This window comes from Lathamus discolor, chromosome 3 (assembly GCF_037157495.1).
Source record: "Lathamus discolor isolate bLatDis1 chromosome 3, bLatDis1.hap1, whole genome shotgun sequence".
NCBI classification, from domain to species: Eukaryota; Metazoa; Chordata; class Aves; order Psittaciformes; family Psittacidae; genus Lathamus; species Lathamus discolor.
In genome coordinates, this window is record NC_088886.1 from 129,895,548 (window position 1) to 130,007,822 (window position 112,275).

A 112,275-nucleotide genomic window follows, 5' to 3' on the forward strand; every position below is an offset into this window, starting at 1 on the left:
ACCGTGGTCATATAAAAGTCCTAAAGGGAAAATAGAATTTCTATGATGATTGTCACAAGGTAGTCAGAGACCTTGTGAGTGCTGCAGAGAATACAGTATGCAAGAATTTCTACCTCCCTTTGGAAATATTTGGCAGTATTTTGAAGAAATATCACATTTGCTCACATCTTGGGTTCTTCCCTCTTTCTCCCTCCATTTTTGCTCGTGCAGGACACAGCTATAATGCCTGGGTGTTCTAAACCAATGGCAAACCATTGTTGGCCTCTTGTTTGGGATTGCATCAAATGGACAGACATGCAACCAGAAATAGCAGTCATGTAGAAGCCCCAGGCAAGCATGAGGAAAGAGATCACCATGAGCTCTGTATTAGTTTAGGGCTACCATCAAAGCCAGTCCTGCATTGAGTAAATCACTCAGCAGTATGTGTGCTATGTTGTGAATTTGTTAAGAGATGACTTACATTTGGAGGTCTGGGAGGGGATGATTCATATTCATGTTCTTCCTCCCCATTGGGATGTTGATTCATCTGAAGCAATGAACAAAACAGTGGCAAACAACTTCTATCTACATTTCACAAACAACTGCATAAGAAGCTCGGGGAAGTGAGAAAATGATCATTTACTAAACAGCTCCAGAACTCAGGACATACTGAGGGGATAAATAACCACACAGGGAATCATATCTGGGATAATATCCAAAATATTCCAAGCTGTACGCCAAAAACAGTCTTTAATTAGGTACAATCACAGTATTTTCACATGAGTTTCTCTTTTATCTTTATGAAACTTTAACTCCTAGGCTTAGATACAGCCTTCAATAGATAGATCAGAGACAGTTTGAGTGCCAAGGGATGTGGTGCTGAACTTGCAGAGAGCTGCAGAGGATGTTGAATAAGGTTTCTGATATGGATGTCTAGGCCCAGACGTAGCAAGGCACCCAGGAGTGAAAGGTAGTCACCTGATTCAAGCTGTAGTTCTTCCACTGGGTAACGCAGACCACCACCAAGATGACTGCAAGGACCAAGGTTAGAACACTGGGTATCCCTGCGGCTATTCCAACCACCCAGGGCTCATACTAACTTACAGAGAAAGACAGGTTAAATGTATGCAATGTGATCCTTTAACACTGTGCTTAGTAGCTGGGGGAATGGCTACCATACAACGTCAAGAAAAGCCAATGCAAGGAACAAAACCACAGCCCTGAATCAAAAGAGTGTCGCCCAACACAGCTGTACTGCACACTTGAGACTGACAGAAGAAGAAGAGATTTGATTTCAGAAGAAAACATTCCATGTAATCAATTGCATTAAATAATGAAACAAACTCTTACCCCAGAAGAACAATCTGCCTGAGCAGTTATGCGTCCAGATGTGCATGCAGAAGTCTAGAAATAAGATGGTTATGGAACATTTACAAAGAAGTGTTTCATAGAAAGCAAACAAGGAGAAAGGCTAAGTGACCAGTTTCAAGACTCTAAAACTGGCATGTGGTCAGTAACACATGGAGCACCCAGCTGTGTCCTGAAGTCATGGTCTGTACTTGCCAGTCATAAGCAAAACCCAGACTCTGGTCCTGCCAACGATGGTTCTAACTGAATGGGTGGAATATATATTTTTCCTCAAAAGGAGGCTTGAGGCTGAAAAAAAGCATATGCAAAGCATATACAAGAGATAAGCATGTATATATGCCAGAGAAAGTTGGATTCAGAAGGAAAAACAGCAGAAAGAGGAATGGGAAACCCCAGGAAAAGATGTGCTTTTACCACAGTTTTCTCTCTGTCCTTGCCATGATGCTGGAGGCAGTGGCCTGCACAGCCTTGCCTGGAGGATCAATCAGTGCCTTGCAGATGCAAGGCATTTAGTGCAGGGCACTGGCAAACCTGGTGTACCCCAAACAAAACTTCATCCATAAAAGCAACAATTTCTCTTCCAGAATCCCATCCCACAGCTCCTACAGGTAACATGACAGTGAGTTGTTAGCTGGTCTTCATCCTATGGAATGTACTTACTGACTTTACAGTTGTGTTTTAAAATGGTGAGAAAGACGTTGTCTCCTGTAGAGAAACAAAGTAAAAGAAAATATAATAATAATAATAATTAAATAAAAAATAATAATGAAGATGATGATGAAGAAGGAAACCAGAACAGAGTATTAGCTATTGGAAGTTGACCCTGGCCAGGTGTGGGAGTGGGGAGGGGTGTTTCTGAAGTGACTGGAAATTATAGTATGAGAATATACCCATTTGAGTTGAACAGGGAAGGCACATTCCAGAGAAAACAGAAGCCATGCCCTACTATTGAAGAAAGTGATATGAGGAAACATGAACTGGTTTGCCCGAGTTGTTTATAACATTCAATACCTCTGAGTAATCAGAGCCTGTCATTTAATGCGTTTACCCTGACAGCTCCTAAGTTGGAAAGGGTAAGGCTGCTTAACCCCACTATGGCTTGGGAGTTGAAGTTCAGTGGTAGCTTCTAAAATAACAAGAACTTGCACCTGCAACCTTTGAACCCCAAACTAATCACATGTGCTTGTGCCTGTTGATTTAAGGACAGCTGAAAATAATAGAAACACATCAATTCCTCCCTGACCAAATTGTCTTCACACTTAGAGAGGAGGGTATTTAGAAGAGTCTCTGCTAGATTCACTGTTTATCTGTCAGAGATGCTGCTAACTGGGAAGAATGCAGAAAGAGGCTTGGAGCCAGGAGAAAGCTGCTCTTAACCTCTTTTACTGATGCAGACCTACTACTGCTAACAATGCTGGGTCCATTACATGGTGAGTTCTATCGGCAGCAGGGGCTTCCTGCAGGGATCGGCGCTAGTGACAGTGTTGGGAGTGGTACTGCAGAGAAGCTGAGCATCAGAGGTTGATTATCAGGACAAGCAGTTCAGGAGCCTCTTCTCTCCTATAATTCAGGGCCAAGTATCATGCACTTCTGTATGAAACAGCTGTTTTAAGACAGTTAGGCTCAATGTTACGCTTGAAGCCCAGTCAGCCCCAGGAGCATGTAAGAACAAAATAAGCTGGAATGAAACAGAAAATTTGCTGAGGTCTTTCTTAGAACTGAAGCTCTAGTGCTCTGGAAGGTGTCAGGAAAAGGCTGAAAGAGCTTCACTTTGCATCCACAAAAAAACCCAAACAAACAAACAAAACAACAACAACAAAAACACAAAACAAACAAACAAACAAAACAACCTAAAAAGCAGCAGTAGAAAGGGAGCTGGCAGAAAGTTGCCCTTTTCTGACTGCAGGAAGTTCTGCTGCCATGCACTAGTGAGGGCCTGGCTACTTTGGAACAAGAACAATGCCACGAAAGCTTGCCAATAGCAGTCTGGATATTACAGGATATAAAGAAGGGAGGCTCAAAATGCAAGCAAGCTATGGGAGATTTGGCTCAGTCCAAGTCCTGCAGTTTAGGAGAGGGATACATTGTTGCAAGCTAAGGACCCCGGTCACAGCAAAATCGAAGAGGGCATAAGATTATTGAAAGAACTGGAATTCATCCTCCCTTACGGATGCCAACTGGAGCATTGTTTATAACTGTGGCCTTTATATGCAAGCTGTGGACATTGTACTGGAAGAGTAACCTCTGAACATCTTGGCTTATGGGGCCACAGATGTTGGAGAATGCCACTGAGAATGCAGCCACAGCTAGCAGCTGGTCACTGAGTGAAAAGGATTTCTTTCAAACTCCTTAGAGGTGCAGGCATTGCTGCACCCAGGCTGCCAGCTGGCAATGAAATATAGCAGAGACATTTCTCACCCAAGTTTTCTACTGTGACTTCATTGAACTTCATCACTGAAACAAACCTTCTTGAACAGCTGACCTGTAACTTTTGAGCTCGGATTTTTGTATCTGCCCCTTCTCTGAAGCTGTAAATATGTTTTCTTTTATTCTTTTTTGTTAAAGATAGTGCATTTAATGGACTTTATTATTTTTATGACTGTGCATGCAAGTAAAATGGAAATTTGAATAGAAGGAGATGCGCAAATAACATTTACTTAAGGTCACTTTGCTCAAGTTATTTGTGAAGCTATACTTGTGTGTGCAGCTGACTGCAAATTTAAGCTGACAGCTAGAAACAGGTCTGTTACAATAACCTGACTAGTAGCCCTTGCTTTGACTAGAAATATTATTTATTTTCCGTGCTTATTTAATCACACTTCCAGACCAGGGTTGAATATTCAGCTTCTTAAGGTGGGACACTAACAGACAGACCACATAAGTAAGACCTTATTTAAAGCAAAAGCCTGGTTTTGTGCTTAAATCTTTAATAGGTGACTTGAGAGTACTAGGCATTTGTGCTTTGCCATAATGGCCTTTAATTACAAAATGCAGGATTTGGGGTATCCTAAGACCACCATATTTGGAAGCTCGTGTTTCTCCCACCTGCTAGCAAGCAAATATAGAAAGCCACAGCAAGACACTGAGAAACAGTCTGTTTCTCTCAATTGTGCACATTGTACGCATTGTCTCAAGTCACTTGCAAAGATGGATCAGTGTGCAAGTTTGTATGCTAGCCATGTCAGGAGAATCAAGTATGTCCTTTACATGAAAATGTCTATTAATTTCTAATTTATTTACTTCAAAAAGAAAGGGCAATTGTAATACTCCTGATTAAAACTCCTGATAATTGCTGTGAAATTTCTAAATGTAAAGTCAAAGTAATTCGATATTGTGATATCCCTCTACGCATGCAGGGTCACTGCTTTTGCTCATACATTGCCCTGACTACTCCTGAGTAATGTTCAAAGGGCTCTGAGTATCAGTGACCCTGATGTGAGTCAGGTAGGCTTCCTGGCAGGACTACCTACAGCATCTGTCTGTCAAGAGCATATCTTGGGTGAGAGAAAGCCTTACACTGCAGCTGAGGAAAAAAATGCCAAACATTGCAACCTTTCCCACTCCCTTTTTGCCACTCAGTAACCTGTAGCATCTTGCGGACCTATACACAGGAGAGACCACAAGAAGACAAGCCTCTTCCCCAGCCAAAGTCAGCATCACTGGGACCCTTGCGTCTCAGTCAAGAGAGCTTCTCACTGAAGGGAGTAGAGGGGTGATGGACAAATGCAGTTAAGACACATACCCAGTGATCACATACTCCTGATGTACTCCTCAGATTAACCACAGATGCTTCTACCTCTATGCATCTATTCTCCAACATATAGATAGTATTCCCTTTCCTGTAGCTGTTCTCACACTTGCTCAAACTTCAATTGCTCATGGGCAGCGACTATCTCCTCTTCTGTTCCTATACAGCTCTAGAGGTAACACCTGACCAGCTCTTGGATGGAGGCAACAGAGGCTACATGCCTTTCACTGGGTAAGGCTGTGGGAGAGAGACAAAAGGACATCCCAAGGGGACCAATATGGGGAAGTGAAAGAAGATCAACAGAGGTCAGAGAGACCAAAGCCACTAATCTATCATTTCTGTTTGTATGCCATAAGCAAGTAGCTTTTTGCTGTGCTCTCCTAGCTCTGCTATTGATCTAAGATCTGTTGAGAGCATGTTTTCAATGAATACTCATGGAATTAATTAATTATTACATTTCAGAGGAGAATGCTGCTTTAGCCTCAGAGCCAGCTAACTGCTGGGAGGAAGGAGATGTCATTCCCAGCCACTCTCTCCTGGCAATTTCTAAACAAAGAGCTTGTGTGTTTCAGCAGGTCCCATCTCACAGGACAGGAAATCTCCTTAAGGGCCCATTGCGTGATCCAGGACACAAGCCTCCTCTTTTCTCCAGCTGCCCAAAGACCAGGTAATAATTCCAGGACAGAAAAGCTGAGGCAGATGCTAAAACCCAAGCAGGTGTCTGAAACCATTAGCTGCACCATAAGGAAATGCAGAGCTAATGAAGGGGCCATCTTCATTGATCTGGTCAGGGCAGAGAACAGGGAGGGTTAAACACTCCCAGGGACCTATTGATCCAGATTAGATTAGCTGTCTGGTGGCCTCACCACTCCTGCAATCTGACCTCCCTACTGCTACTTCCATCCAAACAAGACCCAACTCGACAGGACAACTCCCACTCACCATTTCACTCTTCTCCTTGAGAAATCCCTGCACGTGTTAACAGCAGACTGCCCAACACCAGGGTTAGGATGACTTTCTCTTCCTGCTAAAAACTGAATGGCAGGCCTGCAAAGAGGAAGAAGCAATGGCACTTCTCTTGGGCTGACTCAGACTACCTGGCTGGGTCCCAGCACACCTGACAGAGCCAGGTCCCTGCCAGGGCAGGGTATGGCATGCACCTGGGAAGCTGGGCTTCAGGGTGCTGTGGACTCCGCCTCTTCTTTTCCAGCCCCACAGTAAATAAAACTGCTCCTGGCTCCTGGAGGGTGTTTAGTATGTGCCACAGATGAGCTGCATGGGAATCCTGATTTTGCTTTCTAAGGTTAGCACCTCATCTGCCAGAGCACATTTGCTGGAAATGCCAGAACAAAGTGGAATATTTCTGCTGGCTTGATGCTGAGACAAAGAGCCTGTCGCATCTGAGGCATCGTTCTTTGAAGTGAACTGTACTACTTGGTACTCATGTTTTTAAAGGATGAAGCATCTTCTGGCAGACAATGGATATTTCCTTTAGCAACACACCCATGGTGACTGGATGGTCCTTGGGTGCTTTCTGAAAAGTTAGGTCCTACTTCTAAAAGTAAGTAGAGAAAATGAGGACCCACCATGTCACATTGCACTGGTGGCAGGCAATCAGTGTGCAAAGAGACACTAAGGGAACATGATAGTTGAACAGCAGGGAAAATACCAGCCTGCAAAAGATCTTTACAACAGATAGATTGTGCACACAGTAAGAATCTGTCACTGCAATTGCAAATGTCTGTGTTTCCCTAGCCGATGTGACTCCAGTTCATATTCCACCTTGTATTTTACCTCCAATTTCCCACCATTTTCACTTGACCTGTATAATTTTTAATGTTACAGCATTGCTTTGTAGTGTAACTGTGCAACTGGAGGCTGCTGGTCCTCACTTTGGAAATTATGTCCACCTACTGACTTGACTGCAGCCTCATTCCAAGGTCATACTGTGCCATGATAGGTGCAGGAGGCTACATGGGGATGTTTATTCTTTACTTTATCACACCACAGGAAATGTTCTGGTGGTGCGAAATGCATGTACTGGGAAAGGAACACAGACATCCTTAGCAAGCAGGACAGACATCAAGCAGGGGACAGAAAGAGGAAGAAAAGCATGCTAAGTGCTGCCCAGCTACTGAGCGTTCAGCTACAGTAGTGAGAGTACAGACCACAGCTTTGCAGTTAAGAAACATCTGCCTCATACTCATCCTGCTGTCCTTTGCACAGGAGTTTCATGCCCCAGAGTCTTTGGGACCTTCTGCTGAAGGCCATCCCCTGCAGTGTGGTAAATGAGCCTCCTCTTTTAAAGTCTACTTATGGACTTCTTCTCAGATTCCTGATGCTTGTTGCTGCAGAGCTGCACCTCAGCCTAATAAAGCATGAGTGCAGAACTTGCAACAACAATGTAGCCCTTTGGCTAATCAACTTGTTCCTTTGCCCCACTTCCTAAATACTGTCTTGATTGCAAAAGCCAAGACAAAATTAACGGCTCAAGGAAAAGTTGTTTCCTGCAGAGGGTAAATCCCACCTGGTATTAGCAGTAGACACAAGCAACAGTTGGCAGAACAACGAATGTATTTAAAAATTCCCTCCCCTTGAGGAAGTAGTAAATGCATGCACACAAGATGCAACGAAATCCACAGTCTTTAATGAATGCAGACTCATTCTGGGCACAGGTGCGTTTGTGATTGCCCCCCTACCCTCCTCTCCTCCCCCTTAAAAAATTATTTTAGTTAGTGAAATGTAAAATCACACAAAGACCAGGGTACATTTACACACAGTAGAAGGACAGACATTTTTTTTTTTCTTATTTTTCTGAAGAAACTTTCAGACATTTAGAATTATTGACTGTTAAGCCCAGTCAGTACAGCAGAAATATTCTACATAGATCATTGGTTGAAATGCACAGTACAATAGTTGCAAGCACACTGTCACAAGAAGACACCTGCATGAATGCCAAGTGTAGTAGATCTGTCAAACTACATTGCAAGCATCTGCAATGAACCAGTCTGGGAAAGATGGGAAATTACCAGAACATGGAACAAAGATGTTAAAGTACATGGGAAGCTGCTACAGTCACTTCTCTCTGGAGTCATTGCTCCCATTAGCGAGCCAGGAAACTTAAACCACTGCTTACCACCTGAAACTTCTTTCTCATTCACAGGGATCAGTGTCATGCTTTTATTTCCAGACCGAAGTCACTGTGGTTTTGCTTGAACAGGGGCAAGGAAGAGAAGGACTATTGCAGACCCCATCTAGCAGAGCTCACTTCCCCAGACCTGCATGGTCAAACAACTTGAGATCAGAGGTCTTGCCTGTGAAAAGGCCATAACATTTGAAAAGAGGAACAAAACAGAGCTAAAAAACAAAACATGGCTTTATACAGCCTGCAATAAAGCTATAATCAATGGTACAGCATTGTTCACATGACACTTATTAAGGCTTTGACTACTGTCTTCTACATGCACATTTTATATACATATATTCTTGTGTGTGTGTGTATAAATTACTTTATTTTTCTTGTTCTAAGCAAGAAAATATTTTCATGCATTTGCTTCTCCTAGTATTCACAATACTTTGACCATGTTCTGTTCAAGGGCTTCTGGAGAGGGCTGGGTCTATTTTATTATCTATCTGGAAATGCCCTCATCTCCAGGAATGCCATTTGTGCCTGACTAGTGCTGGCCCTACATTTCTCCACAGTCATACACCAGAGAGGAGGTTTCACCCCGGAGCCTGACAGTACATTGGTTATGTAAACATAGTAATCCATGGATTATAAATACTTTATTAAAGCTAACATACCTCAGCTTTTAGCTCAGAATTGCCCATGAGTGCTTTAATGACATACCATTCAGAATAAAGTCTTTTTCTTCTCTTCCCCCCCTCCCCCCCCAAGCAACAGTTCAATTTACAGTGGTTTCCTCAAAAGCAGTTTTCACTACTTTTTTCCCAAAGAAGTGCCAAGCTACCTGTTAATTCTGCAAGCCCATGGCTTGGTAGCTTCTATGTACATAAATAACTGCAACACAGAGCATGTCTGAGCCTTATAGCTCAAAGTGCTTTAGTCACCATCCTGCTTGCACCCCTGCCATGAAGTTAAAAGACTGGGCCATGAGCCGGCAAGGAACTGGGAGGAAGCAGAAACTAGCACAGCTCTCCCATTCCTAGTTCCATGCCTGGAGCTTACGCATTTGACAGGTTCTACCAGCTCACCAGAGCTGACCTGCAGCATGGCCTCAGTCCCTCTGCCTCATGGACACCATGACTACCTCTGGCCCAATATTTCCTCTGATGAGATGCTCTGGCTAGCTGATGTTGTAGCACTCCTATGTTGTAGTGGGGAGCCGTAGAGAGAGTAGCTTAGCTGTAGAAAGGAAGGGCTCCCAGAGAAGTGGTACTGAGGAAAGGAAGCAGCATAAACAAGGCTAAGAAAGCTAATGTGGGTGGCGTAAGCAGGAGACCTTCCTTATTTCAGATAAGGCCTGAACGGCTGCTATAGCTCTCTGAGCTGCATTGCTTGGTGGTGTAACTGAAGCATGCTGTCAGCACTCTAATTACTAAGCTTTGCCACCATCACACAGTCATGCTTTGCACCCCACCACAGCATTTTTCTGTCAGCTACCACCTTTCCCTTGGCCACTGCATTGAAGTACTTCCATTCAACATATACCATGACAATTACTGCAATTCAGGCATTGGGCCCTTCTCATTCACTGTGATCCAAGTAGTTAGCAGCTCTAAGGAGACTGTCCCTGTGCCCCTGCCTAGCTCTCAACCCACAATAACCAAGACAATAAATAGACAGGACAGAAGCAGTGATGGAGTTCCAGCCATCTCGTTGTTCACTTATTGCACAGAGTATTTTGGGCTGGTAGGGGAGAGTAGGCAGCTTACATACTCCTTTGAAAAATTCCTACTGGGTGGCTGTCCACAATCACCTGCTCCAGAATATATGTTGAGACAGCTTGTGTGTACAGGATGCTTAGGAAATGTCACCTAGAAACAGGATACACAAGAGATGAAGGGTTTTCTCAATTCAAGCTCAGTCTTCACTCAGCCCCATGGCAAGCTGTGCAAAATACAATGTTTATGCCCTGACAGGTATGATTAGAAGACAATTTTTGGTCCTGGGTATGTTAACAAGAAAGGGTCATACTAATAATTGTAAAGGCAAACCTTTGAGACTGGATTTAGTTTTAGTTACAGAAAATACTGTACACTGCTTTTGGCCATGTGCACAGAAGCTTCAAAGGAAAAAAAAAAACCACCAAAGATCACAGTTAAATGCCTCAGTCTTCAGACAGGGAACGTCTGTGAGGAGCAGTTAAACTACTTTCTCATGTGCAATGCATCCTGAAATTTGGTACTTATGTATTGGGCGTGAAAGCCTTTTTTGTTGATGGTGTCATCTGTGTGGAATCGAATCATGATGGAATCCCCTGCAGAGTAGATTTCTTCCAGAGGCTGCAGGAAAGGAAAGAAGACACAGTGGTCAGATCTACAGACTATATAACTGTCTGCACTATGATGCTAGATTTTAAGCTCGCAGTGAAGATAGACTGGCCATTAAGCACGAAGACTGAATGCTCAGTACCTCCTGCCCTGCTCTTACTTCCTGAGCATAGTCCCTTGCTCTTTGTATGCTTGCCTTTTATGTCTGAAGACTGATGTCAGTCCACTCTACAGTCCCAGTTCTTCCACCTGTTTGGTTTGGGTTGTTTTTTTTTTTTGGTTGGTTGGTTGGTTTGTGATTTGTTTGGTTGTTGGTTGGTTTGGTTGGTTGGTTGGTTTGTGATTTGGTTGGTTGATTGGTTGGTTTGTGGTTTGGTTGGTTGGTTGGTTTGTGGTTTGGTTGGTTGATTGGTTGGTTTGTGGTTTGGTTGGTTGGTTGGTTTGTGTTTTGGTTGGTTTGCTGGTTGGTTTGTGTTTTGGTTGGTTGGCTGGTTTGTGTTTTGGTTGGTTGGTTTGTGGTTTGGTTGGTTGGTTGGTTTTGGGGTTTGGAGTTTTTTGGGTGGTATTTATTTATTTATGTATTTATTTTTCCCACAGGATATTCTTGTTCCAGTCTTCTGTGTTTGCTTTAATTTGTCCTTAACTTTTCAGGAAATTGCACAATTCAACTGGACCCTGTTCAACAACTGAGGCTCTCCCAGAGTTCATTAGCAGCACAATAACTTAGTTACTTACCTTACATGATAACACTGGTTATCTCCCCCACTGCTGTGACCTGCTCCAACCTCCCTGTACTTCTCTGTGGGACCTACACTTTCTCAGCCATTCTCCACTTGTCAGTGTGCAGATTGCTACCCTGCTGCCCTGAACTTCTTCACACCAAGCTATCTTTTATGTTCCAGATCATCTCCTCAGTTTGCAAGGAATGCATCCACACACCTGCTCCCTGATTGTCTCTCTTTAAATTCATTCAGAACCCACTCCATTTCATTGCAGAAGACCTAGAGAAGTCATACTCACTGGTTTTAAAAACCACACACTATTACTTATGCTAACAGAATCATTCCTGTTAACAGGGACACAGATAACAGTTCAGGAGACAGCACATCATCCTGGAGTCAATATGCAGCTCTGCAAGTCCCTCCACCCTTTGCCACAGCACAGCCGCAAGGTGATGTGGCTTCAGGCCAGAAGTGACTGAGGATGAAACTGGCCTTTGGAAGAAGTTTCCCACATTTACACAACACTTTTGTGGCAGTCCCATGCTGCTGCACATGGACCTGGGCTAAAAAGGGCAAAGCAGTCAGCAAGGTTTTCAGACCAACTCTGTGCATCAGATATAATGGCTGTTATCTGCAGCAATAAGGGGAAAAGAATAACCCAGACACACAAGGCATTCTCATCACCAGTTTGTGACACCTGCCCCTCTCCAAAAAAGGTACAAGAGTATTCTTCCTTGCCAACCCCACTTATCCCTATGAAATCACCACCACCACAGCTTACCCCAGAGCCACAGAAGCGTCCCAGGCGGGGTGCAGTGCTGTCGTAACCATCATAAATTTCCATGTAGTCGTACCCACAGTCAGCCTCCTCCTCGATCTCGAATATCTGGAATATCAGCTCCACCCCATAGCCATCTTCAGCTACAATCACCCAGTCACAGTTGGTTTGACTTGGATAGTTGTTGTCCCCAAACTGAGCATGGGAATATAGCTCCTTAGTTCGTACTTCAGCCTTCAAGAGCCCACCACATTCTGGAAGAAGAAAAGGGCACAAACCAGTCTCTCAAAGGCCTTACCTCACAATAAAGATTTATCATACCACTTTTGGGCCAGCCATGAGGAGAGAAGACCTCCAGCCTGAAGTGCATGTACAACAGGGAAGGCAATTAACCACTGCAACAAACTACCATAAACCAGTAAATCTCCAGTCACCCATGAATCTGATGACCCACATAGAGTAGAGGAGCTTGGTTCTTTAGGTGCTGAACATGCACGGAAAGAAGTGACCAGCGAAAACTAGCAGGATGGGATTCCTGCTATATTGTACTTTAGAAAACAGCATTATTTTAGAAAACAATGGCTTAAAGGAAGACTTCACATGTTCTTTGTGCTTGTCATGTAGCTGAAATTCTGATCTGGGCCAGTACGTGGACTAAGTTGCATCACCTCATTTTCTGACAGTTGATGTGGAACAAAAGGGGTTGCTGCTCAACCAGACACCTTCGGTTCAAACAAAAGAACATGAGCAGGAATGTTTGATATCAAGAGACCTCTAAACTGACAAGGAAGCTGGCATTTATGGTATGGTGCCAACAATGGTCTGGGAAATGGTCAGCACAATACACAATCACTTAAAAATCAGGCTAAGATTATCTGGGTGAAAAGTGTATCTAGTTTGCCTGGTAAGAAAATGCAGTGAGACTTGATGACATCTTATCGCACTGGGGTATTGGCAGGCAACCAGATTACCTGTGCTGTGCTTTGCCTGGAAACCTTTTCTTTGCACAGAAGCATCAGAATAAAACCTGAGGAACATCTTGTTGGTAGAAGCCACTACAGGGTCTGGCTTCTTGCTGCCACAGAAACGGCCAAGGACGGGCGATTTGCTGTTGGGCCCATCATACATTTCTAAGTGGTCATAGGCACATTCTTGGTGCTGTTCAATCTCAAACTCATTGAAGGTCTACAGCAAGAATAAGGAGAATTAAAACAGACATTTGTAAATCTGAGTATGCAGTTTAAGAGGGTATGAAAACAAATGAAAAACAGGTCAAATGGTATGTCTGTCCCACTCCTCCCACAGACTAAACTAGAATGGTGTGCTCTCAGACAAGAATGATCTCAGGGTGACAAAGCTCAGAATTTCATATGAATGTGCAGCTTTACTGCCTCACATGGGTGCACGACAACAGTTTTTATCTGCAAGCCTTATATGCTCTTATTTTTCCTGCTGGAAATCCTGCCTAGCACACTGAATGGGCAGTTCTTCAGTATTACTTCCACTGGGGACAGTGATTGAGGCACTATCTTCCCCATTGCACAGCTTTGGGCATGCCCTGCCATATGCATTAGGTCGTGCTGTAAACTCCCTCAGAGGGGCTGGCCACTGGCTCTGCCACCACCTTATGTAGATAGGGTCCCACAGAGTGGTTCAGAGGGAGGGGCAGAGGTGGGAGGGCATGTTACACCTTCTGTTAACAGAGAGAGCAACCTCCTCAAGAGACTCACCTCTGCCTCATGTTTCTCTGAGACTCCCTGCTCTTTTGCAGGCCAGAGGCAGCCTCCTGGGATGCCTTCCTCTGAGCACCCCAAACAGAACCTATGGAGATCAATGTCCCACTCACACAGTATGGGGAAAAGTATTTCAACTCCTCACAGTCCAGCCTACTCCTCCCCTCCCACTCACTGGTTACTCACTACTTTCACTCGGTGGCCAGGCATTGCAGAGATGTCCCAGGTGCACTCTTTCCGGCTGGGATATTTGTCAGGCCAGTTTGGACTGCTCATCACTCCCTCTGCACCACTCAGCTTGTACTCACAACCAGCTTAGAGAAAGGTCACAAGATGAAGTCAATGAGACAGATCTCACATGGGAACCATATAACACCCTACATGTTACTCTCTGCCCACCCTCAGCAGGGCAGAAACAGGGAAGGCTTTACTCACTGAACAAGACCTTTTAGTATTACTGCATAGTTCTGGTAGGTTTGTCCTACACTACTTTGAGCTAACTTGGCAGCTGGTGAAATGGACCATCTCATTCCCCTGGGCCTCATTAACCTCATCCACCTCCTCACTTTCAGGTGCATTCTCCTGCTCCTCCACCTCATCTGCCCTCTTTCCGGTGACACGGTATCCAACCCCTCCAACCCTATTGACTCTGATGCTATCTATCTCAGCCTTGAGTTGTTTTACCAGCTTGGAAAGCTTAATCATCTCACCAAAAGATCAGGAAAGGACCAGAAGTCGTACACAAGAAGGCCTTTGCTGCACACAGTAGGGTGCAGGAAGAAGGGTAGTTTTGGCAGGAGCAAGCAGTTAGATCAGCTCATCCTTCATCTTCTGACTCAAACTCAACAATTAAATTGAAGCAGCAGCAACTAGTCAAATCATGATGTCCCACGATCAATCCTTTTGCTAAGCCAGCTTCTTGCCCTCACCCTGTCCATCCCCCAAGGCCATACAAAAGGCCAGACTGGGTAATGGATGCAGTGAAAACAGGTCTTCTTCATTTTATGAGGTAGTTTTTCATGTAACTGGGGCTTTTCCAGTGCCCCAGACTGGCATGTGGTACAAACACGGTACACCTGGCACGAAAGCATCCTGGAGCAAATTATGTTCAAAGCACCTTATCTTTCCTGAGGGCAGGGAGTGAGGACCTTACCTTCTTTACAGTCATGGCCATTTTCATGCAGCATGAACCCATTTCTGCACTGGCATGTGTAGCTACCAAAGGTGTTGACACATTCATGCTGGCAACCACCATTGTCTTTGGAGCATTCGTCCTTGTCTGGGCAGGATCAAACCAACAAGCACTGAGTTGACAATGAGAAACACACAACCACAGTTGCCAGCTGGGAACGCCATACCCAGACTGGCAGATACCAGTGCAAGCATCCAACCTCTGCTGCTGGATTAGTCCAGTCAGCTTTTTAGCCCAGATACATCTCTCCTCAATTGTTCATTATTCCATAAAATGCATTGCAAATGGGTTTTATTATATAATGTAGGTTTTGAGTAGTTAAATACCTCTTTTAACCTACAGCAGTGCCATAGGTTAAAAGAAACATATAGCAATGTGTCATTCTTTTAGAACAGAGTCCAGAAGAAGTGTCACACAAATTCACAAGCCTAGGTAAATACATACTGGCCAGTCTTTATATTTTCAAGTTTCTACATGCTCTGATGAGCCTCCATCTTTATATAGCTCTGTCCAAGAGCACAAGCAGCCAGATGGAAAAGGGGATCTAAGGTATGAGCTGCTCCCTGAAGCTGAAATATGCCCCAGTGGATGTTCACTCCTTTGTGTTCAGGACTATACATTCTTGAATCTCAGTGCTCTGAGCATAGAATCTGCTTATGGTTTCCAGTCCAATTTAATTTATGAGCAGCTTATCTCTGATTTTTCTTGGACAAATATCCTCCCTTGGCCTCATTAACCTCATCTTTCTTCTCACCCTCAAATGTATTGCTAGATGAAACATACCCCACCTCACCTTCCTAAGATTTAATTAGCCAAGCCCTTAGGCCTGATTCTGCTCCGCAACTGTTTAATTCAAGGCCATTTTGCCTCATCATCCTCCTCAAAAACATTAATACTCCTTGGTGAAGACACAGCATGAAATTTGATTTCCACTTCCATACAAGGTACTATTAACCTCCAGAACTGCCTGCCAAGAAGGTACAACACTGACACCAAAAGCTACTATGGATTCAGAACAGAGGATCAGCATGCACTGCTTTGACGGGAAGGATTGCTATACAGAAGACTTTTAGAAATTTTCTAACTCTTCTAGTTTCAGGCCAGGTTCCCCATTGCTTCCTGCTGTGGAAGGACTGGAAGTATGGATTTCATCAATGTATCTTGTTGACACTACACCATGAAACTGGACCAAACACTACACTGAGAAACCGAGATGAAAAGTGACACAGCAGAGGGCAACCATATTTTTTAGATTAAAATAACCGTGTTAGGCTCTGCCTGATTTGACAGGAGGTTGAAGAAAATTCCCCCAAAACAAGAGGTTCACTCAGAGGAGACAGGTAACCAAATGAAAGAATAGAGCCACGTACCAGAGAAGTAGTGAACTTTAAAGCCTTTCTTGGAGACCGTGTTGTCTGATTTGAACTCCAGTCTCATGTTGTTGCCATATGATGTGATTACTTCAGGCTTCTCTGAGCCACAGAATTTGCCATGTAGCTTGGAGTCAGAAGCCAACCCACTACGAACCTCAACATAGTCGTATTTACAGACCTGCCAAGAGAGGAGGAGATTTCTCAGCTCTATCAACATTGAACAGAATATTTCAGAGGAAGGGGACAGAGGCTTGACTGAAGGAACAGAAACAGACTGCTACTCAAACACACTCCTATCTTCCCCAGATTCTCCTGTGAGTGTTCTCATCCCCTTTCATTGCCTCCCTCACCTTAAAGCATGGGTGTGTTTCCAGATTAGCAAAGGTTCCATGTAATTTAGCTAAAATAATTACTCTGACTTTATCCAAGAACCTGATAGTGTTGAATGAACTTCTGCAGCCTGCTGAATTAAGGAAGTAATCACTGCTCCCACTTACAGCGGGAAGCTAGAACCTGAATGTTTTGTTCAAATTCCACCCTGCCCTTCGCAGGGCAGGGAACAGACTTTTTTACCGGCTGTTTTGTTTATCCTTGAAAAACTCTATTTCATGGTTCATTTTCAATTATTTTCCTGCAAAGACAGCCCTGGGCAAGGGGGGATGATATACTTATTAGGGATAGAAAACACCTAGTTATACAAAACTGGCAGAGAAAAGAAGCCCATTTATAACAGAACACTTTTCCACTCCAAAGAAAAAGTGGATCCAGACTTCAGGGAGAACAATCACTGTTAATGGTTTATTATTGTAAAGGCTGGGAAACAACCAGAAGCTCCACCAACAAGAAAGAGTCTTCTCTTCCTTGTACCCCAAGGATTTATCCAGTTCTGAGTTAGCCAGTAGTCACACTTCTGAGATGCAGGGACTGGTTACGTACATCATTGCCTTCCAGCTCAAACACTTCGAATTGCAGAGAGATCCGGTACTGGGTTGGAGCTACCACCTGCCAGACGCAGTTTTTATTAGTAGGATATTCCTTGGGCCATCCAGGGCTAGTAATGGTCCCATTGAGCTTGGTGATGAAGCCCCCACACGCAGCTGGAGAGGCAATAAATGAACACAAGTTTTACTTGGTTCTGTTCAGACACACAGATTGGCTAGCTAGACTGTTAGCTATAAAATGAATCAGATCCTAGTTGGTAGCACATTTCAAATCCTGGCCTCCAGAACACGTAAAAATGCTGGCAGCTGTGAAGAAGACAGAAACCTCACCTTCACTAACCAGTGAAACACACACAACCAGGCTATGACCTTGAGAGACACTTAAATCATGTAAGATTGATCTCCTTTTTACTCTCCATCCTTGGGCTTAAAGACTGGTAGTAGCTTCAACTGTGGATCAGCTATCTTGACATGCACAACATATTTGTAAAGGCCAGCTTGGCAAATTTATTCACATTCAGTCACACAAACCATAGTATTTCAAGTTTATTAGTAACGGAATAACTGGAAGATAATGGGATCCTAGGAAGACACCCCTATCAACTCTTCAGTGGCTTATTATATGTGGACTGCATCTTCTCTAGGGAAAACTGAAGACAAAGCCAAAGACTTTATTATCCAGTTTCTTTTAAAAACTTGGGACATCTCAGCTTCATCCTCTTGTGGGAGGATATGGCTCTTACATCAAAGGAATCCATCTCAGTTTGCTCTTTTGTTGCAAAATTCTATTTGCAATAAAGCAAACCCAAGGGAGCAGCTTCGATACAAAAAGAGTGGCAAGCATGTCAGAAGAAACAAAAGCAATTTACTCTGATGTGCCTCACTACAATTTCCAAGATTATCCTTCCTGTATTGCCCACAAATGAAGTTTAAAATAGGAGACTAAGAGTGAAGTTCAGAAAATGCTTGCCAAGTTCTACCAACTTGTTTGCTCAAAATTGCAAGAAATTATTGAAAAAAAAAATGGCACCTAACTCTGGCCTTACCAAGTCAATAGCAGCTTTTCCAGACAGTGTAAAAATTAGAAGTCAGGGCAAACCGTGACTTTGAGAGCACAACTCAGTGTAGAGCTCCTTACATATCTCAGCCAACAGGCAGAGCTAAGAGACAAGAACAATGGGTGGATTCTCACACACCAACAGCTGTATTGTTGGTTGGAGCAAGCACTAGTTTCAAGAGATCAACTGTGTAAATAGAAAGCTGACAGAAACAGTTTCTACTGAAGACGTGTTGTAGGGTTGGTTTTTCCCCTCCCATAACAGAAGAAGGAAATTTACTCCTCAGTATGCAGAATGTCTGGTTTGCATGCAGGCAAAACATAGATAGTTTATTCTGCAAAATTAATTTCTTTTAAAAAATAAGAAATTCAACCTTAGATTGAAATACTTTTGTGCCACTTAATGGTTAGGTTATAACGCCCATCCTCCCTTATGTCGCACTGTGGGAGATCTGGTCTGAACAGAAATCTCTGGTTATGAAGAGCAAATGGTTTTAGAGATGTCTACCAGTACAGAATCAGTATTCTCAGTTTTTCAACCAAAACTTGTTTTTCAATGGGAGATGTTGGCAAAAGAAGGATTTTTCAGGTGGGGAAAAATAAACAGAAGCAAAGAGGATCCAGGGCAAGGAAAATCATCTCCAAGACTGTAGTACCCATACTATACAGACAGTCTGTAAGTTACTCACCTTCACAGCTCTTTTTATCAGCTGTCAACTCATAGCCAGGCTCACAGGTGCATTTGTAACTGCCCAGTGTGTTCTCACAGTGCTGCTCACAGCCACCATTGTCTGGCAGAGAACATTCATCCATCTCTGTCGGGAGAAAACCAGAACAAGTCAGTTTCCTGACCACTCAAACCCCCTCATATTCCTCATGCAGCACTTCCGGACAGAAGGACCAGAGCACTAGCTGATAAGCCAAGCCCATGGAGCTGCTGCAAACCTCACAAGAGCTAAAGCGCTCCTAGCACCGAAACCATAAAGGACTAAGAGTACTGTTACAATTCAAGAGTGCTTTCTCTGGACAGGAGCAGGAAAACACGATCTCCTGTAACGACTTCACTGCTTTTTGTTCTCATTTGCCCCTGTTTTATGTTTTAAATTTCTCACTCTCTTGAGTAACTTTAGCTACCATGAAGCAGCCCATCATGGTGCCCACAGTAATGGAGCTGTAGAATGCCATACTCCACTGAGTGGGGTGCAATGAAGGAGCTGTGAGAATGCACAAGTAATCCTTCTTTTTTCGCAGATGCATGAAGACTTACTACCCTAGACTTTGAATCCAGGCTCTTCCAATTACATCTCAACAGCCTGAACTGACAATATACAGATAGCCAGAGGTATTGGCTTCTCACCCTGACCCCGTGCGAATAGATGGGTTTATTAACATGGTTGTGGTGGACTGGCCTCAGCTAGCAGCCAGACTCCCACCCAGTTGCTTGTTCACTCTCTATCCCCACCCTCCAGTGGAATGGGGGAGAATACAGGAAGAAAAAGAACAAGAAAGTTCTTGGGTTGAGACAAGGAAATTATCCACCAATTACTGTTGTAGGTAAAACAGACTTAACCTTAGGGAATGTAACTTAATTTATTGCCAATTTAAATATTTGAGTATTGATTTGGGTATTAGGAAACAAACACTGGGGAAAAAAAAAAAAAGAAAAAAGAAAAAGAAACAAATGTCAAAACATTTAGGGAAAATACCTTTCTGTCCCCCTTTCCCAGGCTCAACTACACTCCAAACTTCTCTCCCTACCTTGTATCACCACAGCTGAAACTCAGTCCATTCAGCAAGGCCATGAGCATGCAAAGGCAGAGGGGATGAGGAGCTACAGCCAGTACGTGAGTCTGCCACTCCTTCCTTCTCATACTTCCCCCCCACCCAGGTCCTGGGTACTCCATGGGCTGCAGGGAGTATCTGCTCTGCCATGAAGCACCTCCACCTTCTGCTCACTAAGTAGGAGGTAACACCTCATACTAAGTGCAATATCTCCTGCAAAGAGTAACACCTCTCACTTTGGTGTTACCTCTGCTGTTTGGCACTTTTTGTTCTTTCCTGGTTTACGTTTTCACAGAGGTGCCACCAACACAGCTGATAGGTTCATCTGTGTCCTGTGGTGGGTCCACTCTGGAGTCAGCTTGAACCATCTGTCTGGCACAAGGCAGCCCCTTCGGTCTCCCACTGCCAACACCTTGCCACCTATACCCAATATAATGTTACAGTTACATTTACTGCTGTATTCATCAAATAGGAACAGTCTTGACTAATCATTATAGGTCCCTTCCAACTGAAATATTCTATTCTCTTCTATTCGTAACACTGCCTTCCTGCAAAGCCTTGCCACTGTCAGGAACCCCATACTACAACAGTTCTAGACCAAGCAGATCTTATTTTCTGGTCTGTAGATTAACTATGAAGAAAGCAGAGCATTTCTTTGCTGCTCCATGACAGGTTCAATAGCTTCTAATGTGGCTGTAAATCACTTGTGTCCGCAACTGCAGTATTAGTGCATGTTTATGCATTTTTTACATAAAAAATATAAATACATTTATTTATGACTATCTGTTTCACAAGGAAAGCACCCCAGATTCAGGTATGTAACTCTGTTCCCCTACAAACTTGCAGGAGGAGCTCAGATTCTAGAGGATGACTTGCTGCAGGCCAGAAAGTCTCCATTTAGTACTAATCCCTGGAAGACATCTCTGCTAGTCAGCCTGCACTTCTTTCAGCTCCTGAAAGAACCCAAAATGTCTTTAGGAAGAAGTATTCTGTGTCTTTATGGAACATGAGAAATTTAAACAAGGATGTCTAGGCACTGTGAACATTGTTCAGGGTCTGAAATTAAACACCACAGTATTTGCCAGTGATCTTGCAATTGCCCTTTGTCACAGTCCATTTGGATCTCTCAAACTTTATTTAACTAATTCTTTTCTTTTGTGCATAAGTGCATGGATTAGGAACTACAGGCCATAAATTATGAAACCTTATATCTGGAGTAAGTAAATAAGTGAATTCACATGATAGACTAGTCCAAGCAAAGTGGGTTGACCCCTGCTGTGTTCGTTGTATTTCTTAACAGGCTTATGAAATGATGTTTATTTCACAGAGTACATTGTCCTGTAAATCTGAGAGATCCAAATGGACCATGACACCCTTAACATGAGACAGAAGTTAAAGTAGGAATGAATAAAGGACTTATGCAATCCAAATATTGGCATTGCAGCTATTATTTCTGTAAAACTGTCACTGAACCCAAGAGAAACATGAGTATCTACCTTGCAGCAGCTCGGCAGGCATTTTCACAAGTGGTTAGATATTTGGTTCTTGCCTCTATTCAACTCATCAGGATGCTGGTAAAGGACCATGTCTTGGGTCTAGCTCTTAAGAAAAATCTTAGTTTTATTTACATCTTTCTGAAGAGGATCTCAGGTCAGGAACACATTTGTCTCCTAAAGCACTCAGAAATTTTCTCTGGGATTCTACTTGCATTCAAATTCACCTTCTCTCCAGGGGTTTCCTTTGGAATACAACTTAGCAGAGAGCTGTTTGAACACTCTGTACCCCGCAGCAGTATTTTCTTTGAAAGTGTGCCCTGGCACAGATAAGTGGAGGTTACATTCTGTCCAGCAGTGCAACACAAGGCATCAGTGACTGTGCTGGTACTGACCCAGCACTCTTTCATTCTGCCTTAATCAAGGAGGTGGTATTCATGCCTCAGCATCAAACCTCTCTATACTCCCAAAACCATTTGCATATAAACTTGGTATTGGTGATTGTACAGGAAAGTCCAACAGCTCTTAACTACAAGTAGATACAATGGTAACTGATCCCTTTGAGATGACAGTAGATTAAGGGACGAATGGTCCCAAACTTTGACCTTGTGAGGTAATAGATCACGTACCTTTAAAGAAATTTGCTGCAAAGCCTGCTTTATTGATGGTTGCATCAGATGCAAACTTCATCCATACTTTATTTGAACTGGATTTGATATCTTCTGGCTTCTCATAGCCACAGAAATGACCAAGCAGTGGGCTGTATTCAGTTAGGCCATCTCGGATCTCCAGGTAATCATAAGAACATGCATCATGCCATTCAATCTGCAGTAGGAAAAGGGTATGACTGCAGTTCACTAGTATGAGTGCTCTGAGTTAGGCTAGCCACCCAGTTTGACTTTGGCCAGAGGTCAGCTCCAAACAAGCATCCCAAACAACTGGTCACAACTACATACTTGCCCCATTGCTGCCATTGAGCTCTCCTGCAGTGGAAACTGCATTCAAGCCTGGGCACATCTCAGTTCTACTGCTATTTTCATGGCTTCCTTTTGGTGAAGCCCAGTTTGTGACTATCTACGAGCTGCTTTTCCATGGAAGGTTGGAAGGAACAGAGCAGAACAACTATAAACAAAAAGGTTAAAGAAATAGCTGTGGGGTCACAGCTAGGAGGTGGTGGTGTAAGCCCTTTCCAGGACAAGCACAGTACAAGTACACAAGCCACAAGAGTCTATGGGGTTGATGGGATTTATCCAGGTCGTGGCCATTCCTATCTGTGACTTATATATATATCAGTAGCCAGAAACAGATCACTGGACACCTAGCTAAAAGCATGAGAGATTCTATAAGCAGTAGGGGAAAAGTTTTTTTGAGCTCTTCAAAGCCTGTCTGCCATCTGGGAACATGATGTTTCCTTGGAGAGTCACAAATCTGCCAAGCCCTAGCAACACCTGGGGTGTGACCATTCAATTTTATTAGACCAGGCTGAAAATTTAAGGACTCATGAGTCCTTACTTAGCATCATCTACAATTTTGTGCCCCTTCTAATTCTTTCTGTCTAGAATAACAGCTTTTGAAAACTCATATTTAAAATTTGGCTTCAAAATGAGCAAACTTCTGGTGAGAAGAAATTATGTTATGAAGGACTCAAAACAGATTTTTTTTTTTTAATGTTATTTACACCACTTTCTTCTTCATTTTAAAGTATCTACAGAGGCAAAATAACATTCACAATATAATATAAAATTACATTTCTCACCTCAAAGGCTTGGAATGTGATTCCTATGTGAAAACCCTCAGAAACTGTGATCTTCCAGATGCACTCTTTGGAAGGTCTGTAGTCATCTGGGTAATTGGGCGATTGGATCTGGCCAGCATCTTTGTGAATTTCTCCACCACAAATAGCTTTATAAAAACAAGTAGCAAAACCACAAGATTGCAGGTTTTTCGTTAGGTAAAGCTTGCTCCATAAATAGTCTTTTTTCTTGTTCAAATCTGTATCAATACTAGTTGTTAAACAAAGGCAGCATACAAGTCATGGAAGTTTTTACAAATCTAGCATTTTGTCTTAGTGACAGTCTCCTGTCTTTCTGTGCCAACCGCCGTAGAAGGTGAACTCACTGGGACAGAGCATTTTTATGAATTTTCACGTTTCACGCTCCTGGTCACCTTAAGAACTGCTTAAAACCTGCTGAGAACAATAAAGACCACAGAAAATTGGCAAAACCCAAATAAAAACCCAGTTGCAAATCTAATCCAACCACAAGATGGCAGCATTAGCAAACATGAGTTCAGCTGTTCACCAGGAGACCCCCCCGGCTGACTGCTGTGTATGAAAAATTAAGGTTGTCGCTAAATATAAGGATGAGTAAGTTTAAAGACAAGAACAGAAAGTTTAATGATAATCTATCTTAATACAAAACTAGCAGAGACCTCAAAGACAATAGCAGTTCAGCATAATCGTCTGCAAGACTGTAACAAATGAAAGTAAGACCACAGGCTAAAACTTGTGTTAACCCATGATGCACAAAATGCATGTCTACAGAAGGCATAAGTATGCTTTGGCTGTGCTTAAAGTCAAGCAAACAAAATGCACTTACAGTAAGTACAAGAGAGATGGCACTGCAATGACAGCTGCCAGACATCAACCATCTTCACTCTTGGAGTCTCCCCACCAGACATTGTATTCATATGTGGGTCTCACTATACAGTCCTGGGAATTGCTTGCATTGGGTAACATTATCTTGGTTTTGCCTTGTAAGCTGCTAATGTTTAACTGTGACCTAGTTAAAAGCACTGATTCACTAATGCAGCGATAACTTCTTTCCTAGAGAATCAGTACTAAGGCACCACCAAATAGTTGCACCCAAAATTCAGCTGCAGAGCATAATATAGTTTGAAGTTGAAATTCATACATTCATATCTACAAGTGGTGCTGTACAGAACCTCTGAGTAAACCTTTAGAGAACCGTCTCCCCATAAAACTGTCAGCCAGCAAACAGTATATTCTCTACCACTGCCATGGTTCACACTGAAATTTAGCTGAGCTCCAAAGTATACTGGAAGAACATTACTGTGAAATGGAAAGAACATCTGCTGATAGAGCCTCAGAAGACAATAATGATGACAAATTCAGGGCTGCCAGCATTGCTGTAGGGCAAAACCACCAGCATCTTCCCATCTTGAATCTCATGAAAGAAAAGGAACAACTGAACTATGAGAACACTTTCACTGCATTAACTGCCATTTAGTATCAAGTAATTTTCCCATCAAGTGGCTACATCCTTCTGTCTCTTTCTTCCAATTTATTGGAAACTTTAGGGCCAAGACCTGGAGGAATCCAAATCCAAAAATCAGTCCTCAGCCACAGAGCTCCCAGCAGCGTTCAGGTGTACAAGCATTTACATGCACTCTAAGTAAAGCAGAGGACAGAGAAACAAAGTTCTAAACCATACTTTTGCTTTTTAGTATGTGAGGGAGAAAAGTTCAAAAGAAAAAGAGGAACTAACAGTAATGCAGGTAGGTTTTGGACAAAAATTGTTAAAAATTAAACATTTAAGCACAATCCCTCCTGAAAATAAAAGTTACCCTTGTTGCCAAGACACAGAAGTCACAACAGAGGAAAGAAACAAGCCACTGCCAGAGTTTGCACTGGAGGTCAATAGGGATTAAGGATTTTTGGAAACTCTCCAATTTCAGCAAATGAATTATTGAGAGAGGCGCTGATAATCTCACTACCTGCTGCTCTGTCATGAGGAGGCTGAGTTAAGAATTATACAATGGGCTGTCACTGGTTCTGTGGCACAAGCTGGCTTCCACCAGTCATACTCTGTGCTTCCTCTGAGGCTTAGCCATAGATTTCACACCTTTCCAATTGGAAGTTTGTTGCAGGAAAGGGTTACATAAAAAGGCAGAGTCTTGAAGAGCTAGAAAAATGTGAAGAGTCGAAGGGAAGTTTGACCACAAGATGCACATTCTGCTTTCATTTGCTCTCCTCAAAAGTTAAGTGAAGCAAGTATAGCTCATATTTACTAAGCCTCTAGGGGTCATTTACTAATCAACAGGAAATGTAGAAAATTATCAAGAGAAAAGGAAGCTTGCATAGTGACTTTGGCATGTAAGTAAGGTATTATGTATATTCTTCCAATACCACTTAACAATATGAAGCACGATGCCATATTACCATCCATGGCAAAGAACAGAGAAGTTGCTTCCCAAAGCATTCCTCACCTTGCCTTTTATTTTTTCTTTTTCTTTTAAAGTTGGAGCAGGTATCACTGAGGAATAACCCACTGTAAGAATTAATCCGACAAGCCTACCAACACAAAACTCCAAAATAAATCAGTCTATTAGAGACACGCTAGTTTGATCACTTCCAATTCCAACAAACTACCATAAAAGGGGTGTTAGAAACCACATGGTTCAGGCAACAGCTGCTTCTCAGGAGAGATGTAAAAAACCCCATAATCAGGCAAGCTACTTCTGTCTCTGGGGCAACAATTCCTGTAGAAACCAGATATTTCTTCTGTGAAACAGATTTGTTAGCCCCACACTGTTGTGAAATCCTCATATGCTTTATTTGCACTTCTCCAACAGTCCCATGTTTTCTTCACTTCCCTCTGCTAGCATCATTATTCATGAGTATATTGGACATTTGAGCACTGGGCTTCCAGTGTCATGCTTGTTTCTGTGGCTGCAGAAAGAAGATAACACAATGTTGATGCCAATACAGTGAAAGTCAATACTGTGGACAACACTGGTACTTCTAAGAAAATGTCTGTTGCCTGGAGAACCATAAAGGCTTGCAATACATTTTAGAGTCAATACTGTAAAAAAAATAAGCATATATGGAGAAGGGATGTTACTCATTTGTTACTGACTTTGGTAGTATTGCTCTGCTGAAGTGGTTTCAGCATTCCATGCCATGAAAGCTTCCAAAGTACCTGACCTGCAGAAGATCTGATATGCGAATTTCTAATCCTCTGTAAGTAAAATACACAAGGGAGAAGCCAAAGAACAATCTTTGCATTTGCGAAAAAGCAAAGAAAAACCAAACCACAAACCCCACAACAAAATAAGCTGCATTAAGTGATATAAAATGCATGATCCAAACCAGAATTTCGCCTACTAAGTTACTGGAAGAAATCCTGCTATACCCAGCAATGCTGCTTGCAGGGGCTGGTCACGTGAAACAAAATGTGGTGTATGAACAGAATCTATAGCTCCATGCTGCCATCCCATTGTCCTCCCAGAAAGGTGATGATCTCATTGGAAGATCCATGCCTTGTCTGCTGAAGCAGCCTGCAAAATCTGCCAATTCCCATAAAGACAAGAGTGAGGGCTGCATCTGACCATGTGGTGACACAGAACTCCTGCTGATCCCATAACCCCCTGCATCCTGTTCTGGCTGCTCCATGCAATGCAACAGACTTCTAGCTAGTGGCTGTACCTTCATAGACCACAAAGAAGCCTTTGCCCAGAATGTTACTGCTGCTCCGGAACTCAATCCACAGCCTGCTGTCCGTGGAAATTACTGGTTCAGGGATCTTGTCACCACAAAATCTACCTAGAAGGCAGGAAAGAGATGATCAATATCTCCTGGCTGATGGGCAGCACAGCATAGCAGGCGCCTGTGGCTCCAGGAAGCAAAGAGACTGTGGTTAAAGGAGCCATGCTTGTGCAAAACATCCTTTCCCTCCCACCACTTGTGCTTTTAAATTAGTTTCTGTTCCCATTCCCCCCCCCCCCCCCCCCCCCCAGTTAATTCATATCCTCTTTGAAACCATCCCTTGTCCTTCTAGAGGTGTGACATGAGGAAACATCCTTTCCACCTGTTAGACCTTGGAAATTCCTTCAGCATTTTGCACTTTAGAGAAAATTGTCCAACTTAAACCAAAGGCGAGATGTGGCCATGCTGATGAGAAAACACTGTCTATCTTGTCCTCTGCTCTCACCTCTTCCCAGTTAAGCCTCTGCAGCCATTCAATCTCTTTCAAGAGAGACCAGGAGCCCTTTTGCTCCATGATTCACCCATATCTGAGCTCTCTGGCAGGCACCAGCACCGGTAAATACCCAAATCCTGCCAACAAGAATGAGCCCTGAAAAAGAACAGCTGCAGATGTCCCAAACAACCTTAACAACCCTGATTTGGTGCTCCTCTACCTGCTTGTCCTGGGTTCATCTGTAATAGTTATAAACAGCAGCTCCTCACAGAAACAGAGCAAGAACCAAGTATGTCATGAGAGGACTCAGTGCAAACGTGGCTCTTCACTTCAGTTGACACCAGCAGGGCTATATACGAAATTCAATGTGGCCTTGGCACCCTGTCCCACTGAATCCCCAGTGGGAATTTGATAGGGGCAGAGAGCAGCCTGGGAGGTTGAATTCACTCAGGACAGCAGTGATAGGGATCCTGGCATTGCATCACCAGGCAAAGGCTTACCTCCACTGGGCAAAAAAACTGGCTAATGCCTTACCTGCAAGACACCGCCTTAGTTCCCATTAGCAGGCTGCACTGGTGGTTCCCTACACTGAATAAGGTGTCAGACAGTTCAAAGCTTGTTGGCTGGCAGGTCACAAAGGCTATGACCTTCAAGGATGCAAGAGCTATCCCTCTGTGGCAGGCCACAAGTGAGTTGCAAACTTTGTTTCTCTTCAGCAGTTTCACCACCAACTTTTTTCTCTTACGAAGTCACCCATCCAAATATCATCTTGGATCCTAGCTTTACTTGGCTACTCAGTTCTAAGCTCCTATATCCCCAAGCTGCCCAGCACTGCTGGGGCAACGTGACAGCCCTGCAGTGCGCCAATAGCATCTCCCATCTCCGCTCCCAAAGGGCATACTAACGAAAAACATCAGCACTGCAAAGCACCTTCCTCTAGGGTCACTGAGCAACTGCCTCCTGGATTTAGACTTGGAGTTTAACAAGGGTGTCAAGGAGAGGAAACGCAGATGAGGAACAAGAATGAGCAAACTCCTCAGAGTGTGATAAAAGGCACATTCATAAAAAGTTATACACCATTTAAAGGCTGGGTTTTCACACACTTCCCTGGGAAAATATGCAGTGCACATGTATTTTTTTCTCCTCTCAAGAAGCCCATGCTTTCACAATTCACGCTAATCCCCTTCCCAACCCCTGCTGAATTGCCGTCTGTTTGCCTCTTCTGAGCTAATTTCGTGGGCTCAGCTCCTTGCGGGAGCTGTGGCCACTCATGCAGTGTCTCCTTCCAGATGGAAACACTCGCAGGTCCACCTGCACTGGGAGACAGGGAGGTGCTTGGCTTCTGAAATACCTGTAAATTACTCAGCAGAAAAAATAAACAATGAGGAGCTAGGTCGCAGCTGCTGGAGCAATGTTACCTGTTGCATGTACAGCAGAAAACAGCAATACATGCTGCCAACCCTGAAACAGGCAGGAAGTAGTAAAACCAGCTTCCAACTCTGCACTAAAAGTCATGCCCATGGAAACTTCTGGAAAGCAGCATGGCTTCAGCCTTAGCACCTCACCTGGTACCAGGGCTGGGATGTTGAGTGGGGCCAAAGAGAGCACCCAGACCTCCCTAAGCCTACTGACCCCATGCTGACTAGCCCACTCTTGTGCTGCAGCATGGGACATAGCACCTCTAACACAACTGATGATGCTACACAACGTGATCACTTATTTCCTTCCAGGCAGGAAGAGCTGTTTGCAGTGCACCATTTTACATTTGAGAGCAGGAGTAGAGTAGGGCCCTTGCACACTTTGACATCCTAAGCATGGTCTAGGAAGTTCTCTGCTAGAAGTACAGATGCTCAAAGCACACACAGACTACTTGTGTATTTGTAAACACAGTACTTGAGAAATAATGGCAGGAGCTTGGGCCAGCAGCTCTATGGCTGCTTCATTCTGACTGCCTGGCAGTTCTACCCTGGTCTTAGGAAAACCCAATAATAAAACTCCAGAGACCACATTTTCAGACCCAGCCATGCCCTCTCTGCGTCTCTTCTCAAGCCACAAAAGGAAGGAATAAAGACTCTGCTACCAAAGGGATTGGAGCAGGGACCATTTGATGTGAATACAGCACAATGACATCCTGGATGGAGACATTAATGGATGGCCAGTACACTGGCTCGACGGAAGTTCTTTCCAGGTAATGAAAAGTCTATTTCTTTTTCCCCACTTACCCCCCTAAGCATCAAGAGGAACACACAAAATGCAATTAAAATGAAGCAAATACTGACCCAGCAATGGAGCCTTCCTCCAGTAGCCGTCACGCACCTCCACATAATCGTACCAGCAAAGGCGACTTTTAAATAGGTCCATTGATGTGAAGTTTAACATAATCTGAAAGGAGAGAGCACACACTTTTGTGGGAAGGGAGCTACTTTAAAGGGAAGACCCTACAGATTATGTGCTTGACCTCTGCTACAGTGCTGCTTAAGTGAGTATACAGGAAAAGACAGTTGGACAATTTGCTGATTTTTTAATCAGCTTTCCTGAAAAAAGAAATGCTTCTCAAAGTAATTTAATGAAAGCATGAAAGTACATGACAGTGGACAGCACTTAACTATCCATCCTGTAATTCACAGTCACTGCTCCTCAGTTATTAACATTACTAAAAAAGCCCTATTTGTTGCGGTTTAGTTGGGTTTGGGTTTGGGTGTTTTTCCATAAAAATTTGAATCACTGGTTTTGATTAATGTGAACATCATGGAGAAACACATAAACCCAAAACACAGACGCCTGGGGTCTCTACCCTTATATAAACAACACTTGCAAGAAATAGCTAATTTTGCTGACAAGTTTCCACATTCTGACAATTACACCCATACCATCATTATGATACAATTGTGTTCGGTGGCTTTACTGAGCAGAGCTCAGCATTAAAATTTCATCCCTTTGGTCTCCTTCCTCTGTAACATGGAATATAGGCCTCTCTATGGGCTTATGGAAGTCATTGACAGGGTGAACTTCTGGCATTCTTCCTTGCAAGATTTGATGAATTTACTAACTTACATCTACAGTCTGCTTCATTAGATTAAAATAGATATTTTCCCCCAAAGCCCTGGCTGGATGTGCAGAGTGCAGTCTGGAACTGTGTCACTTATTTTGTTCACACTTTAGCAGGTTTTTTGACTTAGGACAGCAAATTAATACTACAAGCCCAGTATCTGTCCTAAACTAATGCCTCAGTGCTATCCTGCTACTTTGTACCAAGTGCTACATTTGATTAAACAGACAAATTGAAGCATTTAATCTTTTAATCTGAACTTGGGGGTTTTGTTTGTTGTTTTTTGTTGGGATTTTTTTACATCAGTGGTTCAGTATTTAGATGCTGCGTCCTATCCAGTACAACTCTTCTGAAGAAGCTGAGATACAAAGGGAGAATTTACAGAAACATTTACACTGCAAAACTCCCAGTGCCATAGTCTCAAAACCCGGACAGTTCTTGGCACCTCTGCCCCTGGCGAAGCTCTTCCTGCAGTGAACGGTGAGAGCTCATCACTGCATTGGACCAGGCTTGCAGGAGACAGAACTGTGTCCCAGAGCAAGACATCTGCTGCAAATGAATGAGCTCTGCTCTTCTTTGTTCAAGTCTGAGTCTTAAGTGTGTCTCAAGGGTGGTCCTCAGCAAAGCCACTCTGCTGAGCAGCTCCCAAGTCAGGCTGTGCATTCTTGCAGGCTGGTGTGGCATGAAAGGCCTGAAGGGCTGGTGTCAGTGGATTAAGGAAAGATTTGATTTCCACAGGAAGATCAATAAAACAAAAGGAGCTGGGAAGAAAGTGGACAGGGTGGGTGATTGATGCACAGCAGGGCTCAGTGTTTCAAGGCGGGGAGCGGGAGTCCCCTGACAGGAACATTATGCTGTGTGACAGGGGCAGGCCACTAATGTCAGTCACAGCTCCTCAGGCTGTCTTTGGGCCCCCAGCTTGCTGGCACATTTTATCCAACTCATCTGACAGTCACCGGTGGGTGACACGCAATGTCCACGCAGGTTTCAGCCTCGAATAGAGAAGGATCAGAGATCAACATGCAAACCAGACCTGTGAGGAGACTCTGCTCCAGCAGTACCTCTTCTCTCCTCAGGACCATGTATTCCTGACCCCATCTCTGGAAGGACAGCAGTGGTGCTCAGGAGCTTTTCCAGGCTCCAACCCTGCACTCCAGGCATGTTGGAGTTCATTGGCAGTTGCTAAAGCCATCATCACAGGCAAAACCAGATGCAAGGAAAGCACAGAGTACACCTTGTGCTGGCTTGGCACCTACCTTCTCCCCTGGGGTCACTGAGATCCTCCAGACACAGTGGGAATAGGATGGGTAGCCATTTGGAAAGCCAGGGGCTGAAAAATTCCCTGTTGAATCCTGCAAAGTCTCTCCACAAGCTGCAGGAGGAGAAAAAGAAACCAGCAACAAGGAGTGACTTTCTGAAAGACATCAGAGGCTACCAAAATGTTTGCACATGGTTGTGTGCAGGTTGGTGGCTGGTGCTCCAAGGGCGCTCATTCATGGTAGTGGACAAAGGTCACTGACCAAATGAGACCTTGCCAAAGGGGTGATGTGAAATTTGGCAGAATCCTCTGGATAGATGATGATCAGTGCAAGGACACAGGTGAAACAGCTTTTAAAGAGGCACCCTTCCTCCTTCATCTTCCTTCCACATGCCAGCACTTTCAGGTTTCAACCCTACTGAGGAATATCTTATCCATCAACCAAATGCAAAATATCAACCCCACTCCACTTTGCAACCCCAAGACTGCTGCCAGAAAATCTCTTTTCCCTTCATTACAAGCTGCACAATGAAGTTCTCCTTAGTTACCATTGTTAAGTGTCTTTAGCCTCTTTCTGGAGGGCTAAAATATCCTAATAAAAGCTGGGCAAGCCCCTCTGCCCTCATGCTTCATCTGTTCAGCACCTACCCTTCTGTCATACTGTGCAGGATAAAATGTGAGCACTGCAGCTTACTCTGCTCTCCACCTTCCTGTTTTTGTGGCCTGCTGCAGCTGATGAAATGTAGATCCCAGAGCGACTTTTGGAAAGCAAGTAATATGCACACACATATGCTCCTTTCGGGAACCACAGCTTCCTCATCTGGGAAAGCTGTGACTACTGTAGTTCCTGCTCTCTGATCCAGAAGGATTGAGCTGGAACAGGGAGTGACCATCTACATCTGCAGAGCAGCTGATGGGCTAGGTGGGAGGATCATAAATATCAAAGTTCCCATTTACTTCAGAGGCTCACTAGACACATGCAAATGCCTATTGCAAAGAGCAGGGACCTTGGCTTATCTGCTTTACAGTTGTTTTTCCAGTTTCATAATGAGATGATCTTACAAAGCTGCCCTTGACCTGCAACTTGGTTTCCTCAGTGACGGTAAGGCAGCTCCCCCAAATCCCTTGTTAAGCAGGAGTGCTTTGAAAGAGGACCTCCCCTTCCCATGGAAATGCCAGAGGATATTCCTCTGCCTCATGTTATCAAACCCTCACTAATTTTTCAGCCATAATTATATTTAGATGGGCGGGTTGGAATTTGGAGGTGAAAAGAGACTGGCCCCATTCAAAAAGTTTAATATCTTCAAAAAAGGAAAGAGGGAGTCACCTAGGCTAGAATTTCTTAATTTCCCTGAAGCAGTTTGATCCCCAGCTTGACAGAGCAGACCAGATGAACAATAGGTGGGGACATAAAAAAAGGTTTTGCCCAACCAAGCAGCTCATAGGGGTGCTCTGGAAGGTGGAGTCACTCCAAGGAACAAGTTGTACATACTTCAAGGCACAGGTCAGCATGGGATCTGGAAAAGTGATTCCTGTCGGGAAAGCCAAAGGTATTTTAAACTACTTGAAAAGAGCACAACTTAGCAAAATCATCAGGTAAATGCACACACCTGCCCTAGAGGAATGAAGAAAATAAATGAAAGGTCAAAACTTTACATTGCTCCTTCCTTCTCAAGCACTTTAGAGGCCTAACAACTCCCCCTACATTATGCAGCTACAAAGGAGCATTGCACAGCAAGTTTGAGTTTCAGTTCGGCAGAAATAGCCAATATGCTCCCACCTCTCCCAAAATATTTGGCAGGTGATGCTGTCTGTATTCATCAAGTGGGCAGAAGGATGCTTATAAAAAGTGATAACATGCATGAATCAGAGAACAAATACGGTTGCCATTTGCAAAATAAGTATACTTTCTTCCTTTCTACCTCTTGCAATGATGCCTTGCCTTATTATCTTCAACCAAATCTGTTAGGATAATTTCAGCTCCCAGAATGCTCCTAGGATCCACAACTAGGAAATGCATGCTACCCATTTAACAGTCAGACATCTCAAAGAAGCTGAGTCCCAGCCATACTTATGCTGAGGACAGCAAGCCATTCTTCAGCTGATCCTCTGGCATCACCACTGGTCAATGCATGGTCTGGAGTGGCCACCACCTTAGGATGTATCTAGGAATGCCATCATCTGACAAGGTATCTCAGTAAAGAGGGGATTCCAATCCATAACTCACCAAGATACATAAAGATTATTTTTCTCTGCTCAAAAATCTATTTGAAAGAGAAAGTTTGTTTAGTAGACTCTAAATCACTGGGAACAGATCCTACATGGCCATAATCACATAGGACAAAGAGGACTACTGCCCTAAGCTGAACCACAGTGAAGGTTTCCAACAGCCCAGACTTAATTCTCCCAAGCGTAGTTACACAGTTCCTGGCAAGACTGTGTAACTATGGAACAGGTACTAATATTATCTACTACCAAACACTACTCTGCAAAACACTGTTTAAGGAGATCTAGTTAGCTGTCCAAACCTTGCAGAGGAAACTCTCCAGACAGGCTGTGAGAGGCTGGCCTTTCAGCACAGAGGAGAGAAACTGCTTGCACGTGCAGGGAGAAGCATTATAATAATGAGCAATGCATATCTGTGTGTATAGCATAATCTCTTGCAGAGCACAACAAAAAGCAGTACAACTGTACTCCAGCTAGTGGCAAAGAAGCCAATAGGTCCAACAACACTAATGTTTGGTACTTCTGGGATCCAAGAAACTGAGCCGAGGTGCTTTTTGCCCATGGTAAAGAGGCTGTTGCACATATAAGCAGCTAGAAAAGAGCAGAGTTGAAAAGCAAAGCAGGAGAGGTGAATGTTTCAGAAGTCATTTGTAAATGAAGTAGTTGAGTGACAGGCACTTACTGCTTATCAGCTGTTTACTGGTACACTAAATCTATTTGAAAACGTACAGAGAATTGGAATAAATGGTATAATGGAAGACCATTCTCAATTTATGGTTTAACCATTCCTGCAGAGTTAGGCTTGTTTCCTTTAGCTCAGCACAAAAGAGCACAACATGCTGTTTTCAAGTCTTTTGTAGTGACTATACTCATCAAATCCTCAACCACTTAACCATACCAAATCTAGCATTTACTATTATGTAGCAGAATGCATCTTGCCTTCCAGAAATTCTTTCGACAAATTTCATTTGGTTTCACCTGGCTTGACACTAACCTTAACTCAGCAGGTATAAGCTTTGGGGAGTTAAGAGCAATTTAAACCAGCAGGGTTTTAGAATCAAAAAGCTAAGCCAGCCCTAACTGTAGCAGCCACAAGAGCTCCAGTCTAATGAGTTGGAAAGCCCTGTTTCTTACAACAGACACAGCAGTCGTCCTGGCTCATGCCAGTGCATGCTTGTAACTCATCCTCCACCATGTTAGCTCTTTTTTGGGGGGATTTTCTCAGTCATTCTCAGATGGAGACTCTCTTTCTGAAAGGGAAACCATCTGCCATCCAATTTCTGTATCATGTTGTTGCATTTAACCTAAAATTCCTCAGCTTGACTACTTGTCTAAATTGTCCTCAACCTAAAGCCTCATTCAATCCTTGCTTGAACATACAACTACAGTCCTTTGTGAACTCCTGTGCTTTGCATTTTGCAGAGGAACTTTTCAAGCTACAGATTCAAATGGCAGCTGAAGATATTAATGTTATAAAACATACTGCACCCCTTCCCTTCAAATGCAACGTGTATAAATTTTGATGCAAAGAAAAAAAGCAAACCAAACCAAAACAATAGGTATGTGAAGCAAATTTGTTTTGTAGGCTTAAAGCTCTAATCATTCTGCTGCCAAGTATGTTCTGAACTGCAATTAAGTGTGCTAAAGCTTTATGGGAAAAAAAAACCTAAAAAATAGAAAATTTCTATTTTGCAAATGGAAAACTTGAGACTCAGAAGAGTCCTCATTTTAAAGAAAGTTGCTTTGTGCTTTTAGTTTGACTTTAACCTCAGGCCAAGTGGCTTTTCAGTTTGCCTCAAGAAATCTGAGTCTGTAGTTGATGCTTCCAGCTATGAGAATGAAAAGCCTGCTTGCATTAAGTCTGACTCAATCAAAAAAACATGGTACAAAACATCCTTTTTTTTTCCTTATGAGTATTAAAACAAACAAATTCCTAAGTTAATCCATGAGATAATTTTCCAAGAACTACATCTTGTTCAACCAAAGCAAATAAGAGAAAATTCTAAGTGGGAAAGAGAAAAAACAAAAAAAGGTAATTAACTAGCACACCTAAGAAAGTTATACCATTCACTATAAGCTAAGCAGAGATCCCTAAACATCACAGATCCTGAAGTCATCAGAACTTATTCTAGACCCTTATGAACCCGTGCTCTCTGTCCTGTAGCTAGATACAGAGAAGCCGCAGATTTGCACAGCAGGTTCCCATTGCCTCATGAATGGTTTACAGAGCAGTGCTAGCCAGCTACTCACTTAAGATGTGACTCTGTGTACTGGTAAACTCATCCCTCCTTCCTCATCTTCTCCCTCTCACTCCGATATGCTTATTACACAGAATCACAGAATCCCAAGGGTTGGAAGGGACCTAAAAAGATCATCTAGTCCAACCCCCCTGCAAGAGCAGGGTAACCTACAGTACATCACACAGGAACTTGTCCAGGCGGGCCTTGAACATCTCCAGTGTAGGAGACTCCACAACCCCCCTGGGCAACCTGTTCCAGTGCTCTGTCACTCTTACAGTAAAGAAGTTCTTCCTGATGTTAACGTGGAACTTCCTATGCTCCAGTTTACACCCATTGCCCCTTGTCCTATCACTGGATATCACTGAAAAAAGCCTAGCTCCATCATCCTGACACCTACCCTTTACATATTTGTAAACATTGATGAGGTCACCCCTCAGTCTCCTCTTCTCCAAGCTAAAGAGACCCAGCTCCCTCAGCCTCTCCTCATAAGGGAGATGTTCCACTCCCTTAATCATCTTTGTGGCTCTGCGCTGGACTCCTTCAAGCAATTCCCTGTCCTTCTTGAATTGAGGGGCCCAGAACTGGACACAATATTCCAGATGCGGCCTCACCAAGGCTGAGTAGAGGGGGAGGAGAACCTCTCTTGACCTACTAACCACTCCCTTTCTCATGCACCCTAAGATGCCATTTGCCTTCTTGGCCACAAGAGCACATTGCTGGCTCATGGTCATCCTCCTATCCACCAGGACCCCCAGGTCCCTTTCCCCTTCACTATTTTCCAGCAGGTCAACCCCCAACCTGTACTGGTACATGGGGTTGTTCTTCCCCAGATGCAAGACTCTACACTTGCCCTTGTTAAATTTCATCAAGTTTCTCCCCGCCCAACTCTCCAGCCTGTCCAGGTCTCGCTGAATGGCAGCACAGTCCTCTGGTGTGTCAGCCACTCCTCCCAGTTTTGTGTCATCAGCAAACTTGCTGAGGGTGCACTCAGTTCCCTCATCCAGGTCATTGATGAAAATATTAAACAGCACCGGTCCCAGCACCGACCCCTGAGGAACTCCACTAGTCACAGACCTCCAGCTAGATTCTGCGCCATTGACCACAACTCTCTGCCTTCTTCCTTTCAACCAGTTCTCGATCCACCTCACTACTTGATCGTCAAGCCCACACTTCCTTAGCTTATCTATGAGGATGCTGTGGGAGACAGTATCAAATGCCTTACTGAAATCAAGAAAAACTACATCTACCGCTCTACCATCATCCCTCCACCTAGTCACTTCCTCATAGAAGGCTATAAGGTTGGTCATACATGACTTCCCCCTCATAAAACCATGTTGGCTGTTCTTAATGACCCCCTCATCCTTGATATGCCTAGTGATGGAGTCAAGAATAAGTTGTTCCATCACCTTTCCAGGGATGGAGGTAAGGCTGACCGGTCTATAATTACCCGGGTCCTCCTTCTTGCCCTTCTTATAGATTGGTGTGACCTTTGCCATCCGCCAATCCTCAGGCACCTCGCCCGTTTCCCACGACTTACCAAAGATGATGGAAAGTGGCCTAGCAATGACCTCCGCCAGCTCCCTCAGCACCCGTGGGTGCATTCCATCCGGACCCATCGATTTACAGATGTCCAGATTGCATAGCTGATCCCTAACCCAATCCTCATCTACCAAAGCAAACTCCTCCTTTGTCCTGACTCCTTCTGGGGCTATAGAAATCCGGGGCCCTCGGGGAGAGTCTGCAGGAGTAAAGACAGAGGCAAAGAAGGCATTCAGCACCTCTGCCTTCTTTATATCCTCTGTCTCCAGGGTACCCACTTCGTTCAGCAGTGGGCCTATATTGCCTCTTGTGTTAGTTTTATTTGCTATGTATTTGAAGAAGCCCTTTCTATTGTCTTTAACCCGACTAGCAAGATTGAGTTCCAAGGAGGCCTTAGCTGTCCTAATTGCCTCCCTACATCCTCTAACAACTGTCCTATATTCCTCCCAAGCGGCCAGCCCCTCCTTCCATAATCCATAGATTCTCCTTTTCCACTTGAGTTTGCCCAGCAGCTCCTTGTTTAACCACGCCGGTCTCCTAGATCCCTTACTTGACTTCCTACTTATTGGGACGCTCCGATCCTGAGCTTGGAAGAAGCGGTCCTTGAATGCTAACCAACTATCTTGAGCCCCTTTACCGCCTAGTACACTTTCCCATGAGACCTCCCTTAGCAGTTGACTGAAGAGGCCAAAGTTGGCCCTTCGGAAATCCAGAACTGTGGCTTTGCTAGGTATTCTATTCCTCCCACACAGGATCCTAAACTCCACCATCTCATGGTCACTGCAGCCAAGGCTGCCATTGACCGTCACCACTTCGACCAAACCCTCCTTGTTGGCGAGTACTAAATCTAGCAGCGCTGCTCCCCTAGTTGGTACGTCCACCATTTGCATTAAGAAATTATCATCAATGCACTCGAGGAACCTCCAAGAGGTTTAATATCCAATATTATAATATTATTCCAAGAGGATTAATCACTTATGATTATATTAGGTTTATAACCAGTCAAAGCCACTCTCAACTGGACCAGTGTGCTGTCCAGACCAACCCATAGAGATAAACTCCTGGGCCACGCTTGCAAAAGTCCTTTTTTTTCTCCCTCCATTATTATGAACGTTCATGATAATTCTGCAAAATTAGGGCAACTCTCTCATTCTCTGACATGTTCTCATGGATGTTTCATTACCTGCAGAAATTCAGCAGAACTTGTTAAATTTTCTGCTTCCGAGCTTCACACTTCCCATGCTCTCTCCTTTCTCGGTTGCTGAAGTTCATGCCACAGGCACCAGACTGCCTGCCATCTTTGCTTGAAGCTTCTTTCAAGCAAAGAGGCTTTCTTTATGAATCCTCATATTCAACCTGTCCTTAAGACCAGCAGATTACTTGTCTGAAATTTAGTTTTCTCTGTTAAACTATTCAGCTAAAACTGTTGCCTAAACTTTCACTAACATCTCCACTTTTAATGACCCTTCTGTTCTGATGGCTAAATTTAGTCTCCCAATCATATCTGTGACCCCAACTCTCTTTCTGACTGTCGTGGTTTAAGCCCAGCTGGCAACCCAGAACCACGCAGCTGCTCGCTCACTCCCCACCCTTCCGCCCCCTGCTCCCGGAGGGATGGGGAAGAGAATCGAAAGAATGTAACTCCCACGGGTTGAGACAAGAACAGTCCGGTAATTAAGGTATAACACAAATCACTACTGCTAGCACCAATAATAATAATGATAAGGGAAATAACAAGGGAAGAAAATACAACTGCTCACAACCCACCAACCGATACCCAGCCCTACCCGAGCAGTGATCTCACCCTTCCAGGTAACTGCCCCCAGTTTATATAGTGGGCATGACGTGCTGTGGTATGGAATACCTCTTTGGCTAGTTTGGGTCAGGTGTCCTGCCTCTGCTTCCTCCCAGCTTCCCCTCCTCCCTGGCAGAGCATGAGACTCAGAAAGTCCTTGGTCAGACTAAACATTACTGAGCAACAATTAAAAACATCGGTGTTATCAGCATTGTTCTCTGGCTGAGAGTCAAAAACACAGCAGTGCACCAGCTACTAAGAAGGAGAAAAATGACTGCTACTGCTGAACCCGGAACACTGACAATCTTTTCAGACCCCACAAAAAGCAGGACCCAGACTGTTGGTCTGGTATGTCACACATATGTAGATGGCTTCTCTATCAAAGCTGTTCCCAGTCTATCAACCCTTTCACAGCAGACAGAGTGATACAACCCTCCCCTGAACAGCTCAGAGCACCAGCTGCCACCACCTGCTTGTTTCACAAATCAGCATTTTTGAGCTTTCTTCCATGTTATCTCCCAAGCCTCAGTGCAACACACCATAATCACAGGATAAATTTGCCATTTCCTTAAGGCTCATCTCTGGGACAACAATTATATAAATAACTCAACGGAAGTGTGATGGTTGGTGTGCAGAGAACCAGTATACCAGAAATCTCTCTGGTATAGAAAGATATAATATAGCCACTTTGGTACCTCCTAGACCCCACTCTTTTCGTGGTCTTGTACACTGATTTAATTTTCTATGAGCAGAGTCGACATTGGACCAACCTGAAGCCCTAAACCAAACAGGAATACTAGCAAAGTACTAATAGGAGACACATTAGGCAACTTCAATTCTCCCACAGCTCCAGCCTGAAGCATTTGATGGTCTGTATATCCTGGGTCTCTTTCATCAAAGGACTTGTTAAGGTGCTCTTGAATTCCAGTACCTTACAGATAAACCATTTATCTATAACAAAGTTGGAGCCATCTCCATAAGCCATATTTACCTGGGCATTTGTACAACTTCCTTGCCTGAGCGATGTCTCCCTGACTCAGGCGAATACGCTGACCAATAGTTGGCCGGACCCCGTTATCATCACGACGGGGAAGGATGGTGTCGAGAAAGACCCCTCTAAAGGAAGAACAGAGACACAGAGCAGTGAAGTAGGGAAAGCGACACAATGCACAGGAAGTTATTCTGGCAGGCCTCCCACATCATCCCCTTGACCATATCCCATGCTAACAAGCAAGAGTAATGCAGATTGTGAAAACTGCATGTCTTGAGGTGGCCTTCTCACTAGAGCAGACAGCTTCCAAATGTACAGACAAGTCTGACAAGCCAGTAAATTCCTCTTTTGATATATCAAAATTGCTGCTGCCTGTTCGAGTATAGACACATTCTTTGCCATAAATCAGAAAAGGCAATGAAATATTCTTGCAGAAGGTTCATGGCACATCTGGCTCAGCAGAAGCACAGACTGGATGCTTAAGCCAAAGGAGCAGAGGGAAGAGGAGCTTGTTCAGTAACAGTTGAGGTTGGGCCGGCAGTGACTCTTTGCCACAGACAAGAGAAAAATACCAGAGTTTTACCTTTGTTCTGCACAAGTTTCCAAGCTAATAACTCAACTTGTCTCTGCTTATTTTTCCTCACTACTATTTCTTCCATGTGGTACTTCATACTCAGGAGCTCTTTACTGCACCTCTGATCTTAGTCCAGTAAAGGACTTAAACTGGGGCCTCACTTCCATCAAAAAGAAAAGTCAGTGCATCCAAGCAAAAATCTTACATGCAAGAGAGACCCCAGGGCAGCCTTGGCTGAAGTGGGAGGAATCAGAAATCAGAATTTCAGGTTGGTAATGTCCAAGCTCTTGCAGCCAGGCTGTCCAGTCCACAGGAACCATTTCACTGCACCCCTGAATGCCTAACAGGCTTGGAGGTGCCAAGGCTAACAGTGAGCTTGACAGTTCAGCATCAGCTCAGTGAGTCACACTTCTCTGAGGGGCAGAAGCAATAGTTTTAGTACTGCCTAGTCCTGATGAAAGAGTCTTCAGGTATGGGTTAAGACGAAGTAATTCTGTTCACTAGGATGCTCAGTGGTGTAAGAGCCTCTGGAAGGGGTTTGAGAGGGCTTTTTTGCATTGGTTTAATTTTAAATAAATACTGTAAGTAGATAATTTGGATCACGGCTGTCCAGAGCTGCAGTCAGCATTCTTGAAAATAAAGTATCGTTCTATTAAACATTTTTTGTGAGGTAAAGTTATTTTGTAAATATTCAAACTGAAGAAAGAGAGAAAGGAACTGAATCTGGTTTAGAAACTAGAATCAGCTTTTGCATGGGAAATACTGTTTTTCTTCAGTGGTAGGAAAATTCCTGATCAGCACCAAAATCAGTGCTTACAAGCTCTGAGGTGAGCCCATCAAATTTTGATTGACAAATTCAGGCTGACACTCTACATGCCAGCTGCATGCCTCAGGCTGAATTTATTTAAGTTTATGCACTGAAAATAAATCCTCCAATTCCAGAAACACCACTTACAGAGAAAAACAGGTTGGTAAGTTTTCAAGCCCCCTCAGGAGTTCACAGAAGAACTAGCGTTTGGCAGGGACATACTTCCGTGGCCAGTGAAATGCTTTCTGTAGATCTCCAGGCTCAACCAGGGAAGAATGACAAAGTTCTATAGAGAAACCACCACTCGCACAAGCAAACTTTTGATTCTTTTTCCTATTCCATCCCTCACAACTGCATACTCACAGCCTCCAGCCTTCTGCACACAGCATAGAGCTAGGGTATTGCTCACACAATACTCCAAATTACGCTTACAACTTGCCAAACACATTTTCTTGCAGAGGGCTGTACCCTAGGCTGGGGCTGTCAGATTCCTGTTTTTCCTTCTTCCACCAACTGAGTTTTGTACTCCCTTCACACACATTGCTGAACATGACTCCAAATTAGGAAGCAGTAAGTATAGTTCCTCTCATTTTACAATCAAAGGAACTGAGAATAAGGAAGAGTCTTTCTGGCCTAAACCACACAGGTTCCAGCAGTCCCATGCTGTCCACCCAAACCGCATCTGCTTAACAACACTTATGATGTTAAGTTGCACATTTGGTGAGTGTCTCTAAGAGCACCAATACTTTGGCTCACAAATCAATAAACACCAGGCAGACATCATTAAACAGAGCAGCTCAGTGACTAACACCCTAACCATTGAATAAGATACTTAACCTGTCCTCCCAGAGGTAGGAAAATAACCCAGAAATCTTGGATGCTCCATTGTTCTGCTGTCCAGGCATGGGCAGAACATGAATTACATGCAGGGGTAAGTCAAGCGCAACAACTGACCATTGCTACCAGCTAAGAGCAACAGAGTTTGAGAAGAGAGACTCTCAAGAATCATTAGCATCTGCTAATCTGCCTGAATGTGTAAAGCATCATGCAAAGGCTATGAAGTTATTAACTGATCTCAATAAATGCTGAACATTCACTGTCCTGTCTGAGGGCACTAGATACAGGTGCTTAAACACCACTCAAGGAAGCAGATACCCAGGGCAGATTAAGCACTCAGCTGCAGGCAGCTGTCCCAGCTCTGTATTTACATTCCCTTGTGCACAAGAGAGGCAGCGTAACTCCACACAGTAAAACCTGTGGAAGATGTGTGTACATCTTGTACAGGATTAGTATGGTGTGTTGCAAATACATCAAGAAGATGTCCCTTGACACACATAGGCAGTGCTACCTGCATCCTGATTCGAACTCAAGCTTTGCAGAGGTCATGTTTTGTAACTCTAGGCTATGCTGCCATGTCTACTAGCAAGAGACTTAGTGAATCAAGGTAACCCACAATTTGTTTAGGGCTCTGCAGAGGTTTAAATTTTCTTATTGCTAAGCTGCCACTTATGGGTCTTGACAGCTGTAAAAGAAATTGTTTAATGAGACATCAACATTCAATTTAATTTGCTGCCATGTCTGTAAGGAATGCACCAGGAAATAAAACCCTGCAGCCACATTCTGCAAAGCAGACAACTTACTTTCTGACATAGAACAGAAATTCCCATGATAAAAAATTGTTACTGTTGTCATTACAGTCTCTTGTGCCACACTCCTATTCCTATTAGCTACAGATGCTAATGAGAAATTTGTTTTGCTGTGAACTGAAAATGAGGAGTGACCCGGGACTTGCAGCAGCGTGTGACCATGGCAAACACCATATGACTTGCTGTCAACATTCACAAGAGTAAAAAACATCAAGGTTGTGCTAAGTGCTATGTAAGAGTTGCTTCAAGACAACAAGTCACAGATACAGCTCTGTGTCCTTCACTTCCTCTTCCACTCACACCCCATTTCCACTGGTGGCGTGCTGGGGTACCATCTTTTTCCTACATGGATTTTCTAGCGTCTGCTAATGTATTAACACTCACTACAGCCCTTCCCCTGGGTCATGCAGGGGCTATCTCCCATACCTAGCCACTGATCTTAATGAAATTTGCTGGAACTTATTGTCTTTATGGGGTGTATGCTTTTGTCAGCTTGGGTTGGCCAGCACTTGCAAAACTCAGTAAGTGGGAAGGAGATACGCATACATGCACAGATTTTGACTCATCAGTCAAAGTAAGCATCATTCTCCTTAGGGGAGCAGACGTCAAGAAAGGTCTTGGTACAGTAAAAGCCTGTTCCCAGAACTGCCTATTTATGGGGAGAACACAATCAGCCCACAGAGGTACTTAGTGCTCAGTTCAATTACTGCACAAAGGCTGTGACTGGGGTGAGGGTGGGTTACAGAGACAAGGGACTTAAAGAAAACAGACTTAAAAATCCTATTAAGCACCAATTTAAATTTAGAAGGACTCTTGCCATTTTTATCCCTTTTTGGCCCAGCAGTGTTCTGAAGGACCCTGGTTTTCAGGAGACACAAACTCAAAGGCATCTACAATATAAATGGCAGTAATAACTTAATCCCGCTTTTGTGCAAGCCAATTCTAACCATTTAGAGCCTAGCAAATGCTGGAAGGATCCAGCAGATGCCTCAAGGGAAGAAAAACTGTTTGCTTTGGGTATCTGATCCAAAGAAATCTCTGAAGGCAGCAAAGCACTCTTGCCCAGCCACCATTCCCTCCTGCCAGAACAAGCAGCATTTCAGCAAGTTTGATCATTTTCCCCTAGCTGACACGAAGCTTCAGAAACAAAAGCACAAAACAATAGGTTTGGCACTTCCACAAGACTTGGGAATGAGAAAATTTAAAAAGCTCAGACACCTTTAATTTTTGCAACAAGAAGTTCTCAAGAGTGTGAATATTTGTGCTCTGCCTCCCATCCCCTTTACTCCTGACATGTAGTGGTGGAAAGTTCTTTAGAAGGAGCAGTAGGGGGATTTATGGAAAAATAATGCAGCCAGATGAAGCTGGTCATACAGTAACTCTCATTCCAAAGCCAGAACATAACTAATTACAGTCATTTCGCCTCTCTATGCAGTAAGGCTGCTTGATCAGAAAATCCCTCCATCTGGAGGGATGAGATAGGAGTCAAGGGCAAACAGTGTGCACAGAAATTGGTCAGTTAGTTAGGCCAGGACTGAAAACTCCTCCATGAAGAATGCAGTCACCCAGAACTATGGAGGTACAGAGGCTATGATTTAAAGCACGCACATAAATAGCTAAAAAAAACCAAACCCAAGTAATTAAAGATCATGATCTAGAGTTTAAATTCTCCCTTGGCAAAGCTGCCATAGACTCTGAAGGCAATATTGTGACTCCAAAGCATGAACTGGACAATCAAGAGATCCAAAGCTGGTTTTAGCATTGTGCTTCTTGCATGTGGGCAGATACACGCAGGCATACATACATGCTTTGCAACCCTTCTGCCTGGAAAAGTTGCAAAACATGTTAACATGGCTTTGGAAGGTCTCTGAGATTAACAACACTGGGTGGATACAGTGGGAAGGAGAAAACAGGAATACAACATACTTCCCTTCACCCATCTTGCTTTTTCACATATTTTTCAAGCTTTGCAATGCAGCAGAGCTCACTGCAACTTCCACATATCTCTGCAATAGATCACAGGCCTCCTTCTACACTCCATGTATCCCACAGAGTGAATTACAACTAAAGAAAATACTCCCAATGACATGTAACCTTGGATCATCACCTGGAGAATGTGTTCCTAGCATAATGCATGATGCTGTCGAAGTCGTAGGTCTCTCCCAGTGAGTTCACTTCCCCAGCTTCCATCTTTAAAAAGTTGTACTCCTGTCCTATGGTGCCAAACACAAAGGGAAAAAAAAACAAATAACTTAAAAGCAAACAAGCAAAAACCCTCTTCCACCTCTGGTAGCCTAGAATGAAAGGGATATACTCCTACGTTCCAACAATTCCAGCTGGACATCCAAAACCTCTATTCACCCAACCATTTTGACCTTACTCTCGGCAAGGACTAGCTATGTTTTTTCTTCTCCATCCCAGCTCATAGACCACAAGGGTTTTCCAGAAGTCCAGCAAGAAATGTTTCCACTCACCCAAAAGCCAGGTGGAATAACCTAAAGCGCTATTTTACCTTGCTGTATGTTCTCTCTGATAATCGTGACATGCTGGTCCCTGTCAGGCCGTGTGTGCTCATGCCAGAAACCCACCACATGACCCAGCTCATGAGCCACAATACCAAACTTGTCACAGTTCTTTCCAATGGATATAGCCTGAGGGCCCCCTCCTCGGCGACCCACGTATGAGCAACATCTGGAAAAGAAAACCCACAAATTCGTGAGCAGATCAGTAAATTGAGGAAGTCTGAGCTGTAAAAACAAAGGATGGCACCTGGCAGGGTCCAGGACAGGCCAGTTGCATATACTATATGTACCTACATGTGTGTGTATGTATAAAGAAAATATTTAAGTGTATACCAGTAAAAAATGCATATATACAATTAAGTGTTAACCCAGGGAAAAAAATTCAGCAAGGCTTAGCACCTTCTTCTGAGCAAATACTAAACTATCCTGGAAATCCATACTGTAAGTGACAGATGCATCTCTGACAGATTCCCTCAGGTAGCCATTGGTCTATTCTGACCAGAGCTGGACTTACAAAGCCATTTGTCAACGAAAGGGATGTTTGCAACACGCATAGCTGCAGGTAATATGTGTGTCACTTACCCACATGTTCTGTATGTGAACACAATGAAACTCTCTTCATCAGTTCTCTCCACAAATGTCACACAAGTGTGCTTCTCCCAGTGCCTCATTGCTTGCTTAAAGATAGCTCTTTGGGTTCCTGAAAAGGAAAACCAAGAAAAGCAAACAGTGAAGGCCTGGCTTTCTGGAAAATCTCTAGTGGACTTCATCGGGATAGAGGAACAGTCAATCTTTCCAACAATCAATCTTACACCTGTAAACATCTCTAGATATCTGGGACCTACTTCCAACTACAGCACTAATTTACTGTATCATCCTTTCCTCTCCTTGTGCTTGATGGATTTATTGCTCTAATTAAAGAGGTAGCAAACTTGGTGAAGCACATTGATATTTCTGCACTGAGAAATGTCACCTCACTATGTAGAGGTCATTCTGACAGAGCTGCTTGTTGATCTGATCTGTGCACCAGCTGCTTAGTGGTGTGCCGAATTTATTCTCATGGTGCAATGTACCATGACCACATGCATTTTTCAAGACCCAGAAACCTCATAAGTGCTACAGATGCTCCTCAAAACTAAGGCAAAGCTGTCATCAGGCAGTTGATCTTTGAAATTAGAAGCAAGAATTATATAAGAGCTAGAGGCAGTCTCAGGGCAGTATAAGAAGGTGTAGAGATACACTGCTCTATGCTTGAACTGAGGGAAAGCTCACCTGTGAAGCAGGGTATTATGTCTGTTTCACACTTGCAAGAAGACAGGAAACAGAACGTCCCCTCCCCAGAGAATGGGCCATCTCCAGCAGTCACTCAGTAGCATCCAGAACAGCCATTCAGAGAGCTGGGCAGCGATGCCCCAGGGGTACACAGCCTCAGGCGGCTTTCCCACAGTATTGTCTTTCCAGCAGAACCTCTGGTACACACAGGGCTGCAGAGCAAGCTGCCACTCTCAAGAGAGACGAGAGAGTGGAGAAAGGCCAGAAGTACATCAGAAAGCCACAAGGAATAGAGAGATGCACTCTGGGGTGGGATTCAGCTGAGGCAAAACACCAAACTGAACATGAGAGAACTGTTCTAAGGCAAGAGCTGCTTCTTACAGAGTCTCCCAAATGGAAGGATGGTATTACCTGCTCTGGACTGGTTTGGGCAGTGGGGCACATGTAACACAGAGAACACTCTCTCATCAGATGCTGAGGGATGGGGACAGCTGTTCTCAGATGAGCGTGGGGGGACAGCTGTGGCTAGCAGGCTACTCACAGAATCACAGAATCCCAAGGGTTGGAAGGGACCTCAAAAGATCATCTAGTCCAACTCCCCCGCAAGAGCAGGGTAACCTACAGTACATCACACAGGAACTTGTCCAGGCGGGCCTTGAATATCTCCAGTGTAGGAGACTCCACAACCCCCCTGGGCAACCTGTTCCAGTGCTCTGTCACTCTTACAGTAAAGAAGTTCTTCCTGATGTTAACGTGGAACTTCCTATGCTCCAGTTTACACCCATTGCCCCTTGTCCTATCACTGGATATCACTGAAAAAAGCCTAGCTCCATCATCCTGACACCTACCCTTTACATATTTGTAAACATTGATGAGGTCACCCCTCAGTCTCCTCTTCTCCAAGCTAAAGAGACCCAGCTCCCTCAGCCTCTCCTCATAAGGGAGATGTTCCACTCCCTTAATCATCTTTGTGGCTCAATATCCTGCCAGGTTGCATGAGCCCCTTCCTTTGCAGGAGGAGAACAAACCGTTCCACTGGGGCTTTGCAGACTTCTGGCAGCAGTGTGGGTGCTGGGACAAAGTACATCATGGGGGCCCAAGGCAATAAGGCCTGCTGGATCCTAGTGGGAGATGGTGGAGGCAGCCTGGGGGAGACAGGAAAGAGCTGGCTTCGCTGAGGCACAGAGCATTTGTCATCCATGAGTCAAGAAAACAAATCCTGTGGGGAACCACTGAGCTACGGAGAGGTGGTCTGCTTTGCATGAGGCACAGACAAGTGATAAGCTGTACCCCAAGAGACACTTTAGTTTGGAGAGTGCCCAGGAGATGCTACAAAGATCTCCTCATCCACCACGGGACACAGCGCACTGCTCCTCCCCTTCACACATCTACAGGAGACCCTGAAATTGGTACCCAAAAACCAGCAGGTCAGGAAGCAGAGTGCTCAGAGAAAGTTCTCCAAGTGGGGATTCAGAAAGCAGCCCAGGGTACTTCTGCTCCTGCTCCTCCAACAGCAGGGAGGATCCCTTTCTGGGAACACAGAGGGTGAGCACAACTCACAGATGCTGGTGCCTGAAGCAATCAAGAAAAGTGACCAAGTCACCCAATTGTTTCTTGAACTCCAAGAGAAGAAACATCTCACTTCAGTCTCAAGCCCCCACAGTGCATGATTCCTTGTGCAACCACATACCCACTGTGCCCCAGGAGATTTTTTGTGGGAAAACTCTGCTCCTGAGATCTCCCTCAAATTTTGAGACACTCACCACTGACCAAACAGGGAACAATGTTTTCACTACTGACCAGTGAAATTTCCTCCGATCACATAGGGAATGACTCCCCCTGGCCAGATCCTCTCAGCCCTGGACGTGGTTGCCCTGCGCACTCTGGAAGAGGAGCGTGCATCCATCCCAGACTCATCTTTATATTCTTTCCTCTTCGGCTTCCTTGCAAGCGTTGTGTTCTGCCTGCCCTCTGCAAGACACAGTGGCAACACTGTTTAAATCCTCTTTAGTTCCATGTGCAGCCCTCAGGTAATACCCTGGAGCTTCGGAAAAAGAAAAACAGAAAAAGCAAGATGTTAACCCAAATCAGAAGCCACAGTTATATTTGCCAGTGCTTTGTATGGGACTTAGAGACAGTTAATCTGCATCAACCTGGCCCTTCTTGTCTGGAGTCTTCATATGCACTATGGCATACCTACTCTCCTGGAGAAGCATAAAGGGACACCCCCCCCTCTCCAACAGCAACTTCATACATGGCAACACAGCACTTAAACAAGGGGAACAGGAGGAAGAGGGGTTAAACAAGCCCAGACGCCATTGCGTATTCTCAACCAGCCCTATTCATCCAGATCTGCAGAGAAAGGTTTCTTCCATCAGGGCTAGCTTCACAGCAGCAACAGCTACTCATTCGAGTTGGTCTTGGAGGAAGAAAATAGGGCCCTTAGACTGAAACCTATACTCAAGGCCGAAAAGTATTACATAAAAGTGTTTGTTTTCACATGTTAGACCTTGGGTGGTTTAGAAACATACTGATCAGTCTCTGCTGGAGGAGGGATACTCAGGGTGAAAAACCTGGGACATTCTATACTTGGCACAAATCTCCATCCATGCTGAATCTCTTCATTTTAATGGAAGGAGCAAAAATACAAAAGGGAAAGTAGAACATGTCTCATTTCTTGCTAAAAAGGCAGAAGAGCCCTGCTTGTGTGGTGCTCAGTGCTGGTTGTAAAACCTGCCTCAGGATTCACACAGGCTTCTAGGCAGACCCTGTACCTTAGCCTGCTCCCATGCTGCTGCAGCTCTGCTCAGGTACTGGTTATGCTTTACACATTACACTTGAACGTGGTGTGGGTCTGACCCAGCAGAAAATACCCTCCATTCAGAACTTTCCGGCTGCTTGCCCCCATTTGCTGTGCCATAGGTGACCCAAAATCTCCAAGCAACTGTAGACCAGCTGGGCTTTACTAGCACGTGTAACGACTGCATAGACACCACTTCTTAAATAAGCTGCCTGTATTGCACAGCCAACTCCTCAGCTGGACTTGGGCAGAGGAATAATAGAGTACGAGGGTTGCTACACCCCCAGGTAGTGCTCACCTAAAGGGTCACACCAAGGGGAACTCTGGTCATCTCCAGAGGCAGCACTGGTGGTGGTGGCTCTTCTGTGGTGGTGATCACTCTGAAGCTCCAAGAGGAGAGATCTAAGCTCCAGTTGTGGTCTTGTGATTTGTATGGAAATCAGCAAGATGGGCTACAGCTTTGCTTCCCAAGTCAGGGACATGGGCTGCCAGGTTATGAAAAAGCACAAGCCCTGCTGAGACCTTCCTCCAGTGACTAGATAGCTCCCATTCATCCCTGCAGCGGGAGCACTGGTAAGTAAACCACTACTGTCAAGGCTGAGGGGATCAAAACAATGGGAAGGAAATTAAGGCAGTGCAGGGGGATGGAAGGAATGAACTTCAAACCCTCCTTTCCTGCTTCACCAGGTCCAGCCCTTCCTGCTGAAGGCCTTGCTCTGAGCTGTAGGACAAAGCTGGGAATTTGCCTTTTGTTCCTCTTCCTCCTGAGTGCATCCCTGGCATACCGGATGCACCTAGCATTTCAGAAGCTGCCCTATCCCCAGACCAGCTGCTGGACCTGGAAGACAGATGCTCTGAGACTGGTGGTTCCCTCAATGAAATAAGAACCACACTCCCCTTCTTTTCATACACATATCCCACAGATGTACTGCATCTGCATTACAAGGGCAACAGCTGGAGTAAGGGAGAGGTCTCGAGATAGAAGTAGTCTCGTGGATACCAGTCTCTCAGTCACAGACTGCTGCTTGGGCTGCCCAGAATCTGCATGGTTTTGCACACAGACAGCTCTTGCCAGCAAAGCCAAGTGAGGAGTCATTAGCCCCACACTCTCCTTCACCTGTAGTTCTGCACACAGGACCCTGGGTCCACTCTTCTGCCCCACCAACGCTTCTGTTTCTTGGTAGCCACACACTTTCTTGTGTGAATTCTCTGCACCAGTCCTGCAGCAGCTCTTGACTGCTCCTGATTCCTGCTGAAATTTTCTGCCTTCAACAACTTAGATTTGCAGTGGGTCCTTGGAGAGGCCTGGCACACCCTCCTAGCAGGGACCTGGGGAAAGCAGGCAAGAGATGCCATACCACCAGGGGACAGAAGAAATCTGGACAGCATGCTTGAGGAAGCACTGCTTACAGTCACTGCCAAGTGGCACGCATGAAAAGGGTTTTTCCAGTGAAAAATGAAGCCATGCAGCCTTTCTAATGCTCAGTCTACCTGGACATAACCTCTCTTACTGATTTGTACTATTGCTAAGCCTGGGACAACTGAGATCCTTTCATAAAATCCCCCTTCCCTGCATGATGAGCAGCACTCGGAGGTTTCTGCACACCAGCTGTGGGTGGGAGATTCTTTACACTGCCCACAGCTCAGGCAGTTCTCTGCATCTGCAACATGCCACAGAACAGTCCTTGCTGCTCTCTGAAACTCACTCAGGAGCCTCTTGGACTCATCAGAACAGCAGAGACAGCCCAGCTTTATGCCAACAGCAGCACCAGCTTTGCAAGCAGAAGCACCTTTCTCAAGTGCTCTTGCCCACTGCTTCACTGTCTCAGGCCTGCCACCAGCTCAGGAGACATAAGCAGCTCTGGGCTATGAACACAGCAGCCATGAGTACGAATGTCTCTCTCCTGCACTAACCCACTATACTCTTCTCTGCCTCAGTGTCTCTGTCTACACATGGAAAACAACAGTGCCCCCTGCACACAGTGGGTTGCAAACATCTTGCATAGAACTGGGCAACCCTGAAGGAATGCCTCTTAAGTTCACAGGTCTGGACTGATCCTGTAAGCAACACCTTACCTACTCAAATAAGAAAAACTTGGCCTGGGTGATAGCCCTGCTTCCCCAGGGGAAGAGGAGCTTAAGCTGGTTCAGCTGAAACATCCCTACAGCAGGGAGCAGCCCGCTAGCATTATGCTCTCTGCCTTGGCGTAAAATGTTTTTGCTGTCCTGGTGACAGTTGTAGCTACCTGTATGTGTTGGGTCTGGCTACATTTGAGTTAACTTTGCTCATAGCAGCCCATAACACACTATGTTTTGGACTTGTGGTAAAAAAGTGTTGGTAACACACCAGTGTTCGAGCTATTGCTGAAAACTGCTTGCAAAGCATCAAGGCTTTTTTTTTTTTTTTTTGTTATTCTGCTGAGCCTTGTCCATTCTCCAGGCAAGTAGACATGGGATTAGTAAGAAGCTGGGAGTGAATGCAGCTGTGATAAACTGACCCAGATTGGCTAGATGGATATCACATACTGTGTGTCATCATGATTAGCAATAAAATCTGCTGGGGTTTGGCTCCCAAGACAGCTATTTCTCAGAAACTGCCCGGGCATCAGTCTGCCTGTGGGTAGGGGTGAGCAGTTGCCTTTATATCACTTGGTTTGGGATTTTTTCACCCTCTTTCCTTCACCTATGAAACTGTATCTCAACCAAAGAGTTTTCTCACTTTTGCTTTTCCTGCTCTCTCACCTATCCTGCCAGAGGAGGGGGGTAGTGACCAAGCAGCTGTGTGGGTGCTTGGCTTGGGTCAACACACCACACTCTACAAGGCAAACCCAGCCTTGCAGAGTCCACCAAGAGCAATGAATGCAGATGCCTGGGCAGGGCTGGTCTCCCAGGCACAGAGGCACACAGATGTACACAGGACAAACATGGTTTTACAGGGGATAAAAAAATAAATAAAAAATACCCAAAGGTCTGGGTGGGGTACCACATTACCCTTTTTAACTGCTTTGTTACTACGATCGGTTGCAGTGGCGTTCTCGCTTGCCATAAGAGACTGTTCTCCCAGGCCTCCTGCAAAGGAAAGAAGAGCAGAGACATCTGGTGAGTTGGCTGGCAGAGCTCTGATGTGGGAAGGACAGCAGCTATCAGTGATGCCTTCTGGGGGCTGGCTGGCCTCAGAAACTGGCTGCTTTTCCTATACAAGGTGCAGGGACTAAGAGCACGATAAAGCTGGGCTCTTTTCCTCGATTTGCTCCCAGCCTACAGTGACACTTTGCAACTCGTTATCATCCTGTGCCTTAGGTTGGCCATACACTGAATAGGCAGAAAGTCTCTTCTAGGGAAGGCTAATTCCATGGAGCTTTACTGAGAAAAGGAGCTATACAAGAAGGGTGTTGGCAATAATAAGTACCACTATTATATCTCAAATGAAAACAGGTACATGTAAGGAAAAGAATAATACATATTCAGACAAATAGACTATTATCAACTTTCATACCTCTGGCATGAACTCAGCTTAATCTGAAAATAAAAGTCCCTCTCTGTGATGCTAATTCCCACTGGCTACCAAAGCAGGAAGAACTGCAATGTTAGCTCCCAAGTAACAAGTTGTGCTTCATCGAGGACCAGCTACTTACTGCTCCCTCTTGGAAAAGCACAGGAACTGCTAGGCACAGGGAGGTCCCCAGCTTATCTATGGAGGTGGCTCCTTCCAGCTCAGTCACGGAAACGAAACTGGTCCACTGAGTGCCGCGCTGCCTGCCTTTCCTATTTCCACACAGAAAACCGACTTAATGAAGTTCCCGTGATGCACAAGACACCAACATGCCGGAGGAGGGATTTGACTGCTTAATGTCACAGCTATTTGGTACAGAAACCATAATAGTTCTATGGCAACCCTCTCCTTTTATCCAGACAGAACTGCTGCATCCTCTCCCCACCAGTGTGCTACATCAGAGCACTGCCCACAGCAGGGTGTAGGGACTGCAGAGGGGACTCGACCATGTTAGGCTGTCCAGCACACGCAGAGGTAGGGCAGAGTAGGCTCAGTGCATTCAGAATCCTCCACCATAAGACAAAGACAGTGAGAGATCCTACCTCCTTGTGAAAGTCACATTGCTAGGGAATGGAGATGGAGACCCCTGTCTCTAGGCCATACTAGTCCTTTGACCATTAAGGTACCCCAATACTTGGCAGTAGCCCAAGTACTTGATTTTAGTTTTTCTGATGTATAACATAGAAATTGGATCTTCCATCAATACCAGATCCATTCTGCCACAGAAAAAGATTTAAAATGTCACCCAGCACCAGAAACTGATTTAAAACAATAACTTGTTCACACTTCTGTTTCAAAGGACTTTAGAATAGTTCTGCCCACTGCAATGAAAAATACCAACTGTGCAAATTGACCTGTGCTGCAGGAAGCAAACCGAAATCTGCCTCCACTCAAATTGCTTGTTACCACTACAGTCTGATTTCTATAATACTGTTAATCAAAGCAGTTTTCAGAGCACTGAAAAGCCCCTGAATTACGCATCTTCTGCCTTGATTTTGTAACTATATTTTTCTGTTCACAAAATATTTTCTGTTTCTTCCCGTCAGCTTCCTCTAAAATGCCTGTTTCAAAAACAAGCTCCACCAGTAACAGCTAGCAAAGCAAAAGAAATGCTAAAAAGAACCCAAAACCAAAGTAAAAAAACCCCAAAACCCAAACTCAGAGAGACTAAATATTTCAAAAGGCTGAAAAAGCAGAGGCATTATCATAATATTGGTTTCCCGTGGTATTCTTCAGTTTCTTAAAAATGTCTATGTGAATAAAAAGTTCAGTGCTTAATGCTTTTGTACCGTATCATAAAATCTGCCCAAGGATCTTCTGATTGTCCCACCAAGGGAGGAACCACCAGTCATGCAGCCTTGAGATTTGAATTCTCTGTAGTACCAGCAGCTGCTGAGTGTAGGGAGGGTAGGAGCAATGAAAGATCATCCAGCAGCAACAGAACCTTCAGGACATGAACAGTAGAAGAAAATGCAGTGAAAGGGATAGAAAAATGGTTGGAAAATGTGGAAAGGGGAAGAGATAAGAACAAGGCTCTTCTTTCTATAGCTGTTTGTCTTCTAGGTTTCCTGGGCATTCCATTTTGCAAGGTCCAACTTTGGATCACCAGAGAAGCCAGAAAGTAACCATAGAGACAACCTGGGCAATAAGCCACTGTACAGTCACAGACCCAATATGGAAAACCAACCAGCATCTCTTTGGCAGGAAAGCTCTCCATGGTGACTGCAGTAGAACGGAGAACTCAAAAATCATAGAATCATAGAATAGTTAGGGTTGGAAAGTACCTTAAGACCATCTAGTTCCAACCCCCCTGCCATGGACAGGGGCACCTCCCACTAAGCCATGTCACCCAATGCTCTGTTCAACCTGGCCTTGAACACCGCTAGGGATGGAGCATTCACAGCTCCCCTGGGCAACCCATTCCAGTGCCTCACCACCCTCACAGTGAAGAACTTCTTTCTTATATCTAATCTAAACTTCCCCTGTTTAAGTTTGAACATGTAAATGAGGCCTACATAGTGAGAGCACAACACATGAGACAGCAAAATGTATAACAGATAAATAAAACTGGCCCAAACTACATTCACAGCCTTAAAAAGGTGGTGCTGACCACTGTTGTCCCCCTCCCTCCTTCCCCATCTTGGAATTGGGGATCACCTGTGAGTAGAATGAAGGCTGAATGAGCCGATCTCTGCAGAGGTATTAGGAAGAGCAAGTTTCTACAGTCTTGGTGGCAAGGTAAAGCACAAAAAGCATGGTCAACCACCATATGTAGAAGGGGAGATACTGTATCATGCAACATTGCTGGATGTTGTGTGGACACTTCCAAGAGGGATGTCCCACTTTCAAGACAACTGGACATTTTCCAGCTCCTAAACCAGTCTTGCTCTGTTAGATGTAAAACTATCATTGCGCTCTGGAGCTGGCTTCTTGCAAATCCTTCTCTAGCCCCTTCAAAGGGGAAGAACAGGGGAAAAAAATCATCTCTTTAGAGGATAGTATCAAATTCTACATCTCCAGCATTATACTACTTAGAACATCAGGGATGATGAAAGACTACAACAAAATGAACCAGAGGAAAATGAAATACCCAGACCCTCAGCTGACTATAGATTAAAGTTTCCTTGTCCAAGAGACACACTAAATCAGGGGATTGTCTCCCAGAGGAAGTGCCATAGTTTAACAGAGCTTGGCTGGACAAAAGCCACTAGATGTGTGAACAGGAACAAGCCTGCTTCAACAAGATGGATTGCTCTGAACTCTATCACTCTCTTCCAGCCTCAATGTCCCATCCTAAGATTTCCCTTTGTTTTTTTTTCATGCCCAGTCCTCGTCACTTCCTTAAGCCCAAGCTCAACAAAAGTTCCTCTTCTCAGTTGAATTTTACATCCCCAGGACTTCTCACACCCTTCCTCCCTCCTTCCCCCCCCCAAAGTATGCTATTCTTCACACAATATCCCATTCCATTTAAAGGAAACCTTAATCAGCCATTCACCACCAGAATTATTAAGGCATGTGCTCTTTGCTGAAGCAAAGACGAATTTTGTATTTCTAAATAAATGCAGCTTGCTTCCAGCCACAAACAGATTGCTTCTTAATTGAACTTGGGAGGTAAATTATATGGTGAATTAGGAAAAAAGAACAACTCTGTATTTAGTGAATTGTTCCCTTAAGAGGGAGCTGTATGGGATTGAATTGCAAATGATGGCACCAAACCCTACAGCCAGGCCCCTCTCCTGCACCCAAGCTGCTGACCTCTGTCGTGCTGCAGTGTCATTTGCACAGACTGCTTTTCCAAGCTGTGAGCACATTCTTTCCCAGAGATCAGTGCAAGCCTTGGTTTCTTATGCAAAGGAGATGTTTGAATAAACTAGTGTGACTAATGAAATCTACAACATCTTTGCATATTTTGTCTCATTGTAGCTGATGAAAAGGGAGAGCACTACACAAAGGCCAGATATGGGTGAGCAGATATATCACATATTTTCAAACATCACTAATCTTGCTAGCACAGACAAGGAGCACTCAATACCCTTCCCTCCCACAGGCGTGTTTTTGAATCATACATGAGAATTTTGGGAGATCCTGTTCTGATTCACTTGAGCATTTAGACATTTCTTATCCTTATGACAACTAGGTAAAGCACAAAGATTAAAGTGACTTGACAAATATTTAGTCCTCTTCTCTGCTTCCTTCCACGAGAAAGCTAATGCAGGATCCTAGCAAAACAAAGATAAGTAACTGACATGCCATAATCAATAAATAAGGAATCCAGGAAATACACTTTGCATCTAGAAACAGTTACACAAAGGTTTCAGGCGATGCGCAGCTCCTGTTGCCCTCTTAACATGTTCCTGAAGTTGTACTTCTCTGTTGGACTATTCTGCCACATCCAAGAGCAGCATTACTGTTTCAGAGCATGAAATGCCCGTACATGTGTTTCAGCCTATTACCATTAGAAACACTGAAGAGAATGGAGATTTTCAGTTTGACACAATGCTCCATGGAAAACCAACAGGATAATAAAAAGTCAGGCTTGGTCTACTGCTTACAGTAACCCCTAATGAGATAAGCAAAACAGGGTTGACTTTTCTGTTTTTGAATATATATCCAGCAGTTAATAAGACCTCCAAGATCACTTTCATCCTCAGTACTTCCCACCTGCTGGTGTGCCAGACCAGCCATCATCTTTCTCCAGCCTGGCTGTTCAAGCTTTGTCTGCTTCTCCCACAACCAGGCATGATACAGACTTTGTTAGATCATGCCTCCATGCAGAGAGCTGCACTAGAACTCTTAAGCTCTTTTAACTCCCACATTTTTGTGGTTCGTTCCTAACAATTTTTCCTGCTTTATAGCTACAACCTCAGCAGGACACTTCTGGACTCCCTAACTAGATAACTTAGTTTCTGTGCATGACCTGGCAGGGAATACACAAGAGGTTCCCTGCCCAGGCTGGGAATATTTTATGTTCTACCTACAGCACACTTGTACAACAACTCGTTTTTCTGTTTCCCACAGACCAGCACTGCCAAGGGAGCTTGGATCACTGAAATAAATGTCCAGTAGCTTAAATGCACCATAAATCTGATATAAATCCACCACACTTGCAACCTTGGCTGAAGAACAGGTGCCTTAATTGTTTGCAGGAACTAGAGGGGCAGCCTGAGGTGGTAAGAGTCCAGAGAAGCAGAAAGCAGCGGGCTGCAGCGCTGTTGGGAAGAAAGCAGTTTCTCCTGCTCTTCCAGAAGAGGAAAATGAAAATTTAATTTTGTCAAAAGAAGTCAAAGTTGTTCAACTGGAACCAAAACAACAAACAATTTATGAAGAGAGAGAGAGAGTACACAAAGCATGCCATCAAAACTGTACTGTTGGCAGCTCCCTTGTACCACTAGCACAGAGCAAAAGATGCATAACCTAGTGAAAGAGCAGGGAGCAGACTCCATTCAGTACCAATACTTCCCACAAGACAGAGTGGGACTAGAAGAAGTAGTAATATATTAGACCTGAAAATCTGTCTTCTGCAAGATGCAACTTAGGGTTGAAGGCATTTATTTCTGTGCTATATTCTCCCTTTCTTTCCAAAATCATAGAGTCCCATTAAAATCAAAACATACCACTTTCAGAGCAGTTCCAAGCCAGAACAATTTTTCCTCTCCATACAAATGAAGACTCTCTCCATGTTCACTGCATCCCTGGTTGTCAACACAGGCGAAGAGCTCCATAGCTGGACACAAAAGGTAGCTACCACCACTAAGTTCATCACCTCTATAGAGGACAAAGTAGCGCTGAGGACTTTGCCAGGGTCTCTTATTTTTCTGTTTAGCAGAGATACTGTGACTGTACACATTATCTGGTCTCAGGTGGATCAAACAACAGCAAGACTTTTTCTAGTGCATTTTACCGTGAAGGAAAGGCCATTTCAGAGCTGTGACACAACCCAGGGAGAAAAGCATCATAAAATACATTTTAAAAATTAACAATTTCATCTCCCCTGCCTATGCCTCAAAACACCTCACTTTCATAGTCTCATTCAATACAGAAGCTAGTCACATGCCACAGCTTAAACACTGGATTTCAAACAGAGACTACAAGGAAGCATCAACAAAACCAAGAAATGCAGGTAACATTAAACTGCTCACTGTCGGTCTGACAACTGAACTGTCACTGTTCAGAGCTTCAGTTCCGCTGAACTCTGTCATATCTTGACCAGCAGAGAAGCTTCTAGAAGAACAGGGTAAGTCAAACGTGAAGTTAGCATGCTGCTTTTTAACTTCCTCATTAACCAGTGGTCAAAAAGCTTTTAGCATAGAAAAAACATTTTATTGCACTGGATTTTCTAACCACAGAGAAAGCGATGATTTTATTAAAAGCAAGCTCTGCTGGGAAAACGCATTCAGAATATGGAACAGATGTTTCCCAGAGCTGGTGGAGAGTCTATAGCAAGAACCTTTCATAAACCCCTGGGCCCTGGAGATCTGAGCAAATGATTTGAGATAGATCCTTCAGCATTTCCTGTCAGTGGAATAGCCGAAGTTCCCTCAATTTACTTAAAGAAAAATAAATTAAAGAGGAGAAGAATTCTGAACCCCAAATTCCCTGCTGGAATCTGTTTTTCATATTCAGAGCAAGCTGACTAGCTGCAATAACTCAGGAGAGTGCCGGGGTCCAGAGGCTTGACAAGCAGATGTGTCATCTCCACATCAGCTCTGCAAATGCTTGTGCATAGCAAGGACACTGGCCTCCCAGGGAAGTTCATGAGAAGAGGAAGGTGAACACAGCTAAACAAACGCAGGGCTGCCACAGACATCAGCTGCAAAGCATTTAATGCACCAAGCCCTTTTGCTGGCCAACCATGTTTGGCATGGCACAGCAGGCAGAGCAGAAGCATAGTGTAGGCAGCACCATACCCCAACACCCTGTGTTTTCCCAGGGTGCTCCCTGCCATACTTTAAGTGGCAGCACCACTTTTACTCTGCTATGCATCCTTTTGAAAGAAGGCATTGCAAGAAATAGGACAACCTGGCCCAAGCTCTCCACCAATCTTTCAACTGAGAGTCAATGTTTAAGGGGAGCAATACTATCTGGAGACAAGGGAGGACTGAGAACACTGGAAGAGGCCTTTTCCCACAGGCTGTAACAACCACCTCTGTCCCCTGGGGTGGAAAGACAGACAGATGAGAGAGAAAAGCAAGTAAAAAAAGTTACCTACAACCTGCGTCATGTCACCGATTTCTTCCAGTAAAAAGGAGTCCTGCAAGGCACTGGCTTACAGTGCTTTTACTGCGGAAAGTGAAAATGGAAGGCTGAAGTGAGTATACAGGTACTTTGGCCTGTGCATGTCTCTGCTGTATGGCCAGGTCCCCACACACAGTGTGCAGCAGCACATAAAAGCAGTAACGTATAGCAACAAGTACCCCCCCACAGCCTTTTGCACTTGATTTCTTGTCAACCTGAGATCAAAATATGTTTTTTAACAGGTGTCTGCCTCTCCAGCATACTCCTCTCGATTCACGATAATCCACCTCCTTCCCTGTCTCTCCTTTCAAAGGAGAGACAAACAAATGAACTTGCAGGTGAGAAGGAATCTGTAAGAGTTGGCTTGGGTTCACCCATTACTGTTCTAGCAGGCAGTATAAACCCTCCTGGTCCCCCTCTGCTAACACCCCTTTCCCTCTGACCTACACAGTCTAATTGCTTCAGCCTCAGCCTACCCTGGGCCCTTTTGGGCACAGCCATGCCAGGCTCCCTGCATTGCCTCGCAGCATCCCCATGCCCCATTCCAGCTGTGGGCTCCCAGTCAGATCCCAGGGCTCTCCACAGGTTGGCCAGACCACTCTTCCCACTCGGCTTTCCTAATCCTTTTGTTTTCCCCTACCTTGTTTATACTGGATAGAAAATAACTCAAAATGGAAAACACTACACTGGAAGCTAAATTATGTTTGAATGCAATTAAAACTCCTTCCATAGAGAGTATGTGGTGCCAGCACAGACCTTTTATCCAGCTTGCTTTCTGCCTGGATATTCAGACCCTTACAATCCTGGAGCTTCTTGGAGAGTTTTCGGTGCCACCTTAGCCCCCAGGAGCCTGTACCATCTTTAACAGTCAGTTGAGCAACCTAAGAAGATACAGCCAAGACACCGCATCTGCTTGGTTACCTACCAGCTCCACCACAGCTCACTTAAAGGACACTCCAAATGGACTGCCAACAGCAGAGAAACCAAGGCACGGGCCAGCACCAAGGCAGAAGGACAAGTGGGGCTTGGAAAGCTTTGGGAGCGCAAGCCAAACATGGCCACTGCTGGGAGGCCTTAGGCCACATCCAGCACTAGGGTCCCGGCTCCTTGCTGAAACAGAAGCCCAAATCATATGCAGCCATTAAAGAAGCCATGGGGGAGCAGTGGGGAATAGTGGCAGAGGAGCTTTCCTTGCTGCAGCGAGCTGTCCACTGAGAGCTGCTGGCAGAGAAGCTGCCCCATCCATCCCAGGGACAGCTGCAATTTGGTGGGGGAGTCAGGTCTCAAACCCACTCTCTGCTGCTGACTCCAGGATTCAGCAACACCATCAACTGTAAAAAGAGTGCAAAAATCCCCTCCCCAGCACAGCCTTACGCATTGCACACTATCTTCTCTGCTGTAGGAAGTGGAACAGCAAGGTAATCTGAATATTTCCTTCTGCCTCTGATCTTTGCCCCGCAGAAACTTGTTACCCATTCCCCAGGGCTGTCCAAGTCACCATCTGGCCTCAAAACTACAGCGGTAAACACAGTCCAGCAATTCAGCCTAAACCTAATTTGCTTTCTTTCCCCACTTGACAGCTGAATAAATACTTTGTCCTTGCCGTTTGAAAAGGGGAGCTGCAGCGAAGGGGGTTTTGTCCACTGCAGCTACAAGCACCAGCCTTCTTTCCAAATTAGGCCTAAACAAGTAGCTCAAAGTGAACACATTTATTTCACAAATGTAACCCCTTTCTGTTCGCAATCAAACACGAGCAGTTTACAACTTCTAATTTATTTGTTGTTTGCTATTATCCATCAAGCTATTTTGGCTGCTGATTGTTTCTTGGACCTGCCAGCTATTTCACTGAACAGGGTAACCAACTTCTATTTTGTGGGCACAGCAACATCCCTGCTTGAAAGGAGAGAGCCAGAGGGTCAGGGCATCCAAGCCATCCCTGCAGAGTGACCGTCCTGCCATGACTGCTGTCAGAGCTTGTTAGATCCTACCATTTCTACCTCCAAATTCATTTGCTAAAACACAAGGCAGGCTACACAGTTCAGGCAAATTCAGTTCTTCATTTGAGCAAGTATTCCAAGAAATCAGGTGTTTTCCCAGCTCTGAAACAAATGCATGATTTAGGCAATTCTGCAGTTATTGGCTAAGCACTGTCAAAGTTTACCTTTAGGGTAATGGATTTAACATCCAATGTCATTTCCATATGGATAAACTGATCTCGTCGAGTACATTTGCCCATGTGTTCCCTGCATCACAGCTTATTAATATAAAGCTATTTAATAACCTCCACTTAAACACAAAAGACTATTCAGACTCTTCTGGCACCAGTAAAAGGAACAGCCTCCCAGTGTGTTACACCAGCTGTAGACAAGAGCGAAAGAAAATTTAATTAAGAGTGATCTAGAGCAAGACAGTCACAAACAAAAATCAGGCGGTACAAATGCTCTATATGGGGACTACCACAGCTCCTTAAAGGGTTAATATTGCCATCTACCTCCAACTTCCAGGTGCTTGAGATGTGCCCTAAAGAGAGCTTAGGGGATAGGGAAAGCAGTATGCTGGCAGCCAGTCAGGTGAAGTCAAGCAGGGAGCAGCAGAGATTCAGCATTGTCCGTGCAGCAACACTGTGCCCAAAGCTGCAGCTATGCCCAAAGCTGATGGAGGCACCATGTCAAATAGGAAGGAGCTATAGAAACAGACTGTTTTGAAGCAGCTTCAAACATGGCATCATACATAATTTCTGCAGATGTCTCTGTGGGTACTTAAAGAAAGTTAATTGCTCATTAACAAAATCCAAGCAGATTAATTTCTGATGTGCAGCATTTGACAAGAGTGATACAGTGTTTCTGCCTTCCTGGCTGATTTCTGAAGGAAGCGTATGAATTGGACTCACAGGATAAACACAACCAAAGTTTCCACTCAGAATGAATAAGTGGCAGAGTTTGAAATAGCTGGGGATTTTCCTTACAATGGAGAAAGCTTTACTGCTTGTGTGGATTAATTTGAGCAATATTGCAGAGCTCATAAAATCACTAAAAGAAAAGCTATGTAAGGCTGCATGCAGACTGCACAACGTTTCTGCACAGCAGAAATAAAACCACTTATTTTGACAGGTGGGAAGCCACCATCCAGAAAACTTGATTTCAGGGAACAGTGCGTTTACAAAACAAGCTTTGTGGTGCGTGTGACCAGCTGCCATCAGGAACCTGAACAAGAGGAAAAAGTACATCCTACTCCACGGGAAATGCAGGGCTGTGTCATCCAGGCTGTGTTCTGACAAGGGCCAGGTGGTATCTTCACCTATTGGTTGGGACTCTCTTTACCCTGCAGTGCACAACCTTTATCACAAGCAAAGGTGAAAGAAGAGATAGAATTTACTTGTGGTGAGTGAAGCGTTTCTCTGCTTGTCACAAGCCAAGTTTGGAACACCACAGCCCAGTATATGAAGGAACACTGCAAGCCCCACTGGTCTCAACTGGTTTTTGAGCAATGTATCGTACTGGAAAGACCCTCATCCAAAGAAAATGGGAGCCTGCATACCTTTTGGTGGAACAGGTGGAGTAAAATCTGTAGAACCTCTTGTTGCTGCTCAGGCATATCACAAGCAGTACCTTACTGCCTACAGAGGCAGTGGACAGCCCTCCATTAACATCTGATGTAAACTCAACATTATCTAGCACTCAACGACCACTCTCTCCTGCATCATACTTCAAGGTCACATAGGGACTGTACAAAACTCGGTGAAAGTAGGAACAAAAACAGCACTGAGAAGCAGATATAACAGTAAGACAGCACTTGTCAGCATGAGACAACTCTCCATGGGTATTTCCTAAGGGAGAAATCTGAGGAGGCATGTAAGAAAAAGAAGAAACTCCTTTGGTGAACATAGGAAGGCAAAATTTACCAAACACACCAAACCCTCTCTGGGCAGTGGGCAAGGTGAAACTGCCTTCTGATGGAGGAGAATACAACCCTCTGGACAAGGGGGAAGAGGCTATTGGACAACCCAAGGATGAGCAGGACTCTAAAGCAGAAGAGCTGAATGTGCAACACAGAGGAAATTGGATGAATCCCTTGCACATACAACAGCAGGAGCAAAGAAATAAGCTGCTGCTCTGCATTTCTCTTGTGCCCCCACACTGAACAGCTGGGGGAATTCTGGGGGAAGCAAGCAATGTGGAAAGGGCAAAACAGCCCAGCCAAAAACACAAAGCTGTCCTATGCTGTGCTTTTGAAAGTGTGAGATGCAAAGCCCTCAAGAGCAGAATCTGTGCCTGTGAACTGAGCTGCAGCTCAGTGGATGGACCAGCATATGTGCCTTGCAATAGCCCCACAGGCACTGTCCATTGACACATCAATCCAGTGGCAATCTTAGAACAAGTAGGCATGCCTAACAAACCAACTTCCCCGCTCCTGACAGCCATGCTGTCCTGATGCAGGACCACTTCTCCAACACTGCAAGGGAGATCTGTCCTCTTTGCACATACAGACATCCCATGCTTTGGCACATTTACTTGATCACCTTCTCTCCTTTCCTACTGTCAGGCACCAGACTGGCAGATTCTATTCCTGTAACTAGCAAAATGGCATTGCTAAGGTCAGCAATAAGAGAGAAAAATCCCTCTCAACATTTTCCAAAATGGACTTCAAGTTGGCACTCAGGAATCAAAAAAGAAAGTATCAACCCTAAAGATCAGCATTTGCTAGCAATGGGAATTAGAAGATTTACCAGTAATAGTTGAGGGTCATGGGCTTTGTAGACAATTATCTTTATGCTGGAGAAAGTCAAGCAGGTCTGAGAAGGTTGCAATAGGGTTGCAAGACTGGGCTGGAATGGCAAAAACACAGTATTTGCTTTTCTGCAAAGACAGGATCACTGTCTTACTGCACAGAAATGTGGAACTGGGAAAGGGGATAACTCAGAAAAACAGTGTGAATAAGAGCACCCTCAGCCATAGAGGACTTATCCAGTTCTTCCAAAGGGGAGCTCCTGCCTTGCCTTAGCAAACTACAGAACTGTAGGAAATTCATTTCATGGTTGTCTGCTCTGGGAAAAGCCCTGACTGAGCGGATTCAAAAGATAAACATTGGGGCTAGTCACAGGAAAATCGTTTGGCACAGCTAAACAAACCTCAGCGTCAGGCCAAGCATCAGGCACTTGGCACCTACCTTTCCACAGAGGGGGCTGAGGCTCCTCTTCCTGTTAAGAGGCTGCATGGACTGAAAAGAGATATCCCTGGAGTGCACATCACGTGCTGTGGAAAACTGAAAGAAGGTATGCAAACAGATGGACAGAGCCCTCAGACAGGTCTCTTGGAACAGAGATATTCCTCTACCCACATAAGAGGAAGCAACCTTCACGAAGATTTCCCAGTGGAAGCGTAGACCCCTGTAGAGAGTTCACAGATGTGGGTTATGTTACAGCACGTACATAGTTATTTGCATTGTTCCTGGCCAATTACAACCAATACAACTCACATTAAGTTAGCACAACTCATAGATTTGCTCTAAGTCTAAATTAATGGAAGTTTAGGCCCTAGGCAGCCCTGAATCCACTAATGCTTAAGTCCATCCGTTCTACCCTTAGCCAAGTGCCACTACAGGAGAGCACCAAACATGAGCTAGAGGGAAAAGGCAGCTCTGCGCTTGGCATGCGTATGTCATGTCAGCTGAAATTTAACATTCTCTCCTTCAAATCCATAAATCACATCTTCTCTGGTATTTCAGATAGTCATGGTCTAAAATCCCTGGATTTTTCATTCTTCTAGAGGTGCACTTTGCACTAACCTAAATTCCACTAGAAACACACCAGTAGTATCAAAAAGGAAGTAATGTGCAGCTCTATCAGTGTCCACAGCCCCTAGACTGAGCAACCTCTCACAAAGTGAAGCAGCAAAAGCCCCGCTTGAGACTGCTTCCAGCACCTTAGGGAGATGTCTTATTCTCCACCCTGAGGCTAAACAGCACAACTCTTACCAGGAGGGCTGCACCCCAGCAACCTGTCCTGCAAGCAACTCCAGCTCACATGGGAATCAACCAGAGAGCAGAGAAACTTATTTTGGGTCTGACAGCCCACCTCAGGTGAATTAAAAGTTGCCATGTAACTTGAAAAGCACTGCAGTGACCCCCTCTGCACCATACAGTCTTTCGTGTGTGCACTTACACAGGACTGTACATTCTCCTGCTCCCTTTCAGATACCTTCAAGGTTTGCCTCCATGCTCCAAAGCAGTTTATGCACACTGGACTGAAACCTGTGATTTCTGGGTTGCTACAAAAAAAAAAAGTCATGAGCCAGTCCTGAAACAGGAAAAGCGACCAGGGGCATTCCAAAGCAAGATAAAGCAAAGCAGCCTGCTGCAGATGTGGGCCTCATGCAGATCTGGTGAAGCATCTGGCTGCCTGCATTTTCACAGCATACTCAAAAACAGCGGAGCTACTGTGTGCCAACAAACCAACTCCCTGCTCTTATTAAGAGAAGGTTTAATGCAGAACTCCTGCCTAGCTTGTTTGCCAGAGAATAACATACACAAATTTGCTGTCAGAGCCTTCAGCCATTCACAGCAGCCGCTGTCTCCCCTCTGATTTCACTCGAAATCCTGGGATCAAATATACTGCCATCCCAGCTGCACTGTTATGTGAAGTATTACTTTAGCTAGCAAAGATGCTCTGTAAATCCTCCCTGCCACTCATTTGTGGTAGTGTGAAAGCCTCACGAAGGCCTTCAAACCATAAACCGAAAAAACCTCTCAGGATCAGAGGCAAAGAGAACCTGTTTTGACTGTTCTTGAAAAGCATTCTTGGCGGCAGTGGGATGCAAAGTCAGTGCCTCAGCAGCAAGTCCAGCACAGCATGGCACTGGTGAGGGCAGCCAGACTCCCATGTGTCTTCTGGTCTGCTGGTGCCAAACCCAGAAAAGACAAACTTGCCTTTCTCACTCACAGAAGTGCCTTTCACGACTAGAAACTGCCTCCATGATACAAAAATCAGGAAAAGGGGTAATATATCAGAAAAGTCCTCTTAATCCCTAAGCTGCCTGAAAAGATTTAAATTAAACCCATTTGAATTAAATAGGCACATTCTTTCCACACGCACAGCAAGAAAAGAAAAGGTCTTCTTCCTTTACAGCTAATGCTTCAGTAGATAAAGCAATAAAGTAAATCACCTTGCACCAGTGGACTCAATTGGGTCCAAAAGAGAGGTGACACTGTGCAGTTTCACAGCCTGTGGATCTTCTTGTTTCCTATTTTGAAGCCACCCATGGGCTCTCAGCAGCAGAGAAATCCTTAAAGCTTCGACTCAGGTTTCTTCTAAGCTAAAATTGCATTGTAAAAGCAAATATTTTCACTAAACTTAAAGAAAAAATCTATGGGAAACTTTTCAAAACTGTGAGCTCTTTGAAAAAAATCTTTCATCAGAGTGATTAGGCATTGGTAAAGCTTGGGCTTGCTGAGGATAGCGCTCACTGGCAGATCTCCAGGTACCAGGTTCTTCTCATTATGTCTTGAACCATTGCCATATGTCTACAGGGCCAAATCCTAAGTGTATCTACTTCACCACTACTGCATGAGAACAGATTTTCATAGTAAAAATCACATCCAAACTTGATCCCACAGAAGCAGAGACAGGGAGGTAGCTAACTTCAATATTTTAAATGCTTTTATTTTAACAATCATCCCTTACTGGTTGTAAATGCTATTTGGTCCATTCCTTTAGGCCCCAGGTATCAGGAGAAAAAAACAGTAGCCCCAAAATCTGCTGAGAAGATGCTTGGAAACACTAAGCTACGAGGCATCCCACTCTCAAGCAGGCTCACAGATTTTGAGGGTCTGAATAGCAACTATGCCATTTCTGCAAGCAGGAAATTAATGCAGAAAACAAGCCTGGAGCACATTCATGCTGTGAAACTAAACTCAGCATAGAAATCTGTGGCAGAATCCAGACTGTCCTCAGATCACATTCCCTGCCTCTCTCTCAAGGGCCTAGAGATGGGCATAGCCATCTTTCTAGACAAAGCCTAGAAGCAGGTAAAGAAGGGGAAAGCTTAAAACATCTGATAGTCTCAGCCCTCACCAGCCAAGGTAGAGCTTTAACTAAAGCATATCATCTTCAGTTGGATCCAGTAAAGACCCATGTCCCCTGTCACCCATAAGCACATAGGAATCTCATTCTTCCTCCAGAGTCTGCCAGCTGCAGATGCTCCACACAAGCTAATAGAGTATATGTCTATAAACAGCCCAACAATGCAAAATGGCACAATTTTCACCCCTCCCTCCACCCAAACAGCATTTTCCAGGGACAAGGAAACAACACAGGAGAAGAAGAATGCCTGTCCTAATAGCATGCTCAGAACTGCAGCTCCCAGATACGAAGAGCCTGTATGTCTGTATATACATATTAAGTACTTCCTCCACTATACAAATAATCCGATTAACAGCTTTAGGAAACTCTGAAATGTTATAATTCAAGGGGTCCCATTCATAAAAGGTTTTAGGCTCTTTCAGTACAGAGGTTGCATTCTTCCCACTGGAAATCAAAAAAGCAGAGAGCAGAACTTTCTCCCAGGGAAGAATGGGTCCCAATCCCTACCATGCTGAAGTAGACCACCCTTTTACAAATCATGCGAGTGTCAAGCAAGCCCTGCAAGGGAAGAATCAACCCTCCCTGCTCATGCAGAGAGCCCCCTCACAGGGCAGGTGAACACTGTGCATGCTCCACAGAAAGCATGGCAGTCACGGGGGCTGCCCACTTGTCAGCTTGTGGTTCCAGGAGCTGAAAACCAGGAGGACAAATGAAGCCAGAGATGAGGACAGGGCCAAGTGAGTGACGTGCCACCACCACTCACCTGATGCAAAGCATCTTATGATGTTCCAGCTTTGCCTCAGTAAAAGGTGCCAGGAAGAGAGTAGTATAACCGCACAGCATGAGCCATGGATCTAAGAGACCAGTGCCTGCATTATATGATACAGATGTGCGTTACAAAACTCAGTTCATTTGCCAGATGGTGGTCTGGCACCAGTGCCAACTGAAAGAAGTGTGTTAGATATGGCAACCGAAAAAGCTATCAGAGCAAAACAATACAGTCAAACACTATCTGGCTTTGCTTCCCCAGTAGTCTCCTCATCTAACTTCAGGAGCTGTCAACTGATATGGAAGAGATTAATGCTGCCTGACCCACATTCTTAGCCCTTATTTTCTGATTTACCTTTTGCTCTGAAGGCAATCTACTCTTAATTACCTATGACCCAAGAATGCGCCACAGCCCAAAATATGATATGAGTGGGTTAAGTGACACAACAATGTGGGATAACAGCATTTCCAGGGAGCAATGCATAATCTGAAGAACTGAATACCCCTCCTCTGCCCAGAATTTCAGCATCAGCATGAGTTTAATCAGTTACATCAACATCAAAAGCATGACTCTGTGTTGGATATGTCATCTTTCACTATCATCCCAACAGAAAGCTGGAGCACTGATCCTCAGAACAGGACCTACACAGGGCTTAGATGATCTGAAACCAAAGTTAGGCAGTCACAAGGATACAGATGCAGCCACCAGTCCTTACAAATTATACAATATTTATTGTATAATTTGCTGAGATGCTCGAGGGGCAGGTGAATATGATTTCAGTGATTTCTGCTTCTATCAAACATTTCACCCTAATTGCTAACTGAAGAGTGTAACAGCAGAGAGAGAAAAGAATTTTGTCCTGACCTGCTCTGTCTCCAGTCCCTCTGGTATCTCTCAGAGCTCAGACTTCCAACAATTTCTCTTTTGCAGCATAAAGTGAAGTAGAGGCAACAATACTGCAGTGAGCCCTCCAAACCCTCCAAACACACTGAAAAACATTTCAGGCTGTTAGAGGTGGAGTCCAGTCAGAGCTCCTGAGTCAAGAAACAGCTGTGGTCCTGCACAAGACTGAGGAGACATAAGAGCCATGTACAGGGGCAACATTTATTGGCTTTATAGGAAATAAAAACAACTGTTAGCCTATTTCAATTATAACATCACTTCAAGGGTAGTCTGTATACAAGACTGCAGTGGGGTTTATCTAGAGAGACAGCTGAAAAAAAAGGCATTATTCCATTAAGATCATACATAGCAAGAAAGGGAGGAGGACAGTAAGAGTCAAAACTAATTCCAAACTGAGTGACCCAACTTCAAACACATTTCCTTCCAAGTTCGCAGAAAGGAAGTTCCTCACAGGAAAAGACCAGTGCTGAAAATTTTAAAATCTCCTCCCTCAAACAAGATAAGATTTGGATACATCAAACTATGACTTGGATTTTATTTAACAAAGCTCATTCTTGGATGCCACCCCCAGTCACATAACTAAGCTCTGCATGCACTGCCCTGGCTGTGGGAACAAGTGTCGCAAGTGAGGGAGAAGTCCTTCCTCCCTAAGGACAAAACCAGGGGAAAGAAGGCACCATCCCGGGGCTGCCCTTACCTGAAGTGTGTCTTGCGTTGCCATCTGAGTGCTTTGTTAAGTCAACAGTTCTGTCTATTTGAAACAGCTTCAGATCATCTTCATCTAAAGCGATATCTCCCCAAAAGGCAGCTGGAGAGAAACAAACTGCAATTAGTTTAGTTTTTATTTTGGAAGGAAAGTACAATTCCTCGGTGGCCTGTATCATACCAAAAAGGCAATTACTTCCCTGGACCAGGAAAAGGTAATATACAGGAGCTATTTAAAAGTACAGACAGAGTGGACATCAGTGGAGACCAGGTGACAGTATTTAAATTTAGCCACTGTGCAGATCCCCCAGAAGAAGATGATTAGTTGGGATTCTCATGTTACTCATTATAGGTCTGGCTCTCAACCAGGCACTGGGGTGGTAGTGGTGTTCACTCTTCATTCAAGCCTACAAGAGGCACAATCAGTGGCATTTCCCTAGCTAGCTCCTAGCGTGAAGGAGCTAGCTAAGTTGTGGCACAGATCCTGACTGAGATGTTGCATCAGCATCATCCCCAGCCTAATAATTTGCACAAGACAGGAGGACAGTGGTGAAGCACTCAAGCTCAGCAGCTTGCATCTAAAGGCTACAGTTGTCAGCCTGCAGGACCTCATCCAAGCGGTTAGCACTCACACACACCACACTGGTCTAAATCCAAGCTGAGAGCCAGCCTACCATTTCCGCTTCAGTGGAGGAACGCGAGTTATTTGTCCCCTTGTGGATCAGTTACCCAGATTTAAATTTGCAGAGTATTTAATTTTGTAAAAATCTTTGAGTTTCAGGCAGAAGCCATGACAACAAGGTAAACAAACTGAAAACTTGACATTCACAGCTCAGAGAGACTGGAAATCATCTGAGTGGACAAAATTATACCCCTGAAGTATCCTGACCAAGTTGACATTGCACAGTATACAGTTACCATTTGGGGAATTTGAACAAAATAAACACAGGCAATGAGGCAGTTGACCAAGCAGAACAGATCTTTCAGAGATAACAAACAGGTTACAAACAGAGCTGTTAAAACTCACATAAGAAGCCTGCTTAGGCTGATGAAAAGTAAGAAGAAACAGAGCAAATTAGTAGTACAGTTCAAGAGAACTCAGTAAGTCACACAAGGAGCAACACTGATTCACTGTCTGCAACAGTGACCAAATTTGATGGAATCCTTTTCTTTTTCTCTTGTAAGTCAACAGCATCTACATTGCTTGGGGAGGTTAAGGAGTGGAAACATCTCATTTCTACAGAACATACTTTGATCAGCATCACTGATCAAAGTATGTTTGGCCTGAGAAACCAACGGGGCTTACTGATCGTCTCACTTTTACTGCCAAGACCAAATGAAATATGGACCTTTCCCTGAATATCAGAAGCCTGCAATCAGATCTGTACCAACTGAATGCTAAAGGTTAACTCAGAGTTTTTTCTGATACAACATGGCACTGCTTCTGATGCAGCACTTGTCTCCTCAATTCTGCATCTCAGCACCTCAGTCAGCAAAATAGCATTTGCCAATGTCTGGGACTTGGGAAAAGCAAGCAGTCTTTGCCTGATACTGGGCACATCCCAGCTGCCATACACTGCCCCAGCCAAGAGCTGCTACAAGCAGCAGAGCCCCGGCATGAGCAGAGCGGGACTCAGCCGCTTCTCCCTTTCACTGAGGCAAAGCTGTCTCCCTCTGGTTAATTGGCCACAGCAGAGGGATGGGAGAAAGCCTCAAAGGAGACTGGCTCTGGCTTTGTGACTGAGTCTCCTTAACAGTGCTACCAAAATCCTGAGTAGAAAACTATGGCAACAGCTCCAGAAGATGACACAGTTAGTTCAGACAAACCTATCTACAGACTGACATCAGTTATAACTAGGAAAGAGCTTCTGTTTGCTACACGAACACAGAGCTCAGGCTCTCCCCTACTTCTCAGCAATTCAAACCAAGCCCTCACACAGAAGAGAGGAGAATCTAAAACACCATCAGATCCCCACCAGTTAACAAGTCTATCCACATGGCCAAAACATCCCAAGCTGATTTGGAATGTCCAGGAATAAAAAGCAGAGACATAGGCTCCTGTGACTGCAATTTGAAGACATTGTATCCGTCCAGAGAAATTACTTGCTCAGGACAATGTAGCAGCCAAGGGGCAGAGATGCAAACAGCATCCCATGCCATCTGATTCCCTCCACAGACACATTTGGTAAGTCACTACTATACTGGCCAACTGAATGTACAGTCCCTACCCTCCTGCCAAGCCTACTGTCTCATTTCACTCCAAAAACTAATTACCACCACCTTGGGCTATCAGCAACACTTTTCCATTAGTACCACACAGATTGTTTCTCAGGGTAAGGTAGCCCATGCCAAAGCACAGCTTTCAGGGAAAGCCTGCAGCATGGATTTACATCAACAAACTTTTTACATTTTCCTTCCCAATGGAAGGCAGCAGCTTTCTCCCAGCCTTAGCAAAGGAATCTCTTTCTGTTACAAAGCCATACATCATCCTGAAAGATGGCTCACTACAAAAGCTGAATTTCCTAGCATTTATTTCCAGCTCTCTGCAGTCCCAGCATGCTCCAGGGGAACCATGATTTATCACAGTCCCCAACCAGCTGAACAACTTTCCTCACTGGAAGTCCTGGCTGAGAATGCTGCGCTACAACTTCTCCTGTGCTGTCAAAGGCTCCTTCCTAAAGGCAAACAAGCCTGAAAGATGCTTGCTTCCACCCCAAGGGAGCCGTCCCACAGGAAAGCCCAAGTACTTTATTTTAAAGGGTCACAAGTTCAGAGACTGCTGGCAAATGAAGCATCTCAAAGCATCCCTTCTGATTTCCTTTACCAGGTTCTCCTTTTTAATTTAATGTGGGAGGATTTCCAAAAAAGAAAACAAAACCAAACAAAAAACATTAAAATCTCCAAACAGCAGGCTAACAAACTTGGAAACCAGTATTTCTCTTGGCAGAGAGCTCTGCAATGTACAGCCAGGTGCAAACTCGTAACACTCAGTGCAACAGCATGCCAGCTTTTCTTTAAGAAGATGCATTAATCACTCTAGATAGAAAGAACAGAGCAGCTCTTACTGAGGTGGATGGAGCCAATGTGAGAGAGTTTGCTTCTACCCTGGGCTACTTACCTGCACCAACCCCCCCAAATGTTTAACCTCACCACCTCCCAGCACGTGCAACCGGACGGCATTTGTCTGTTGGGGCAAAGGGGAAGGACAACTACGTTTAACAAACAAGTCCAGCACTCAACTGAAGAAAGTAGCCTGGCAAGCTGTCTCGATTTCTCCCCCAGGAAAACAGTCCACATGCTGGTGTCCACATTGCATGCTGAGCACAGAGGTACCTGGACGGCACGGCAGGTGGCACTGGGGAAGGAGAACATCTCTTTCTAGGCAGGTAACATGTTGAACAGTTTCTCCAGGTGCTTCACACACAACCACAGAGTCCAAGCCCAGCAATGCCTTCTCAGTCCACATTTTCCACAGTAACCTGGGGGGTTCTCTGTCAGGCTCCCATTCCAATGCGATGTGACAGCCTGAAGTATCTTCTTTCTAAAATCTTCATTGCTCTTCCCTACAAATCATCTCCATCCTGCTTTTCCCTCAACACCCCCAAGCAGTTCCCCTCTCCCATTCCCTGCTTGTGTTTTCTTCTTTCTCTAGTTCTGAGTACCACAATATGATTTCATGATTTCAGGGGAGAAAAATAACTTTGCTGACTCTTACAATAATTCAGTACAGAAGGGTTCACAACAGTTTATAGTACCCCTTTCCTGTAAAAGTGTGTTTCGTCCAGGCCTTTTCACAAAATTCTTGTTGTTCTTTCTATTTTTATTTCCCGAAGACGACAAGTAGGAGGAAAAAAGTCACCAAGAAAAGCTTCCGGCATTCAGCCAGAAAGCTGAATAACGTTGTTCCTAAAAATACATCTCAAAACAAAATGCAATATTGTGATTTGCTAAAAACAGGCTGATTTCTAACACTGCAAGACAAATACCTGGGGAAGGGTGTCCTCCACCCTCACCGCAGTCAGCTCTAAGTTTATACAAGTACACGAGTTTATACAAGTTATACTCCCCTTGGCAGAAGAATATAAGTCCACACTTGAGAAATATCACTGGACGTCTGTGTCTGAACTAACTGATCTCTAGCCACCAAGCTGGAGCAAAACTTTCACCTGCCACAACCCCTTGCCAGGAAGCCCCCATTCCTGCACCAGAGCATGAGTATAGGCCCTGATGACAGAGATCAGCAAAGCAGTCACCCTCTGGATGTTAGAGAAGACCACCACAATTTTCCCTCTAGCACCAATGAGGACAGCTGTGACAGAGATTCACAGAAAAAGAGGCCTTGCAAACAGGAATACCCTGCTTGCTAGGAGAGGTCCTCCCATCCCACCCAACCTCAAACACAGACTCTTTCACCAGCTGAAGCTTTTTTTAAGAAATGGCAGGTTTTAGATGCTGAATGGGATCTGAACCTAGATTGAGGACTGTGCCTTCTAACTTTAGCCAAAGGAGCTCTCTTTCTGTAGGGCCAGAGCCACACGGTGTATGTCATCAGCTCGAGGGTCACACCTGAACTTGCAGCCAGCTGGCACAGCTCACACTGACAGACTTCATTTCAGTTCTTCCAGCATCGTTTTAACACAGTTTTGCTGTAAGGACTTTACTCTTGCTCAGCAGGTTTCCCACAGTGCAGCACAGCAATGAGCATGGAAACCAAATAGCAGTGTGAATCCAAGTAGATGCCACAGGCTCGTTTCATCAATACTCACAACTCAAACTTAGTTTTCAGTAGTGTTCACAACCTCTGTGTGTAGATGCTAGCTGGGCTCCAAAGCAGGGATGCCTCAGGAATACTTATGCCAGCCCAAAATATCCAAGGAAGAAGCACTTGCGACAGTTAACCTTGGCACCTCCAATTTTGTGAGCATCAACAGATGCCACTTTCAGACAACCCGGGGGCCTGCCTGTGTCTACCTGACACAGACTCAGCTGTGTCACCCAACTAATGAGCTACACTGACTGTTTATGCCTTACAGTGCAGCTGAAGGATGTACTCTGACCCTACCCATGAGATCAATCACACGTGTATTTGTAAGGGACAATGTCCATGCCCACTCATATCTCTGCTCTCCACCATTACTGAAAGATCCTAGGGCACCAGCTCCTCTTGTTCTAGAGTTGGTACCACATCCAAATGATGTAAGGGAAAACCAGCATCCCGCCTTAGCAGCATGAGCAGCGGGCATATGCTGTGCTGGGTATATGCAGGCACAGGTAGGCAATGATGAGTGCCACCTCCTGGCAAACAACAATATGACTATTCATGTGCTGGCAAAAACAACGAAGTTATTGTTGAGCATTTGCTGATGCTTCCCAACCTGACAGGCTTGAGCACTGGGAAATTTAATTTTCAGGGCTGGCCACGCTTTCATTAGAGCTAACACTCTGCAGTCTAACAATAAATAAATAAATCAACAGATCAAAGTGCATTCCCAGCACCTCTGTATTTCATTTTTCTTCACATGAAGACAGGTCTGCTGCTGTTGCTGAACCGCCTGCTGGCACAGGAGCCAACAGAACAATATTCTGAACTATGCTAAGAAAGATTTATACCTTGAAGAAAAAACTCAACACATTCCTTTGCGCTAAGTAACAACTGTGTCAGAGGGGAGAGAAAAAACTCAAAACAAGGCAGAAACCAGTGAAAAGAGAAAGAAAATATCCCAAACCAACACTTTAGAAATAGGGGCCAGATCCTGAGCATCGAACCCTTGAGGCAAAGGGGGATGGGAAATGAGCAGCAGTAATGAATAAAAGAAAAGCAGTAAGACCACCACATTCAGTCATTATGTTTTCCTTTGGATCAGTTTCTTTCTCCTTGGTAGGAATGATCAGTTTTCTACTGCCCAGCTCTGGGGATGAACTGGCTCAAAGGCTCTGCCGCTAAACCCCTCCACACAGTAAGGGCGTCTGGAGCCAGAGCTGGTGTCTGGCATCAGCACGTTTCCCGGCAATGGGAACTCAGCGATTCAGTTTTCAGTGGGCAGGAGTTCCCCTGCTCAGGGAGCACGTTTCATTTCAGAAACAAGTCTCAGTTTGTGGAGGAATGTCTGTGAAGATGGCCCACTTCTAAACGCAACAGGTATTTCAAAACCATCAAAACCTGCTGGGAACCACAGTCTGTATCCCTGTTCAGACTTCTGCAGAAACCAGAATTGCCTAAATTATCCTGTGTAGTGCTCCCACCTCTAGCACCTCTTGGGTAGCTACCTGCAGGAGAGTAAATTAGGCCTGAAATTCTGATTTATGTTCAATGAATTTCATTTCCTGGAAGGTGAGGATGCAGGAACAAATACATACTTTGGGCTTGAGTTTGTCCAAAGCTGCAAACATTAAAGAATGATAGATGTTCTCCCTTGGCTGAATGCCACGTTATTTAAACAAGAACTGAACAATTAATTCCATACCATGGATTATAGCACCTGCTGTAAATAGGAGAAAAATCTTCTAATTTTAATATTCATTACTGCTGCTGGTTTCTTCTTCACTCAAGGTCTTCATCTTTTCTGCATTGATGTAAGAATCACTCCAGTCCAGTGACCTATGAATCCACTCCTGGTACGATGAGCAGCGCAGAAGGGCACATATGAACACACAGAACTGGAAATCCATGCCACAAACAGCAAAGCAGCTCCCTCTATGGGCTCTTAAATGGTTAAACACCTGCCTCTGCATACGAAAGCACTGCAGGCGGATGTCTGCTGCCCAATACTTCAGACGACCTTACATCTTACATCTTAACCTTAGGGCTTAGAATGCTACTCCCCTGTAATGTGGTGTGCAAAACCCAAGGGACTGGCTTACCCCCTCCTGTTTCCATGCAAAGTAAATTGAGCTATGCGAGCTTCATAACATTTTTGCTCTCTCTGCTTTCTGCTCTAGTTGACAGTGCATGTCCCACGGCAATGCTGATACCAGATAGGGCTTTAGCTGTGCGTCTCTGACTTGCTCTCTGTTGAAGCTGTGCACTGTCTGCATAGTGCCTCTTGGCCACATTTTACATGTAGGCAGGAAACAGACTTTAGGAAGAGGCTATCATGGACACACAGATGTAGTCTGATCTCTACTCCCCAACATAGGCATGCACAGAGCCAACCCACAGGCAGTCAAATTCACTCGGAGACCTCACTCTCTACACAAGAGAAACCAAGCTCTGTAACTCTTCTTGCTATCCTTCTGCCCAGGCAGCCCTGGCCCCCTTCTGATGCCTGAGGGTCACAGGAACCTTTCCCGGCTCCTGTACAACTCCACCATGGCCACAGATGCTCCATCCCGCTGAGGAGGGGGGCTTAATTTCAGCACCTTCTTTTCTCACAAGCCAGGAAGGGCTTTTAGATCCATCTTGTTCCCAAGTGCAGGCAGCATGCCCTCATCTCATGCCACCACTTCAAAGTTAGATTCTTCCTCTGCAGTTTCACTAGCTCAGCACTTCCCTCTACCCTGGTGTATAGCTCTCAACTGGATTCCACCCCATCCCACCCTCACCTGGACAACTCTCCATTTGCTATTGCTTAATGTCTAAGGAAGCAGTCTGCACATAAGATAGGCCGGGAAAAAACCCACATTTTATTGCACTGAGGCAGTGGACTAGCAAGCAACAATCTCTCTGTAGAGCATCCAGGGATGATGGGAAAGCACACATTTTCTGTGTTTAGCTACATACATCCATAAGCTGAGCAACTGAAACCTTCCTAGCCTGTTTAAAAGAGTGCAGAGAAATTGCTTTTAAATAGGGCTAGTGTTCATAAGTCTGCTCTCCAAGTTACACAAAGTTCAGAGCCATGTAGAAGAAAAGGCAACAGTGACTCAGAACAGATCTGGTATCTTCCCTTTAAGCCAACAGCCTAGCAAGATACCCTTGCTAAAAACAAAACAAAACAAAACAAACAAAAAACCAAACTCCTGATTTGCCAGCTTCATGTAATTTAAACAACTCAACCATTGTTTCTTCCATCCTAGAAGGTTTAAGAAGTAGCAAACCCAGCATAAACTGCGATCACTTTCTCCTCTTCTTGGTCCAATCAATTACAATTGATTTTTAGGAACATCCAGTGCTGGCTTTTCATCAAGAGACTGTTTGTTAAACATACACATATTTTTTAAACAAAGAACTTATTTACTGCAGTATCCCACAGCCAACAGTGCCCTGGTTTCAGCTGGGATAGAGTTAATTTTCTTCCTAGTACCTGGCAAAGTACCGAGTTTTGGATTTAGCATAAGAATGCCGATAACACTGATGTTTTAGTTGTTGCTACGTTGTGCTTACTCTAAGTTGAGAACATTTCAATGTTCCATGTTCTGCCAGTGAAGAGGTGCAGAAGAAGCTGGGAGGGAGCAAAGTAAGGACAGCAGACCAAAACCAGCCAAAAGGATGTTCCATACCACAGCACATCGTGCGCAGTGTATAAACTGGAGGGACTTCATAGAACCATAGAATGGTTAGGGTTGGAAGGGAACTTAAAGAACACTTAGTTCCAACCCCTCTGCCATGGGCAGGGACACCTTCCACTAGACCAGGTTGCTCAAAGCCCCATCCAACCTGGCCTTGAATTCTGCCAGGGATGTGGTAGTGAGAATCGGCCAGGAGGGACCAATTGCTACTTGGGGACAGGTTGGGCATCAGTCAGAGGGCGGTGAGCAACTGTATGATGCATCACTTGGGTTTTTATTGGGGTTTATTCCTTTCTCTCTTTTTCCTTTCCATTAAAATTACTATTATTACATTCTAATTTATTTCAATAATTAAACTGTGCTTATCTCAACCCACAGATTTTACCTTTTTCTGATTCTCATTCCCATCCCAGCAGAGGGTGAGTGAGCAACCCCAGTTGCCAGCTAGGTTTAAAACACAGCAAGTGCTGTCAGCCATCACAGCAATAATGCACAACAAACACAAGTCAGATAGGGCTATGGTGTTTACATTGCCAATAAAGACTGGAGATGATGCATCCAATTAATCCAAAGCTTCATGCTGCTTTACATCTCCCAGCCCTGCAGTAGTGAGCATATTTAGTGATTTATTATCAAAATCAACAGAGGAAACAAGCTTCCAGGACTGCCAGACCTTGGACCACTGGGCAGACAGCAGAGCTTTCCCCTTACAACAGCACAGCATGCAGACATTCCCTTTTGCACCGTAAAGTGTTTAAACACCTCTAGAGAGGACTGTCACAGCTTCTTTTCAGAAGGACAAGAGCAGAAAGCTTCATATTCAGCCAGATTTAAGTGAAGCTCTGGCATCAAACCAAGGAAAGATCTTCAAGGGAAAATTTGGGAGGAAATGCTCTAGTCACAGGTAGAACCTGGCAGGTTGAGCTGCATCTCAGCTTACAGGAGCTGGCTTCTGAAACTCCATCACAAAGACAAAGCCCTGATGTCTCTGAAGCCTGTCCCAGAGAGAGAAGGTAGTTCACAAGAACCCCAAAAAGCAGCTGGTGCAAGCAGGAAAAGCCTCTCTCAAAGATAGCACTGATCAGGTGTATCTTTTCATGAAAAGTACAGAAGGAACACAGATGGCATCTGGATCATGACACAGTGAAATGGGGGACACATACAATTCTCTCCCATTTGACAGTTAGCAAGTGGTCCAGACAAGCTGTGCCTCCTATAGCTTTTGCCACACCCCACTCAAATTTGACTAAGTAAAGGCAGCAGACAGAGATGAGAGACCCAGCCACCAGCTATCTCTATCCCCTGCCAACACCTTCATCTTGCCGTATGTATGTACCTTGCAGTGCATACACCTCTCAACCTCACAGCAGGGAATCAGGAAACAAAACCAAAAGCAGATAAAAACATATTGTACTCTGAATTTAAATGACAGGACCCACAGATAGCACAGTGGAACTGCTTGACAGAGGCAGCACCTTCTCTAAGCACCTAAGAAGTGATCCTTCTTAGCTCAACCTGCAAGGCTGCAACACTGGCTTGGAAATCCAGCAGTGCTTCAGCTGCCCTTTAAGAGCAGGAGATGGCAAGGTTCTGGGTAATGAAATCCAAGAATGCTTTTGTCAATTAATTATGGAGAAAGCTGTACCATGCAAACCCCATCACACACCCTCCATCATTTCTGCTGCTCAATATAACTTTAATTAATCTTTCCTTTGGCAATTTGAAGGAAGGGTGAGCACGCTGCAAACACCTACTGAGTATTAAATTGATTTCCTGTTTTATAGTCCTCTTTCCCTCCCTATTGGCCCAGCAATGATTTGTAGCCCTTCGCTCGGAGGCATTTTTTCCACGCTAATATAATCTAAAGCCACAAGCAACAATCGCATCCAGAAAAGTAACACTTTGCACAGCCGGTTGCTTCAGCCCAGCTTCTGCCAGCTCAGGGTGGATTCTCTCCTGCCCCCCTTTCTCCCACCACCACAAATATTCACAGCAATCACCTTATCTCCATACCTTCAGCATTTTTGCCTTAAGAATTGGCAACACTTCTGTCCTAAGTAACTAAGCATTCAGGTCACTGTAGTTTTCTGCCTGCCATTTTTAGTAGTGCATCTTAATTACTAAACAACTAATGCAAAGCCTATTCTGCTCACAAACATGACCTCCTGGCTGAGGTACCAGGCTCAGGCATTCAGGTCCTTATTCTACATGCTATCTTGGTACTATTTGTTAGGAGATCTTGACCTAAAACATCACATCCCCCTCAGGAGATATTCCACAAGAGACGCTTTAGGAACCTTACAGTCACCAGCTTCAGTCTTCTGGGAGGAGAAAATCCAGGTCAGACCTTCTCCTCAGGTAATTCTGATACCATGGGGCTTGCCCTGTATTTATTCCTCAAAACTAAGTTGAGGAATAATAACCTTAAAGATGACAGAAGAAAATTTATGACTAAAACTGCACTAACCCTAAACTTCATTTGGAACAGTTTGATACCTAAGCAGTGTCCCACCACTGAGGACATTTCACCGGTCGCACCACAATGCGAAGTGACCATTACACCTTATTTCCTTGTATCATCTGGGGAGGGATGTTCTTCCTTTAGGTGGTCTGACACAGGAGGTGTCAAAACCTCAGTGTTCTCACCCCAAGCACTTCAGCAGAAGAACGAGTGACCCCAAACAGACAGGCAGGAAAATCACTGCCACCTGCCCACCCACAGAATAAATTGGGTCATAGCAAAAATGAACAGGAGCGGGACCATTAACTAGCTGCATCTTCAAAGAAGGAAGGTAGCAACCCAGGCCTGCTTGGAGCAAACTTCAAGGAAAGCTGACAATTTAAGACCACATGGTCCTGGATGAAAGGGGGTAGTTCATGATAGATCACATCTATTCAAGGGCCAGACAAGGAAAGCAAACATAGGCTTGTTTTACTTATTGTTCTTTATCCGCCAACACCAGGAGAGGAGTGCTGCAGCGCTGTTGGAAGAGAGAAAAGAAATGGACAGCAGGCAGGAAAGAAACGGGAGCTATTTACAGAGGATAGATAATTTGAGCTGTTTACAGACTTCCCCTCTGAGAGCTTGGGGATGGGAGGGTGGCAGGGGAGTGGTTTCAGCCATTAAAAATACAACGTGAGAATCCATTAATTTTCCATAGAAACAATGTCGTCATAGAAGCGAGACAAATCCGATCAGTCATGCAAATGTGCTGATGTTAAATTCTCAGGCCTGGGTGGGGAATTTGGGTTGCCAAAAACACAACAATGAAGAGATCAGAATGAGATTAGCAGCCAGAGAGGCTGCGGCACTCAGTGGCATGGTGGGGGCATGGGCTGTGACCAAAGGCACCCCCAGACTATAGTGGGGTTTGCGCCCTAAGGCAGGCATATGTGTCCCACCAGAACAGACAGAAAAAAAAATGCCATCCTTGCATGAGATCTCAGGAACTGGGCAAACGCCACATTCCTGCTCTGCAAACCAGTAAGGACCTTCACAGACAACTGAACTCACTCCAGGGAATGAAAGGCTCACCACCCCACAGGACTGCAACCATCACAAGGTGCAAAATCACAGTGTCAAGGAAAAGCAAGAGGTCATAGCAGATGAAACAGCAGACAAGTGTGTCTCATAGCACAACACAGTAAAGCAGAAGGCAAGATAAGCCTAGAAGAGAAACCAAGGAGGAAGCAGGCTGGCACCAGCAGTGTCCCAGGGACATGCTGAACCATGATGCAGTCTGAAACATGGCATTTGTGTTTTACTAATAAGGGGAAAATACAAAAAAGTATTTCTCCCCTCCCAACTAAAAGAAACAACACAACAGCAAAACCAACAACCGAACACACGACAAAAGGAGACCAGCAGATTTTATCTCCTTTCCTTCCTCTTCCCTCTAAAAATCAAACTTCACAAACATACCCCTGGGAAGATAATACACACAGAAAATTATAGCAGCACCCTGAACAGGAGGAGTGGAAACTGCTCACCCTGACAGCGGAGCGCAGCTCTTCCTTGCAACGAATCCAGCCATTATTCTGGGCTGGCCTCACCACAAGCATTTAGGAGTTAAAAATAGCCTTGCAAAATGAAGTGCTCCACCCCCTACAGCACCAAAACTTTACCAGAGTAATGCCTGCGGCAAGAATGCTTCTGGGTAAGGCTCAAGGCAGGCAAAAATGGTTCAAAGAAACTTTTGAACAAAATAAAACAAAAAGAAGAGGTCAAAGCACATCCCAAGAGATGTTTCAGCCAGCTTTGTCCATAAGCCAAACTATCAGTGCTTGTCACTACAAACAGCTGCCCGGTTCACCTTTTAAGTTTGGTTTTACACTTGAAGACTTTGATGCTACAGTAATTGGAATCCCCTCTCCACAGGATCTCCCTGTGCTTGCGGGGCAGTTGCTGGTGCTCAAAAGCCTAAGGAAGGTTCAGCCCATTGGTGTCTGAGAAGGGGCGCTCACACCTGCACTGTGCACCTCCAGGAAACTTACCAGGGAAACCACCCGCTTGCCCAGAAATAGGCATTTGCCAAGTAACTCACCTGGGTCACAGAAACCCAATCTCTAGTACCATGTAACGCAGAGGTGGCTTTCCCAGAAGGGGACAATCCTGCAGGATACAGCAATGCTCCAGATAGGAAGTGTTGCTAGCTCAGCACAACACAGTCCACGGCACAGGCTTCTGCAAGGACACCTAGTTCAGGGAGACAACTACAGTCCCCTAAAGTCCCCTAAACCACTCCATGCCCCTCTGGTCATTCCCTGCCTCTTTTAAACTCCTACAGGAAAGTTTGAAAAAACAATTATTGCCTTTTCTCATCATTTGTATAGAGTAAACGGGGTCTTCTTCTTCCCCTTCTGCAGCTCATAAGCCTTGTCAGCAGCCTGCTGAAATACCTCCCTGGATTTGCACCTATAGAGACACATGGCAGAGGGTCCAGCCAGCCAGCCCGCCCAGCAGACACTCGAGTCTGTCTCATGATGACGAGCGTTACAAGACTGTGAGCAGCACACCCACGTATGAACGTTGCACTGAGCAGACATCCCTGTGTGGAATACAAATCACGGTTCTGCCCTTGTAGGAGAGATTCATGTCCTGCCATGACCTTCCCTTCGTTGCTTCCTTCTGATGTCCCAAAACCTCTTCCTTTCCTCAGCCCTATCAGCAATGCTCCCAGCACTCTGCTTTCACTGCTTCCTCACCCTTTTCTGAACCCCACTGCCATAAATTCTCTGCTCTTGTCTTTCAGTGCTGTTGTCCTACATCAGCTAAACTCAGTCACCCAAACATCTACAACACCCATCACCGCAGTCTCAGTAACTCCCACCCTGGTCTATCCCATTGCAGTTGGCTCATGCGAAGTCAATGCTCTCAGTATTTGAGGCCATTTTTTATTGTCCCAGCCATATGCACCACTGTGAGCATCTAAGACTCTGCAGCAACACAATCACAGAATCACAGAATCACAGAATCCCAAGGGTTGGAAGGGACCTAAAAAGATCATCTAGTCCAACCCCCCTGCAAGAGCAGGGTAACCTACAGTACATCACACAGGAACTTGTCCAGGCGGGCCTTGAATATCTCCAGTGTAGGAGACTCCACAACCCCCCTGGGCAACCTGTTCCAGTGCTCTGTCACTCTTACAGTAAAGAAGTTCTTCCTGATGTTAACGTGGAACTTCCTATGCTCCAGTTTACACCCATTGCCCCTTGTCCTATCACTGGATATCACTGAAAAAAGCCTAGCTCCATCATCCTGACACCTACCCTTTACATATTTGTAAACATTGATGAGGTCACCCCTCAGTCTCCTCTTCTCCAAGCTAAAGAGACCCAGCTCCCTCAGCCTCTCCTCATAAGGGAGATGTTCCACTCCCTTAATCATCTTTGTGGCTCTGCGCTGGACTCCTTCAAGCAATTCCCTGTCCTTCTTGAACAGAGGGGCCCAGAACTGGACGCAATATTCCAGATGTGGCCTCACCAAGGCTGAGTAGAGGGGGAGGAGAACCTCTCTTGACCTACTAACCACTCCCTTTCTAATGCACCCTAAGATGCCATTTGCCTTCTTGGCCACAAGAGCACATTGCTGGCTCATGGTCATCCTCCTATCCACCAGGACCCCCAGGTCCCTTTCCCCTTCACTACTTTCCAGCAGGTCAACCCCCAACCTGTACTGGTACATGGGGTTGTTCTTCCCCAGATGCAAGACTCTACACTTGCCCTTGTTAAATTTCATCAAGTTTCTCCCCGCCCAACTCTCCAGCCTGTCCAGGTCTCGCTGAATGGCAGCACAGTCCTCTGGTGTGTCAGCCACTCCTCCCAGTTTTGTGTCATCAGCAAACTTGCTGAGGGTGCACTCAGTTCCCTCATCCAGGTCATTGATGAAAATATTAAACAGCACCGGTCCCAGCACCGACCCCTGAGGGACTCCACTAGTCACAGACCTCCAGCTAGATTCTGCGCCATTGACCACAACTCTCTGCCTTCTTCCTTTCAACCAGTTCTCGATCCACCTCACTACTTGATCGTCAAGCCCACACTTCCTTAGCTTATCTATGAGGATGCTGTGGGAGACAGTATAATCATCACAGTCAAAGCTCCACAAGGATTTAAAGTTCAGAGGCAATCACAGCTCCAGTTACAAAGGCATCATCTTCAGGTGCAATTTCTCCCTATGTAGAATTGGTCTCAAGATTCACACCCAAAAGCCACAGCGGTCACAATGTTCTACTTTCTTCAACAAGATCTCATTACTCTCTATTTACTAAGATTGCTCAGAAAGGTGTAGATCAGACTGCAGAGCTTTAAACTAGTGTTGATACACTACCATACAAGTGAAAAACAGTAGCAGAAGTGCTATGGACCTACAGTCTTCTGTTTATACTTAACAATCCTGCGCTGGCAGTGAGCAATCAGGAAAGCAGTGAAGGGTTAAGTGTCATTACAGCCGTTCATCTTATTTATGTAGTAGGTGCCCATGAGAAGTTGGTCGTTATCAACACACATCCTTCAACATTCTGGTTCTCTGTTTCACTTCAAGCACTTAAATACATCTGGGTGAGGACATGCTCCCCACTTCGTAAGCAAGCCAGCTGCACCATTCACTTGCTCAAACATCAATGACAAAAGCCTGCTCAAGAATATGCATCTGTTTCACGTATGGCTCATACAGCTAATTTAAACGGTTTCCATATGTTGCCAAAAAACTGTGACCAAATGCCACTTGCAAATAAATGGAGAGATTGTCTGGCTTACACAGAGAAGTTTCATCACGCAGCTCAGAGCAACGGCTCCTTTGTTCCCAGGTCTGCCTGTGCTTCCCCAGTCCCTTCTGCAGTCAGATGCTGCTGACCTGTCCAAATGCTGCCTCCTCCCCGGACTGTATCACCACAGCAACACGCTTTATGGACCACAATGAGCCGTCTTTGGAAAAGACTGTAATGAACACCCCAATATGTGCAGAAGATCATAGAATCATAGAGTAGCTTGGGTTGGAAGGGACCTTTAAAGATCATCTAGTCCAACCCCCTGCAGTAAGCAGGGACATCTTCCATTAGATGTGGTTGCTCAGAGCCCTGTCGAGCCTGACCTGAAATGTTTTTAGGGATGGGGCATCTACCACCTCTCTGGGCAACCTGTTCCAGTGTTTCACTACCGTCTATCAGGTCAAGCAGTGCAACCAGCTGGTTGCAGAGAAGTTACTTATTCATAGGACATGCATGCTTTTTCCTCAGCCCTCATCCAGACATTACCATCAGGCACCAGGCTGGAGCTGTTAGAACTCCTGAAAGCACAAATGAAGCTCTAGGGCACCATGTAAGCTATAATTTCATGTTTCCACATTTTCTGAGCAATCTGAAATTAGCATCTCACTTTTAATGCACCCATTGTGGCTTCCTGCTCAGTTCCAGCCTGGCAACAGGGCGTTTGCCGTGTTACAGTTAGACCACATCCAAACTAATGGTCTGTAGCTGGGTAGCTGGGTAGACTGAGCAGATAGACAGGTAAGGCCTCCACTCAGGGGTATTGCTCTCCAAAAGACAGATCTAGTCAGAGAAGCAGACAATAAGTATCTCTATTTGGAAATGCAGGGGACGCTATTAGAAGGAAGGGGGAAAGTATGTGGATGCCACTATTTTCCTTGTCATTAATGAATGTTGTACTTGCACCTCAAGAAAGCACAGTGCGGGATCCATGCCTATTGGAACAGGCCTCACACAGCAAAACCCACCTCATCTCTTTAGACAAAGCTTGCTGAAAACAAGCACCAAACAGATGTCCCAAAGAACCACCAAAAGATCTGTTTCTCAGCCTGTCCTGAAGAAGTGAAGCAATTTTTGTCACAGAATCCAAGGCAGAGCTGGATGTTCCAGCTCCACATCCCAGTGCTCCTCCATTAGACAGACCATCCCTCTCTTGAGGCTGAAAGGTTTCAAGTCCTTGCCACTTCACAAGGCAGTCATGCTACAGAAAGGGCAGTTGGATCAAGTGGAAGATGAGTGCATTCAGCTCTATGCTCACTTGCACACTGGGATGTCTCTCGTTGCCCAAAGCAAGGGGATTCACTTCCACCAAAACTATCCTGCTTCTACACCTAGTGGCCATCCAGAAGCATCCCCTCCCTCCTTGGGCAAGCTGTCGGGTACCACAGACACAATTAACGGAAAGTCCCCTCGAATCTGATGTAGGGTGAAGCACATGAAAAATTACTCATGCAATTGATTCACATGGTTTCCATCATTCATATGTTCCGACGCATAAAGTGGAGGCATCGGATTTGCACATAACCGATCCAGACAGCTGCAGATTTCTGTAGGCACCAAGCACCTGCAGGCAGAAGCCACTCTTCATGTGGCTCCCATTAAACAGTTTGAATGAAAATGCTGTGTGATTCAGCATGGTAACAGCAGCCACCCCTGCTTCCTCCACTGTTAGTGCAGGGTCCTCTCCAGTTCAGCCTCTTCCTGTGGCTGTATAATTCCCAAATTACAGGAGTTATTTCATGCCCTGAGCTCTGCAGGAAGTCCAAAGCACATGCAAAGTATGAGGCTATAGTCATGGAAGGCCGCCCTTAGAGAGTGCTAGGAACATACCAAGGCTCTCTATCACAGTCTGCCTCCTTAGCTTTTGGGGATATCACTGCAGAACACACAAGTCTTCTCAAGAACAGAAATCAGTGCACTAGAGATTGCTTATAGAAAGAAAAGAACACACTGCCATCTCCAAAGGCAAGCTGGTGGAGTTCATACAAAATATAATTGCTAGTAGACCCAGCTCCGGGCTGGAATCAAAGGCTCTGAAGTCAGGAGGATCTCAGGTGGAAGCTGTTTAGTATTTAAGGGCCCTTCACGGCATCTGGCATTGTATCACATTTCAGCAGGCGCAAAGAGCCAGCAAAACACTACAGTGTTAATTTGAAGGAGGCATCATTAATCCTTCACCTCCTAGGGAAGGCCAGTCTAACTGAGCTCTGTCCTATCATGCAGCAAGAAGAAGCATCCAGCAGAAGTTGACATTCGACAAGGCTTCTACTTCATGCATATGCAAATATGGTCTACCTTCCACACTGCCACAGACTGCTAACTCATTCTTAGTGCTTTATAGCCACGTTTGATCACTAATACATAAAATCTCCTACAACTTCATGGAAACTGGAGTGTCTCAGCCATGACTGTCCAGTCAGCATGATGAGACAAGCACATGAACAACAGAAACACCATCTCACTGCGCACTCACGCAGCTTGCATAATTGTTGGTTTACACTCCCTGAGGCAGCTGGTTTTCTCTGTTTTCTCCCTTTCCTCTTTTCTAGTCACTTGTTCCTATGGTTTCTCCTGTGTTACCACAAGCATTCACAGGACAGAGAAGCAACACAGGAAAAACCAACTTGGTCCTACCAAGTCAGTAAAAACCAGTTTGTTCTCAACTAGATCAGTTTCTCTTTGCACTCAGCTCCCACAGTTCGCTGATACTGGGAGAAGGAATATGGGAGGGAAGACTGACTTCCTCAGCAGCAGCCAGACTTAAGTGGTCACGACTGCAGCATCAGTGACATGGATGGCTTAGAGAACAGCTGTTCAGCCCTGCTTAGACAGTGGATGGTCTTCAAGTATGCCCATCCCTCCCTTTCCAGCTTTGCCCTGAAAACACAGCATTACCCGGAGTTACTCATCCCAGACTTTCACATTCACACAAGGTTATATTAAATATATAAACATATACCATAACTACTTCAGCTGGCCATCCCTCTCTGAAACACCCCAGATGCACCCTGTGCATTAACCTAGTTCTGCCTGTGTCAGAGCTCCACTCCCTCCTCTCCAACAGCAAGTACTTGCAACTTTTGCAAGTGATCTGTATGCTCCCACGTCAAACACCCAGAAAAGAGCAAAGGTAGCAAGGAGTCTTGGAAAGACTGGTGCCACAGCTCACTGAAGACCACACAGGAACAGTGATGCAGCACATTGGCACACACTCTGCCATGGTGCCACACAGATGTCTAAAAAGACAGAGGCTTTTTTTATCCTTGCTCATTGTGCAGTTGTCTGGCTCTACAATAGAAAAGGAAGGATCTTGGTCATCACCAGTCCCTTTCACCCCACTCCTGGATCTGTCTAAGGAGCAGCATCATGCAATTGTGTTAGTGACCATCACAACACATAAGCAGGGCTCTGCTGAAGGTGCAAACTTCAATTTTGACATTTCCCAGCCTTAATGAAATGTCTTTACTTTTGGAATGAAGACAACTTATTCCCCTGACAAGTTGTTTGTACCCTCTGGATAGCAAACAGTCTTGCGTCAGGAGCGTGCCTACCTTTGAAGTGGGAGGTTGTGGTGTGACAAAAGCAGGGAGCAAAGGGGAGAGTGGAGAGAGACGCTTTGAGGCAGTTGCCAGGATTTAATAGTGCCAGTAAGGTCTCCCTGTGTTAGCCTTACTCCAAGGCAGCAAAGCCCACTTTTGGCTAAGGCTCTAAAAACACTCCACAGCCCCAGGCAGACCAAAGGCAGGAAAAACTCCAGCCCAAAGAGCTGCAAACTAGAAACTAGTTCCAGTTTCCCAAAGCCTTATGCCAGGTCTTGCCATAAGCACCCCTGAACATGAGGAGGAGGCAGGGTCACCAGGCCCCCTGGAGAAAAAGGAAGGTACCAAAAATGGGAATTGGCTCATTTATTGCAGAAGGACACTTGTGCTGGGTCAGTGCTCCAGCATTTGCTCCAAGAGCTGCTGGTTTTCAACACCTCCAGCTCCTTCAGAAGAAGCTGCGGACAGGGGATTAGCTCAGCAGGAGAGCAAACCCCTTTCCTGCCCACCATTAGCAGAAAGGATGAGCAGGGAGATCTGCCCCTGGCTTGCTCTCTTAGGGCCAGTCCTGGATCAGTGGAAAGCAAAACGCAGGCACATTCCAGAAGGGCTACCCCTGTCAAAAATTTCCAGCTATTGCAGATCTGCTTCCCCTCCTGTCAGTAATCCCTCCGCAGCCACATCAACACCCACCAAATGCCAGGGCTTCCCTGCATGGAACACACCTTGCACAAGATTAAAACCACCATAAAGCAGCGTTGCCCAGCATGCAGGTCTTAGAGCTGTACTCCTCTGATTCCCCTCCAGATTTTGCACACACATGCAGTATAATGGGGAGCAAACCTTCATCCACTCTCCATGCACCTGCAAGAGAGGACAGAAATCCCTCACCATCAAATACTGATGAGCTGAGAGCAGGCAAATCCGCCACTGGAAAGGGTTATTACCAAGATCTAGGAGTCTGAGGAACTTTAAAATGTAATAAATGTAAAAACATAACTTAGTTCCCAACATACCATTCCTCAAACAAAGCAACCAACACGTGACAATTGGTTCTCCATAATCAACAATACAAGTAGCTTATGTCCATGTTTCATTCATTTATCTGGACTTTACTGCCCCGCATCAGTCTTCTTGATACACATTCAAATACCCCACACTCAACAGTCACTCAGTGTACACTCCACTCCAGTTATATTGGTATGATGGAGACTGTTGAACTACAATGCTGACAAATGGATCACATAAACATGTCAACCGAATTTTTTCTTTTACTCAGCCAGGAGGAAATTGAGAGCAGCCAGAGCCTTAAATTTCTTGTGTCCCTAGTAGGAACTGATGCAACAAAAAGAGATACCATCAGCACCACAAAGAAGCAGCTTGCATCCAGCACAGAGATTTGTACTTTGTATTTAGTGCTGGTTAGGTAGGATGAATATAGTTCAGTGTCCTTTCGCGTTAAAGGTGTCCCTAGTGCAGGACATTGCACAGCTGTCACACAGGAACTGGGTATTGTCAGATGGGAAACCAGTATTGCCATGGCGGGTGATGGCTCCACATGCTAAGGTTGGTTTTGTCTCCTCAGCAGTTCTGACTCCACAGGAAAGGTTACAAGATCAGTGAGAGAAGGTGGCATGATGGGTAGGAGAGCAGGAGAAGGACAGGTGATGGGTGACCGATGGCATGCACCTCCTGTCTCTACTGCAAGTAAATGAATGGGCACATTCAAAGTTAATCCTCAAACCTGAGTGATCCACCTGCAAAAGGTGCTCCAGAGAGCCACTAAGCAATTTCTACAAGGTGTGGATCATGGCTCATATTGTCCTCAACTTTTCCTCTCTCCTTCCCCAGCCAGTATGATGTCAGAGTTCTTAAGGAGAGGATTTTCTCTCAATAGCAAAGCATGAGGCTTTTTTGCTATTAAAACCAGCTGTGCTCCACGTGGGAAGCTTTGACCTAAAAGAAGACAAGAATGGAAACTGGTAGGCAACACTTAACTAAATCTCTGCAACACCTGATGCACCAACTTACAAGTGGATAAGAAAAGAGTAAAGTGATGTTGTAGCTAAGCTCTGGCACTTCTTATCCCAGAAGGCTAAGGATGCTAAAAGCTTATTCAGATCCAAAAAGAAAGCAGACAAAAGACAAAGCTATCCAAGATTGTTGAAGACAATTAGCCATCTATGGCTGGGGGATTGTGGAGCCTGCCACAGTCAGGGAGGCTTTTTGGACTTTTGGCTCTGTTTTACCCTGCTTTTCTACACCTCCCTTGGCATTTGCCCAATGGAAACAGGCTACTGAGTTTGTTTTGAGGCAGACCAGCCATTCTTAAGTACTAACAGAACATTTCTAAGGGATCATTTTAGCTTTAGCAAAGCTCCAAATACAAAGGAATGGGTTTATAAAAGGCTTTTAGAAAGTATTTTCCAAGTGCTCAGCCATCTTTTTAGGGTCCCGACTAACTTTAAAATTCTGTTCTGAACAGCTTTTGGTGGAAAAGAATAACTTTTCTAGAGGATTTTACTAAACCAGCAGGATGTAATCATCTCTCTGGGACGTTTCTAGAGAGAAGTACAATAAAATATGCAGTATTGTTGAACAAGGTATGTAAGTAGGAAAGGAATAATGCAGTTACCAGCTGGGAAACTACTGAACATGCAGAGCCACAAACCAGTCTTCATGGCTGGAAATCTTCTCCATTCCCTCCACTTGCAGTTTTACTCTAAGCCAGCTCAGAGAGTGACAATAAGAGGCTGGATCGTCCCTGCCCAACCCCTAAGCACTACAAACAGTTTCAGAAATGAAGGGGGTGTTCCAAAGAGCTTGTTTTGCAGGGACCAACTTCCAGGCAGCAAGAGGGAGAGAGAGAAAATGCAAGGCTGAAATCACCCCCAGACATATTCAGCTCATTCAAAGCTTCCAGCAGCAGGAATTACCCGGAGCTTAAAGCAGTTCTCTGTGACTCTTTGTCACAGGAGTGTAGGTACAAACAAACAGGAGCCAGGACAAAGGGAGTCAACACACATTTTATTAGTAAAAAGTTAATCGGCTTAAAGTGTGCAACTAAATAAGCAAAGCTTACATTAAAGTGACCCGCCAAGAAAAGATGCCATGGAAATAAAATTATAGGAAATACAATATAGTCTCTATGTTCCTTTGTAATCCAGCATGATAAATATTCATGATTCTGGGTTAATGGGGTACCCAGCTCTCAGCCACCACAATAGTTTTTTGTTTATTCTCAAGACCATGAACTTTGGAACCATGAACCTGAATTTCAGGACTCTGCATTCATGCATGTTAGCAAAATTCAAGGCAGGGCAGGGGGATGGAGACAACACCAGGACCTTGGCTTGCGACTGTGTGACAGAGGTTGTTGGTAGGTTTTTGATAATGAGTAACAAGAGCCCCAGCATGCACAGCACCGCTGGTGTATCATCATCCTCTGCCTCCACACCTGCAGTAGAAGAGGCACCATCTGCAGCACAAACCTATCCCTCACCTCCGGTCCCTCCAGGACATGACTCATTCCAGAGTTTCTCCAGAGGAGGACAACAGCATCCTCAGGCTGGCCCTCGAGGAAGCAGCAGCTGTGTGCATCACACAGCAGCACCATGGAGCAGCGGAGAGGTCTACCCTTTACCTGTAAGGAAGACCTGTACACGACTGAACAGAATGCCTTGAGCCTTCATAGTGACTGAAAGGGCACTTTGTCATTCTGAAAACAGTCCTGCAGGGAGCAGTCACCAAGCTCCAGTGCTGCATTCACACTGGATAGCAAGAGTCCCAAGCCTCCTGAGACAGCCCCACATCCAGCTGCTCCTTTGACCATGCGTTCTGCTCACAGCAACATTGCCAGCTTTCCCAGTTTTGCTGTGATACCTTCCAGCGTCTCCACTCCAACAGATTACTGACCCCTTCCAAGGTATATTAGGAGGCTTTGGGGTTAATAAAGGAAATGTGGAAACTTTCTGGCTTGGTTTTGTTTGTTTGCTTAAAAAAAGAAGCAAACAAAAAGCAACAAACTGAAAGTTCAAAGCCTCAAAAGCAATATGAGGAAAACAACTTTTAATGCTGAACTGAATACATTTTAAGACTCCTGAGCAACTAAAAGCAAAGACTATGATACAATAAGGTCTTAAGGAGTTTTCTGGTGTATTCCACTCACTAGACTACCTACCCTCTTCCCCCACAAAACCTTCCCATTAACTTTTCCCCCTTCTCCTGTTTAAGGTAGTGAACCATGAAACCAACCCTTCAAAAAGCCAGGCCCTGTTTTGTTAAGAGCTAGGAGTACAGCTCTTCACGTCAGTGTAGATCAGTCCGCCTGGTCTGCAAACAGAGCTCATACCCCTTCACTGACCCCTCAGGGTTTAATTGCCCATCTTAGGGAAAGTGCAGCTTAAGATTTGCAGATTAGTGGGATCTTTTCTTCACACATCTTTCCTTAGGACAACCTAGATGACAAATGTTGCCACAGCGAGCTTTATTTCTCCTTTTGAGCAGAGCTTCTCACTCAGATCAGCTGAACCTGGGCATCAATAGGACAGGCAGTGCAAAGGCCGGCCGTTTCTTCAGAATACACCTTCCTCTAACAATACAAAAGTCTAAAAGAAACAACAATGCCCACCTAGGTTTCAAGTCTTTGACTCTTCAATTGCAATACTTCTACACAGGACTACCGCAGAATATTCATACATAAAGAAGAGGAATTCGCAAGAGTCATGAAAGTTCAGAGAGTAATACAGTCAAAGTGTACTTTTGGAAGGAAAACTATTGCTCCAACTAGTGAAATATCTGCCTAGAATCACAGAAAGGCTCTGTCTAAAAATCAAATACACTAGTAAACAGCAACGGCCTTCTCAAAACTGAGGTATCCTGCTCACAGACTATGTATTTAGCATTTGCCTTCATAATATTTGATCTTTGCAAACGCTGCGTTAGCATAAATATGACTGTCTAGAGGGAGGAATACACAAATGTGCACAGGAGGAAAGGAACTTGTGGGGAAGAAAACGTGGTCCCCATTCCCTGTGTGGAATTTTGCGCAGACGTCCTATTCCTCGTAAAACAGGGGACATCCCCATGCCCTCCCACTCAGCCCTAAGGATATGCCTGTTCCTCCCCACCAGTTGCCACAATATACCTCCATAATGACAAGCCACTGCTAGAGCGCAAACCTGGCAGCTCCTTCCATTTCACACCAAGCAGAGGTGCAGCTGTGAGATACACAGGCACTGCAAAAGCAGCAGGACCCAGCCACCAACACAGCTTGGGAGGACAAAAAGAGCAGGCACACTTGACAGTTTGAGGGTCTCCATTTCACGCATGCTTGCAAACCCCATGGCAAATGCGTCACACCTCTGCCAGGAGATGAGGGATTGTACAATAGGCAAAGAGGGCAAAAGGACAGAAAATGCTCTTCTCAACATTGAGAAAAAAAGAGAGCAGCCAGAAGGTTTTACTCCTCATGTCAACATCCCACTCCTAACCAGCAGTTCACCTTGACAACAAAGCTTTCCAAGAAAAGGCAGACTTGGGCACTTGAGCAATGGCCTTGGGAGATCCCAGCTCTCTGCCCAGGAAACAGCAAAAAAAATGAAAACCCTCCAGCATATCACATATCACCTTCCTACTGAAGCATGACAAAGAAGAGAATATATGGCAGAAGAGGCCAAAGAGGGGAAAACCAGAAATCAATAGGACCTAACAGAGCGTGACGGAAAATCACTTCCCCCATAAAAAGAGGTTACTTGCCAGGTTAATGAATCTTTTCTGTTCTGTACTTAGACACCCAGGAAATGGAAGGGGTCACAGGAGCAGTGTGGGTGGGAATGCAATCTCTAGAACATGCTTTCAAGAACAATCAAAGGTTAGAGATCAAATCCAGGCAGCGGTCAACTGCACAACACATCAGCAGCTTGATACACTGGCCAGCTGCAGCTCAGAGCGTCACTGGCAGCATACACTTCCAACGTCAACAGCACAGCAAATAACGGGCTTCTCTTCCAGGGCAAGAACAGTCCAACAGGCCACCCCAGCCCCCCAGCCCCAAAGGGTCAGCCCCAAGAATCAGAGCATCTCTGCCTTCCCAGGTCAGCAAAGCCAGCACGGACAAAACAAAATGGTCTGTGGGTCTCTGAGTCACTGCCACAGAATCACAGAAACCAGACTGTACCAGGAGTCACACTGTGCAAGTAACTCAGAAAGATCTTGGTCCAGTGGACAAACTTCTCAAAACTCACTTTTAGGTAAAGAGCTGTGCCTTACTCTGGTCAGGAACGCACAGGAAGCAGGCAATGCAACAGAGAAGTGTTTGGACAATGACAGGGCACAAGATCTGGTGGCCACAGAAGCTTGAACTAGACCTCTGTAGTATCAAACACATCCAAAGACAGGTGCATATAACTTTGAACTGCAGTTTCTTCTGACTGGAGCCCTGCTGGCAGACTCCATAAAGGAAGCACAGACCCTTGCTGTTTTATCACTCCCCTGCCCACATCTAGCTTGAGCTACTGACAGTAGGCTACTCTAGAAATGCTTCACTTTAGCCCAAGATACTCAGTAGAGGAAATGCAGGTGCATGATTTCCATCCTTTTCAAGGCCACCAAACTTGTAGGTCACTATATTAGGTTCCCCCACTGCCTGCCATAATCATTTACCTACTGCTGCTCTCTAATCTGCGGCCTCTTGACTCCAGTACAGCTCAAACACCTCTGCCATGCAGCTGCCCAAGCTTCTCCTGCAGTATTTGCCTTGTTTGCTACCCACTACCCAACTTCTGCAATAGAGACACAGATAACACAGCCAAAAGCCCTTTTGTTACCAATATTTGATGCGGAGTCAAAATAGACTTCTCGTACAGGATATCTGTTCAAACCAGAGTTCCATGTCATATCATTCAAGTCTACCTTCATGCCCAAGGAGCTATATCACAAGCTCCAAAGCAGACCTAGTGCTGGAATTTCTGCAAAAAGGAAGTTTGCAAGTTTGTAAAATCAAATGCACTGGATTTGCAAATTCAGTGCATTTAAGTAATTTTATATCTGGGGAATATTCAAGCAAAACTGGTGCCTTACTGAACCAATACCTGCTGCCAACGTACACATCAGCACAGTTCTGTTTCCACAACGGACATGTGCCCCTGGCCTTTCTGACAGGTACAGCCGCTGCTAACGGGAGGCAGGGTACACTTTGTAAATAAATCTCTGTCCCCCAGACTTTGCTTTCTGAAATGAACGAACAACCCCCAGCAGGTCTCACCTGACACTCAGCACCCAAAACACCAATGAAACCAGCTAATTTTGCCAAAGGTCTGAGCAGAATGAAAGCGCTGCTGATTTGAGACAGTGCTACTTGCAGGCAATGCTACCAAAGTTCAAAGGTGCGCTGACGAGGCGTGGGAGACTGGCAACACCCACAGTTATGACATGAGAAGTGAAGAAAGGTAATTCTCAGCACTCTCCAGGACTGTATCAACAAGCTTCTAATAAGGAGACAAAGGCACACAACCATAGTCCAACATTACCTCTCAACAGGAGGAGATAAAATGCTCGGCAGACTTGAACTTCTGTCTCGTAACGCTGTGGCAGCATTTGCTCTGCAAACAGCTCTGGTGTTTGTGGATGGGGAGGTTAAACAGATGCTTTTTGCTGGGGTGCTGACATTTGCAGGAATACAAAATTACATGAGAGGATGTGAATTTCTGTTCGGGTCTAAAGCGGAGCTGATTCATGGACCGGCAGCAGCTGCAGGTCTCTGACAATTTGTATCAGTCAAACCAGAGGGTGATTTACTGGTGGCTGGGGTTTCGCGTGGGCTTCCTTCTCAACACGCAGTTTAAGATTGCTCTCCATTCCAAGCTGGGCTGACACAAACTGGCCAAGAAAGAGCAATCAATCATTGAGAGTTCTTTAATCAACGGCTTTCTTGCACATTCAAGCAGTTTCTATTGACAGGGAACCTTCCTGTTCACAGGAAGTGCTAGAGTGGATCTGAACGTCAAAGTACAGGCGCCCTTGGAGATCAGCATTTCTGGGAGCTCAGCTGAAACAAAGGAAGGGAAAAAAAACCAAACCAGAAAACCTAGTAGCTGCATCGAAACAACAGTCCATCCCTTCAATCATCCATCCCTTCTGACCAACAAAAGCACATTTCAGCACTAGCTGAAAGCAGTGCTGATGCAGGTTCACACCTGCAATACTCGTGATCCAGGACACCCAGGTCATTCAGTGTCAGAGGTGCCTCCTTTCTTCCAGGGCTGCAAATCTCCAAAAGGGATACAGACCTCTCTGTCAGGTCAGTGTTCTTCCCAGTCCCAGCACCACCTCCTTGGCACACACAGCTCTGGACTCTGACTCACAGAACCCAGCCTCACCATTCCCCTTTGGTTTCTGGAAGGAAAGGTGAGATGGGCACAGAAGCCCATCTATTACAGCCCATTGAACAGAACTGGTTCATCAAGTGCAACACAGCAGGTAAATGCATACCATAGCACAAGGCTGCTCTTAGGTGAGGAAGGATGGAAGATCCTACTGATCACTGGGAGAGCAGCGTGAGTTCCTGTTGGGGTGGGAGAGGAGATGCGGTACCCCACAGCCCGGGGGAGAAAGCATCACAAAACACTCAAGGCAGAAAGCAGAGAAGGATTTCAGCAATCCCTCAGGCAGGGACTGGAAAGAGCTTCAGGAAAAGGGAGATGGGGGAACATCTGAAATGGATCTGCAGGAAACACAGGGGGAAGCAGGAAGAGAGCACAAGAGTCTCTGCAGCAAAGCCAGCATGAAAGAAAAGAAAATGGATATGTTAGAGAACGGAGGCTAGAAAATCCAGTGTGTCAGGCACACGGCACCTGCACGTCCCAAGTACAAATGTGTGAGCCTGAACATGCTGCAGCGAGTAGCTGTAGTCAACAGCTCCTCCCCAGCCTGGGGCAGCAGCCCCTCACCTGGGAAGCATCCACAAGCACAGTTTGAGCACTGAGAAAGAGTTGGTTTCCAATAAAATGCAGCTAGTTCTTGCATTAGCCATCCAGCAAGGCATAGGCACACTACACAGGAGGTTAGGTCAGGAAGAGAATAAAAACTCCAAGCACAGCTGCAAAAGTAGAAAATAATTACATAAGTGGAAAGTGCCTCAAACCAAAATCCTAAGTTTTGTGGACTTTTGAAGCCTAGAAGGCCTGCAGAATGGTTTCTAAATGCCTTTGTCCAGGGCTCTGTGACTTGCTAATCTTAGGCTATAAAACACCTGAGGAAGGAGCAGTCTTCCCTGATCAAACCTGAGCAGGCTATGGACAAGGGCATGCACCTGTGAACTGCACCCACACTGCACAGTTCAATAAAAGCCCTCAAAATCTTTGTGGAGAACTATCCAGGACAATTCCAAACACCTCTTCCCCATCCCACCACCTTTCTTTAAGGAAAAAAGAAGATCCCCCTGTCCTAAACTTGCCCATCCCTTGTCCTGTCCATCGCTAAATCCCAAGGTGTAGGTGTGACACTGAGCATTACATCTCATGCAGGACAAGTAGATCCAACACACCACAAGAAGTGTCCCAGATCATGCATGGTTTTGTCAGATCCCAAGTAGACAGCTGAACACTGGAAGGACTTCAGGCCTGGATCTCAAGGGCTGCTTTTCCCAGTTTTGCTTTCAAATTCACCAGGCCAATGGCTTCTCCACCTGGGAATCTCAGCTGCAAAAAAAAATGATTAGTGGCTATTTTCCCTTTAAGCCAGAGCCATTAACTTGTGCTTGACTAGGATTATAATAAAAGCCACCTTAAACCTTCCCTTTGAGGAGGAAGCTTCTGCTGCAGCTCTACCTCACTGCAAAACACAGCTTCCCCAACAGCAAATGGCTGCCGCACTGAGTGCATATAAAGACAGTGCCTCCAGTAGTCCTCACCCACCTGTTTTCCACTCTGTAACTGCTGTCACCTCCCTAAAGCAGGTAAATTAAAGACTGAACAGCCTGTTCTCTCATTCTTTCCCAGACCACCCAAAAAGGCTCAACTTCCTCCTTGAACATTTAACCCTTCCCACAGTCTAGAGGGAAAAAGCCTTATGGGAATGATTGCTGGTGAGAGTTCTCTCCTTCCTCTGTAAATGCTTGCATCAGCATCGAGGAATCCACAGACTGGGTTGCGCCCCAGACTCTTCCCTCAAAGCAAGTACTGGTGGCAAAGAAAGGAGGAAGGAAACTTTCTTTTCTGGAAGCCCACATGGCTTCTGATGTCAGGAGACTGGGGTTCAGCTCCCAGCACTGCTCCACCATACTGACTGCCCTTGGGGAAGCTGGTGGCTCCCACCACCATCCTCCACAACTCAAAGCCCCATGGCAGAGGCACTGGTACCTTCACCACAGCTGCACTGCAGCTCCCTTAGGCTTTCCACACCAGCTCAGAGGCTCCGAAGCTTTATGGAAAGTCCGTAAGATGTGAATGAGATTCCTCCACAGGACTGTGGGATTCCCAAGCGAAGGGCAGATTTGCATACACTCTGCTAATGCTCCTGCCACTGCCAAACCAACAGAACAACTTGTTCTGAAGCTGCAGGAAGACCCTCATCAAGAGCTGAGTGTGCTGGACCCACAGTGCAGCTTGCAAAGGGCTTTCAATTTGCCCTGCTGCCATGATGGATCTGTGCCTCCCACAGAGAAAACAGCATCTGCATCCCAGCCCAAACTCGAGCAATGCTCAAATGACCTGGACTTTACTGATCCTCCCTCCCCTTTCTCATTTGTTTACCCACTCAAGGCTTTCAGTTCCTAGCAGTAAGCTCCTCAGCTGCCCACAGGAATGTCTGCACGCGACTTCAGATGTTTGCGCCACAACCCAAATGAAATCTAACAACTTTTCTGGTGACAAAGCAACAGGGATTACTGCTCTGCTCCCTAACGGTGTCCTCTCACACCTTCTGCCTTGGTTCTTCCCCTCCTGAGCTCACATTCCAAGCACTCCACAAAATCCATCAGAACTAACTCACTTCCTAGGTGCTACCTGCTAAAGCCCTGCAAGCAACAGCCCAGAGCACAAGCCATGTCTCTGACTGAAGTCTCATGTAAAGAAGCTGAACGTGTTTGCAAGGCTCTTTTGTACCCACATGCAATTCTTCCCCTGCCTGGCTCCCCTCAGCAACACCAACCTTCCTGAACAGTACCTGAGACACACACAAGCAACAGAAGCCCTAGACCCTTTTGGCCTCTGCCTCAGAAGTGCATGGCTAGGCAGGCAGATCCGCCTGTCTTCTAACGCACACGTCTGCACAGAGAAACACCACATTGCCTGCTTGGCCTGAGAGGCAAGACTTGCAGGTTGGCCTGAGTCCAGACTCAGTCAGCCTTTAGACAGGACAAGTGACATAAGACTTCAGCCAGAGCAGACAGAAACAGGGGACTCCAACACCAGACTTCATCAACGGACCCCATCCTGGAAGTTGAGCTACTGAGGGAAATGCCAGGCTTTGGGAAGCAACACTGCACCTCCATGTCACAAAGGGCAGGAGGCACCGTACTAGAGACCAAGGTGCCCAGGAATCAAGATGCTGAGACTAAACAGCAGCTTTCTCTTCTCACCTGCTGATTTTAGCGAGTGGAAAAGAGCCCCACCACAGGCTTGCCACTGAGGGGAAGGGGTCATCGAGCCTGTAAGCATTCAGGGGAAAAGTTACTGAGTACTCCTTCCTATTTATGTCTTCTACCTCCCTTTGATGACTGTAGCTGCACTATAGCATCTCCAGAGATCACTTTGAACCTCAGTGATTCTCCTCTCCACCTCAAGTTCATATAAACTGACACCAAAATAACTACCAGAACGAATTACAGCCTATTTAATTCCTTTGGTTCCAGTTTGCCTGAGGAGACCCAGAAGGATGGTCTTGTTTTTTTAATGAGACATCGACAGCTCCTCGTGCTGCCTCTCAGGCAGCTTCACTCCAACCTGCACCCTGGCCTGAGTATGCTTAGCTGGACCCTCTGAGCAGCAGATCTATCTGAAGCACATGTCAGGCTTATGGCATTTTTCCATCTATAACACAGCAGATCTAGGCAGGAACCTTTGTACCATTCCTTTTGAAAAGCTCCAGTGACCTGCTGCAACACTCAGCAAAACCCACCCAGCAGAGTCAGCACTGTCACCTTCCCTGGCAACTCAGACCGACGGTGCAGTTCTGCCTCAGCTGCCCCTTTATCAGCCATTCAAGCATTTCCCCCTCTCTTTTGACCCTATCAAAAAGGCAGGAAAGCAGCCACAGATTAGCAAAAAGAAATTCTGAATGGCTGGAGTTAAGAGGTTGAGCACCAGTGGAGTTCTGGTCCATCAGCTGAGCCCTGGTAACTGGGCACGTATTTATACTAGTAGCTCAGTAGTTGCAGTGATTTGGGAGGTTACGGCCCTGTGCTGTCCATCCTGCCTCACTGATGGAGATTATTATACCCTTAGCTAATGCAACAGAGAGGAGTGTGTGCCAGGCTTTTCACTTCCAGTCCAGCAGATCAACCATCAACAGTCTGCGCTCAACCTCAGGGCATGAGCTGCAGGGGTGAGGAACTGGCAAGCTTTTACTTCGTAACCTGCCAGATCTAAATCCATCACAGCCTCTGGGTCACAGCCATTAGCCTGCAGCAAGAAAGAGGTAAAGCACTACAGTTTTAACAGCTTTGGAAAACATCTAAGTAGAGCAGCAGTTTGTCTTCACAGTGGGCTGAGCCTGCACACAGTCTGCAGCCACAATACCACGCACAGTAGCTTGGGCCTACAGGAGCAATGGAAACATCCCCAAAAGTCTCACAGTGCCAGCTCGATTTCTGCAGACCATCAAAAACTTCCCTTGAAGAACATGCTGGGTACCAGAGCTTTTCACAGTAGGTCTGCAGTCATTGCCTCCTGCCAGTCATGCTTCTAGACAAACACTGACACTGTCCCACCACTGGAGAAATGCCAAAGAGGTTAAGAAGACTTGTCACTGCTATAGCACATCAGGAACAGAGCGCAACAGACTTCCTATACAGGCGTTAGAGAACAGCCCTGACAGAGGGTGTCTTGGAGAGACAACTCCATTAGAGGTGTCTTTACCTCATCTCACAGAAACGGATCTTTTCACTCATTAATCTTGGCTGAACTATCCCTTTGGGATGGCATTTGCAGCAGCAAACACTTGGCTAGCTCTGTGGATGGTCTAGCACTGGAAGAGGAAGAAGGCTGTGAATGCAAGGCAGGGGGAGGAGAAGAGGCAGGGCCGAACATGGGTTCTTGCGGTAGAAGTCCTGCTTGCTTTGTTTTGGGGCTGACTTTAGAAACTGGAGCCATTCAAGGCACAGAGGTAGGTACATGGCATGTAAGGACTGTCTTGTTCCCCAAGTGCTCTGCACTTCACAGGTTGATACAGCTCACATAGAGAGAAACTGGATCAGAGGGCCAGGAAGCACAGCCAGTCAGGACAGACTGAAAGAGCGAGAGCCTCTTTCTTCTACGGAAAAGAAGACTGCAACTTGAGAAAGCCAGTAACAGGGCTCACCGGTAACAAGGACTGCAGCAGAGCTGAAAGCACCGTGCTGTCCCCCCACACACACAGGCTGGTGAGAAAGCCACTTTATCTGAACAGCAGCACTGGAGCCTCAGGTCAGGCAACAGGAAAGCAAAGCAGTGCTGGGCTAGGCTGCCCGGACACTGCCACCACAGGCAGATGTGTGCCAGCACTGCCAGGAACACCAGCCTGGTCCTAGGCTCCAGGAAAGGACCAGGTGAGCTCCAGAGGTCTCGTTCACTCCTGTCTTTCTACTGGGAAGAAGGCAGTGGAAAAGTATTAGAGGCAAACACTGGGAAGACAGAATATAAAGATCATTTCTGTGACTGATCCCGACCGAATTGAATTGACTGGAACAACACGCACAAGGTTTTTCTGCCCACCAGGAGAAAAGGTGAGGATGTACAATGAAGGGAGGCTGCCGTTGGCAGTCCAGGCTCTTCTCTGTGTACGTGCAGAAGTGAGAGGTGGAGAGCCTGGACGATGGGGGACTGCAGAGGAAACAAAGGCTCTTACAGCAGAGGCAAGTAAATGGCAGGTTAGAGAAGTACTTATTTTTTCCCTTTCTGACACAGGTTCCTTGTCTGATGTAGCTGAGTCAAACAAAGTAAACATTCTCTCTCTGGTGCTTAAACAAGCGCTCCTCGTCCTCCATGTACTTGACCTGACAGTAACACCAAACAGCCCCAAGTGCAAGTGAGCCACACCGGAGGTGATGCCATACTTCTGAGGAGAAATCAAGGATTATACATTTTCAGATGGGAAGGCCAAAGCACTGCACCTGCAGGTCTCCAGCTCTGGACCATCACCCTTACTACTAATAACTAGTTCCACAGGAAAGAGAGAGACATGAAGTCATTACCATTTAGAAGCAGACACAAACACAGCAAAACATGTTTGGGTGGGCTAATTCCCATATTTATTAAAACAAATTAGTGACACCCCCCATGCCCCATATATCAAACTACAAATTATTGATCAAGGGAATGTTTTGTGCAAAAAGTACTCTGTGGAGAGGACCAAGTTGAATAAAATCCACCACTCACATCACAGCCTGAATGCAAGGCCAGTGAAACAACATGCTATACAAGACAGAGGGGCTCCGATAGATGTTGCCTTGACAGAGCAAATCTATGTGAGCAGATATGGCTACGAGTCCCCTAAAAACAGTCAGGAGAGAGCTGATAACAGGGGCAGCTATCACCAAGGGACACTGAGGAACAGCCAGAAGAGTATTCGGGAGGCAGAGCCCCAACTCAAAAGACCACGAACCACACACAAAGAAACTCCTTCCTTTTTTTGATTCCTACATTAAGGAAACAGGACTTTGCACAAAGTTACCTGTAAATGGAATAAAACTAACAAGGTATCGATTGCAAATTTGCCGGCAAAGAAGCAATTCACAAGACCACAACATTTGCTGGTATCTGAAATCAGAAGGAGTAACAGTCACATCAAGAGTACTGCCCAGATTCTAAAGAGAAAACCTGGTATCATATTCCCTTCAAATTAAGATAGTAGAGGTGGCAGAAGCTCTTGGACAGAACAAAAGGTTTAAAAAGGTTACAGGGATCTTGTAAATAACTGAGTGCAGTCTAACAGGGGAACGAAGAACTCTGAAAAGGGGACGGAGGGAGCAGCTGGAGGTTTCCTGTAGAGGATGCGGTAACTTGCACACGGGCAACAGAAGGTATCCGGATACACCGGCAGCTTGGCTGGTGCCGGGGCTGGTGCTCAGCGCGGCCGGCTTCTGCCCCGCCGGGGCACCCACCGTGGCGTCGGGTCGGACCGATCCCGGCCCAACGGGGTGCCAAAACGCACAGAAAAAGCTTAGGGAGGTGGGGAGGAGAGAGAACCCCCAACAGTAAACCGCAAGGGACTGCTGGGCTCTTTCCTGGCTTTGAACAGGAGATCCGCGGAGGAGGGGTGGTAACAAGTGGGGGAGCGAAGAGGTGGGGAAGCTTAAGAAGCCGCAGACGTACCCTCCTGCCCGGGGCCACAGCCAGCAGGTAACGGGGCAAGGGACAATCAAGAATCGGCGACCGGTGGGACTGGGAGCAGCGGGGTTCTCGCCGGGTCCCCGGTGGGGTTTGGGAAGGCAGCGGGATGCCGAGGCAGCTCCCGGCCGTGGGGCTCCCGCCGCTTCCAGGTGAGCCCTGGGCCGGTCCCAGCGGGCGACACCGGGACACCGGTGGAGCGCTTCGCCGGGACAACCTGTCCACCTCTGCCGCGCTTGCAAACTTCTCCCGGAGTTGCAGCCCGCCCGCTCCCCTACCGGCTTTACAAGGGTCGCGGTACTCCATCAGCTCCTCCGCCGTCTCCGGCTCCCGCACCGTTAAGGCGATTCCCACTCCGCCCGTCCTCGCGGTGGGCAGAAGTAGCAGCAACAGCAGCAAGCAGCGGAGCGGGGCGGCCCCGCGGCCCATAGCGGCGGAGCGGGCGGCACGGCTGCCCGGGATGCGGGCACTGCGCGGCGCCAGCAGCCCCGCCGCCGCGGTGAGGGGCGGGGGGGGGGGGGGGGGAGGAGGTGTGTGTGTGCCGCCGCCGTCAATCAAGGCACGGACAGCCAATCACGGCTGCACCCGGGCTTCTCCCCCGCCCTCGACGGACCCCGAAGCCCCGCCCGGCCCAGGGTTGAGGAGTCCGTCGGGAACGGGATGCCCGTTTCCTCTCCCCGTTGTCGCGCTTGGTTGCAAAAGCTGGAACTATGATACGAAAATAAAGACAACCAAATTCATTGATAATAGCCATTATTATTTGCCCCCAAAATAATCACTGCTTGAAAGGCAACCAAAGAGAAATAGTTCAGCTACCGCTGGGAAAAACATTATTAGGCATCGCAGCCTTAAAATCCACATGTACAAGGAGTTGCAAGACTGTGGATGGAGAAAGATGTGTGGAAAACAAGCCCAAAGTAAAGAATGGGAGAAATTAAGAAAGATGGGGCAAAGCATCAGGGTGTGTGTCTACCTCTCTAATCCACTTTTTAAGTGCATTATAGTAGGTTTCAGGGGCAACAGGGCTGTTTAACTGGAAATTTGACCTTGGGGATCACCCCACTGAATGCTGGAGACTCTTAAGAGCTGTCACACAAGGATCAGCCCTGTCCTTTCATATGGATTCAACACTGCATAGGGCAGTTGCTGCTCAAACAAGACACTAGAGTCTGAGGCTGCAGCAACAGTTAAAGGTCTGTCACCTATCCTCATGCCACTCAACAGACGCAGCACAAGGCAAAGACAATACAAACCCTGCCCTGGTGAGCAGAGGAGAGCTGACAAGTGTGCAAACTCAGTGGGGAGTTCTTGGGATGAACATTGACAACACAATCGCCCTGTGCCATAACTCTTTGCTCCTTCGACTGCATGCTCCCATGCTCCCACAGCAGGATCTTTGAGCAGTGTTTCGCATTACAGCACCAGTTCCAATCTCTTCCTTCACTCAGACAGATGATGGCTTGCTATCAGCTATCCATAAACTTGTCACTTCTATCTATGGCAATGAATGATACCTGAGCATAAAAGGAAACAATGCGATTCAGGCATCTCCTCAGCAGGCTAATGCAGGCTACTGCAAGCCGCTTCTGTTTCTGCTTCTCCTCCCCCCTCCTCCTAATATTGGCTTCCCAGAAAAGATAAAGTCAGGAAATGAATATCCTCTCCAAACCTTCACAGAGGCCAAAAAAGCTGCATCAAACCCTGGCATGAAGACCATGGTCAAAATCTCTGCTGACTGAATGTACTACAGTTTTCTACAACTGATGAAAAGCCCATTAGGTAAAGACAAAGCTGGCTGGGGAGCACAAGGAGACTCCCTCGCACACGAAGGGGAGACTGGCACGAGTTACACACTTTGCACACCAAGTAGCAGGGTCTCCACCTATTTTCCATAACACACAGCACTGGGGAGGCACAGCCCATGTAGCTACCCAGAGGGGGAGGTCAAGAGAGATAAAAACCAGATGTCAAATAACCTACTGCCAGCAAGGTGCAAGACCTGCATTCAGACTTTAACATCAGTGGTTCTGGCAATAGTTCAGCAGAAGACAGAACACGTTTCTTCCACTTTGTGTTCCAAGCAGGTCTCGAAGGATCAAACGAGGAACCTGAAGGACAGGGATCAGCAGGTGCAGAGTCTGGATCCCCCACAAGGGAAAGGCTCAGGCTACTCCAGGGGCTGTTACTCACAGGGTAGGAAGAGAAAGCATGAACAGGAAAGGTCTGGGAATTTCATTGCAAGAGTGAAACACCCTTTTGGTGCACCAGTATTGATAAAATAAGGCAAAACCAGGACTAACAAGAACATATCTCAATGGATAGGTTGAGGCTGTGACTAGGACTTAACTGCTAAAAGTGCTGTTTGGTAATTCGATTTCCCTGAGGATGCTCATTTCAAACACTCTGCCCTTCACTCCTCACTGATGGTCACCAAACTGGGGTTGCAACACAAAATCAAGCCTGGAGAATATCAGCACTTTGAATGGGAGCACTAAATGAATACCAAACTCCTGAAGATTTGAAATGCAGCTGACCCAGCCACTGATGAATGTCCTGAACAGAAACAACGAAAGGATTGGTAATTTTTGAAACCTGTGTCAGGTTGCTACTTTCTATGATTTTATCAAAGAGCAAAGACTAATGGTTACTTTAAAATGGGCTTCAGAACTCCCAATTCCAACGAGGTAACAGCTCTTTCTTTCTACTCTGTAGAGAAGGTGCTGGCAGTATTACCTCACTTCTGAGCTGGAAAATAAAAGCTTGAACACTTGCAAGGGTGGGTCAACAGCTCCCTTCATGAGCATCATGGATTAGCAGAGCAAGCACCACCCTTGTCAGCAGTGTGGAGAGCTGGGCTGTCACCCACTAAGAATAAAGTCTTTTGACCACTTGGAAACTAACCTCTTTGAGGGTGGCAACCTATGCCATGGAGCCCAAACTCTCACATACAGAAGCTCTCTATAGACATGGACAGGCATACAAGAGGACATCCTACAGCTTTGAAGGAGGAAGAGGAAGGGAGCAAAATAAAATGTGGCTCATTAATTGTGCAGATTATTTAGAGGAGTGTATTATTATTATCCACATAAAACAAAAAAGTTGCCCACTAAAGCAGGCTCTGGAAATCCTGAACATGAGAGCTGCTTAACCCTTCTAGAACCAGCTCACAGTTAACAGTCATGGCATTATGCAACTGGCACCCAAAGCAGTGCACACAGAGTAATGACTACTACCTGGTGTTTAGAAGATCACATCACCTTGATTGGCAAATGCCACATCAATGCAAACAAGGAACACAATAAGCCCTGTGAAAGCACATTTTTCATCTGAGCTGGTAAAACAGTCAGTGAAGTTTCACACCAGCAATGCAACTCGTGACACCCACAGCTAGCTATTTGAAAACAAAACAATCTCTATCCATCGCTGTCAAAGGCAGCTTTTTCCTTTGCAGAATCCCCTCCTGCCCAACACATGCAAACAAAATCCACTGCCTTTTCAAGCCTCGCTGAGCAGGAATGCACACAGCTTTTTCTGAACAGCATCCATGAGCAAAGCTATGCAGGAGCTACTTAGCACATAACATGTCCCGAGGCCAAAACACACACATACACATTTATTAGTGCTTCCACAAGACCTGCTTCTTCCCTCTTGCCAACACTTGGGTCCATCGAATCTTCCAACAAAGTGACAGAGGCACTACTCCTTTGGAACCTGTCCCACTGCTGACTCCTCACCCGCCTCCAAGTTTACAAGCAGAGACTTCCTTTCATGGTCTTAGCTCCCCAAACACGCTAATGTATTTCTTCCTCCATACACATCACCACTCAAGGGCAGATGGAGCCCTGGAGACCTGCAGCACATCCCTCTGAACACAAAGCATTCTCTTGCCTCTGCATTTCCAGTGCCCCTCACATCTGCTTAGGCTTAGTTCATTGCTTCCTGCTGCACGTGTAACCCTGTGTGGCGTGCATCACTTCCTACAGGCACCACTGCGTGCTCTGCAGAGCCATCACCTCCCTCTGCTTGATGACACTCTATCAAAGGCTCATTTAATCTGTTAGTACCATTACAGGCTTCCCACCCTGATGAAGCATGTTCAATTTCCCCCTCTTCTCTTGCACATTTTCTCCACCTGGTTTTATCTAGCAGTCTATTGCTCTCAACATTCCTTATAACTCCTAGAGTTGATCCCTCTCAAGACAGCCCTTCTTCACCAGCTTGACCACTATCATTGACACATCCAGGTGATAAAACTAATATTGACCCCTGATTTCACTTCCATCCATCACACATTTTAGTCTCTCCTGCAGTAGGCTGCTGGGGGGGTTGTTCTTTCTTTAATCAAGTTTATTGCATTGCCACACAAGAAATACTTGTAAGGTTAAATGATTCACTACCCTTTCACTAAAGGAATCTTTAAAGGTGCTGACACATATGTGCTGAAACTTGTTCCAGGGGTTCTGAAATCCACTCTACAGAGCTTGCTGCAGTCACAGGCAAGGATGACAAGACACGTGTACCTGTGTGTTAACAACTCAGCACACATTTAAGGGGGTGATCCTGCCCCTCTACTCTAGTCCTGTGAGACCCCACTTGCAGTATTGTGTGCAGTTCTGGTGTCCTCAACATAAGAAGGACATGGAGCTGTTGGAAAAAGTCCAGAGGAGGGTCACGAGAATAATTAAAGGGACTGGAGCACCTCCTCTATGAAGACAGGCTGAGAAAGTTGGGGCTGTTCAGCCTGGAGAAGAGAAGGCTGCGTGGGGACCTCATAGCAGCCTTCCAGTATCTGAAAGGGGCCTACAAGGATGCTGGGGAGGGACTTTTCATTAGGGACTGTAGTGATAGGACAAGGGGTAACGGGTTCAAACTTACACAGGCGAAGTCCAGATTAGATATAAGGAAGAAGTTCTTTACTGTGAGGGTGGTGAGGCACTGGACAGGTCGTCCAAAGAACTGGTAAATGCTCCATCCCTGGCAGTGTTCAAGGCCAGGCAGGACAGAGCCATGGGTGACACAGTTTAGTGTGAGGTGTCCCTGCCCATGTCAGAGGCGCCATAATTAGATGACCTTAAGGTCCTTTCCAACCCTAACCATTCCATGATTAACAACATAGCCCTGCTATACACAAGCAGTGACACTTTGGGAAACAAAGAGTAAGTAACCTATGGTTGGAAAATTTCTTCCTCTTCATCACAGCAGCAGCGGACTGGATTTTAAGTCTTTCCTTCTAAAAAAAACCCCACCAAACATTTTTCCCATCATTACTGTAATCCTTCAACTGTGTGAGTAAAACCAAGTTACTTCTGGGGTATTTTTGAGATCTTATCAGAGACAAGCTGTGGGAGGCAGGAAGAGAAGTCTGTCTTTAAGTATGAATTTTGGCCTGACCACTGGTTCCCAAACTGTGGCATGTCAAACTCATGTTTCATTACTTCACTTAAAATCCATTTCAGGGTTCATACAGAAGTCAGTTGTATTTGGAAAGCATTGAGCAAAGCTGGTGGGTCTGGTGATCTTTGCAGCAAGGTTAAGCGGGACGGCATGGGAATACCTTCTGAAAAGCATCTGTCCCAAGGTGAATCCACTGATCTATCCAAAGGTTTGTTGTGGGTTTGGTGGGTTTTGGTTTTTTTTAATAGAAAAAAAAAAATCTGTCTTCAATATATTTATATTTTTTCCTGGTTTTCCCTAAAGGATGGATCTGGGAAAGTAAAAACATTCCCCTAAGCCTCTGCTATGAATGAAGATGGGATAGTTGCATTTACCTGTTCACCCACAGGCATCCTTTACAGAGGCTGGTAGCTGACTGAGTTTAGGCTGTTTCGCAACAGTGGGTAGAATTTAACGAACCTCTCAAAAAAGCAGAGATGCTGCTTCATGGAAAATTGCTTTAGAGCAGTTTCCCAACCACAGGAAACTGCTGTTCCTGCACAGGATTTCTGTACTTAACATTTTTCTGTAGTAACATCTTCATCCAAACCACACACCTGGCTACAGCATGGAACATGCAGGCATTTCCTCGTCAGGCAAACAATACTTTAAAAAGGCTTGTCATTCTTACATGTCATTCCTTAGATAGCTAAAACCAGTCAGACAGTTCCTTCTTCCTTACATACTTCACTATACATATCATAAAAAAAAGAAGTGGTACACTTCAGATTCAGACAAAGGTGGGTGTTTGATCAGTTTCTGGAAGAGAGAGAAACAGGGGAAAAGATCTCAACAAAAATCAACTTTCAGCTTCAACTAAGCAATTCAAACTACTAAAAACTATTCTGCAGAGTCCAAACATAGAACTTGGAGTACCCCATTGCATCTCTGCAACAATTAATTATAAAACTCCCCCATTCTTGCAGGTAACTGGGCGTCTGTCAGATCTCTTTTTAAAACAAACAGTAGGTAATGTTCACCCAATTCACCTGCCAACTTCTGGCCATTTAGAAGAGAAATGAGAAGGAAATTTCCATCCCATTCC

At 45.3% G+C, this 112,275-nt stretch overlaps 1 protein-coding gene across 3 annotated transcripts; it reads right to left on the bottom strand.

Moving 5' to 3' along the window:
- Positions 1 to 8,998: 8,998 nt before the first annotated feature.
- Positions 8,999 to 106,256, bottom strand: TLL2 (tolloid like 2). Of its 3 annotated transcripts, XM_065672865.1 has the most exons (21): positions 106,076 to 106,256; positions 71,014 to 71,124; positions 53,271 to 53,348; positions 49,280 to 49,450; positions 46,790 to 46,907; positions 46,198 to 46,376; positions 45,793 to 45,898; positions 40,658 to 40,782; positions 31,865 to 31,980; positions 29,839 to 29,941; positions 27,067 to 27,183; positions 23,377 to 23,522; positions 22,250 to 22,445; positions 19,035 to 19,160; positions 17,284 to 17,444; positions 16,345 to 16,525; positions 14,936 to 15,061; positions 13,969 to 14,096; positions 13,021 to 13,234; positions 12,053 to 12,303; positions 8,999 to 10,561 (listed from the first exon to the last, which is right to left on the bottom strand). In XM_065672865.1, the coding sequence occupies exons 1-21, from the start codon at positions 106,224 to 106,226 to the stop codon at positions 10,427 to 10,429; spliced, it is 3,039 nt and encodes a 1,012-aa protein (XP_065528937.1). In that variant the 5' UTR covers positions 106,227 to 106,256; the 3' UTR covers positions 8,999 to 10,426. The 3 variants fall into 3 exon arrangements, with proteins under 3 accessions (XP_065528937.1, XP_065528938.1, XP_065528939.1); XM_065672866.1 differs by lacking the exons at positions 71,014 to 71,124; positions 106,076 to 106,256 and adding an exon at positions 70,278 to 70,334; XM_065672867.1 differs by lacking the exons at positions 53,271 to 53,348; positions 71,014 to 71,124; positions 106,076 to 106,256 and adding an exon at positions 50,578 to 50,650.
- Between the last annotated feature and the right edge of the window lie 6,019 nt (positions 106,257 to 112,275).

Bases quoted from the DNA above. Each gene is read 5' to 3' on its own strand.
- TLL2 (XM_065672865.1), bottom strand. From the start codon at position 106,226: ATGGGCCGCGGGGCCGCCCCGCTCCGCTGCTTGCTGCTGTTGCTGCTA. The intron at 40,783-45,792 runs GTGATGATCCAA...TTCTTCCTTTAG, and splicing joins GCTAGGAACACATTCTCCAG to AGGGGTCTTTCTCGACACCA. The intron at 19,161-22,249 runs GTACGTGATCTA...TTCTCCCGACAG, and splicing joins TGCAGCAAATTTCTTTAAAG to AGATGGATGAATGTTCTCTG.